This window comes from Lemur catta, chromosome 1 (genome assembly GCF_020740605.2).
Source record: "Lemur catta isolate mLemCat1 chromosome 1, mLemCat1.pri, whole genome shotgun sequence".
In the NCBI taxonomy this organism is placed as follows: Eukaryota; Metazoa; Chordata; class Mammalia; order Primates; family Lemuridae; genus Lemur; species Lemur catta.
The window spans coordinates 261,728,260-261,872,438 of NC_059128.1; the positions used below are offsets into that span (position 1 = coordinate 261,728,260).

The window sequence follows — 144,179 nt, forward strand, 5'->3', positions numbered from 1 at the left end:
TGGAAATCCATACCATGTTCATGGATTGGAAGAATTAACATTGTTAAAATGTCTATACTACCCAAAGTAATCTATAGACTCAATGCAATTCCTATTAAATTACCAACATCATTTTTCACAGATTTAGAAAAAATAATTATACACTTTGTATGGAATCAGAGAAGACCCCGTATAGCAAAAGCAATCTTAAGCAATAAAAACAAAATGGGAGGTATTGATTTGCCAGACTTCAAACTATACTACAAAGCTGTGGTTCTTAAAACTGCCTGGTACTGGCACAAGGGCAGGGACACAGACCAGTGGAACAGAACAGAAAACCCAAATATAAAACCATCCTCATATAACCATCTAATCTTTGACAAAATAGACAAAAACATACTCTGGGGACAAGAGTCCCTATTCAATAAATGGTGCTGGGAAAACTGGATAGCCACATGTAGAAGACTGAAACAGGACCCACAGATTTCACCTCTCACAAAAATCAAATCACGGTGGATAACAGATTTAAACCTTAAATGGGAAACGATTAGAATTCTAGAAGAAAATGTAGGAAAGACACTTACAGACATTGGTCTAGGCAAAGAATTTATGAAGAAAACCCCTAAGGCAATCGCAGCAACAACAAAAATAAACAAATGGGACCTGATTAAATTAAAAAGCTTCTGCACAGCCAAAGAAACAGTCATGAAAATAAACAGACAGCCTACAGAATGGGAAAAAATTTTCGCATACTACACATCAGATAAAAGACTGATAACAAGAATCTATTTAGAACTCAGGAAAATCAGCAAGAAAAAATCAAACAATTCTATCAAAAAATGGGCAAATGACATGAATAGAAATTTTTCAAAAGAAGATATAAGAATGGCTAAAAAACGTATGAAAAAATGCTCAACATCCCTAATCATCAGGGAAATGCAAATCAAAACCACAATGAGATATCACTTAACTCCGGTGAGAATGGCCTTTATCAAAAAATCCCAAAACAACACATGTTGGCGTGGATGCGGAGAAACAGGAACACTCATACACTGCTGGTGGGAATGCAAACTAGTGCAACCCCTATGGAAAGCAATATGGAGATACCTTAAACAGATTCAAGTAGACCTACCATTTGATCCAGCAATCCCATTATTGGGCATATACCCAGAAGAACAAAAGTCATTCTTTAACAAAGACACCTGTACCCGAATGTTTATAGCGGCACAATTCACAATCGCAAAGACGTGGAAACAACCCAAGTGCCCATCAATCCACGAATGGATTAGTAAACTGTGGTATATGTATACCATGGAGTACTACTCAGCTATAAGAAATAACGATGATACGACATCTCTTTGGTTCTCCTGGAGAGAGCTGGAACCCATTATATTAAGTGAAGTATCCAAAGAATGGAAAAACAAGCATCACATGTACTCACCAGAAAACTGGTTTCCCTGATCATCACCTAAATGCACATCGGGGAAGGATACCAACTGGATATCAGACTGGGATGGGGGGTGGGGGGAGGAGATGGGTGTATGCCTACATGATGAGTGCGTTGCACACCCTCTGGGGAATGGTCATGCTTGAAGGTGCAGACCCGGGGACGTGGGGGGGGAGGGGAAGGAGGTATGACTACATGATGAGTGCCAGGCGCACTGTCTGGATGCGCTTGGGACTCTGACTCGGGGGGATGGGCGCGCTTGGGACTCTGACTCGGAGGGATGGGCGTGACATGGACAATGTATATGACCTGAACTTATGTACCCCCATGATGAGCTGAAATAAAAAAAAAATAAAAAAAAATAAAAAAAAAAAAACCAAAAAAAAAAAAAAAGAAGTGTGTCTTTCTTTTTTTTCTTCTTTCTTCCTTCCACTGAAAAAGGTCTTACCAATCTGGACAACATGGCAAGATCCTATCTTTACAAAAAAATAAAAAATTAGCTGGACATGTGGTGTACTTGTAGTCCCAGCTACTTAGGATGCTGAGGCTGGAGGATCACCCTGGGCAACAGAGTGAGACTCTGTCTCTAAAAAACAAAGAAAAAGAATTAAAAAAAAAAATTCTTGACAGTGAGGTTCACTACTGTGTTAATTCTTAATGACAGAATTTTTACGCTGGGCGGTAGCTCACTCACGCCTATAATCCTAGCACTCTGGGTGGCCGAGGTGGGAGGATCACTCAAGTTCAGGAGTTCAAGACCAGCCTGAGCAAGAGTGAGACCCTGTCCCTACTAAAAATAGAAAAATAAGCTGAGTGTGGTGGCACATACCTGTAGTCCCAGCTACTCGGGAGGCTGAGGCAGGAGGATCGCTTGAGCCCAGGAGTATGAGGTGAGCTAGGCTGATACCATGGCACTCTAGCCTGGGCAACAGAACGAGATTCTCCCAAAAAAAAGAAAAAGAATTTTTTTTTCACTTTCATTTTTGTACTCTTCTGCATTGCATAAATTCTTTGTAATCTGCTTATATTGTTTTTATAGTAATGATTGAGTAGTGTTTACCAATAATTAACAGAAAATATTGGTAGCAAATATGACAATGTTTAGTGATTTATTCTAGATGGTGGGAATATTTATGGTCGTGACTTTCTCCTTCATATTGTTTTGTATTTCAAAATGTGAATAAATCAGTTTTTAAAGTAGCAACAGTTATCAAAAAACAGTTATCAAGAAATTACTGATATATTTGTTACACATATTATCACTTTATTGATTGTAAAATTAACACATGCTGATTCTTTAAAAAATGAAAAATATTTCAATGTAAATAATCATGATAGTCTATATTCCAATATATAGCAGAAGGCCCTGTAGAGAAGTTTATGCATTTTCTTCCACTCGTATGTATAATCCACTAGAATGAATCTCTTCTTCGAAATGATAGTGACTATTTGTTCACTGCTGTATTTCCAATGCCCAGAACAGTGCCTGCACGTACTTGGCACTCAATAAACACTTCTTACATTAATTAAGAAGTGGTTTTAAATCAAGATAATGTTATTTATGGATTCGTGTTTCCCTTTATTCACCTATTTTATATAATAAACTATTTCCCATGTGACTAAATATTTCTCTGAAACATTTTATGTCTAATAGTCCATGATGGATTATTAGACATAAAAGAGTCATTTATTTAGTTATTTCCCTCTTGTTGAACCGTTATTTTTAAATTTCATTTTTATAAAAGGTCAAAGAACATCCTTGTACATAAATCTGTCTGCATATTTATATCTGTTTCCTCAGAATAGACTCCAAAATGTAGAATTAGTACATCAATGAGCATAAATATTTTTAAAGTAGAACAATTAATTTAGTAGTTTAAAATAATAATGAACAGTTACAAGCAGCACTTATTGAGCACTTAGTACCAGACATTTTGCTAAGAACCTTACCCACATTATCTCTTTTAATTATCCCAGTAACCCTAAGATGTTAGTAGTATTTTCATTTTACAGATAAGAAAACCTAGGTTGAGGGAGTACCATTTTCCAGAAGTCACATAATTAATAAATGGTGAAGGCAGGATTGGATGCAAGATGAGAGACCCCAGGGCCTAACTTCATCCTCAAAAGTGAAAATTTCAGAATAAGATTGCTTTGGTTTGTCTCTCACTTCCACCATTTACTAGTTGTGAGACTCTACACAAATTAGTTATACTTTTTGGCTTTGGTTTTTCCTAAAATGGAGATAATAATAATACTTTCTCTTACAGTGAGAATGAAATAATATAAATAAAACCCTTAGTTGTGCCCGTACAGAAGAAGAGCTCAATAGGTTTTCTACCCAATCGTTGTCCTTGTTATTTATAAAGCTCTGAATATGCCTTGCATATTTTCCATAAAATCCTCCCAAATTACATTCTCACCAGGAGTGTTACCGACAGATTTATGTAGCTACAGATTGTAGTGGTTTCCAAGAATGTTAAGAAAAATAATATACCAAAAAGATGAACTATATATAACAAAATCACTTCCTGTTGCTTGTACATTGCATACATCCTCTAAAGTTGTTATTTGGATTTGCCCCAGTAAGTTTCCTTTTTATTCTTTGCTATAGAATTCATTTTGGAAAGAGGAATGTAAATAAGTGGAGAATTGACAGAGTGTTTTTGGTAAATCCAACCCTTAAAACTATTTTGATATAAAAGTTTTGGTTAATGAGGGCAAAACTGAAATTGTTTGAAATTACAGTGATAATTTCATCATTAGCCTATAATTTTTTTTCCTATGCATAGAAGAAGCTAGAGGAAGAGAAAGGACAAATAAATCACTGGATACCCTCCTCTCCTTGGTGTTTGAATCACCAATCAAACAGAGACATAATTAATTTATAAATGTTTTTATTTATATTGATCAATTTTTATTATCCTCATTGCAGTAAAACTACAAATTTCATTGCCATATTTAAGATTTTCTGATAATTTGTTATCTAGTGACAGTAATGATCTCAAGAATTAAAGGCTAAACTAATTGTATTCAAAGTGTACAAAATTTGATGAATAGTTTCATCAAAATATGGAAATTAAAAGAAAGGTAAAAGATCAAAACATAAAAAAGTTTTATATTTTTTAATATGTTTTCTTTTTTATTTTCTTTTTCTTTTTTAAACAATATATATAGGTTTGGATTAATATGTTTTGTTTTACAATGTTCAAAGATTTATTGCAATCAAAGGCAAACTACAAGTGAGAATTAAAGAATATTACAATTTTAAATCAAAGTTACTTCTAAATGCTGAATTTTTATTTCACCTTTTGAAATTTTATTTACATTTTATTAATTTTTAAAATTAAAATAGGCATAATTCTAGCATTCAGTGTCCATCTGGTTGCCAACATAAAGAGTTGTTATCCCACTTCAGTTTTCTCAGACATGTTAGGAGTTAACAGGAATTGTTCAACCCCACTCTTCCCAATACGGTGTTTAATTCCTGAGTACCTTCAGAGGTGCTCACAATTGGAAACATGAAGACAATCAAGAAAATGGAGGTTTCCCATTAACTGGAAAATGACATTTCCATTAAGCAAGGATCTACTACACTCAAGCTATCAGAGGGGAAGGATTTGACCCTTTGTCCTTTCTTTTTACCTGGGCATTCTTGCCCTGCAGAGCCTCCTTGCACTTGAAGTCAGTGTATTTTTCTGACACGGGCAGCAGCATATCCTCAGACCTTTCCATTTGATCACAGTGGCTTTTAGTTTGAAGGACATCAACAGGAAATATGGAGAATCAATCATTTCCCTGGGGCCTGAATGACGTTAGCCTCAGGGTGAATGTTTAGGGTGACAGTCATTCTGTGCCAGCATGAGCATTAGAATGACAAAGGTGCCCAAGTGTTCTTCCATATTTTGATATGGGGGATATTTCTGTGCTATGTGTGGCCCCCTCCAGTTCACAGCAGTGGTCCCTCTTGCCTGGTTCTAAGAGCAGAACTACTGCAGGGAAGTCAGTATTGCTCCTGTCTTCAAAGTCTTCCTTCACAGGAGAACTCAAGTAGAGATTGCTATGATTAGGGTTGCTGGCACAGAGCCCTTCAAAATCACAGATCTTCAAGCTGAGGCATTCCCAGAGAGGCCAGAAACCCAAGTGAGAGCTCTAAGGAGCCAGCTCTTCCATTCACAATAACAGCAAATCAAAGAGCAGGGTGCCCAGGACAGCTGGTTCAGAAGAGACTGCAGAACCAACTCCCCCTCAAGAACTACTTCCCCTTTTCCACTTGGGGTCAGAGCCAGCTGCTTGCTCTCACATCTTATTTTAGGGGCCCTGCTGCATTACTTGCATCTGGGCTTTGGTGGAAATTACCCTAGTTCAAATCTGTAAATCTACCTGAAACCAAATCTCAGGTAAAAAACTTGGGGAGCAAGGAGAGAAGTTATTCGTCTCTCCCTCTGCAGAAGACCCTGGGCTCCTGATGCAAATTGGTTTTCCTCAACTTCTCAACTCAGCAGGTGACTTTAAACAAAATGCTTCTTTTTACCTTTCTCCACAAAAGGCATAATGATCCACTGGGGTGGCTTGTGGGAGGGGGGCGCTCGGGGGAGTGATGATCTTCCATCTCTACCCATATAGAGAAGGAGTGACTTCTTTTGCAGAAGATAAAAAAATATTCATGTGATCTTCTTGTAGGGCTTAAATTTGATAGATCATCCCATTAGGCCAGTGAATATAAGCTTAATTTTGTTTTTCTTTTCTTTTCTTTTTTTTTTTTTAGAGACAAGGGTCTCACTCTGCTGCCCAGGCTGGAGTGCATTGGAATGATCATAGCTCACTGTAACCTTGAACTCCTGGGTGAAGCAATCCTCATGCCTCGGCCTCTCGAGTAGTGCATGCCACCTCACTCAGCTATATTTTAAACTTTTTATAGAGACAGGGGGTTGGGGTGGGGTGTCTCACTATGTCTCACTAAATTGCTCAAGCTGGTCTTGAACTCCTGGCCTCAAGCAATCCTCCTGCCTTGGCCTCCAAAATTCTGGGATTACAGGTGTGAGCCACTGCACGTGGCCAAAAGCTTCCTATTTATATACTTGGAATTCAGTGGAACCCTTCAAACAATGCTGAGATTTTATCATAGTAGTTTGATTCACTAGTAATTTAATACATTTTATCTAGTTAGTGTTTCAAGGGAATATGTTTCTCTATTGTTTGTCAAGGTAATTTGTAAATTACCTTGGTAGTTTATTAGTGGTTATTCTTAATTTATGCTGATGTTGTGTGTTGGATGTTTGCCAACATTCTGGGTTTCACCACAGAGAGGCAACTATAATGTGTACATCTTTAAAAATAAATGTAAAATTTCTTAACACTTTTAGATAAAGAAGATATCATGTGTCAGTATTTTTATTTCTTTTATGTGCAGAAAAATACATTTTTTACTGCTTAGGATGTGGACTTTACGCAGTCACACAATAGAAAATTTTAAAATCATTTATATATTTTTTCTGCTTATAAAATTAATTGGTACTCATTACAGAAAACTTGAAAAATATAGAAAAGTACAAAGAGAAAAATAAAAATCACCCATGTCTCTTCATCCACTTTTAAACCTGTTCACATTTTGATGTAAGACCTACAAGCATTTTTTCAGCGCATCTATATCTGTGCCATTTATTTCAAAAAACTGGGTTTTTAGCACACATTCAGTTTTATGTCTTCACTTAACATACTGGTTTTTTTTTTTTTCATTTTTTCAATATCCTTCTGTGATGGCTGAAGATCATGCAATATAGCTATACTCTATTTAACCAAACTATCTTTAGATGTTTTATTTCTTGTGTTTTACTATTATTTACTGCAAGCAAATTTCTAGAAGTAGAACGTTTGGGTACAAGTGTCAATACAGGTTGTAGGTTCATAATACTCACTGCTCAACACACACAGCCACCCCCCCCATGCCCGGTCACCCCACAGTCACACTAAGCAACTAGTTTATACCCCCATTAGAAATGTACACGAGAGCCTGTTCCCAGCACCTCCCATCACAGGGCATTATATATTTTTCATTATTGCCAATTTAATTACTAGAGATTTTTCCCACATACATTTAATTGCCTTTTCTGTACTTCACCCATTTTTTAACTGTAATATTCAAGTTTTTGAATGATTTTTTTTTTACTTTGAAAAAACAAAGATTAAGGTAATTGTTCTTTGTCACATACCTGTAGGTATTTTTCTAGTTTGTCATTTTCCCCATAATTTTATTTGACATTTGTTTGATGTACAGGTGTTTTAAACTGATTATGTTGTCAAACTTATCAATCATTTCCTTTATGTTTTCTTCCTTTGGTTTTATGTAATTACATGGGAAAGTTCACTTGGTTTGAAAATTCATCCAGCACATTATGATTTGTGCACTTTTCTACATGTATGTTATGTTTCAATGAAATTTACCAAAAATAGTAAAGGTTGCTTGTGGCATATACATAGATACATACATACATGCATACACATGGAGAGTTAGACACGTAACCAGTTGTCCTTTCTTTTTGACCCAGGTATTCCTGTCCTGCAGAGTCTCCCAGTGCTCCTAGTCAGTGTATTTTTCCGAAATTGGCAGCAACATACACTCAAACCTTCAACAAATATCAAACATATTTTTATGTGTGTGTGTGTGTATATGTGTGTGTGTGTGTGTGTGTGCACGCGCATATATATACATATATTCTTCTGGTTAGTCTATTATTTCATTTTTAAATTCTTTAATCCATTTGAGCATGACGTTGTAAGGTGAAATATCTAAATTTATTTTTTGAATATGAATAGATTAGTAGCTCTTTTCCCTTCCCCACCTCCCCCTGGCCCTGAATTTCAGCACACACATTTGCAAAATGAGTGCGATAAATTGGTCTCTTGGCTTTTCTCTGTGTCTTAAGTTCTTGATTTAGCAGCATAGATGTTAGAGAATATCCTATGGTGATTTAAAACCACAAGGAGTAGGAAACACTGAAGGAAATACTTCAAGCAGGTATTTTATTTAACAAGTCCAGAAAGACATGAATAACCAACCAACCAAGGGTAATAGTGTTCATATTAGCAAAGTCCAAGATATTTAAAAAGATGAAAATGAAGGTAGAGAAGCTGTTTCTTCTAGACTTCTAAGATAAGTAGTCCAGGGAAAAAAGCAAATCTAGCCACATTAGCCGTTTCTTACTTTGTGGATGAGGGGCAGCAAGATGGCACCTTCTCCTACCTCTGGTGACGCTATGGGTAATTTGGACCCAAGGCTCCTGCACATCAATATATCACTCCATTAACTCCTGATATTGACTTGGAAGCACTGCAGGCTCTGGAAATTGTATTGACATTACCATGTTCATAGAAGTCATTGTCATTTGCCCTCAAGCTCCTCCTGTAATGGACACATTCAGTGAGTAAATCTGGGGATTGAAGTTTTTAATGCCTGAAATTGGACCCAAGGGTTTCAGCATAGGAGAAATAGGAGGTAATTCTACTCATTATCAATGAATGACCATTCTTTTCAATGCTTCTCTAGGCTGCCTAGTTTTAGAGGAGCATACATGCAATCATCTAGCCCAGCACAAGCATTCTGTGATCTTTTGTTCCTGCTATCATTGTCATGACCTTACTGCCTCCTGGAGTAGCAGCTAAGGAATCTGCAAATTTATGGAGTCACCTGTGCCTCCTCATAACGGAGAGAACCATTTCCCACCATGGTAACCTGAGGCACCTGGTTAACTCTTTGGTCCCCAGAACATAGGCCTTCATAAAATCCGTGTACTCGCTCTTTGATCCTGACACCCAGGTGCTCCAGCAATTCTGGATACCAATGTATGAACAGCCCCTAACATTACTGATAAGATAACCCATATTTATTACTTGGGGCAGGGGTCAGTAATGAATCCCACTTTGCATTTACTACTGGGGACAGACTGCCATTATCCACTAACACTAGTTTTCTGTCTCTTTAATCTCAGCACATTTGTCAAAACTCTAGTATGCCTAGATCGGTACCTCTGCTGGGTCTCATTTTGAATAAGGGAAGTCAGAAGTGAAGAAATGAAAACTGCCTTCCATGCCAACACTGACTTTTCAAACACAGTCATGCCATTTGACTATACTACACACTAGGGATCTCACAATGGATTTCATTTTCTACTAAATCTATAGAATCAAGGCCTGGTAATATACCTCTTGGAGCACAGAAAATTGTCTGTCATGTTCCCTAATATCTGTAATAGTATCCATCACATATTTGTTGGAAAAATAACTATGTAAAAAGTCATTATTTTTTGAAAAATGTATACACATAATACAAAAATCAAGATGTAAAAGGATATATAGTGAAAATGTTGTTTTCTACCCTTGGTCTTCCTGTCACCTAACTCCCTCCTTCAGAAACAATCATTATTATGGGTTTTTTTCCTATATCTTTCCAGAAATAATCATATGCATTTAAATACATACACACACATCACACACATATATATATTTTACACAAATGTTGGTATGTCACAGAAACAGTTTTGTATCTTTTTCTTCAATTAACAAAATATCCTTCATATATTATTTTACAGAGAGAAAAATATTAATATTTCATGAAGAGCTGCCTCATTTTGTTTTTCTCACCTGGACAATATGAAAACTTAGTTAAAACTATTTCTGCCTTTCAGTGAGAACTTTAAAAATTATAAAGATGATTTTTTAAAAAGATTGAGTTTCCAACAAGAAGGAAATGAGACTTAATCCAGAAACTCCATGTTTTCCTAAATTGGATTGAAACCTATATTCAAAAATTCTTCCAGAACGTCTGTTTCAGATGGATTCAAGCAGAGTCTTTTTTCAAAGATCAGTAAGTGTACTAGGAGAGGCAAGGCCTCTCTCCTTCTAGGATTGAGTGTTAAAAACCACATGTAGAAAGCACCTACCTAAAATAATGCCAAACCAAATAAAAGCAGAGCCAAGGAAGCTGAGTCACAATGTGATCATTTGTATCTCTGCATTCAGCCACACCTGAAGTAGGATTGGAACTTGGGTAAGTTAAGTGAGGCATTCCTTTTGGAAGCAAAAGTTAAGGGGATGCAAAAAAACCTGAGTAAACAAGGAAATAACATTTGAATAATATTTTTAAAAATCAAAATTAATGCCAAAAAATCCATTATGAAAAAAATCTAATTTTAAAAGAAAACAGGATCCTACTCTGCACTTGCATGACTTCACATTGCTTAGCCTCCCTCTAATCCCAGCTCTGATACATCTCGATTATTATGTGAGCAGATAAATTCTATACTTTTTTCACTTAAGTTCATTTTAGTTGAGTTTCTGTCATTTGCAGTTGAAAAAGTCCTGCCTAAAGTATCACTTCACAATGTTATTATATAAGCATTACACGATTTCATGCATGTGTAGTACTTAGGAAGGGCTTGGTGCATATATAAATTGTAGGTTTGCTTTGGCTGTTGTTATTCATTGCAGTGTCACCTCACCTCCTCTGTCATCCTAAAATACTCCAAACTCCTACACAAATTTATTGCAGATATCCAAAATTGTAAAAACAACCCTTTCTACGAGGATCCCCTGGGATGACCTCAGCTGCCGTGCTCTGAATCCACCACCAGCAGGGGTACCAAGTTCAAGTGTCTTATGAGCTGCTCTCAGCCAACGACCAAATATGCAGGGAAACAAAGGCAGACCCATTTTTTACCTGGTGACTTTGGATTGAGAACTCCCCTTGGCTAAACTTTCTTAGAACTGCATTAAAGTCTAAGACTCTTTCTACCCCTCTTCCTTCCTGCCCTCTTTTCCTTCCCAGGCAGATCAGTACTGTATCGAAGCCTCTTTCAACCTCCCCTCTTCCCTCTCCATTTTCTCTCAGAGAAATTTTCCCCAGGAAATTTCTTACACTTTTAATCCTGCCTTGACATCAGCTTCTAGAAGGACCAGAACCAATACCTGTCCACAGCCTGTCTTTCTATTCCTGTGTGTACGTTTCTTCCTAAATGACTCAGGCAAGCAGAACTATAATACTTTTTATACACACACTCACACTCATACTCTGAACCAAAGGCTAAAACTCCTTGGCCATCGGGTGGGCCTTAGGAACTTGGTGGTTGGTGGTACTCAGGGGAAGTCAGGCTGTGGTTAAAAGAGATTTACCAGGAACTATAAGTACTGGCAGATTATCAAGAAGCTGACTTATGAACAGTTATTCCTTCTTATTGGTTTTTTTAAACCACAATTTATTTGTTCAAATTAGTCAAGAAATTGGAACAATTTCTAGTATTTTCTAGCTTAATTTTCTGAAACACCTTTATTCCTGGCACCCCCAAAATTGGAACTTCTGGCCCATAAGCCACAGTTCCCATCTCCCACCCGTCACTCACAGTGACTTAGGCACCACATGGGAACCATGTAGGTAAAACACGTTGCCACCACTTATTCTCCTCTGGATCAGCAGGTCCTCTTGGAAAACAAAAGCAGAGAATTCTTACCTCTTCAAGAGGTGTTTTATATCTCCCCTGACCAGCTCTCAATGAAGACAAAGGCTCTATCTAGGCAGATAAAACCCATTTGCTGCCTGTCTGCCCCATCAGGGTGTACCAGAACATAGGACCTCAGTGCCATGGTCTCTACCACTGGATCACTAAGCATTCCTTAAGACACAACCAGCCACAAGAGATGTTTGGTGATTCCCGAGCCATCACAATGAGAGAACATTTGCAAGTCAACATGCAAGGTATGTGCCAGCCCAGAAACCTCACCAGTAAACCAAAAGGCCTCCTTCTTCACCTGGAGCGGGCACATTGGCTATATTTACTGGTTTTATGATGCTACTTTTGATTCAAGGTCATGATGCCATTATAACACTTGTGGATACTGTTTCAATAATGGTTCATTTTCCTAGGTCCTGGGAATCTCCCTCCCACAGCCACCCACACTACTATGCTAGAAACTGATAGCTTTATTGCTTCTAGAGGAAATCTAGATGATCAGCAGTCAGGCACCGAGAAAAAATTTTTACTTTTATATCCTTTTACCCTATTGAAATTGGAGCCATGTAACTGCATTACCTACTCAACCAACCAGTAAAATGTAAAATAAAATAGACTGTTGTAACACTCCTCTAGGAATTTAGATGGCCTTATCAATATCAAACCAGGTTTTGCAATTCACCCAATTTGAAAAGATACTATTCTTCAGTCTCTAGATCTTTCTCTGGTACAACCTTTTTACAACAATATCTTAGTTACACTACTTGCCACGTAAACACCTGCATCTCTCTCCTTCACATCTCTGAGCCTTGCTAAGAATGTTATCTATTCCTCCACCAAGAACATGGTGTTTTAATATAGCTATGAAGCCTATCATTCTGATTTCACAATACTTTCTTCCACAAGACTGTCCAAGATTGATAATTCTCAGCATCCTGAGACAAAGTATCCATAGATCAGCATAAATTCCTTAAGACAGAGACTCTTTGGCACTTCAGGTAAAAATCCCAATAAATGGAATGCAAAATCACATATATATATGCTCTTATTATTTTTCTAGTGAGAGGATCCTTTAATCAAATTCTACAAGTGATTGACTATCATCAAAAATACTTAACTATGTAGCAGACGCTGTAGGTGCCTGGCCCACACCCATTTAGCATTTACTGTTCCCATGTTTCCTACGGGTAAGCACTAATGACTGAGGGCTTTCTTTAGCTGCATGAGTGTGCTAGACCCTGAAGGGACATATGAAGAAAATCTGGGAGTTAATGCCTTTAGGGAGAGTCCTCAAACATTGACAGGTGGAAATTATTAAATAAATACCCCAGCTCCTCACCTATCAGACAGGATAACTCCAAGACCTGCTCTACACAGTCTTCCGGGGTCTCCCATTGGGGTTGCCCTGATATCCACAGTGTCAACTCGCTCATCAGTTCATCAGCAGACCCTCTATTGACTGTTCTTCTGAGGTTGTCTCACTTCTCTCTTCCCCTATTTGTGCTTCTTGGGATCATCTTCTAACCTGAACTCAAATCTTTACCTTAGGGTCAGCTTCTGGGGGGAACTCAGCCCAAGTCAAACTGCTACCCTAGTGGTTCTCTTACAGATTATCCATTCTGGCTATCAATTGGGTCATATATACACAAGCCAACCAATTCTAAACTCAGAATGCCTGCTAAATGGGCCCAGTTCTTTATCTATCTTTGGAAGTCTACCTGTATTTCACTGAGCCCTCCTCTAATGGTGAATCAGTCCCTATTTTGTATTTAAATTCACTATACTCCACACCACACTAGAGGTAGCTTTGGAGAAAATACATTATTCTTCCTAATGTTCTAGCTTTTTGTACCCAGCATGGTTACATCAAAATACTTAGCAGCCCTTTGGGGCCTGGTTGGGGGGGAGGTAAAAAAATGAGTGAAAAGTAGCTTACCTGAGAGATTATGAAGGCTAAAGGTTTCACTGATCTCATTTTTTTTTTTTTTTTTGAGACAGAGTCTCACTCTGTTGCCCCAGCTACAGTGCTGTGGCGTCAGCCTCGCTCACAGCAACCTCAAACTCCTGGGCTCAAGCGATCCTCCTGCCTCAGCCTCCCGAGTAGCTGGGACTATAGGCATGAGCCACCATGCCTAGCTAATTTTTTCTATATATTTTTAGTTGTCCAGCTAATTTCTTTCTATTTTTTTTTAGCACAACCTACTTTGGTTTACTTTGTTTTTAGACTTGGTTTGAGATCCTTCCTTCTTTCTCCCTTTACTTGGCTCTTGTCCTCTTCAGAAATTAATTGGAGTCTTCGTAGCTATTATAAGAAGTTGGACCCTGGAAACTGCAGGCATGTTGTTTGCCAGATGGATTTTTGCAGTTCTGCAGACCAAACCTAATTATCCATTTTGAGTTGTCATCTGAGTTTCTATTTGAGTTGCCAGTGTTTGTCCATTTGATTTTTATCCTGTCCATTAAGCAATTTTACTGCATGATAGAGCATCTGCACAGAAAGAATTTCAGGAAACCAGCAGCCATGTGTTGAGAGCCATAGGGGATATGCCGGACTATTCACCCCAAGGTTGTTTCTCTCTTTAATCAAGCAAATAGGAAATATATAATATTAGAATGAAAAACTCAAAAAAGATGTGGCCTAACACATCTACAGGACACAGTCTGGAAAAGTCCTGCCATGTTAACAGACTCCAACATATGCACTGAATACATTTCTACTTGGTCAAGCCAGAGAGTACTTAATAACCATCTGAATAACACAAAAATTAAAATGCTACAAATTGCAACCACCTAAATTTTTTTGAGTCAATACATATTGAATACATTTAATTGTTCTTTTCTCATTTTTCTTAAGTTTCTACAAAGGGTCCACTGCCACCCCCACCTCCACTAGCATCTCCTGCCAAGTCTGAAGTTGGTCAGACTCATTGACACAACAGAAATGAAGCTCCTTTTAGTGATACCCCCTATATTTCTTCTCTTTTCTTCATTGCTTAGCAATAGCACCATCAGGGAAATAGAAAAAAGTAAAACCGAAAAAGAATTAAATCAACTGCAGTTTATTTTATATGCAATTAGGTTTACATAAAAGTGAAATAATGCTTAACAGTGACAAGAATGCCTTTTAATGAAAAGGGGAACTTCTTAAACCTTTCAAGTACCTTTTAAAAATTGATATGTAATAGCTGTACCTATTTTGAGAGGTATATGTAGTATTTTGATATATGTTTACTATGTGTAACAATCAAATCAGGATAATTGGCATATCCATAAACTCAAAAGTTTATCTTTTTTTTGTGTTGGGAACATTATAAGTCTTCTCTTCTAGCTATTTTAAAATATATAACAAATCATTATTAACTATAATTTCCCTACTGTACTATTGAATACTAGAACTTATTTCTTCTAACTGTACCTTTCAAATGATTTTGAAAAAGAAATACTTAACTTTTTTTTTTTTTTTCTAAGAGATGAGGTTTTGCTGTGTTGCCCTGGCTAGACTTGAGCTCCTGGGCTCAAGCGATACTCCTGGCTCAACCTCCTGAGTAGCTGGGACTATAGGCTTGTGGCCCTGCACCTGGCTTACCTGACTTTTAAACCTATAAAAGTAGAGACAGGTGAGACCACCTAGACAGCATGTCCATTTGCCTAATAGTAGAGTTCCTTCTTTATCAGAAATTTACAAATTTCCTAGTCCTTTAAAGTTTGAGTTGTGAGTTGGGATAATATGTTCTCACCATCTGCAATCCTAAACTAAATCAACATACCCAGGAATTGCTGCTCTAGCAGGGGATCATCTGGTGTCCAAAGAACAGCCTTTCCCTGCCCACTCCCACTGCTCCTAGGCACCCACTCCATGTCACCTTCCTTTTCTTCTTCACTACTAACTAGCAGAATGCGTGGCTGATATCTTCCCAAATCCAATAATAAGGCCATCAAAGCTGCCCAGGATCTGTGTTTCCCAGGCTGCCCATACTTGCTGATTCACAACTCCTGCTACTGACTCTTTCAATGCTAATCAGGGTCCTTCACTCCATCCCCACCAGCATCTATCCAGGCTAGATCACTAATCCCTACCTTAAACCTCTGCCAATTCTCCCTCTCACTTTTTAAAATGAAAATTGTATCCCCGTCTCCCTAAAACTACAAACAATACTAGTTCCACACCATAGAATATGCAACTCGCCCTTAAACAATCTATGCTCTGTTGTTACTGGGAAGAGAATAAGGTTTGGCAAAGAAGCTTTGGCTCTGTGACTTTTTTCTGTGATTGAGCGAGAAAAGATGCTTTACTGAAGTATCGATTTGGCTGCTGAATGTAAGTCCCCATAGAAACATTCTTATAAATATTTCATCATGCTCTACCAGGAACTCTATAGGCTAAATGGGTGTCTGTGGGCTTCCTTGGGAAATTAACCACACTTACCACATGGTTGCTATGAGAAAATATATTTAGATTTACAACCAATATAAAAAACAAACTAATTCCTCAAAGGAGTATAATCTAGATTCCAAAATGTGGATCTCCAGCCAGGTCGGCTTTCTTTCTGGCATGTCCACTTGGATGTCCCTCAGGCGCTGAAAACCTAACATTTGTACTCCTCTAAACCTGCTTCTCCACTATTCCTTATTTAGTTAATAGCACCCTTGTCCACTGATTGCCCAAACCTAGAAACCTGAGACAGCTTTGATTGTTTCTTGTTCCTCACTGCCCACATCCAACTGGGTTCAAATTTTGCTAGTCCTTCCTCTGTTTTTTACTTTTTCTGTTTTTGTTTTTTTAAGAGACAGGGTCGATTGAACTCAGGAGTTTGAGACCAGCCTAAGCAAGAGCGAGACCCCATCTCTACTAAAAATACAAAAAGTAGCAGGGCGTCGTGGTGCCCAGTACTACAGTCCCAGCTACTGAGGAGGCTGAGGCAGGAGGATCGCTTGAGCCCAGGAGTTTGAGGCTGCTGTGAACTATGATGACACCACTGCACTCTACTCAGGGAACTCTACCCGCCACTGCACTGTATTCTGTCTCAAAAAAAAAAAAAAAAGAGAAAAGAGAGAGAGAGGGAGAGAGATGGGGTCTCAGAATGCAGTGGCTCTATATAGCTCACTGTAATCTCGAACTCCTGGGCTCAAGTGATCCTCCTGCCTTGGCCTTCTGAAGTGCTGGGATTATAGGCATGAGCCACCATGCCTGGCTATAGTCCGTCCTCTGAAATATCTCCCAAACCTCTCTTGCTGTCAAAACTTGAGTTCAGACTCCACCAGCTTTTCCTGTGACTATGACAATAATGTCTTCAATGATCTCCTTCCTTTTGTTTCTTCCCACCATCTTCAGACCCATCCTTGGCACTGCTTTGAGAGTTTTCCTTCTAAAATACAGATAGGATTACGATAGGCCCCTGTTTAAAAGGAAAGGAAACACACACACACACCTTGGATTATTTTCTGCTAAATCAAATAGGCCGAGAGGAGGGATTGTTGCCTACTCCGTCACACTTCAGCACCTGGGCAGTACGAGAAGGCTTTTGCTGGCTTTTTCTCCAGGGCTCTCAGATGTGAGCCCTTCAATAAAGCTAGAATAGACAGCTGTAATACACCCAGTCTTCTCTCTCCAGGCGCCCTAGAAAAATCTATTTCATAAGTGAGCTCATCCTCACCAGCAGCCAAAGGGATATGAGGAAAGGAGTCTACTTCTTGGATTGGAGTGGGGACTCCCACTACAGAAATAAGCCATCAACTTCCCTTGTCTAATCTCAGATTTCTCATGATCAGAGACAAATTTTGTATTAATTATGGTAGCTCCTTTTAATCACAATTTTTCTGAGCTCTCCTTTCCCCACCTTCCTAATTTGTCTCTTGTCATCTTAGTAGAGGGTTCTTTTTTTTTCATTTTGTTTGTTTTTTGGAGACAAGATCTCACTATCTTGCCCATGCTGGAGTGCATTGGCTATTCACACACACAATCATAGCATGCTATAGCCTCGAACTCCTGGGCTCAAGTGATCCTTGTGCCTCAGCCTCCTGAGTAGCTGGGACTACAAGTGCCCATCACCATGCCCGGCCTTCCTAGAGTTTTAATAGTTTTAGTTTGAATTAAGTTGTTAAAGCATTCTCTTCATTTTCTATTCAAATATACATTAGAATAATGATTTGAAGTGCCAAACATTTTCTCCCTAATTACATTTCAACATTGAAATTTCAGGATCTGGGTGCAAATTCTGAAAGAATACTTTTCCTACAATCTAAATTAATTCAGTCAACAAATATGTTTTGAGCCCATATTTAGTACCAAGCACTAAACTACATGCTGGGGCTTTAATAACAAGAAAAAATGGAAAAGTCCCCTGCCCTCACAGAGCCTACAGCTGGGTGAGTGCGATAGGCATAAATCAAACAATTAACACATTCAAGCATGAAACTGCAACGGTGGTGGCAAATGCTCTGAAGGGGAGGTGCCCGGTGCGTTGAGAAACCGCAATGCTGGAATTTAATTTAATCAGAGAGGTCTCTTAGGAAGAGACACTTGATCTGAAATGGGAAGGATGACCAGGGGACGCTCAACTGTATTTCAGGCAAAGGGAACAGCATCTGCAAAGTGGCTGTAGCTACACGGGGGATGCAGAGTGTGAGATGAGCTTAGAGAGGCAGGTTAGCACCAAACCCTTCAGAGTGAAGTATTATCTTTACCATAAATGCAACTGAAGCCCTTGGAGCAATACCTTTATGGGGAGGAAATGTGTGCTACTGGTTATGGTTTAACCAAAGAAAGTGGGATTTATTCTGAATTTCATCTCTGACTCCCTGAATGTCTCATCAATGCTTTAATGCCTCCATGACTTTAGTTTCTTTACCTATATAACCAGTTTACCTCAATGCTTGTCACCTCCACTTTTGTCAAGATATTTTAAGGAACAATGAGTCATAATTGCTAAGTTCTTTGAACTCCCTGGATGAAAGATGTTACACTGCCTATAAATGTAAAGCATTGTTATTATCCATCAGACAAAAAGCTGTCTGCAGCCAAAAAGAAACCAGCAAAATATAAAGTATAGGAGGCACCACACACTTCTGTAATATTTAAGTTTATAATCTGGGTATGAATTAAATGAGTTTAATGCTGGGTAAGCCCAACATCTTTGATCTGTAATGCCCACAGCACTATGCAAACATGAAGTCATCTAGTCTCAAAATGTCCTGTGGGTGTGTATGTCACAAATACCAGCCATTTTAATTCTCTCTTTTAACTTTATTCCTAAAGGTCACCACCAAAGTTAGTCCAAAATCCCAGAAAGAGGATATAAATTGCTGGTTTATTCTGCCAGTCTCATTTCTTTTCATATGAATAAGCAAATGAAAGCACTTCTAAGACAAAATACAAACTATGAACTGGAAGATAAGGAAGAGCTTAAATAAAAAAAAGCAATAAACTTCTATTCCTAGGTAAACATCTTATCTTTTTCTTATCTTCAGTGTGTGAAATTTAGTACTTTGTGGGTTGGTTTGGCTTAAGAGGGAAAGTAGAGAAAAGGACCAGAGGTGAAGATACCATAAGGATGGGGACTTTTGGTGAAAGAGGTAAAATAGAAACAGCGATGGGAGGGAAATGTATACATTCACTCCTTTCCTTTCCTTTCCATGGAAATCTTTAATATTATTGGTGTCACCAGAACAACTTATATTAGGGATGGAGGGAGGGAGACACTTAGCAATGCCCAGAACCAACTTATCCAGGGCCTGTGAAAATTTTAATTTCTTTTAAAATCAGAAGAAGTAATGATGTGATCTAGCCTGGATTAAATTTGTTTTTGTAACAACACCATCATAAGAGATAATTTTTAATACTTTAAATGGTGGTGGTGGGGTCCACAAAGGCAAAAGTACCTAGGGCCTTTAATTCAGGCCTGGAAATGACCTGTCTTAGGTATTTTGAGAAGAACTTGCAAAGAATATCCCTGACAATTTACTTACTTTACCCAGAAACTAGGGAATACCACAAAAGCAACTAAACACAACATTTTTAAAGAAATTGAATAAACTAAATGGAGCAAGCTAAAAAAAAACCCTGGAGAATTATCCATAAAGGAAAATGTGGTTTGAATTCTCTATACAGCTGATCTACAGAGTATGAAGAGTAATTTATTTAAAAGGCTATTGAAAGGCCAGGCATGGTGGCTTATGCCTGTAATCCTAGCACTTTGGGAGACCTAGGTGGGAGGATTGCTTGAGCTCAGGAGTTCAAGACCAGCCTGAGCAAGAGCAAGACCACCATCTCTACTAAAAAATAGAAAAAATTAACTGGGCTTGGTGGCGAGTACCTGTAGTCCCAGCTACTCAGGAGGCTGAGGCAAGAGGATTGCTTGAACTCAGGAATTTGAGGCTGCTGTGAGCTAGGCTGACACCACGGCACTCTAGACTGGGCAACAGAGTGAGACTCTGTCTCAAAAAAAAAAAAAAAAAAAAAGGCTGTTGAGGAAATGTCATGAATCTCTTCCGAGAATTTATAATTACAAGTCCTTCTGCATGCTGGTTTCTGCTCTAAATTTACCTTACCTGTGTAATCAATAACCCTAATGCCAAAAGATTATTTTAAAAGTTTTTCTTGGGCCGGGCACGGTGGCTCACGCCTGTAATCCTAGCACTCTGGGAGGCCGAGGCGGGTGGATTGCTCGAGGTCAGGAGTTCGAGACCAGCCTGAGCAAGAGCGAGACCCCGTCTCTACTAAAAAAATAGAAAGAAATTATCTGGCCAACTAAAATATATATAGCAAAAATTAGCCAGGCATGGTGGCGCATGCCTGAAGTCCCAGCTACTCGGGAGGCTGAGGCAGGAGGATCGCTTAAGCCCAGGAGTTTGAGGTTGCTGTGAGCTAGGCTGACGCCACGGCACTCACTCTAGCCCGGGCAACAAAGCGAGATGCTGTCTCAAAAAATAAATAAATAAATAATTAAAAATAATTAAAAGTTTTTCTGGGTTAGTAGTGCCCCTAGCATCGTGGCAGAAGCTAATACAAATTCTCTCTCAAGGAAAGCACTTAAGACCTTCAAATAATTCACACAAAGTTCCACAAACATGAAAAAAGAAGCCTAACAAGCAAGAATATGCACAAACAACAACAAAATGAGACATACAAGTTTTCAGATCACATAATTATCACATACAGAATTTATATTAAATATCTTTACTATGCTTAAAGAAATAGAAAAGATAGTTGGAAGTATAAGTAAGGAATAAGAAACCAGGTAGGCATGAAAAGAAGATTAAATATCTATAAATAAAAATATAATTTAAATTAAAACCCATAAGGAGAACTGAATAGTAAGTTTAACACAACTGAAGAGCAAAGTTGTTCACTGGTAGATAAAACTGAAAAAATTACTGAGAATTCAGCTCAGAATATCAAATACATGGAAAATATGAGAGAATAAGATATAAAGGATAGAATGAGAAGTTGTAATACATATCATCCCAAAGGATGACAATAGAGAAACTGTGGGAAAAGCAACATTCAACAAAAATTTAAATATTGAGATTTTTCCAGAATTGAGAGACAACAAAGATGGATACTTTTAGACAAACAGAAACAAAGTTTACCTTAAAAAGATCCTCAGCAATTTGTAACGGACTTACTTCTGCAAGAAGGCAAACTTGCTAAGAATATCGCTGAAGTGGTTTGATATACAAGAAGAAATGGTCAACAAAGACATGTAGACAAATCTAATAGAACATTAACTATATAAAAAATGACAATGTATAATTTATAAGGTAGACAGAAGAAAAACATTAGACTATAATATAAATTAGGAGCTGGATATGATATGGGTTAAAACAGTCTAGGATCCTTGGATCAATCAGGGAAAGAGTAAAAATGTTGATTTTCTTTAGGATTTTAAAATTTAAATATGTGGTGGCTCCCACCTGTAATCTCATTTCTTTTCTCCTTTTCCCTTTCCCTTTCTTTTCCTTTTCCCTCCCTCTCTCTCTCTCTTTTGAGACAGGGTCTCGCCCTGCCCTGTAGCCTAGGCTACATTGCCCTGGAGTCATCAATCATAGTTCACTACAACCTCAAACTCCGGGGCTCAAGCAATCCACCTGCCTCAGCCTCCAGGCACCAGCCACCACACCTGGCTATTTTTGGATAAGATTTACTCTAGTAAGTATCTGAAATGATTCCTGAAGGGTGGGTTTGATTTTCACTGGAGAAGACACTAACTAAAGGTGGCAACTTTATCTTAATTTTTCCCCCATGCAGCCAATGGGAGGGGTAGGTAGTAACTTTATTACCAATGTGTGCTACTATGAAGCAGTGAATACTAAGAAAAGTTCTCATAGAACAGTGTGAAATAGATAAGAACTTCACTATTCTATCTTTTCTACTTAATTTCTTTATTTCTTTCTTTGAGACAAGACAATGTCTCACTCTGACACCCAGTCTAGAGTACGGTGGTGTCATCATAGCTCACAGCAACCTCAAACTCCTGGGCTCAAACGATCCTCCTGCCTCAGCCTCCCGAGTAGCTGGGACTACAGGAGCGTGCCACCACGCCCAGCTAATTTTTTCTATTTTTTTTTGTACAGAGGGAGTTTCGCTCTTGCTCTGATTGCTCTGGCCTCAATCTTCCCACCTTAGCCTCCCTAAGTGTTAGGATTAGGGGCGTGAGCCACTGCGCCCTTCTCACACTTAATTTCATAAAGTATAATGTAGTGAGTAAAAATTTAAATTCCAAAAACATTACATTCCAAATATTACGTACCTGCAATTATATGCAACTATAATAATAGGAAGTCCCTAGCCGTTACTCATGTTGTCTGACATCTATCTATACTTGGACTCTTAGGTAAGCCAGGATTTCACGCAAATCAAGTTAGATTCGAATCACTGGAGTGAGGCTGAGGCATTTGCATTTGTAAACAGTTCTCCAGGTACTTTTAATGTCCAGCCAGGATCACAATCCACCAAGCTAAATTGCAGTTGTGTGATTTTGGTCTTTCTGCTAACTCATTTTCTCTGTCCTTTCTTTTTTCTGGTTCAATAAATAATAAGAACTTTCCAATATTATTTTTATTAGTTTCCACTAAGTACTTACTATGTGCCAGGCACGGTGCCAAACATTTTTTGTGCAGTATCTCATCTAATTTCCATACCAACCCTCTGAGGTAGGTGCCATTGCTAAGTCACTTGCCCATTACTGCCCTGCTGGAGCTCAAGCTCTAGTCACTGCGCCTCACTGGTTCTCTTCCCTAATCTACTTCCGATGTGAAACTGCTGTGCAATCTGAAGTCTCTCCGCAGTTACAAAAAAAACGTTATCTGGGAAAAGCAAGTGAGAACGAGCGGCCAAATGCAAAGGAGCAAAGGTGGCAGAAACGACCTTGCAGGGTAGGCGGAGATTTTCAAGATCTTTAATTCCCCGGACCCCCCGCCCTACCTCATGCCTCTAACCACCCTGACTTAGCCCCGCTGTGAAAGCTCCCTCGCTGGTCCTCGTTCGCCAATTTCAGCGCTAGAATCACCTTTAAACGCAAGGGGGGAAAAACTCCAGTGTTTCCCAAACCCACAGCTGCAGCGCAGGGGTTCGATCAGTACTGAAGATGGAGAAAAGCCCTCTCCGCCTCCCGCGCGGCCGGCCGGTCCGCCCAGGGCGAGAGCACACGCCGGGTCCCGGGTCCGGCCCCCGCGGCACAGCGCGGGAGGTGCGACGCGGCCGGGCCCCCGGGCCTCCCCACCTCGCGGGCGGGGCCCACTGCTTTCGCCGCCGCTGGGGTCGAGGGAAGGCGGGCGAGCACTGCGCCCCTTTGCGGCGCGACCACAGTCCGGGGAGACCGGCCGGACCGACCCCCGTTCCCACCCACCCCGATTTCACCGAAGGGGCGGAGGCGGCGGCCGCCCACTCGCACCCCGCGCGCCGCAGAGCTCCGCGCGGGCAGGGCTCCCCGGGCAGACGCGCGCCGCACCCGGTTGCCGTGGTAACCCCAGGCGGCTGCGGGAGCCGGCGCTCGCCGCGGGGCCGGGGCCACCGCCGGAAGTGACGCGAGTTCACCTGCCGAGCGGGGGCGGGAGCGCAGAGGTGCCGCCGCCGCCGCCGTCTTCGCCTCCGTAGCCGCGGCGAGCGAGTCGGGATCGCGCCGGGCGCCGGGACGCGGGGACCCGGAGTGAGAGCCGCCTACCTGCAGCCGCCGCCCACGGCCCGGCAGCCACCATGGCGCCCCTGCTGCGCTTCGTGCTCCTGTGCGGAGTCGCGGGTGAGCGCGCGCCGCTCCGTCCTCGGCACCCGCCCGGCCCGGGGGCGCTCGCAGCCCGCGGCCACCCGGGAACAATGGGGCGTGGGGGAGGGGGCGGGCGCGATTTGGGGGCGCTGCCGCAGCGCTGGCGAGGCGGGCGGGACCGCACTGCGGCGCGCGGGCCGGGCCGGGCGGGGAGCGGCTCTGCACGGAGCTGCGCGGAGGGCGTGCGGCGTCCGGGGACCGAGCCCGGGGTGGGGGCGGCGGCCGAGGGGCTCCGGGCGCGCGAGCCGGGCGCTCCCGGAGCATGCGTGGCCCCGGTGCGGGCTTGGCTTTATTTGCTCGAGCCCTTTCCCTTGTTAGCTCCGCGTGAGTCCGTCCAGCATTGCCCAATCGCAAGAGCCTTGGGCGGCGAGTTTTCAGGTGTGGAGCAGTCCAGGCGGGCAGGCTGGATTACAAACGCCATTATTGAATGGACACTGAACTGCTCTGTGCCTCGGATCGCCCGGGCTACCTCTAGGAAAGAGGCGCTGAGCGCGAACCTGGCCAGTCTTAGTCTCGTAGGGAAGGCTGGCCCAGGCGAGAAGTGCTGACTAGACGGTGCATTATGAAGCAGACCGTGGGAAATCCAAAGTAGGGTCCTGCAGACATGCAGTATTGATTCCTGCAGTCCCGGGGCAAAGTGCAAAGGAGAATTTAGTGACCTTGGTTTTGAGTTTGTAACGAGTTGGTTAATTCTGAAGATAAGACGAGATGACTTGTACAGGATAATTGCTAAAGTATTTGCCAAGTACATTTTTCGACCGCGCCTTTCTCTGGGAGGGGAAAAAAGGCAATTAAAAAAATGCGTGGACCATTAGAAGGCATAATCATTTTGACACTTACAAAACTGATCTGTTTTCATGTCTGTGTTTTAAGGAGCTGATCTTGTGGTTGTCAGACTAATCACTTGCTGCATTTTATAACCAAATGATTCATTTAAAAAAATCCATAGGTGGGATTTTGGGAGGCACACTTTGTGTAGCCTCCGGAGGGATAATTTTTTGTTGTTGTCGTTAAGTGCCCTGAAACTGGATCGAGTGGCCTTTTCGATTGGGATGGCTCTCTGCTTCCTGTTGAAATGTTAATTCCATTGTTGGATGCCATGGCTGTGAGCTTTACACACGGGATCACCATTCTATTAGCAAGTCTAATCTTCTATATGAGCCTATGGCAGTACCTCCACTTTTTTGATACGTATCATTTAGACTTGGCTGAAATTTCGAAAGTAAAGCTTCTGGAAAAGATGAAGGGTCACATAACCAGTTTACATGGTACATTCCCACCTTTGTTTTGTGAAGGCCTAACTGAAGTTGAAAACACAGTGCTTGTGTTCTCTGGGGAAAAAAAATGTTTTAGACCACAACTAAAGCAGAAAAGTGGAAGAATATAACCCAGGTAGAGGAACTTTATTGTTTTTTTTTTTTCTCCAAGAACATTCAGATAATTGTCTGGATTTATTTTTTCTGGAATGCCTCAATTTGACAGGCACAATCCCAACCAAAGATATTTTGATACACGTAGAGTTATTGTGCTCATACAGTGTACACGAGGGTACAGCGAACATCTCATTAAAGGACTAATGTCTTCGGCTAAACAACTATTTTTATTCCAATTTTTTCAGCTTAAGAAATAGCTCAAAAACTAATTGATATATGGCTTTAAGTATTTCTTAGATTTAGAACTGCTTTGCTATGAATTCAATCAAGTTCAGTGTTAACATGATTGACTTCTACATGAGCAAAACCAGGAAGAGGCTTACATGTTAAAAACTGTAGTACCATCAGTGATAGTTATTCCTCTAGAACTGTCTCTATGTAGGTTTTAAAGAGTTTTGTAGTATATTCTGGCTGCTGATAGGACAGACTCCTTCTGATGCATTTTTATTGCCTTATATACTAGCAAGTCATAGTACTAGTAATGGTATTAGTAGTAGTCATTGTCATAGTAGTAAAGCAGTGACAGTAGCAATAGTAGTAAAATCAAACTCTGGATTGAATAGTTACTAGATGCCAGACACTGTTCTAAAGGCAGTACATATATTTAATCTACCAAGCAGCCCTAGAGGTTATTTATTATAATTATCTCTGTTACACAAGTAGAGAGACTGAGGCACAGAGTGGTTATGTAATTTAACTTGCCAAGGTTACAGAAGTGCTCTTGAATCTGCTTTTGTCACTATGCTATTCTGCCTCTAAAGCTGCCACTTTCCTCTTTGATTACCTCTAGTCACCATCCTAATTTCTACCTCTGGTCATCTGTCATTTATTAAGAACCTGCTGTTGGGTTGACTGTGTGCCAAGACTGAATGCTTTTATTATTAGCTCTTTAATTTTATGGTCTTAGTTTGAGGCATTGTGAGGACGCTAGGCTTAGATTGGTGTTGTAAACTGCTGTGACCCAGGTACCTGCAGCATCAGCATTATCTAGGGATCTTGTTAAAGTTTGGGGTGCTGCTTTTCGAATTGCCAAGAAGAGTGGCACTAAAAATGTTCTCCCAACCACCTGTTAGCCATTTGATGGCGGTGTGTGCCTCAGTTGCTTTATGTGTCAAGAATGAGGATCCTGGGAAGGGGGAGGGTTGGTCAAAGGATACAAAATTTCAGTTAGATGGGAGGAATAACTTCAAGAAATCTATTGTACAATACAGTGACTATAGTTAATAACAATGTATTCTTGAAAGTTGCTAAGAAGATAGATTTTAAGTGTTCTCACCACAAAAAATGTATGTGAGGTAATGCGTATGTTAACTCACTTGATTTAGCCATCCCACAATGTATACACATTTAAAAATGACATTGTGTAAGGTAAATATATATAATTTTTGTCAATGAAAAATAGCTAACAAAAAAAAAATGAGAATCCTGCTCAGTTGTTGAGTAAAGTGAGATATTTATTGTGTCGCTTTTCCTATAGTAGTCTTTTCCTTTACAGAAAAAAAAATTTACAATGATTAGGTGTGAGCTGTATCCTCTGCATATGCCTCTCCCTTAATATTAATATTTTTATTCCTGCCATTATACCACCATCACAGCAAAAATTACCTCTCCTCCAAAGCAAGCCTCCTTACATTGGCTCTTTACTGAATCTGTTGTGGAGTCCCCATCAATTGCCCAATTTATCTCCTTGCACTAGGTCAGAGAGCTGGGCCATTACCTGTATTCATTGTTACGGTCCCTGTATGAGCTTGTGGCACCTGGAAGATGGCTAGTGTTCAGCAAGTGGTTTTTGCATGATGGAAAGTTTTCAAGTTCTTTGCCACTAGGCCTGTGTATATGACATAGCTTTCATCAGTTCCTTCGTTCTTTCACTCCCTTCTGATCCCATAAAGGTGGTCCTTACAGTGGTCATTCCACTAGCCATGTCTTATTTAGTTTTTAGTCTAAACAAGTTGAGCTTCTGCTTTATCTCTGATCTTTTGTTCTATTTTACCTCCCTGTTTCAGTTGCCAAAGATTAACAGTAACCTATGTGCCAAACCAACTTACCTCTTTGGAGCTCCTTGGTACCAGTTTTGGTTCTTTTCCACACTGTTGACCTGCCTTTCACTGCCTTCTACAGTAGGTCCCTTGAATGTCAGACTTCCCCAAGATTTGGCCCATAGGCTTTTTTCAGTGTCCATCGTGAACCTGGATTATGTCATCTAGCCATCACTGTAATCTCCTAGTAATTGACAGTAAGTTAAGAGTATTTCCAGCTCAGCCCCACACTTCTCCTTTGAATTCTGGGCCACTATTTCTAACTGCTTAACTTTCAACTTCCATTTGAGTACTTAAGACTTTCCAAGTCTCCAGTTGAACTCACCTGTTAATTAAGTGGTCTGTTCATTGAGATATTTAGAGCCTACTGTGTGTTATTCCTGTGCTAGGTGCTCTACAAATAGAATATGACATTGCAGGTTGCAAAAGGTTTGGTAGAACATTCCAAGCAGATGGATGGTGTAGCTCTTGTGAAGACGTGGAGATCTGAAGGGTATCACGTGTCTTGGGAGTGGAGTAGTTCGGTGCCATATAAAGCATCAAACCAACATAATTTAAACTTTGAATGTGCATCTGAGTAATTCTTATAAGGATGTTTGGGGTGGGGTCTGTGATTTTGTATTTTAACAAGTTCCACATGATGTCACTGATGACCCCATTTTGTGTGGGCAAAGGTCTAAAGGCTGTGCTGAGAGCTTTGTGAGAGATGATAGGTCAAGTTATGCTTCCCACCCCCAAGGCACTAAGAAGCTTGTGGAAGTGTTGAAAAAGTGAACTTATACAATGAGATTTATTTTCTTAAATGGTAACTATGCTGCAGTTCTCACAGCAGGTAAAACTGATAGATCTAACCGGAATCTGTGGGATGATTTGGACCTAAACTGTCTCTGTTTAAACACAGCAGGACAGTGTTGGACTTCCTCATTGATCTGGAAAGCTTTTCTGAGGAAAATGCAGTGGACCCTGACGTCTGGTTGGTTGAATAAGTGGCCAGAAAAAGTTGGAGAGAAAAGCAATAAGATTTCTGGCTTGCGTATATGGTAAAGTCACCAACTCCCAGGGAACAAAGAAAAGAGCAGGTTTTAGGGAGGTGACAATGAACTTAAGTGTGGACAGGTAGTATGTGAGGTGCTTGAGGGGAATGGAGGTTAAAGATACCCAGTAAAAAGGTTTAAAGAAAGGACTGGATCTTGGGAGAGAGGCAGGCATTCGTCATGTAGACTTGGGAATTCACTGTTGATAGTGGCATCTGTGTAAGGTTAACCAGGAAATGCAGGCAGGACTAGAAGAGAAGGTGAAACGTGAGGCGGGGGAAACATCAGCCTCTAATAAGTAGGTGAACAAGAAGGAGTGGTAAGGAATGTAGGAGAACTAGAGGGTGAGGGTGTCCCAGAAACTGATGCAGAAATGAGGCCAGGGGGTCTTACCATTAGACCATTAGGAGACTATTGAACACCGAGGAAGTTTTCGGCTTCATGGGGAGGACAGTCCCTGTAGTGGTAAGAGTGAAGCTGGATTTAGTAGATTGAGGAGTGGGCATCAGGTAAGCGGAGAATGAGGAATGAACGTTGTACTTGCAGGTGTTTTGACAGTGAAGAGTTACACATGTGCCCTAATTCCAGAGGAAAACAGCATATCCCCAGGGGAGAAGGTAGAAGATAAGGACTCTCTTAACTTTTCTTCCATTCAGACCTAGAACCTAGTCCACGTCATCATCCTTCCTTAAAAAATGGTATTCCTCCTTAAGTCTAACTCTTGAACTCTGAACATTTTGGTTTCTCAGGGATGTCCCTCTGTTATCTCTTCTCTTATAGCTGGATGCCATCAACTTTAAATAAGCTTATTTATCCCTCTTTGATCACTGTTCTGTATCTTCTTTTCCTTTTTTAATCAGATTTTTGAAAAAAGTTGCTGCTTTTTTTTTTTTGGTGTGCACTAATTGTTCCACCCTTTGCGATCAAAATTTCACTCTCCTCTACTCTGATGAAACTACAGTTGCTGTAGACTGCAGTTACACTATGGGTACATTCAGTGGACACATCACACCTTCAGCCTCTTAAACCTGTCAGCAAGAATAGCTCTGTTGTATAGTCTCTTTCTGCGCTTGAGCTATTCCTCATTTTCCTTTGTGTGCTCACTTTCCTTCTTATATTGTAAATGTGGAAGTTTCTCAGTTTATGGCTTCATTTACCTTATATGTACTTACAGCTTCCAGTCTATTTCTAGTCTCCCTCTCCCAAGCTTTACCCATATCACACCACCCACTTGACATCTCTACTTAGACGTCCCACAGGCACCTCCAGCTGAATCTGTTTACACACTCTTCTTTCTCACATTATGTGGCATTTTCAGCCAACAAAATGCCTAGGCAAAAATACAGATTCCTTACTTGACTATTCCTATTTTCTTACCTGTTTACATCCAGTTTCTAAGTCACTATGTCCCTCCAGCCACTACCCGTAATCTAGTTCATTCCATTACCCCTTAAGCTGTTGAAATATCTTCATAATTGGCCTCGGATTAAGTGAACTTTTCCCAGTGCTCCAGGCACATCCTGTTACTGCAACATGTTCTAACCCTTATCAAGCATGGCTTTGCTGTGCTTGTTTTCTCTTGCCAGACTCTGCATTGCATGAGGTCAGGGACTGTTTACACTACATCCCCAGTATATGTGTGGCATAGTGCATGTTCAGTGAGTAAATGGTGAAAGGGGTGCTAGACAGGAATTGATGTTTTTAGGCTTGGGAAGGATCTAGAGGGGAAAGAGCATTTGAAGACCAAGAACAGGTACATCGTGGAAGAGGTGAGTGAGCAGGGCTGGCTCCATATCTTACACAGGTTCAGTTTCACATTTTAATCTCCTATTTGCAGCCTGTTTTTCCCCTTCCCTTGTTTTCTGCCTTTCATCTGTCATTATTATGAGAATTAATGCTTCCTGTCATTAAGGGAAATAATGGAGGCTGGGAACTTTGGATTGTGTTCATTTGGTGGCTAGCAGGTAGTAGATGTGAACTTTAAGATAATTATTAAAGTAACCCAGAAAGCAATTAAAAATTATCTAACCAGAATGACTTTATAGTCATTATCTTGCTTTCATCTAACTTGTATTTCTTTTTCTTTAACTTGTATTTCTTAAGAAAACAAATTTGATAATCTAGAATACTGATTGTTAGGTTGGTTTTGGATTTAAGTTGGTTTCTATTAAGAGTGTGGTGTTGGCCAGGCGCGGTGGCTCACGCCTGTAATCCTAGCCCTTTGGGAGGCCGAGGCGGGTGGATCGCTCGAGGTCAGGAGTTCGAGACCAGCCTGAGCGAGACCCCGTCTCTACTAAAAATAGAAATAAATTATCTGGACAACTAAAAATATATACATAGAAAAAATTAGCCGGGCATGATGGTACATGCCTGTAGTCCCAGCTACTCGGGAGGCTGAGGCAGTAGGATCGCTTAAGCCCAGGAGTTTGAGGTTACTGTGAGCTAGGCTGATGCCACGGCACTCACTCTAGCCCGGGCAACAAAGTGAGACTCTGTCTCAAAAAAAAAAAAAAAAAAAAAAGAGTGTGATGCTAAGTAGATGTAAAGAGGAAACAGTTACCTCTTTTGAGCTCTGGTGTTCTACCTTCTTTTCTACTTGATTTCTTCAGTGGGGCTAAAGTCATAAGTGACAGTGCAAGGAGCATAGAAGAACGTCACGTTGATATGATAAAGGGATTGGTTCAGGAAGCTAGAACCGAGTTCCTGGGTTGGTGATCTCTTGGGGCTCTGTAATTTGTATTTGTAAGTTCTTCACTTTTTCGAATTCATTACTGACTCTGTGTAAAAGAAAATGGGAAAAAGTTAAAAATGTTTCTGCATTCAGTAACAAAACGATGCTATAGGGAGACAATTCTTCTGTGCTTTCCCACTTGTTTTTTGTATGGTTCTTCTTCATTGCCTTGCCCATTTTGATTTCTAACATAAAGTTAGCAGTTAGAGTTTAAGCCATAAAGGTGTTAACTTAGCAGTATTTGCAGTTTATTTCAATTGGCAGGGTACTTACAGAAGAAAGGATTGTTTCCTGTTCTATTGACAAAGAGAAGCTAGGTTCAGGGAGGAGAGATTAGGTTATTAACTATGAAATGTCCAGTTACCTTAAGTTCTGAGTTTGACAGTCAATATCTCTGACATTTCACTTTGACACTTGTTTTATTTTTATTGTGAAGGTACATCCTCATTCTTTCAAGTGATAGTTTGGCTTATGATTATCTTTCAAATTTTTTTTTAGAGAAATTTTTGTGAAACCATGGATAAGTCAAAAATTCATGTTATTTTTGAATAAGAGTTCTGTCATGCAACCAAATGTAGCACAGACAGCTTGAAATATCAAGAAAGTGTTTGGGAAGGATGTGACAAATGAACACACACTATGTCGATGGTTAGAGAAGTTCCATTCTGGCCATTTTAATCTTGAAAATGGGCCTCATGGGTGACCTGAGACAGAGGTGGATAATGATGAGCTGAAAGCTGTAATGGAAGCAAATGTGTCTCAACCTACACAGGAATTAGCAGCAAGTTTGATGTTACTATTCCAACAGTATTGGACCACTTGAAACAAATCAGCAAGGTAAAGAAGCTGGATAGATGGGTACCACATGAATCAAAGGCGTGTCAGAAGAGAATTCATCTCGAAGCTTGTGTTTCTTTGTTGTCATGACATAAAGGCAAACCATTTCTACACCGTACTGTTACGTGTGATGAAAAATGGATTCTTTTTGACAATCGCAAGCATTCAGCACATTGGATAAAGATGAAGTGCTGAAACACAGCCCCAAACCAAATAGTCATCAAGAAAATCTAGTGGTGTTTGTTTGGTGGTCCAGTGCTAGTGAGATCCACTACAGCTTCATGAAACCTGGTCAGTCGATAACAGCAGGTGTCTACTGCAACCAGTTGGACAAAATGATGAGGATGCTTGTGATTAAGCAGCCGAGATTGGTCAATAGAGACAGGCCAATCCTCTTTGCAAGACAACTGTTGGCCACATCTCGCACAAACAATGCTGCTCAAACTACAGAGGCTGGACTTAGAAACTGTCATCCAGCGTCTTCACCAGACCTTGTACCAGCTGACTACCACTTCTTCCAGGCTTTGGACTGCCTCTTGGCAAGGAAAAATACTTAATTCTCAGCAAGCTGTGTAAAATATCTTGTGATTTCATCGCCACTTGCTTTCCAGGCTTCTTCGCTGCTGGCGTAAACAAACTACCCTTAAGATGGCAAAACTGTCCATAATTTAGGTACTGCTTTGATTAATTGAACTGCTTCTTGTTTGAGATATAATAAACTAAGCTTTTGATTCAAAATCCGACATTTCATATTTAATGAGCTAATAACAGTGTTTTTAGGCTAGGATGAGATCAGTGGCATGGTTCAGTTTGTGCTTTCATACTTGGTGAGAAAAAGGACTAACAGTTAACATCTATACATACTGAGAACATGCAAATTTCTTTGGAAAATTTTAAATCATTTTCATTCTTTCAAAGATATTTTACCAGGTAGCATGGGAATGATTTTGATTTCATTTACTTCTAAGAAATGAAAGTATATTTAGGTTTTAAGAAGAAGCAACATAACACTATAAACCTTTTTCACCTTCCCATAGTGTAGATGTATGTTCTCTGAGTTTTATAGGTGTTTCCAAAGGAAGGATGGTTTGGTTGCACATAGGAAGTTCTCTCAATCCCAAGGGACATTCTAGATACAGTGAACCAAATTTGTTGAGTCACATCTTTGGTAAATTATCAGAATGACTGTTGTGGACTCCTGTGAGTCTCTCCCACAAGTGCAGAGTGTTTTAAACTCTTTAATATCAGACAATTTCTATAGGGGTTTTCTCTAATGGACCAGATAAAAACTTTTGTTTTGTGCCGGAGTAGTTCATAAGAATTGAGGAGACTCTTTTATCTACTCAATTGTACAATGTGAAATCTGATTCTTCTAGAATGAACTTGTAAATCGGGACTAGAAAAATGATTTTACCTTGTTTTTAAAGACAATCTCACACACATTTCATTTGAATCCACTCTCTTAACAACCTTGGGGTAGAAAGGGCACATCATGTTATTCCCATTTATAGCAATCAAGCCCTAAAGCCAAGACCTGAGTCCAGTGAACTGTGGAATGGGGGAGAGAACAGTGCTGTCTGATAGAAATATAATGCAAGCCGCATGTAATTTAAAATTTGTTAGTAGCCACATTAAAAGGCAAAAAGAAACAGTGAAAATAATTTGAATATATTTTGTTTAACCTAATAGGTACAAAATAAACTTATCTTCATATGTGATCAGATTTAAAATATTGAGATATCAAAATTTTTTTCAGTACTGTCTTTGAAATCTAGTCAGTGTTTGACCCACAGCACATCCCAGTTTGCAGTAACCACTTCTCAAGTGCCAGCAGCTACCGCATTGGTCGTCACTTGGAGCTTTAGTTCTGATCACCTTCCATTTTATCCGGTCCTAGAACATTTGACCTGAAAAAGCATGGGTGCAGTGTGCCATCAAAACAGCTTTGTCACATCGAATGTGCCTTTGGAATTGTTCTCATGAGAGTTTACCTCTAAAATAATTCTTGTGTGGCCCCTGGTATTTTCCTGTTGTCAATGAGCTAAATAAAGTCTCTCGTTTCTTTTACAGTCTCTTCTAATCATCAGAGCATTTGTTATAGGCACACAAATTACATCAGCCCTTCTTATTCGATAGTTAAAAGCATTCACATTTTAAGTATAAGGCAGAAAAATAAATATATATCCCCAAATTAAAATTTTAACTTACCTATGGGGGAAATAAATGCATTTATGGAGAGGCGCAAAATAAGCAGGATAGAATGGTCCCTGGTAATGGTTGCTAGGGAAATTTGAATTCACTTTGGGATATTAGAAAGGAGTTTATACCAAGATTGAAGCAATCAAGTTAGACATGCTCACAACAGGGATGATTTTCTTATTGAGATTAACCTTTTCTTCATTAACTTCAGGATTTTCCATAAGGAGACACATTATTTACTCATTTTGCTATTATGCCTATTTCCTGAATTTCTTATTTTCTGTGATCTCATCTTTACAAGACACTTGACCTGGGTGGGTTTTCCCCCCCAGAAGAGTTACTTTTCCTGTTTCACGTTAATTAAAAAGGAAGAGAAGCGAGCCTGAGGTTTTTATGAGCAAGGAGGCAAAGGAAGATTTCCTAAAATGGAGTGATACATATTATTCTATGAAGGTGACGAAATATTCACCATGGCAACCAGTCTGCTCTACCCATAATGCAAAATACCCTATTTGCATTTGTTTTGCCAGAGAATTCTGAAATTAGCATCTCTGGGTGGAAGGTACTATACTATTTCAGTTGTAAAGAAGGACAAGAATAATTTTGATCAGGACTGAGATTTGAACCAACACTTCCCCCAGATGAGTGTGTGTGCATGTGGGGAGTAGGGGAGGGGTAGGTCACAATCCAATTTAACAAATGCTTTAGAGAATCTGTCTTAATTTTTAGTTTTTAACTCCGCCTTTCTAGTTTTCCACAATAATATTTTCTCTTGTCCTGATTTATAAATTGTATAGTGAAGACTTATAAGCAACCTCAATCCCTGTGGAAGTTTGAAGGTAAATAGAAAATATGTGTACTTACGGGCAAGGCATTGTAATAGTTGCTTCAGGAGATGTAAATAAGACACCATTCCAATACTCTTGGCGAGTTTAAATCCAGAGGGAGGAGTCAGACAATTATTCACACAGCTATGATACCAGGTGGAGCAAGGCAGGGATATAGCACAAGTACTGCACTGTAAAAACTTAAGGTATTCTGATTATTCTCTTGGTCCCAGTTGGCATCTCCAAACTATTTCCCCCTCCACCTTGTGTACCAGCCCTTTATCTTTTAAGACTCCTGCTCTCTGCTTATACCTAACTTCTGTTTGCTCTCCCTGCTTCATATCCGCCCTCCCCACGCCCCAGATAGCATTATCTTGGCATTTTAGTATTTACTTTTTACAATGTATTTTTCTAACATCCTTATACCACAACTCCTTGACCTTTCAGATACTGGGAATTTTCTAGCCATTTTACTTAGGCAACCCTCACCTTACACTTAGTTCTTTACCTCTAAAATCTTGAACTCCGTATCACAGCCACCCAGTTTTCTCACACTCCATTACACCTTCTTGACATCAGTGAGACCTGCAGACCTTTACCCCACCCTCACCCTCACTGGTCTTATGGCCACTTTAAAACCAGAATTTCTTCACTAATCCTAGATCCATGGTGAGACCCCAGCTCCCATCCCTGATGTGCGTCAGTTCTGCAGGCCAATTTCGTTGCTCCTTCTCATGGAGTGTGATGCACACACAGCTGGAGAAAAAGGGGAAATGCACAGTTGTGTGCATTGGGGAGACACCTTTTTACTGTCTAATTTGGCTAGACTTTTTTTCTTAATTTAAGTATATTGTTAAAACGTTAGGACATATTTTTGACAAAGACAATTTAAATTCACATTTTTTGGTCTCTTACTCCTTGTTTTTTTTTAATTTTTTTAATTTTTTATGAAACAGAGTTTTGCTCAGTTGCCCTGAGTAGAGTGCAGTAGTGTCATAGCTCACTGCAACCATCCTGGGCTCAAGTGATCCTACTGCCTCAGCCTCCCGCGTAGCTGGGACTACAGGCATGCACTACGACACCCAGCTAATTTTTCTATTTTTAGTAGAATTAGGGTCTCACTCTTGCTTAGGCTGGTCTCTGAACTCCTGAGCTCAGGCATCTGTCCTGCCTCGGCCTTCCAGAGTGCTAGGGTTACCGGTGTGAGCCACTGCACCCAGCCTCCTTCAGTTTTTTTAAATTTATTTTTAAATAGAACTTCTAATTGAAGTATGACATTCATATATAGAAGAGCACACAGTTCAAAACATTATTACCAGCGTTCAGGTCACAGCACTGTCACAAAGTGCTCTATGTACCTACCACTCAGATCAAGAAATGAAATATAACGCACATCTCAGAAGCTCCCTCATGGTCCTTTCCTTTACTTCATGTTCTACTTTATCTTTCCACTCTCTTGATTTCTAACAATATATGTTAGTGTTATCATTTTATGTAAATGGAATTTTACAGTATGTGTTTTTTGTCTCGCTGCTGCTGTGACGTTTTCGTACATGTGTGCATACATCTCTACCTATGAATAGAATTTCTGAGTCCCATAGATTATGCATATGTTTCATCTTAGTTGATACTGCCAAACCCTTTTCCAGAGCTAATTGTACCGGTTGAAATAGAGTGTGAAAGTTCCGGTTGCTCTACATCCTCACCGTGGCCTCTTTTCATTTGGCAATTCTGGTGGGTGTGTTAATGCCGCCTCATTGTGGTTTTCTTTTTCTTTTTTTTTTTTTTTAACTTTTAATTAATGGAAAATTTCAAATATATGTAAAACTAGAGAAAATGGTATGATAAACCCCAGTGTATCTTTGCCCAGCTTCATCAGCTCCCATCTTAGACTTCTGATGCCACACTGCAGACCTTCATTTCTTTACCCATTCCTCCTCATAGATATCTCAGTCTTGGCCCAGTCTCTAAAGCCCTCTACCCACAATTCTTCAGCCTCTTTTATTTTAAATTAATGTTGTATGCCTCTTTTGTCATAGAGACTATTGGGTACAAAATCCCTTAGTTTCTTGTGTACCAGTGTATAAACTTAACCATGATCGTACCAACCCTTACAACCTTCCCTCCAGTCTTAATTAAAGGTGTCTTATCCCCTATTTTCTAGGTCTCATTCTTTTCTGGGGTCTTGATCCTTCCTTCTTTGAGTGTCCTATTGTACGTATTTTTAACTTTTCCCATTGTATTTGCTCATTCCTTTTGACTTAAAAACATGCTCAACATTTCTCATTTCAAAACAACCTTACTTTGGCCAGGTGTGGTGGCTCGCGCCTGTAATCCTAGCACTCTCGGAGGCCAAGGCAGGCTGATCGTTTGAGCCCAGGAGTTCGAGACCAGCCTGAGCAAGAGCGAGACCCCATCTCTACTAAAAAAATAGAATTTAGCTAGACATCTAAAAATATATAGAAAAAATTAGCTGGGCCTGGTGGTGCATGCTTGTAGTTGCAGCTACTTGGGAGGCTGAGGCAGGAGGATTGCTTGACCAGGAGTTAGAGGTTGCTGTGAGCTAGCCTGACACCACGGCACTCTAGCCTGGGCAACAGAGTAAGACTCTGTCTCAAAAAAAAAAAAACAAAAAAAAAACACAACTTGACTTTGACCACACATAACACTCTATTATTTTTCTCCTTTCCTTGAGAGCCAAGTTCCTCAAAACAGTAGTTACTTCTCTTTCTACTCACATTTCTCAAGCATTGTAGTCAGATATATCCCATTGCAACTCCCCTAAGCCTTCACTTTATCAGTTTTGGCTTAGGTCACCAATGACGTTCTAATTGCCAAACCTAGTAGATGCATTTCAGTGTCATTTCTGTACAATAACAGATTTTGAGTGCTTCCCTTATGGAAGGTACTGCTAAGTGTTAGGGATACAATACTAAAAAGATACCTTCCCAACACATAGGGGTTTGTATCACTGTAGGAGTAACAGGCTTGTCAGATGACAGTGAATTGCCTACTAGCTACTATTTATTGAAGAGTAAACATTGGAATTCTTGCTGGAACTGTTCTAAGAGCTTTATATGCATTATTTTATTTAATCCCTGCAATAAAGTAGGCATTATTACTATTAGTCTTCACTTTAAAAAGGAAAACATCTAGTCATAAAGAGGGTAGAAATTGCCGATGGCCAAGTTAGTAAGCTGAATTTCAGTTTGAACTCAGATCTGACTTTAGAGCCCATGCTGTTAATGGGAAGAACTGCTTCTGTCATTCAGGATGCTAATGTTTAAGAAATGTGCATCTGCATTTGTTGGAACGTTGACTCAGAACTCCTGCTAATGCCATTGAGATTTAGGTGGAGGGGAGGGAAAGAGATGGATGTCAGGAGAAGGCTTCTTGGTTGGTTGATTCATGGTTTGGAATTAGAACATATTTAGATCTGAAACAGATAATTTAGTTCAACATCCTTAATTATTTGAGCCCTGGACAAGCATCTTGTCCAAAATGATTGAGGTTTTTTTTTTTTGTGACAGATTTGACAACAGATTCCTAGTCTGGTATTTACTTCCCTGATTTAAAAGGAAAAAAAAAGGGGGGGGCTGATGCCTGTTATCCTAGCACTGGGGGCAGGGGGCGGGGAGTTGGAAGGATCGCTTGAGGTCAGGAGTTCAAGACCACCTTGAGCAAGAGCGAGACCTGTCTCTACCAAAAATAGAAAAAATCAGCCAGGCGTGGTGGCGTGTGCCTGTACTCCCAGCTACTTGGGAGGCTGAGGCCTCAAGGAGGATGGCTTGAGCCCAGGAGTTGAAGGTTGCAGTGAGCATTGATGACACCACTGTACTCTCCCCAGGGCGACAGAGCAAGACTATCTCAAAAACAACACCAATAAAAAACACAGGCAAACTCATACTCTGGCACAATGTGCTACCTAAAACAGTACTGAGAAATACGACATAGGAGAGGAATAGCGTAAATTCCAAACCTTCCTCCACCATGGGGATTGGAATGGGGTTTCTTATCATGTACTTACTATATTTTCTATTGACTTCAGAAATGAAATCTCTGTCTGGCGCGTTCACTGGTCAGTTTCTCTATATAGCATGGGTGTGAATCTGGAGTCAGTCTGCCTGCATTTGAACCTTGGTCCCTTAGTAGCTTAGATACCTCTCAGTGTCTGTGTTTATTGTGAAACGGTGAAGAAACAATATTAGTACCTCTCATGGAGGTGTTAGGAGAATTGCACGAGTTAATATGTACAGGGTATTTTGAAAGTACTCAGTCACTGTTGGTTGGTATTTACTGTTAAGATGATGGTTTCCCCATTTCTATCCCAGTTTATTTCCTGGGGGCCTGCTTTTTGATTTCTAACTGGGCATGGGGAGCTGGGAATTGATATTTTAAAAAGTACATAGAAAAGTAAATAAAAAGCAAATAAGTATGCTTATGTCATTTCTCATTGCTATTAATATATCTGACTGTAAATATTAATTTCCTTAGCTCTGAGTACAGTCTCAGAGTCTCAGAGACTCAGTAGTCTATATTGAGTAGCACACATGGGAGTTAACAACTAAAACTCCTAGACAGCAAAGAGCTTTACTTCTACCTCCGTGTATTTTCTTCCCTCCCTCAGTAATATTTAAAGGCCTAGGTGGTATAGTTAATTAGTGTTAACATATTTAAATTGTTTTTCCTTTTCCTTTCTTAAGAAGCCAGGACACTCACTATTTAGGTGACTTTCAAATATTGCTAATCCCAAAGCAGCTTCCTGGGAAAAAGGAAGTTGGCCCAGGTTGGAGTTAGGGTCAGCAGAGGGGAAAGGAAATGATCCAAGTAGCATGGTGGTCGCCTTTTTGTACAGCGTTTAGAATATCTCAGGACTTGCTAACCCAGATATCTATATTATTTGTAATCAAACAGACAAAATTATACTTGTCCTTATCAATCCCTTAAACATACTAATTCCTGATTTATCTAATTTATTCTTAAAGTTGCTCTAGTGAATCATTTTTGACCATTGTGTTTTTAGAGTAAGGTTCCTGAATTCCGTGATCTGAACTCAGCGATACTGTTCAACGTGTCCTCTCTTTAAAATAGTAACCCTTAGGGCATGGTATAATGTTTCTCAAAAAGCTTAACATGAAATAAATTCTTCAAAACAGTTGGCATTAACATCATACCCCCTTTCCATGAAACCAGGTATGTAAGAGTTTTGGAATATAAATTTAAATTCCTCTTATTTTTATTTCTAAAATTTTTCCGTTTTTGTTAATACCTTTGTAATGACTCTCCATATTTTGAGAGGGAAGTCATGCATCAATGTGTAACTTTTTTTATTTCTTTTTTATTCATTTTGCCCTAGAGATAGTTGAAGGATGAACAGGCAACTTTTCTTCATCTGTAGTTGTGATTTTGGAATACCCACAATAAAAGTTTTTCTTAACATTTTCTCTCATGTTAACACAACTGTATATAAAGTAGCATACACATTAGTTTCTTATCAGATTTGCTAATATTTCTTATTATTCAAATAATAAGTATGTAGTCTTTGCTTCTATCAGTACCTCTCATCCAGGTGTGTTGTTGATTCCTTTGCTTCCCTGGATATACAGTCTTCCCAAGGCTCCCCTCCCATGCTTTCCTCACGAGGTCTGGTGATCCTCTCTCCCATCACTGCCCATCACTGTTCCTTTTCAAATAGCTCCTCACTTTCCCTCTTAGCTCCTTCCCTCCACCTGCAGTTCAGCAGTTTTGTCCTTGGCTGCCTGGGAGGGGGCTGACTGAATAAGTCTTGGGACACACCCTCTACAGATGAGGCCCTGGTTAAGTGAGACATGTAAATAACTACCTATAATAGAGGAAATGTTGTATAATACAGAGGAGGAAGCAATTAATCCTGACTGTGGGATCCGGGGAGCTTCAGAGAGGAAGTAGCAGGTAAGATTTACTTTGATAAATGGCTAGAGGCACTCTCTGTGGAGAAGGTGGAGCAAGGGAGAAAAGGGACTTTTTAGACATAAAGGGGAAAACGTACACCAACAGTGTGGTCTGCAAATGGGGCCTTACTTACCTTTTCCCCCTTGGTACTTTCTGATTTATTCCTTCTGTGATTGGCCCCAGACCAAGACAGTTTCACTTTGTGTTCATCTTTCTTGTCCCTTGCCCTGTTCTCCCTCTTCCCCTGCCTCTCCTCTCTCCCTTTGTATTTTTTGTAGAAGCGGGTCTTGCTGTGTTGCTCAGGCATTGTATTTCCATCTTTAGTAGAGGAAAGACTTATCTTTCAGTTGCATTTTATCTTGTTAATTTCTTCTTCACTATTTTGAACTGTACCATCTTGGGGGATCCCCTTATATAAAGGTATGGTGCCTGTGAGCTTCGCTTTGCCACCTCTTCCCTCAACAGATCCCAAAATTGTGATCCACTTGCTTCTAGGCATCCAGAATTGCTTTATTGCTGTTTTATTCGTTCCTTGTAATGAAGGGCTTTGTTGGCTGTATAGATTTCAAGACAGACTATGTAGTTGCCTATCTCATAATTCATAGCTCTTCTCTGCACCCAGCTGAAAAGATCTCACCTGTCACTGCTTGAAATCTACAGTGAGACACAATCTTTAAAATCCCTGTGCCTGTGCCATCACTGGTCAGACCTGTCATTTAGTGTTTTGCTGGGATAGGTAAAAACACAGAAACCATGTTTAAAACCTTCTGTTTGTTTTGTTTCCTCAGTGACTGAACAGAGAAAATCTTCGTTCATTCAGCAAATGTTTGTTGAATGCTGAGTACCTAAAATTTTGCTATGCTAAAGAAAACAAGTGATGATCAAGACCAGTAGGGTCTTTGGCTTCAGAGTCAATTGTGAAATAATCACTGGGAGTAGAGGGTGGGAAGGACACAGAGTAAAGCAGCAATTTCAGTAAAGTGAGATAATTGCTTGAGATGGAGGCATTATCTGTGGGTTGAGGAGTACACGGAGGATACTGGTTCAATCCATATGTGGGTACAAGGAACACTGGAAGAAATGACTGAAATGAGATTATAGTAGTTAGCCTCAACGGTGGCTGGAGCAGAGAAGGAGGTACCTTTTGTGAGCACTCACTGGGGAGAGATGATGGTGAACTGGCTGCAGTGGACTGGATTGTACCATACCGTGAGAGTGGGGATTGGTAAGAAACTAAAGGTGGCAGAAGGTGTCTGATCATAAAGGGCCTTGAAGAAGAATTAAGGTGTCTGAACCAAGGTGGAGCCACCAGAGACTTTCAAACATGGCAGTGACATCTTTTCTTTTGGAAAAAAACAAAAACAACAATTTTGTATAAAGAACACCCTGGGTGAAATATGGAGCGTGGGTTAGAATGAGAAAGCGGGATGCAGGAGAGCCAGTCAGCAGGCTGCCTCCCGCTAAGGCTACGTCAGAGATAATAGTGGCCTGGATGGAGGCAGAATTAACTGGACATAGTGTGTGTTTGAATGAGAAAAGAAGTGAACCTTGATAACCCCCCCTTTAATCTTATTTCTGGATTTGTGCAAAGAATTGGTGATGCAGCTATTTCTTGCATCCATGATCTTATGCAGGGATTGATTGTGGAAGGTGATGGTGCCAGGTCCCATCACAGACACAGGGGATTGAGAGGAGAAATTTAGAGTTGTGCTGGGGGAACAAACCCAGGGCAGTTTGATGTCCCTGGTCCCCCTCCCCCCAAATCAAGTATATGGGTTGAATTCTAAATTTACCCCCATGTTTTCTTGTGCTATAAGGGGTCTTCCAGCCTACCTTTAAAACTATTAGTGATTTGTGCTTTCCTCATTTGAGATTTCTAGGGGGTCTACATGGATATCCCTATTACATAAACAATTTTTTTTCCTGCCATTGAGTTCTCTTGCCTCATTTCCTCATTTTCTTATATCGGTGCCTTTATTATCTTCTCTTACTTCCCTCTTTTTCCACATTAGTCTAGATTAAGTAACTGGTGTTATTCAACATTTACATGGATTTCACATGAGAAGCAGTTCCTTTTTGTCATTGTCTGTAATGCTGTTCCACAGGTTTTATAAGGATTAAATGAAATAATAAATGTAAAGTCCCTTACACAATGCCTGACTTACAGATAAGCAGTAAATTTAAGTAAATTCATCAATCTCTGTATGCCTATTAATATGCATATATTTTTTCTTCCTTAGTTGGAAGGACCATCCAAACAGTGCCTTCATAGTTGTCTTTATTGGCTACAGATTGATAAGCACATTTTCCCATTGTTTTGTGGATTCCCAATGTGTTTAAATCTTCTTGAGAATTTTTGCTGAATGCATTAACCTCATGTCCAGTTGAACAGATTACCTCATGCATGATGAAAAACTTCATCACTCCAGGGAACTATTGGCAGTGTGTATGCTTCTGCTCAGGCTGCCATAACAAAATGTCATAGATTGGATAGCTTAGACAACAGAAGCTTGTTTTTCTCACAGTTCTGGAGATTGAAAAGTCCAAGATCAAAGGGCCAACAAATTGTGTTTCTGGTTATGGTCCTCTCCCTGGCTTGTAGACAGGTGCCGTCTTGCTCTGTCCTCACCTGGTAGAGAGGGCTCTGGCGTCTCCTCCTCTTCCTATAAGGGCACCGGCTCTGTTGGTTCAAGGCTCCACCCTTATGACCTCATTTAACCGTAATCACTTCCTTAAAGGCCCTATCTCTAATACAGTCACATGGGGGGTTAGGGCTTCAACATACGAATTTTGAGGGGACAGGATTCAGTCCATAGCACAGGCCCACAAAATGTATTTTGATTATATTAGTATGTTCATTATTACTCTTTGTGTTTAATGTCACGTTCCTTCTGAAAGATCTGATTTGATTAGATGATTATATTTTCTGTAAGGTAAATGGAATTAAACCTGAAGTTGGCAATATTTAGTCATACCTCTATTACTGTCAGTGGATGTTGATGTTACCACCCCAAAGCCAAATTTTAGCAAGGTCCTTTTGCTGGAGGGGACTGGTTCTATCTGGTATATTTGCCCTAGCTCTTTGTCTCAGGTAAATGAGTTTGGATTTCTTACCTTAATTCTCCTGCCTGTTGTTGGACATTTAGGTTGTTTTCAGATATTTTTCTGTTTCAGAGTCCATCAGCGAATAAGAGTGCATCAGTGAATAATATCCTTGTACATACGAGCTCTTCATTTGTGAGAGTTCAGCTGCAGCGCCTAAAAGCGGGTTAACACGTTGGCATTTCACAGGTCTCTTCTGCTGTGTTGACAACAGGTTGTACTGACTTACCACCATATTGCCAGTCTGTTGCCAGTGCTTTTGCCAAGCTTGGCTTTTATTAAAATTTTTAATCACTGTCAATTTTATATCTGAAATATGGTATTGAATTCATATTTAATTATGAATATGGTTATGTATTGTTAGTCTTTTTTTTTTAAGTAGACTTATTTCGTAGAGTAGTTTTAGGTTCTGCAAAGTTGAGCAGAAAGTATAGAGTTCCCTTATTCTCCCTGCCCCCATTCCACAGCCTTGCATACTGTCAACATCTCCAACCAGAGTGGTACATTTGTCAGACCTGATGAACTTTTATTGACACATCATTATCACCCAGAGTCCATAGTTTATAATCAGGGTTCACTCTTGGTATTGTGCGTTCTATGAGTTTGGACAGATTCACATGATGTACATTTGTTCTGGTGGAGATAACTTTGATTCTGTTTCTCATCATACTTTTCAGCACTAATTTTCAGTATCTTGCCTGAAACAATTATGACTATAGTTTTACGAAATGGTGATTTTCTAACTAAAAAATATTAATATGGTTAAATTTTTGTCTTCTCTTTCATAGCTTTTGTGGTTTTCTTTTCTACTTTTCTCTGAGGCTTTCCTCATTCAAACATGATTTAAAATTCTCATGATTACTTCTTTTTAAAAAACAACCAAACAACCATAATGTTTCATGAGCACTTTCTAACATCCTATGATTTTAAGATTGCCAGAAGGAAAAGATCATTGGAGACCATCCAGGTTAACAAATTGCTTAAAGTTGAAAAAGCAAATTAAGGGGTGGAAATTAAGGCATGTCATCAGTTCAAAGCATTGCTTCCCTTCCAGAGGAATAGCTCCTCCCGTTATCTCCGGTAATGTTCCATTCTTAGGGTAGAAACAGATCTTCTAAGGCCTTAGTAGGAGGTGACATCAAGGGCTAAAAAATACTCTTTGATGAACTCATGTCACTTTGATGCTCAGACTGGACAGAAAAGAAGATCTGAAGATCCAAGTGACTTAGAAATTAGAGATAAAAAAGCAAGCAGAATACTGGGAGATGTTATTTCAGTTATTGCTAATATGAAATGTGATTCGGTTTGTTTATACAATTCAGTGCTGTGCACTTATTAACTGAACTCTGCAAATACTTGTAGCTTGATATTGTGCTGCATATTTTATCATACTCTGAATATGTTTGAATATTGAATAAAATTATAAGACTATTTGATTTACTTTTCAAACCATATTTGAACCTACAAGTGGTTTGTAAGTTAAATTATTACTCTATTTGCTGCATAAATAAAATTGGGTAGTATTAGGAAAGAATCCCAGGGACACTGCATGAGACCAAGTGTCTGCCTTTTGTCTTATACAATTTGTGACTACTGCATACTTCAGCACTTGAAAAACTCTGCCTCTGTGAAAAGAGGCCCTTCAGTGTTGCTAGGAAACACCATAACTGTTTTGCAGGATCTTAAGATTTCGATTGATTTCTAGTGCAACATAATGAAGAACAATTGAATGTGTTAACCATTTTTTGGAAAAGACATACTGAAAGCCATTTACCAATCTGTTTAAAATTTCTTAAGCAGTATACACATAAGAAGATCAATAAAGCAGAAATGGGCAATCATCTTTCTTAAAATCTCAATTCACAAAAATAATTTCTGTTAACAGTTTGGCATATATCTTTCCAGATCATTTTGATACACATATATGACTATTTTTTAAAGGTAATCTTTTAAAATAGAAGTAATCTTTATGTATCAAACATGAAAAAATGAAAGATAATGTCATGAAAACTAAGTTGCATTTTATTGATTACTTTGTATAGTATGAGTACTGAGAGAATGAATTAGGAGGGTTTGAAATTTTATATGTTTAGATGTCTAATTGAGGTCATTTAACTGTTTTATTTGATTTCTACAAAATGAAAACTCCAAAAGCACGCAGTAATCAGGAAGTTTTAATTATAGCAATTTTTAATTCTTATTTATATATTTGTAGCTCCATTTTTGGGGCTATGTCTTAATTCATTTTGAAATGGAATTTTCATTCTGTAGTATGCTTAGAGTATTTTTTATCTTACTTGATACATAAAGTATTAATAATCAGACAAATTAAATGCAGGCAACAAAGTGTAGTAGCTATAGAAAGGAACACTTGAATTAACAGGAATTTCTTCTGGCAGATTAATGCATTTTTTTGAAATTTCTAAAATTGTTCAAATCTATAATCCAATCACAAGTTTTTTTCTATGTGCAAGGAACTACAGCAAGAGATAGAGGGTATCCACAATTTCTCCCAACCCTAATGGAGCTAATCACATAATGGTAAATCAAGACATGCATTTTAAAAGGTCCTAAAAATACGAGGTATTATGGGAAGAAGATGGGTTCCTCAGCATCTAGGAGATGTGACAAAACCCTGGATGCTACCTTAGCTTCATCGTAAAATTTATAAAGAAAAAAATCCAAGGCAGCATATGGTAAGTGCCAAATGGGTGATACAAATGGTAGAAAGTAAAGTACTGTGAGCATTCATAGCAAGAAGGCGAGAAAAATCATTGTAGGCTAGAGAGGTAGAAGAATGCCTTAGTGAATGAAGAAGGAAAAGATCTAAATTTATTGGAAACCATAGAAAGTGTTACTCAGGAGAAACATTTGATTATACACAAATATCAGATCACATAATTTTAAATAGAAATGTGGACATGAAATGGAGACTGTAGTAGTTGGACTTTTGGGCTGAAATCAGTGGGTTTGGATGATGTCTTAGCAATCTTTGCTGTGTGATAAACCACCCCAAACTTCAGAGGCTTAAAACAAAAATTATTGACGATCCTGTGGGTTGCCAGTTTAGGCTGGGCTGAGATGGGAAGTTCCAGGCTCACCAGTGGGGCTGCAGGCAGCTGGTCTGGACCTGGGCTGATTGTCTGGGGTGCCTATGGGTTGGGTGGTTGTAGCTGTTGGTCAGACACCTCACTTGCCCTCGTGTGGTTTGTTCACACAGTGGCAGGCATCCAAGGAGGCAAGAGTGGGTGCACCCAGGGCTCATGAGGTTTAACCTTGGAACTCACACAGTTCATCCCTACCATGTTTTATTTTTCAAAACAAGGGCAGCCTCAGAGTTAAGAGAAGTGCAGAGAATTTATCCATTTTTAATCTGTTAGAGGAGTGTACTTAAATGTGATTAAAAGCTTAGGATGGTGCCTGCATGTAAATGGTCTTTAGTGCAATCTAGCTTTTCTTTAGTTCTCAATCTGTTGATTTTGGCTTTATTAACAGTTTATTACAACTGATAGTCTGTATGTATTAAGCTGATTTTGGGGCTAATGGAAAGAATATGCTATGGCTAATAACTTCATTTAAACAACATCAAAATAGTCATTGTGGAGAAGTAAGACTTTGGATTGATTTACTCTTAATTTTGTTCTAATATGCTTATTTTTATGGTGGGAGCAGAAGGAAGGGAGAGGAAATGAGAGGCAGGTCCCACATAGCATACCACAGTCTTAGTGCTTTGGGCCTCTTCCAGGTCATCATCCAGTTCCAGACGTCAGTGTCAGGTGATACAGGTCCAAATGGTAGAGCTACTTCTTAAACAGAAAATGGTGAAACTTACGGATATGTATACGTTAGATGTTTGAATCTATACTTAAGAAAATATTGGGTTATCACAAATAAACCATAGATGTGACAAAGTAGTGCTGTGCAGACTTTTATAGTGTGAATAGTTTGAAAAAATTAAATTTTTTTTTTGTTGTTTCTTGGTTTTTTTTTGAGACAGTCTTGCTCTGTTGCCCAGGCTAGAATGCCATGGTGTCAACCTAGCTCACAGCAACCTCAAACTCCTGGGCTCAAGCGATCCTCCTGCCTCAGCCTCCCGAGTAGCTGGGACTACAGGCCTGTGCCACTACGCCTGGCTCATTTTTTCTGTTTTTAGTAGAGATGGGGTCTTGCCCTTGGTCAGGCTGGTCTCGAACTCCTGAGCTCAAGCAACCCTCCTGCCTTGGCATCCCAAGAGTGATAGAATTACAGGAATGAGCTGCCATACCAGTCCCAATGCTCCCCTCGCCTTTTTTTTTTTTTTTTAGCATTTTTAAATTTTACCTTTTTATTTTTTTTATTTTTTAAAGGCTAGCCCAAGTGAAGCAGTAGGAATGGAGAAGGAACAAAGAAATCTGTAAGTGGTTGTGATCGATTAGGTGTGAATACCACTGCACTAGGACCAGCCTTAAGCCATACTTTTTTAATAAACTCAACTGAAAGAATGTATGAAGTTTTGTTTGGAGCTCAGGATATCTTATTTTACATATTTTTAAAATATTGCCATCTAGCATTACCTTGTAAATTGTGATCTAAATGGAAGTTTTATAGACTACAAATTTCAGAATAAGTTATGGGATTTTAAGATGTCTTTTTAGAAATAATAAAATAAATATTTTTGGTGACTTTTTCAGAAGGGAAGTAGGAAGGCATGAACAGTAAGAAATGTCTTTTTTTTTTTTTTTTGAGACGGCTCTCACTATGTTGCCCAGGCTGGTCTCAAACTCCTTGCCCCAAGCAATCCTCCTGTCTCAACCTCCCAAAGTGCTGGGATTACAGGCATGAGCCACCATGCCTACCCAAGAAATATCTTAGAGATAATTTTGAGGTCACCTATTTGGTAAATTTTTTTAAGCATTCTAAATTGATGGTATTTTCTTTCTTTTTGAATTGTTCTTATCAAAACTTATTGCTTAGAAATATTTTGAAGCATTCAGTAGAAGTTATAAAATCAAATTTAATAAAAATTTAGTATTAAGTGTTGGCAGAAAATGTGTTAAAATTTACCACCATGCGCCCTACCAACAATGAGTTCCTGGTGTGTTTGTGGCATTGTGACCAACGAACATGAATTAATGTAGCCTTGAACTTGTATGACATGACTGACTTTTCAGAGATTTTAGCTAAATTCAGTTTTAAACATCTGTTTGGATATAGAAACTCTCTCTCTCTCTCTTTTTTTTTTTTTTTAGGCAAGCATGACAATGAGGTTTATTGAGGAGACAAAGATAGGATTATAGAGCAAGAACAAGATACAGGCTTACGTAGGTTTACAGAGCGTGGTACTTACCCACAGGTGATGACTGGACCCATTGTCACAGCAAAGGGAGAGCAGAAGAAGGGCGCAAAAAGGGCTAGGAACTCTCTACTAGAAGAAACTTACATTTTATGTAATGTTGGAAGTGCACAGTGCTTTTAAAGGGATTGTATCAAGTAAGTGTCATACCACTTTACAAAGGCATAAACTAAAACCTGAGCTTCGCTGAGTTTCGATTCCATTCCTGTGGACCCAGACCCCACCCTGTGACTCTGCATCCCTGTGCTGCTCCCGAAGGGCTGTGGGGCACTGAGAAGGCTGCCAGCGTAATTCCAGATGCTTAGTTCCGTGCATGTTTCTTCCTCCAGATTTCGCCAGAAGTTTGAGTATCACTACTCCGGAACAGATGATTGAAAAAGCCAAAGGGGAAACTGCCTATCTGCCATGCAAATTTACACTTAGTGCTGACGACCAGGGACCGCTGGACATTGAATGGCTGCTATCACCAGCTGATAATCAGCAAGTGGATCAAGTGGTAAGTTTGGTCACTGAGCAGATGTCTGTGCAACTGCCTGGTGTGCCCATCACTGTGCTGATCGCGTGGATGGGCCACAGGGAGCTGGAAGAAAGCCCTAGACTTCTCAGGCGTATGGTCTGGGTGAGGAAGCAGTCATGGGAGGTGGAATAGGACATACGTGTAGTGGAGGGAAATGGATAATCAGCGACCTTAGATTACAGAAGAGAAGAGGTCACTAGACATCTTAAAGAAGGCTTCAGGGAAGAAGAGGAACTTGTGAAAGTTCTGAAAATCTGGATAGAAAGTATTATATGATACGAGGCAGGAAGTGGTGGAGGGGTAGATGGAGCAGGCATGATATCAAGGCAGGAGCGTGTTAGGAGAATAAACTCCACTTTGTTAAAGTTTAGACAGATTTAGATTTTTAAGGATTCTGTTACTTGTAGTAGGGTCATTAGATATAACGTAGTGTAATGTAAGTATATTCTACTTTCCTTATTTTTTTGTGTTAAATACCCTGGACAATGAATTTCTTAAAAAAGCAAAACAAAGTTTTTAAAGCATAAAAACAATCTATAAAATATTTAATCTTAAAAAGAAATCAAAATATTATTACAGTATTTTTTCCAGTGAAAGTAATAAAAGCCTAACGTAGAAAACTTGCAAAGCCAAAAAGAGCACAAAGGAGGAAACTTGCCCAGTAATCTCACCTCCAGATACAGATATCACCCTTGGCCTTTTGATTGGTTCCAGAATATTTCACTTTATTAGAATGTTGCGTATTAGCTTCATCTGAGACATTTAATTTTTTTAAAAAAATCAATGTTAATAAATTACATTAAACCAGGGAGAGGAAAACAAGTCTAAATATTTGGGGGAATGTAGTAATATATACATTTAGAAGATAAATTTTATTTTTATTTATTGTCCATGTAAAAGAAAAAGGATGTTTAAAGGTGGTAAGTTCTTCCATTCAATGACTGCATCAGTGTAGTTAAGTGATATTTTTGGTAAATCCAGTCACTTTGCCCATGATGTATTTGTGAAGGAAATAATTAAGGTGCTTTCCCAAGTCATGAATGACTAGGCACTCCCTCCAAGGGCCGTCCCTCTGCCCTGATTCTGCTACCAGAACTTCCTTCTGTCCACCTAAGCAAAGTAAATTGAGCCTGACTCATTCTGTCTGCTCATCCCAGACACCCTGTTCCTTCCTGCTTTTGCTTTTACTTCTCCTTTCTCTCCTTTCTTTCGCTGTGGAATTGCCAGAACCCTGAGAACAGGCTTCTACGTGAGGTCCTATAGTTTCATGTTGTCCCTTGCCAGTGCAGTGCCCGCCTCCCTCTAGGGACCAGCACTGATCCCGGGCTTAAGATCGCGGAAGCCTGGGATGTATATGGAGAGCAGGGGCCTTCAGTGATTGTGGCTTAAGACTCCTGAGAGGAGTGAAACCTGTGACAAGGCGCATATAGAGACCGAGAAGCAGTGTGCCCTGAGCCTTTAGTGTGTCTTACAATGGGAGGAGGACCCATGTCTTCTCTGCTCAGTGGGAGGCTCAGCTGTGCTGTCTACAGGAGTTGTGAGATAAGGGTGAAACTGGGACTTGGCTTTGGTTGTCTCCTTATGGATTAAAAACCTAGCCTTTAACCTAAAACACAGTAAAGTCAGACCAAAAGAAAGGTAGAAGGGTTAGAAAGAGATTGATGCAGAAAAGGATGCTTACATAGAATTTCAGCTATTTCATAAGTTAATGGAGTCCCTGTTTTAATATATTTCAGCTAGCAGTGTGGGTTCAGGACCACGAATGGGAGGACTAGGCTGGAGAAATTTCCATTCTTATTCCTGGTGCAGTTGCTTTAGTCAGCAGTTACCATGCACTGTGTGCTGGGCAGTGTTTTATATACTTTAATTGTAGGTACTTAATTTAAGCCTTAAGTGATACCCTAAAGTGAGAATTATACATATGAAAAGGAGGAAACAGGCCCAGAAGTTTGAAGGAACATGCCCAGGGGCACATAGCTAGCAACAGATGCAGCTGAAATTTGAACCCAGGTCTCTCTGTCACACCTGCACTTTTATTATCCCTTGCACTAGCCTATACTGCCTCCCCTGTTTCAGAAACCTGTTTCCTCATGTGTAAAGTAGGAACAAATACACCTACCATCTCAAGGTTGTTACGAGAATTCAGTGAAATACTGTAGGCACAAGCATTTTGTAAGCCTGTGAGGGACATAGAAATGTTATTTGTGTACTGTGCCAAGTTAAATGGATCTGGTTTGCATCTTAGCTGTGCGACTTTGCAAGTTGATCACTGAGAGCCAGTGCTTTCCTGAGCCTAAATGTTAAATGTGAACATCGTTGAAGGGTTGTGAAGGGTAATCAATGAAAACATGTAAAGTTGCCTAGTAAATGTTAGTTCCCCATTTCTTAACGAGTTTTTATAACATTGTTTTTATGGGGCCAGGCATGGTGGCTCATGCCTGTAATCCTAGCACTCTGGGAACCCGAGGCAGGAGGACCTCTTGAGATCAGGAGTTTGAGACCAGCCTGAACAAGAGGGAGACCTCATCTCTACTAAAAATAGAAAAATAAACTGGGTATGTTGGCGTATACCTGTGGTCCCAGATACCTGGGAGGCTGAGGCAGGAGGATCGCTTAAACCCAGGAGTTTGAGGTTGCTGTGAGCTAGGCTGACGCCACAGCACTCTAGCCCAGGCAATAGAACCAGAGTCTAGTCTGTCTCAAATTAAAACCCCATTGTTTTTATGGGAAAATAATAAGATAGTTTACAAAATAACCAACAGTATGGACAGGTCTTACTTGTCAGAGCCTCCTTAAAGACTGTTAAAGTGTGTGGGTAGCAAAACGAGCTATTAGAAGTACAATAGATTGAATGTTTTGGTCTTAAGTCCATAGAAAGATAGAGCAGCCTCATTTGTGGAATATTAGGTGTTGCTGTTTACAAGTGGCAAAAATATTGAGCAAATACAATTATGGCTTGTGTTTACATAGTATATCAGCTGTGGAACCTTCAGCTTCTTCTTTTGTTGACTTAGCAAAGTGGTATTGAGCAGGACCTAGATTTGAGCAGGACCTAGATGCAGACACAAGTGTAAATAAAGAGCTTCATTGGATTGAGGGTGGGGTCAGTATGGTAGGAGAGGAGATAATACAGAAAAGAACCCAAGTTCCTCCAGTCAGGAAGTTCCTACAGAATAAACTTATTAAGGTATTCTTGGATGACATTTATTCTGATTATACTGCCCATAATTAGCATCTGAGATAAAAAATTATTTGTATGATATAGACTGTAGTTGTGTTTCCTGAGAGTTTGGCAGTTCTGCTCTTTGGCCCTTGAGGTCTCATTTGACCAGAGTAGGGATTTTATTATCAAATGTGAGAAATTATAAAATGTGTTAAATTAATTTTAGGGATGACTACTACAGTTCTCTTCCAAGCTGTATTTAAGACAGATTTTATTTTCCTTCTAAATCCAGCCTTCAGTTATTGCCATCAAAGGCTGTAACAGTGGCTCAGAAAACTTGGTGGAGTTAGGAACAGAGCTTTGCCTTGGTCACAGAAGAGTCATTGAGAGGTTTTGTTAACCTGGTTACGCATATCTTAAAAGGTTTATTTTATGATTTTATCTATTAGAATCTAGGACCACCAAGTGCCTCCAACTTAGTATTAAGACAAAAAATAGTCATTTTTTTGTTAGATTGCACAGGTAAATGATGATAAGCCTTTTTTAGGGAGGCAGGGGGCAGTATGTACTTGATTCTGTACACTTGATTGGTGCACTGCAGCCTTGGAGGCAATTGAAGAATAGAGTTTATAGGAATGAACACATCTGTGTTCTTGTCCCATCTCTCTATATTGCTCTACTTAATAATGTTGGGTCTTGGAAGTGTGGGACTGTTACAAGGATCACACTGACACTTTTCCATTTTCTTATTCTGTGATTTGGATAATTGTAGGTTTCCTCACAGTACTGTGTTGTTCTCTCGTTTTTTTTTTTTTGGATTCTGTAGTAGCAGGTGTATACAGAACTCCTTTAAGAGACAGGCTTTTTGTATGGATATATTTTTTGCTTTTCCTCCTGTCTTGTTTTTTTAGATTATTTTATATTCTGGAGACAAAATTTATGATGACTACTATCAAGATCTGAAAGGACGAGTCCATTTTACGAGTAATGATCTCAAATCTGGTGATGCATCAATAAATGTAACGAATTTACAGTTGTCAGATATTGGCACATATCAGTGCAAAGTGAAAAAAGCTCCTGGTGTTGCAAATAAGAAGCTTCAGCTGACAGTTCTTGGTGAGTTATTTTTATTTGTATAAATGAGTTACTTTAGTAACAGGGTGAGTGGTCACAGTACTGTAAATAGCAGCATTTATGTAAGACAAAGCCCAGCTTTTAATAATTTTAAACATTTGAAGTATTTCCAAAAGCATATGACATAAAACTAGTGTATTTTAAAATTTTGTAATGAATATTTTGTAAATAAAGGTACATTTAGCTACAATTTCCCATTTTCTCTATGTATGGTGACTTTTGGGACACCCTGTAAGCAGAATAGTGTTGTGGTATGGAGGAAGAACCCTAACCCAGGAGCTAGGAGATCTAGGCTTATTGCCTTGTCCTGGCTTTCTTTGTCTACACTGAGTAAACATGGGGTAACTTTTCTTTTTTATAAATGTGTGAGCAGGTGAAAGTATAACAACTGGTCTGAACTCTTATTCTAAGCCCAGGGATACTTGAGATTATAACCCTGACTATACTTTCTTTGAACACTGCTTTCCAGGAAGTAATGAGTTAAGGTATATATAGAATATTAACTGGTTCATGATAAACCAAACAGATTATACTTGGTTATCAGAATTATTTATTGTGAAGCCCCTGTTTTAATGTTGCAGATACACTGGAATTTATGTGATTAGCATGTATTACCAGAAGAGTGTGGACAAGCATGTCATTTTCTGTGTATGTGTGTGTATTGCTGGACCTAGTAGGACCAGGTTCGGGGTCAAATTTGCAGGTCCCAACTGAGATCATGAGAGCGTGAGGCAGCACATATCCCAAAAGGAATCCGGGTTGGGCAGCGGTCATGGCACATAATGTGGCTAAGCACACGGATGGCAGCAGCCATGACTGCCCAGCAGCAGGAATGGCCCTGTGACATTGAACCTCCAATCCCAATATCTAATTCTTCAGAATGAGTAAGTGGGAAGCACTGACACAGTTTACCCTTTTGTTACCGTGGCGGGGGATTGCTACAGCCAAGTGAGCCATGAATTCAAACATGAGAGGGAGAGAGGGGATGAATTTAGGATTGGAAGAGAAAGGGGGCAGTGATTGCTGAAGGGCAGTAGGGATGACTTATACACTGATCCCGGCGAGCTGTGTCAGAGCCAGAGAAGAATTTCTTGTAGCTTTTTCTTCCTTGTTGTTAGATGACTCATGACTGGTGGTGGGAGAAACTGCCAGAATTGTTTTCTCTTAAAAGTGAGAATTAGATGGAAGCTTATCTATTAGCTTTGCCTGACAATGCTGCCTGGATAATCTAGGAGAAAGATAAGATGAAGTGCCCTCTAGTGACCCAACTAAACAGTAGTTATCGGAGCTCTCATTTGGCTCTACCTTATATTTTGATTTTTTTTACGGGAAATCTGAAGGACTCACCACCATGACATTCAAAAGGTAATGGTATTTCATTCATTGAGCCCTGTGCACTGTGTGACCATGAACCCAGATGGCTGTTGGTTGTCTGGATGTGAGGGGCAGCGCGTTGGTGTAGCTTGCCCCATTGCCAGGGTGCCCCACTCTTTCAGATACACCAAAAATACGTGTGGATGCAGCTCAGTAAAGAAACCGAAGTGGGTAATGATAACAAAAGGAATTGATAAAAGGTTATATTGTGACCACATATCACCAGTGCCTTCCCCTGGAGCTCTCAAAGGCTCTATTACTGAGTCATGTTGGCATAAAGAGAACGAGTTGTTTTGAAGAGTAGAGTATACACAGTTAACAGTTCCTGGATGTATATGGCGGACTCAAACTGCACCATGCCGCGGAACACAGTAGCAACGGCAAGTGTGGTAGCTCAGTCAACTCCGGTCCTGAGGGATTTGTAAACCATTGGTACCAGGCATGGCTCCCCGCAACCCTTTTGTTTTGAAATACTTTTATAGAAAAGTTGCAAAAATGCCAGGCAGTTTCTGAGAGTATAACCATCATCTAATGTTGACCTCTTACAAAATCATGTTACAGTTATCAAAACCAAGAAATTTACATTTGGTACAATACTGTAAATTACAGACCTAATTTGAATTTCATGGTTCTCCACTAATGTCCTTTTTGTACTAGGGTCGCATCTAGAATCCACATTGCATTTGTGTCCCCTTAATCTCTTCCAGTCATGTCAAGGGACACATGATGTCACATCTTACTGTTAATCATGATAGCTTGGCTTAAGTTTTATCAGATGGGTTTCTCCACTATGAAGTTAGCATTTTTCCCTCTGTAATTAAAAAGTATCTTGGGGGAGCTACTTTGAGACTATGCAACTATCCTGTTTCTCCTCTAACTTCTGCCTATTGATTTTAGCATCTGTTGATGGATTTTGCCTGGAGTAAGGGTTTTTTTTTTTAACCAAGCAGAAAGCATTTCTGGATGGATGACATCATGGTAAAAGTATACCCTGTCCCCATATCCGGATTTAGAGTGTATTTCCCATAGTCTGAGGTAGGCCAGCTAGCATGGAAGGACAATGAGGCAATTAATGTATGGAACGTGGCATTACTAAATTGGTGGGATACCATGGCCAAGTACAACTTGATGGTCACGTGCCCTTATCTAAGAAGGACTATTGGCTACGCTAATGATCATGGAGGCAAGAGGATAATGGCCAGGTATTCAGAAAGCCCAGACCAAAGAAACGTTTAGGGGACAGGACTTTATCTGTGTTTCCTTTGTGATTTTCTTCCATTCCAGCAAGAGTGCCAAGGGTTAAGAGTTAATCTTTCTTGTGTTTTAATGGTTAGGGATTGGCATGTAAAAGACTTGCACTTTTTCCTCCCAGTGGAAGGTAGGTGGGCTGCTCCAAAGTGACACTCAGAAACCAGTGTTGGTCGAATCTTGTTCTGTTCTGGATAGGGTATGTTGAGATCTCAGACTTAGATGAACCCTTTCCTAAGCAGCAGCTTTAAATAACTGCCTGTTATTAGATATGTTCAGTATATGGGAGAAACACATTTTTAGTAGAAAGGATGAGGGTTATAATTAGGGGTAGGATACTGTATTACCAATAGATGTTTGATGTACAAAGCATTAATTTAATATCTTACCTTGCTACTTTATTCTAATAAAGGATTTATTCGTGGTCTGAAGAAATGAAGGAGAACAGGGCTTATTTCATTGAAGACTCACAGGATGAAATAATTTGCAAAACTTATTTAGAAGTCTAATAGATGTAGTCTCCAGAGCAACTGATCAGTCTGAAAAAGAAACAAATTTACTTAGGAAAATCAACAATGCAATGAAATGTATCTGTTGCTCTTTATTAAAAAGTGTAAGTAACAACACATAAAGGGGAGAAATGTAACACAATTAAATTTGCTAAGGACTATGAAGAAGGAATGAGATCATGATTGACAACCTAGTTGAAGACATCCCACTGGCTGTGACAAATCCTGCTGGCCAAAAAGGAAAACGTATACCAATATTTACATAAGCATTCAAGCAATTAAGTGTTGTTCACAGTAGTGCAAAACTGTAAAACTTATTCACCTTTATTCATAGTAGTGAAAGTATAAACACCCATTTCAAAGGATGAAAATCAGCTTAAACTAAAAAAAAAAAAGCAATCCTGCCATTTCTCAGCCCGGGAGGATAGATAGAGATAAAGCCAACTACAGAGTTTATAGAAAACATTGTTTCTCCCAAGGTTGCAGAGCAGCAGTAAATATAGACTATTGCTGTCTTCCTAATGTTGCTCCAGACCCACTTGGCACCACCTGTCCTTTACTGGGATACTCAGTTACTAAACGGCTCCACCCACGGACAGCACCCACTCTTTATTTAATTCCCACTTCTACTAATCTCTCCTCAGAAACATGTGATTGAGAGCTGATCGCCACTTCCCTTGAAGTCTCCTCAGAATCCCTCTTGTCCAGTGGCTCCACGGTTCCTCATAATGCCTTCCTCACTGGTCAGTCTGGTTTTGACCGACTACACACTTGCTCCTCGTCAGTTTGGCTAATTAGGCTTTAACAGTAGCCCCAAAACTGGAAACAGCGTTCATCAATAGGTGACTGAGTAAGCAAACTTGTGTCATAGTCATTTGCTGGAATACTAAAACGACTACTGATATATACAACAACATGGATCAATCTCAGAACCATTATGCTGAATAAAAGAAGTGAGACAAAGTACATACTATATGATTCTATTCACATGATTCTAGAAGAAGCAGAACTAATCCATACTGGTAGAAATCTGATCTGTGGCTGCCTGGGCCAGGTGTTGAAGTGGGGTCTGCTGGGACCAGCACAAGGGAACTTTCTTGGGAGAGGGTTGGAGTGGTGCTTAATGGATGTATATACACTTTTGTTAAAAGTGATCAACCCACATGATTAACGTGTTAATTTGATTGTGTGAATGTGATGCCCCAATAAAGTTTAGCAGAGGAGTATGCAATGCCAAGGTATTAATCCAGGGTTGGGGTGATTTGCCAGGTAATTGGGTAGCAACTGCTCTAAACAGTTACCTAGGGAGACCTGCAATATTGCCTTAGCTTTACTTTTTTATAACACTGCTGTCTGGATGGATTGAGTTAAAGGAAATGCGGAATGTTAATTGGTCCTTGCTGCACTAAGTGAATTATTCCTGTTATCAGTATTACTGATGATAAATCCCGATTGTCAAGGTAATGGCACCTAAGGGATATGACTTGGGTACATACTCCCAGAGGGCTACATGTCAAGCATGGAGAAGAATAGGTAAGGAACGGAGGGGGAGCCCATCCCGTCCTTGCTTTCTTCAGGTGTGCCCCATGGAATGTAGGGGCACTGAGCTGCGCCTGAATTATTGCCAAACCTCCTAACACAATGGTTGTTTTGCCTGAGCTCGTTCTTTCCTGTTTTGTGTTGGATGAAGCTGAGTAAACTGATTTGACACCCTATTATGGTCTTTCATTCTTTTGTCAGTTCTGAACCCAGGACCAACTGATAATGAATGAGTCAGTGGTTGTGAGCATCACTCTGTGTGTTTAATCATTATAAAAATGAATTCCCTTATCTTATATAAAGTTGTAATTTTGTTTTTCAGTTAAGCCTTCAGGTACAAGATGTTACATTGATGGATCAGAAGAAATTGGAAATGACTTTAAACTAAAATGTGAGCCAAAAGAAGGTTCACTTCCATTACGATATGAATGGCAAAAATTGTCTGACTCACAGAAATTGCCCACCTCATGGTTAACAGGTAATGCTGATGATACTATTTGTACCATGTGCCATTGATTTGGATTTAAATTTAGTAGGGTTTGTGTGTGTATGCTGATATATTTTAAATTCACAAATGCCTTTCCTTTTCTATATAGAACAGTCAGGATTTTCCATGGCAATTATTCAGTGTTTTGTAATGTCAAGTTAGTGTCATATATCATAAATTAAGAGGTATTTCTATCTTTTTAGGGTATTATAATTAGTTACATTGGTAGACTTATTTTAATGGATGAGAAATGTTCACGATCATAAATTAGATAGTGACCAAAATGTAACAAGAATTGGATCTTGAGTATTTTGCCTAGATTCATGTTGAAGATACAGTAATTTACCCACGGTGTGTCTGTAAATAAATAAAAACCTATGTGACACTAACTAGAAAGTTACAAATTGGCTAAATCTGATCACTCACTTGTTTGTTATAATTGACCTGTAAATTCAGATTGATTTTCCACCCATCTCCTGTTCACTGTCCCCTGGTCTTAAATTGGTTTTCTCTCCTCTCCTTTTTTTTTTTCCCACCCCCCAACTGAGAAGCCAAACTGGATGACCCCTTCTGACTTTCTTTTGTATGTTTCTTCCATCTGTGGCGATAAAATAGGCTTTGCAAGTTTTCTTACTGCACGAAAGAGCCTTTGTGGAATAGGATAGTTTTTATAATCAGATGTGGCCCCAAATAGGTTTGCAACAGCTAACGAGCACCCCTGCTTCAGCTGAGGCTGTGTGGTAGATGGGGTCATGGTTGCTTTTGCCTTGATGCAAATGAACTGGAAGCATGATTATTTGAATTCTGGAGATGCCCATCTGGCTGGATGGCAGTTTGTCTGCACCCAGCCTTGGTCTGTCTTGCTTTTAATTGGATTATCAAACTTGGTAGAGGTTGCCTTTACTAATAACTCAGAGCAATGCATACTGTAAAAATAAGGTTTCTTTTTTTCCCCTTCCCATAGAAATGACTTCATCTGTTATATCTGTAAAAAATGCCTCTTCTGAGTACTCTGGGACATACAGCTGTACAGTCAAAAACAGAGTGGGTTCTGATCAGTGCCTGCTGCACCTAGACGTCGTTCCTCGTAAGTGTCTTCTTTCTGTGTTGGCTGTTTTGTTTGTTATCTTGATACCACCTCCTTTAATCCAGTCAGCAAGGGTGTATTGGGGGCAAAGGATGCTAACTTTGATCAGAACGTTCTCTGGCTTGGTTATTAGCTTTTCTAGAAAAATGCATTTTATTAATAAAACCTTCATCATTACAATGATATATTAAGCAGGTAAGAGTTGCCAAATCAACTCATGTACCATATTTAGCCATTATGAGTGTTGAGTAGCTTAGAATATTCCTGTATATTAACCAAGATAGCTTTGAATATTAAGGTCTTTTAGACAAATTTTATCGTTTTTATGCTTGAAATAGATTATACAGTTTAACAAGAAGTTCTTTTTAATGTATTTTCCCCACTGGATCAAAAAGGCTAAATAATATGTCTCAAAGTTAATATGTATAGTGAAATCAGTCTATCAATATGTATCCTACCTTCATTATCAATAGATATAGTTTTTTTTTACTATTAATTCTTATTAACATCTTATTCTAGCTTCAAATAGAGCTGGAACAATTGCGGGAGCTATTATAGGAACTTTGCTTGCTCTAGTGCTCATTAGTCTTATCGTCTTTTGCTGTCGTAAAAAGCGAAGAGAAGAAAAATATGAAAAGGAAGTTCATCATGATATCAGGTAATTGAGACAGGAGTTGACTGATGTAATAACAAGTCTGTTATGTCTCTGCAGCATTAGTTCTCTCATTAAACATCCAAAGCCTGTGCCCTGTGAGAATTGGATCAAAGCTTTGGCCCTTCTCCTCAACACATTTGAAAGCATTTACCTTTAATTTCAAGTGCACAAAATCAACCACCCTTCCTTGTCCCCCCTCAAACTTTCTTCTACCCCATTTAAAGAAATATTGCAAAATGATTATCTCAAGACTGTCTGCCTTCTCACCATAAAATAGCAGGGATAAAGTAAAAAATTAGAGCAGATATTGAGGTTTGAAAAAAAGCTGATTGTATCAAGTGACATGATAATTTGTAGAATTACTAATAGTATAATTTTATTTTTCTCAGCTATTCTAAATCAGTGGATCTTAACTGGAAGTGCACATTGGATAACAGAACTTTAAAAAATAATAACACATGACTCAAATTGACATTTGGCAGGTCTAGGGCGGGGTCCAGGCACTTATACAGATATTCCTTGGGGATATTGCTGGTTTGGTTCCAGACCACCTGAATAAAGTGAGGCAGGAATTTTTTGGCTTCCCGGTGCATATGAAAGTCATGTTTATACTATACTGTACTCTAAAGTGTACAGTAGCGTTATGTCTTAAAAAACGTACATTCCATATTAAAAAAGGATACTTTATTGCTAAAAAATGCTAATGATTATATGAGCCTTCACTGAGTTGTAATCTTTTGCTGTTAGAGGGTGTTGCCTCGACATTGATGGATGCTGACTGATTAGGTAGGGTGGTGTTTGCTGAAGGTTTAGTGGCTGTTGCAATTTCTTGAAGTAAGACAACAATGAAGTTTGCTACATCTGTTGGCTTTTTTTTTTTCTCATGAAAGGTTTCTCTGTAGCATGTGATGCTGTGTGATAGCATTTTATCCCAGTAGAACTTCTTTCACATTTGGAGTTAGTCCTCAAACCCAGCTGCTGCTTTACCAACTAAGTTTATGGAATATTTTAAATATGCTGTTGTCATTTCAACAATGTTCACAGCAACTTCACTGGGAGTAGATTCCATCTCAAGAACCTGCTTTCTTTGCTCATCCATAAGAAGCAAGTCTTACTCGTTCAAGTTTTATCATGAGGTTGCAGCAATTCAGGCACATCTTCAGGCACTGCTTCTGTAATACAATAGTTCTCCTGCTGTGTCCACCACATCTGCAATTATTCCTCCACTGAAATCTTGAACCCCTCAAAGCCACCCGCGAGAGTTGGAATCAACTTCTTCCAAACTCTTGTTAATGTTGATATTTTGACCTCTTCCCATGGATCACAAATGTTCCTTTTTTTTTTTTTTTTTTTTTTTTTTTGAGACAGGGTTTTGCTCTGTCGCTTGGGCTAGAGTGCAGTGGCATCAGCCTAGCTTACTGCAACCTCAAACTCTTGAGCTTAAGTGATTCTCCTGCCTCAGCCTCCCAAGCAGCTGGGACTGCAGGCATGCGCCACCACACTTAGCTAATTTTTTCTATTTTTGGTAGAGATGAGGTCTCGTTCTTGTTCAGGTGTGTTTTGCTTTCTTATATCATCCATGTGTTCACTGGGGTAGCACTTTAAATTCCTTCAAGAACTCTTCCTTTGCATTCACAACTTGGCTGGTCAAGAAGCCTAGCTTTCAACCTATCTTGGTTTTCAGCATGCCTTCCTCAGTAAGCTTAATCATTTCTAGCTTTTGATTTAAGTGGCAGATGTGCTACGATTCCTTTCATGTGAACACTTAGAGGCCATTGTAGGGTTACTTAAGTGGACTAGTTTCAATGTTATTGTTCTCAGGGAATAGTGAGGCTGGAGGAGAGGAAGAGAGATGGGGGAACGGCCAGAACACACACATTTGTTAAGTTTGCTGTCATATGCGGGCATGGTTCATGGCACCCCAGAACAATTAAAATAGTAATATCAAACATCATAGATCGCCATAACAGATATAATAATAATGACAAAAGTTTGAACTATTATGAGAATTACCAGAATGTGACATAGAGGCATGAAGTGAGCACATGCTGTTGGAAAAATGGCATGGCTAGATTTGTTCAACACGGGGTTGCCAGAAACCATCAACTTGTTAAAAACGCAGTATCTGCAAAGTGCAGTAAAGCAAGACACAATAAAACGTAGTATGCCTGTATTTCTTAAATGTACCAAAGCTAACTCAGATATATAGTTGGCCTCAGTATTTGCTGAGGATTAGTCCCAGGATGTTCTGCAGGTACCAAAATCTGAGGATGCTCAAGTCCGTGATGTGAAATGGTGTACTATATGTTTATAACCTACATGCATCCTCTTGTATACTTTAAATCATCTCTAGATTACCTGTAATACCTAACATAATATAAATGCTGTGTAAATGGTTATTGTATTGTTTAGGGAATAATGACAAGAAAAAAACATCTGTACATGTTCAGTACAGATGAATTTTTTTAAAGTATTTTCAATCCCTGGTTTGTCGAATTCACAGATGTGGAACCCAGAAATATGAAGGGCCAACTGTATAGTCTTTGTCAGTGCTTGGTGTGAAAATTCTTAGCCTAAATTCCCAGTTTTTGCAAACTTAAATCTGTAAGATTTTCAGCTAAGATTTTAGATAACTTTCATAGCAAAAAGGAATTCTTTTCTTTTTGGGGGATAGAGATATATCTGGAGATGTTAGTATTTTATCAACTATAAAATGTTACATGACTGTAACTAGATTATCTTGATTAGTGATGCTAGAATATGAAACTATTTGAAGTTTATCCTTGTAAGATAACATTATATAACCATATACATTTGTGTAAATACCATATTTCATTAAGTACAAAGGTATATATACCTTTAAATCAAAACGATAAATTGAGGACAGATACACAATTCGTGACATAGCTGCTCTGCTTGCTTTTTTGGTGACTTACACACATGTATGCTTAGCTAAAATAGAGGCCTTTACCCATGATTCATAGCTTATATAATTATAGGGTTTCAGAAACTCATTCTTTTAACTTGTATTGGGGACTTTGCTTTCCAGGGAAGATGTGCCTCCTCCAAAGAGCCGTACATCCACTGCCAGAAGCTACATAGGCAGCAATCATTCATCCCTGGGTTCCATGTCTCCTTCCAACATGGAAGGATATTCCAAGACTCAGTATAACCAAGTACCGAGTGAAGACTTTGAACGTGCTCCTCAGAGTCCGACTCTCCCACCTGCTAAGGTAGCTGCCCCTAATCTAAGTCGCATGGGAGCGGTTCCTGTGATGATTCCAGCACAGAGCAAGGATGGGTCTATAGTATAGATACTCCATACCTCTCATCTGTGCTCTCCATGTTTCTGTCCTCTTGATATACGAAAACGTATTCTGGTCTAAATCTTGTTACTAACTTTAAAATATATCAAAAAAGTTGATCAGAAACTGTAAGAAATATACTTCAAAAAAATTTTGTTTGGTTATATTGAAACAGTAAAGGCATTAAAGTTAGTAAAGACAAATTCATCTGAAAAGGCAAGCTGGGTTTTTAGAGGTTGATTTTAACAGTTTCTAAATAACAATACCTACGTAAGATGTAGCACTTTGAATATCACATCATAGCTGAAGAAACTGGTGAACTGACATGTATACCAGGTTGATACTTGAATCATGTGAAACTGGTACTTTATAATTTCTACCATTATTTTTAGGATGTGTATATCATTTATTTATGGTCCTACAGTCTTCTCCAAATTAGTAAATGGCAAAATTACTTACGTATGTTTGTACTTGTTTTTATAGCTTCTTTGAAAACTCTAAATGTGTTTGGAATATCTCTAATAACTTAGAAAACACTATGTTTTAGAAATTACTAGTTTTACTTTTAAATCATTCATACACCTTGTCTATAAAATGATTTCTTAAAGATTTAGTTGATAGACTGCTACAGGAAACAGGGACATAGTAACTCTTACATGCTAAAGTCAAGGAGTATCTATCAGACTGAGTTAGAACTTGTGCTGTCAGCTACAAATAGATATGACACTAATGGTGCAATTGTGGGGATAGATTTTGTTGGCTAACCATCTCATGCCTTGAGGTCTGTGGTGGTCTTCCAAATAGTGACCAGCCAGATCAAGGATGTAGTATTTCATAGTCCCCAACTAAACACTAGCTCTCCACTGTAGTTGATATTTTTCTAATAAAATAACTCATTTATTATTTGGCAATTATAGATTGAAATGTTCTAATTATTGATTCTACATTTTAAGTGTTTTTTCTGGTATAGTGTTTTTTTTCTGTTTTTTTTTTTTTTGCCATTTTGTTTTGTTTTTTTGGATGGTGTTATATATTATGTGTTCTAGAAACATGTGATCCTAAATTTACCCGCTTGAAAGCAGTTCCTGGAGGATATTTTTTTCATAGACTCAGAATGATCAAATACATTTTAAGCAAGTGAGTGTCCTCTGCCAATCCTGTCTTCCAGACTTGGGGGGATCTACAGTTGTGGTGTGGCCAAACATGTCTTTATGTAGTTCCAGCAAATCAAGTTGAGCTTTGAAAAAATTTGAGTCTTAGTTTTCTGGAAGTGATTTATTCTTTAAAAAAAAAACTAAGAAAGAAAAAGGAGTGAAAGGAATACTCCTACCTGCCAAATGTGTTAAGTATTGTTTTGGAAGAAAGTGGATTTATTGTATTTCTCTTAAGATTGTGAGGGAATGTGGATATTGGAGAATGAGTCAATAGTTTCTTTATAGTAAATAAGGTATACAATAAATTATTTCACTGGCTCTAAAACCTTTTCCCTAGATTTTAGTAGGGAGTTGGTTTCTGTTAATCTGTTTGGGTGCTGTGGTGGTAAATGCTACATTATAAATTAATGTTGGCATGTATTTACGATTAGGCAGAGTATTGTGTACACTTTTTAATGGTAAACTTAAGCTGAATGTCTGTGTAATGGATTAGTGTATAGTTTTACATATTTGGAAGCATTTTTAAAATAGGTTTTTAACCTTACATAAAATTACTTTTATACTTGTGTTAACATTTTCATCTGTGCCTTTTGGGTAATTTAATTTCTATCACGAATTTCTGGTGCCTATGAGCTGCTGTCGCCTACTTGAAAGGTGCTTAGAGGTGAAGGTACTGTTGCTAAAAACACATCACTGTGACACCTTTCTATCCTCGCATTTTCAAACTTGCCTCCTCTTCTCTGTTCTTCGTGGACATAACTTAAATGATTGCGTTATTCATAATGATTTAAAAAAATGTCAACATCCCCAACACTCTTTGACTGTGTTTCTGGTTTTATAACAGTAGCTATTTTTGACTGCCAAATGTTTGGCCTATTTTATATGAATAAAATCTATTTATAAAATATTATAGTAAACAGAACACCAGCTTTAATAAAGTGTTGGTCCTTCCTATTCCTGATTTTCATATAGTGAAGATTATGCTGTCAATCTAAGTAGAAATTACCACAGAGAGTGGATGTATATAACACTAAGCTTTCCTTAGACTTCATGTTTATCTAGGATTTTGCTATAAGTAAATCAAAATCTTTCAGAAAGGCTTTCAGTTAAGATCCATACCAACTACAGTCTGAGAAACAGCTTGTAAAAATCACTTGTGTAACCTAAAGAGACCTACTGGGTGTGATTACATTTTGAGGATACAATTTAGTTTTAGGCTTATGTCTCCAGCTCCTCTCACTGAAAGTTTTTGTTGCTCAGATAGTACTGATAACTTCCCAAATAATGCTCACTGATAATTTCTGTTGAAACAGAGTTCAAATATTTATTCTAGAATTACTATTGGTAATCATCAAGTAGTTCAGCAAAACTTACAGCATTTCAGTTAGGGAGCCAAGTAACATCAGTCAAGGACTGTACTGCATCTTCAAAGCAAAACCATTTGATTGTTTCTGCCTTATACCTGAGAGAGACTCGATACCGTCTCTTTAGGTTACACAAGGTAATTTGGAGAGAAATGATTCTGTACTTTGAATATGGAGTAGTTTATAGATGTTCTTTTTCTTATTGGCAATATTAACTAATATTATTTCTCTGTTAGAAAGCCTTCCATTCCCTAAAAACGTCTCTTATTTATTACACTGACCAGTTATTCTGGACAAAGTACTTCCTTTAAATTCGAGCTATCTGCCATGGACTTGTTACAATAGAAACACAGTCTAAGTGTGTCTTAGGGGGAGGTTAGTTGAAAAATCCCAAATCATTGTCCATAAAAATTGTGGAAAAAAGAAATGTTTGATTAAAAAAATTTTTTTCAAATTTAAAGTTGAGTCCTAGAAATTTGGAGCAAATAAAGGGGCAAGTAAACATTTTGATTAAGAGTAAAAAGAACTCATTGCATGAAGTTGACTGTCAAATTCTGTAATATGTAGCTTCTCAAAATAACTATTCTCAGTGTCTTTTCTGTGCGTGCAGCATGTATATTTGAAGTTATGTGAATGTTTAGATTTTTTTTTCTTATTTTTGCTTCAACAGTGTTTAGGGCTTTCAGATGCCTTATTCCAGTGTGAACAGAAAAAGTCCGTATTTTATGTGGTTAATGCTTTGATGTGTCACATAAGTAGTTTGTAGAAAATGGTGGCACAATTTTAACTTTTTAGTGGCTTGTGACATTATATATTATATATATATATGTACATATATCTTTATAACATTCTTGTGTTTAGTAGTGTAAATGTTCTGGGCAAGTTTTAATATTTCAAATGCCTTTGGATATTTCAGCAATAAAGACAACATGTTCTGCAATAGGATTTCTTACTCATTTGCCTATTTTGACACTAAAATAGTTAACTGAGCACAAACTTCCTTTTAAAAATGTTATAGAAGCAGGGAAGAATAATAAATTTGTGAATTGTGGTTCTGTTTATTTCTCTTTGGAGATGGCTAATTACTTATAGACGGGAACACTAGCCTCTTATTAATTAAAATCAAGTTTTATAAAATGTATATCCTATTTTAGAATTATGAGTATCAGTTGGGTTTGGTTTTGGTTATGGACACTAAAAGTTCCATTAAAGACCTTTGTGTTTTCTGCTAACTTATTAAGTGACATAAGTGTTAAGAGAACCACAATTCATTGATTCATTTATCCTTGTCCCTGTGAATTTTAGTGATAAAAATACTTGTACTACTGAGAAAAATATTCTGACACATCACATGTGCAAAGTAGAGAATGGATAGTGTCAGTTTTAGATTTTGTATTTAAAATTTCGGGCTTACATATCCAATGGTGCAGCTTTTGAAATTTGTAAGAACAAAATTTGTTTAAAAAAACAACTTGCTCTAGTTTTGTGACCTTGTGTACTTTTGAAATAAAATCCTGAAAGCAGTTCTCTGCCTCATGGTGTGGCTTTATTATGCCTTTTAAAAAATACCCACTAAAGCTTCGGTATGTTATTCCTCCCTGCTTTCCTGCATCAAGGTTTCCTTTTTCCCCTTGTGCATCCTTTAAGCAGAAGGAATAAAGATCGCAACAATCATACAATGAAAACATGTCAAACATGTATTTCCCCAGTCCTGTGTATGTATATGATACTGTATAATAATTGAGGTTGAAACCTGTGAAGTTCTATGATCATTTCAGAATTTATAGTATAAACTCTAAGTTTTTCAGATGCATTAAAAATGTGCATGCCTGTGTATATTAAATACACATCTGTCTTAGTCTGCTCCTGCTGCTGTAACAAAATACCTTAGACTGGAGGATCAAGGCATTGGCAGATTTGGTGTCTGGCAAAGGCTTGCCCTCTGCTTCAAAGATGGTGCCTCTTGCTGTGTCCTCACATAGCAGAAGGGGGCAAGAGAGCTTGCTTGAACCTTTTTTCATAAGGGCACTAATCTCATGCATGAAGGTGGAGCCCTCATGACTTGATCAGTTCCCAGACGGACCCCACTTCTTAATTCTATCACATTGGCTATTAAAATTTCAACATATGAATTTGAAAGAGATGCAAACATTCAGATGATAGCAACATCTTGTTATGGTTTATTTTCATTGACTCTAAACGTTGATTTCATGAAAAACCAGTAATACAGAATTAATGCTTCTGTAAGAAGACATGTTGAGGAATATTTTATTCATACTAGGGTTTCTCAATCTTGACCCTGTTAACATTTTGGGGCTACAACTTTGTCCAACAGCCCAACAGGAATATCCTATACATGGTGTAGGGTATTTAGCATCACCCCTGGCCCCTACCCACTAGATGCCCCCGTCCCTCTACCACCAAAGTTGTGACAATAAAAAATGTCTCCAAACGTTGCTAAATGTCTCCTGGGAATGGGAGGCAAATCACCTCTGTTTGAGAACCACAGCTTTCTATTAATGTGAATTTTCTATTCAGGGATTAAACATGAACAGCACAGAATTTAGAGTCAGGTGTATTTGAATACCACTTATATTAATATTACTAGTTGCTTCACTTTGCTTCAGTTTCCTAGTGTTTAAAATGGTTATAAAAATGCCTACTTCACAGGAGATGTTGGAAAATTTTAAAGAAAATTGCTATAATCTTGAAAAATCTTTGTATTTATCCCTGATAGCTGGGATGCTGATAATGATACACAGACTTTCAAAGAATTTAGATTATCATAAAATATATGGGAAACTGAGAATAATGTAATGCCTTTAATTTAGACCATATTTTAATCTTGTAGCTTTAACGGCCAGATAATATTTCTGGTTAATTAAATAACAAATGGCAAAGCTGATTACATTGACACAATATTGAGTATAAAGTCATTTGTCAATATGGCATAGTTTTAATCGAATGCAATTTCAAGATGTGATAATGGCAACAGTGAAAAGATCAGGAAGCTAGTCCTAGAAACTAAGCTCAGGACTTTTTTGCTGGTATGTCCAAAGTATAAATCAAACATACTTTGTTGTCACTCAGATGATTTTTTAAATTTCACTAAATATTTATAGGGGGAAAAAAGTTGCTGCCTGAAAGTAATTGCACAAAAATAAGCTGTTAGGTTCTCCTTGATGGTGGCTATTTAAAGAAGAATTTCTGGAGCTAACGAAGAACCGAGAAATAAATTTCAATGTAGTAACCAAGGACTATGTTCTTGATCAATGTATTTCTCCATTCCCTTCTGAACTGTGAAAATTCTCTAATGGAAAATGGGAGGTGGGAGAAGATACAGGAAATTATAAAGTTTGATATCAGTCCCCAACAAAGTATTAGAAGCTATCATGATCTTGACTTGTCCTTCCCTAAGTCATGGTACCCAGTCTTCTTAATGGATCAATTGACTTAAAATGTAAATATGATTATATTAAAAACTCAGACCATCTGAACATGACATAAAGGCTTCTCACGGTCCATTATATTTCTCTATGGTTTATTTTCTCCACATCTCCAGATATACCTTTATGTGATAGCCATGCTAGACAGCTAAGGGGCTGTGATTTCATCTCTTTGTGAACTATCAACTTCCTCAGCCAAAGAAGGGCCCTTCCTTATTTACCTGCCCAATGCATATTTGCCCTGCAAATATCTCCTTTGAGTCATTTTTCTTGATTCACAACTCAGCTAAATTAGGGCTACTTATGGGCCCTCCCCATTGCCAGTACAGGTCTTTTATGGCATAAAGCATTTTGCATTCTCTTTGCTTCACATGCTTTTTATACCTCCTTTAGGAGTCTGAAGGCAATGTCAGGAGAAAAAAAAGGGTGGTGACTACGTGTAGTGAGGGAAAGGCAGCACTTGGCTGAGAAAGTTAACTTGCCACCCTGGCTGCAATGCAGTGTCACAATCATAGCTCACTGCAACCTCGAACTGCTGGGCTCAAGTGATCCTCCTGCCTCAGCCTCCTGAGTAGCTGGGATGATGGGCGCACACCACCATGTCTGCTAATTTAAAAAAAAAATTTTTTTTGTAGAGCCAGGGTCTCTCTGTGTTGCCCAGGCTAGTCTTGAACTCCTGGCCTTAAGCAATCCTCCTGCCTCGGCCTCCCTAAGGCCCTCCTTAGAGATTCCAACTGAGTGGGTCTAGGGTGAAGTCAGTGACTCTTTTTTCTCCCAGATTGTTTCAAAAATTAACCAACTTTGGGAACCTCCAAATAATGTTAAGAAACCCTGTGCAGGTGACTCATTTCCATGCTAAGTCCCAAATGTTAAAATATTTTTTCTTGGGCTTCACAAACTTGCAGACATACGTGACTACACTTAGTGTGGCTAAAAAAAAAAAATGCTTAAAAATTTTTGCCTAATTTTGGTATACTAACGGTATTTCTTGATATTAGAATTTAGGGAGACCTACTTAGATACCTAAAACACCATTTCTTAGATTTCTGTTTTCAAAAAACCTGGAGGATTACATCAATTATTTTAAGTGTTTTTAAATAACTGGACTTCTGCAATGACCAGTCATTGACAGGTAATTTCTATGTGCGATTGTGTTAGTTTGCAGGGGCTGCCATAACAAATTGCCATAAACTAAGTGGTTTAATCAACAGAAATTCAGTCTCACTGTTCTGGAGTCTAGATGTCCAAAATCACGGTGTTGGCAGGGTGGTGCCTTCTGAGGGCTGTGAGGGAAGGATCTGTTCCAGGCCTCTGTCCTTGACTTGTAAGTGGCCGTTTTCTCCATCTCTCTTCCCTCTACGTATGTCTGCCCCTTGTGTCTAAATTTCCCCTTTTTATAAGGACACCAGTCATTTGATTAGGACCCACGATCCCTAATTGCCTCCCCCCACCCCAGGAGTATACTTTCTTTATTTCAAATATGAGTGACTATAATATACTTTGTTAACCTCACATCTGCTTGTCAAGTGAAAAAGTTGATGACGTGGTTATGAGTTTGTCTTTTTAAATGACTCTTGCTGACAAGATGAAACAATAGTTTTTGAGGGAATTAGAGCTTTAAAAAATTTCTGTATTTTAAGTTATTCACAGGATAACTTTTTATGGATCTGAATAATTTTCTTTAGTTTTTTTTTTAATATTTCAAAAAGGTAATGCACCAAGTATAGAGTGAAATCTAAGTCACCTCATTCATATTTCCCAATTTGTCCCTACTTCCCCTTCAAAAGGCTTAACTGCTTTTTAAAAATTATTTTTATTTCAGAATATTACGGGCGTACAAATGCTTTGGTTGCATATATTGCCTTTACACCACCCAGGTTGGAGCTACAAGCGTGCCCAACCCCCAGACGTCACACACTGTACCCATTAGGTGTGAATTTGCCCATCCCCTTCCCCTCAACTAGTTGCTTCTTGCATTTTATTAATTTCTGAATAGGTCATCTTCACAGAGCATAAAATTCAAAAGGTATAAGTATATAATGAAAAGTACAGTTTCTGATTTATCCTAGGAAGGCTCTATACAATATACAAGTACTTGTGTATGTGTTTATCATGAATATTTATTTTTAAAAAATCATGAATGGAATGGTCATGGAGGTGAGGGAATATTAGGTTTTTAGACAGGACTAGATGAAGCAACCATGGCAGAGTGTGTAGAGAGATAAAGGCGTAAGTTGGAGTCCTGATTCTTCAAATAGTTGGAAGTTAAGCTAAGGAATTCAGTTTTGAACATATTGAGTTGGGGTTTATTATATATGCAAATGGAGATTTTGAATAGATACAGACATGTGGAGTATGAGAGGGCAGGACTGGAGATGGAAATGGGATTCGTGGGCATGTACATGCTGGAGATACCAAGTCATGTAGATAAAGACAAGGAGCCAGACCCTGGGCACTTCACTTGAATAGGAAGTAGGGAAATGAAAAAAACATATATAAGGCTGATATTTGGGGTCCAGTGCTGTCAGCCAGTGGGAAAGACAGTATTCCTAGCAACTTTAGATGAACTGCCTGATTCCATCTGCTGCTGCTCCTGTCAGGAAGGCTTTTTTGGTATTTTGAAGATGTACTTCTCAATTTTAGAATTTCTAAATTAAAAAAACTAACTTCTGGGCATCGCTGCTTTGGCAGGGAGGAAAAGGAGAAAAATACTCAATAGGGTTTCATTGATTGAACAAATTTAATTTGGTATAAATGTAGTAAGTATATACAGTGTTGTGGGGGGTGGAGGGACCTCTGAAAACAATACTTCGGGCAGGATAACACCATAAAGCAGCTTGGGAGACAACTGACCTTAGACAAACCACTTAACTTCGCTACACTCCCTTTCCTCACCTGTGAAATAAGAGTATGTACCTTGTAGTATCTATCCCAATTGTTGTGGGATTACTGTTAATCCATGTCAAGTGCTTAGGCTGGCACCTGGTTAGTGCTCAGTAAGTTGGCTGCTAGCATCATCATCATCCTTGTTGTAATATAATAGTAATATCTGCCTCATATTAATATGACTGTCCAGTTTTCCAAGGACAGTCTGGTTTTGTGTCTGTTACTTCAGCGTAATTACTAACAGCAATAAATATTTTGCTCTCAAGTGTCTTGGACAGTAAGATTTATGGTTATCCTATCTTTAGAGTTTACAGAGTAGCTTGAAAGTAGAGCCTTGGTGTTATGTAGTCAGCATGAGAAAGGAAACAGCTCTATTCACACCTTCTCTGTTACTGTTCAATCAAAAGCAGGCTGGTCTGAAGGTAGTTGAGTTCTCTCAACTGACAGTTCAGTCAGTTACAGATTGAATGCCTTTTTCCACTCTTTCCTCCCTTCTCACTACTGCACTTGACTGGTCTTTAACAAAAGCAGCACCGAAGGCTGGGTGCAGTGGCTCACGCCTGTAATCTCAGCACTTTGGGAGGCTGAGGTGGGAGGACTGCTTGAGACCAGCCAGGGTAACATAGCAGGACCCCATCTCTACAAAAAAAAAAAAAAAAGTACTACCAGTATAAATTGCCATTATGTTTTGATTATCTCTAAAAGTCTAGAACATACACCAGTACTGTTATAAAGTGTGACGTCATTCCCTGTGTTATACAGAAATACCTACTAGTAATGGAAACTATTGAAAAAAATGTCCATCTTTATGAGCCAGGATGTGTTTTTAACTCATTGCATGTTCTAAATTTGATTTGCATCTGACTTGGAGTATTTTAAAAATTGTTTCCTTGTTAAGATAGCACTGTAACAATAGTAAATAAAATTTAAAATATTTCATTAAATGACAGCATCACCCAAATGTCCTATTTCTCTTCTGACATAGTTAAAAAATATATATATATATTAAAGTGCATGTTCTCTATTGGTTTTTTTTTTCCACTTGATATTGAACATCTTACCTGTTCAAAGTATTTCATACATATCCATTTGAATGGAGCATGATGTCCAATGAAATTGATGTTCCATAACTCATAATTTTCTTATTTTTGGACCTAGAGATTGTTTCCAATTTTCTGTTATATGTAATATTGCAATCCTAGAGTCTTTTCTATTCTTTTGAGCAATTTTAGAGTACAGGTATTAAAACAATGGGTTGTTAGGACAAGTGAAATTGTGAAATTTAAGTGAAACCACTGTTTCTTACATGCCAGATCATTTCACAAACTTTTTTATTGATGCAGTGATCTCTAGACAACAATTTAAGGAAACCGGTAAGGGAAAAAGTAAAGCTGTAGCCTTTTTAAAAAAAACTGTGGCAAGAACACTTAACATGAGATCTGTCCTCTTAATAAATTTTAAGTGTACAATACAGTATTGTTATAAATATGGGCACAATGTTTTATAGATCTCTAGAACTTAAATATTAATAAAATTAGCCCTTTGTGATATGAACTGCAACTTTTTTCCATGGGTTATCATTTTTTTCTTTTGTCTTCCTTTCTTTACCCATGAAGATGTCTGAACTTGGGTTATCATTTTTATTTGACTGTTTATGCCCTTTTCTATGTAATCCTAATCCTTTTTAAATCCCACCACCAGAGAAGCTATTTCCAAACCATTTTGATTTAATCTGACTTCTCTCTCCCTCCTTGAATTGTACCCTCACTGGTACCTGAGTGTCACCTGTCTTTTCATGAGTTTGTCTCCTTTAACTATATGTCAGATTTCTCAAAGGTGGAGACATCTTTACATCTAAATAATCAACACATAACAGATTCTCAGTAATCTTTGTCAGTGATAACTGTTCATGAGTTTGTCTCCTTTAACTATATGTCAGATTTCTCAAAGGTGGAGACATCTTTACATCTAAATAATCAACACATAACAGATTCTCAGTAATCTTTGTCAGTGATAACTGCAGCAGTTCTGGGTATGTTCATATCAAGCCATCACCACATGTATCCCCATCATAGTGTGTCTCCTTACTTTATCTTTGTTTTCCTCCAGTTGCTGGAGGTTTTTTTTTTTTGCTAAGAGCAGTTTTATGGAATAAGCACAAACTGAACTAATGAAGAAAATAAGTTACCTTGCACTTGAAAAGATGTGTCTGGGTCACATGTTAGGTCAGCCGTCACACACTATTCCAAGTTAAATGTTGGCTGCTGGCACTGTGCTCTTTTAATGTTGCTAAGTAGGACATTTTTCCCCTCACACAGTCCCAGAACTGTCAACAGTGAGAACACTTTTAGGGAACAGTAGAATGACCTTGTGATTCTGGGAGGACAGAGTGAGAGAGAAGATACCAGCGACTGCAATTTGCAACCTGTTAGAAAAATCATAGTTCTGCAACATTCACCAGTCTTTTAATCTGACAAAGTGGTGACATTTTATGTGCTCAAAGAAACAACAGAACACAAAGTAAAATTAAATAATTACATGAGAGGAACGGTAATCTCTGCACTGTCAACTAAAAGATACTATCTGCTGTGTTTAGAGCAAGATAAGATGCACTGCATAGAAGCCAGTAAGACCTTATGAACATACGTACATATAGATTCCATTTAAACTTCTTGTAATGTTATGGGCAAAAGATTTGTAATATAGTTAAGTGAAGAAATTTACATAGCAGTTCAAGTTCTGCCAAAAAAGACATGTCCACAGGCTATTGTAAATGTTAAAATAAAAACAATTTAAAATGTCTATGGTGGTTAAAGGAAAGACATGTCAAATTTTAAGAGAATAACTTGAGGTGGTGGTTTTTCACATTTTCTCCAACATATATTTATTACTTTTGTGTATCATCCACTTTAGTATCAAAGCAATACTTGAAACACAGTATCATCTCATCCAAGACAGCCATCAGGTCTGGCCATACTGACACACCCTGACACACACAAATCCACTCTGCTCCCCCTGGCATCCGCAAGTAAGCATATTAATGATTAAACACTCAAATGTTAACTAATAAACAAAAGTATAGTCCTCTTTTCCTGTTTGCTCACAGGAAGAAGAGAGAATAGATTTTAAAAATTCAGCACTATCCCAAGTATTACATACGACTCCTTTTTGGACCTCTTAAGAACAATTTATAGAAGCAACCAGAAAAATCTCATTATGATATGGTTTCATCTCTGTTAAAATATCCTGTAATGGATCCTGGAGTGGAAATATAGGGCTGCTCATGGGTGTAGTACTTCACATAGAATGGATCTTAACTCCCTTCCTTCCTTTTGTTAACAGTGCTATTAATAGAAAGGGATCCATTATGGCCGCCAGTTAGTGCTTTCAAGGCCTGCATAAGAAAGAAACGCTTATTACTGGCTTTTTGTGTGCAATCAACTCCAGTGGGAAAGGTTTGTGCTCACTTGTGATTTGAGATAAATGGAAGGACTTTTTGAGAAGCAGTAAGTATAATTGTTAAAGTGTTTGGGCTCTGCAGTTAGGCAAAAGTTCAAATCCTGGCTCAACCACTAAGCAAATGAGGAACAAACTATGTATACCTCATGAATACACATGAGATGATCTGTGTAAAGTGTCTAGCACAGCACCTGGCTGGTATTAAGCCATCATTCAGTGATGACTCTTGTAGCTTTTTATTTATTTTGGTCTGTAACAGCGCTGTGAAGATAGTCTTCCAAGGCAAGAGAATATTGTAGCACAGGGTGGTTAATGCACACCTCATTGTGCCATCCTGTATTCACAACTTTGGTCATTCTGTTGTGCAAACTCTCAGATGGTTCCTAATGTATTTGGACATTTTACTATTAAGGTCTTGCAAATCTGAAAGTTAAAAGTCCTGCTCCCAAGATAATAGCTTGTTTAAAGCAAGAGTAGGGATGTTTGGGAAAGAAAATGCTTATTCAGTGACACACGCACACACACAAAAAGAAAAAAGACAGATAGCATTTTCGAGGTTGGATGGTTTGTTTTTAAATCAGATACAGTTAAGTTGAAATCATTATGAAAGACACAGTAACAAAAAATGTTACTATGCAATGCTCTATGTTACCTATCTGGTTCAGTATCATTTTAGGAAAAAAAAAATCAAGATTCAGAATGAATCAAGGCCAAACAGTTACGAACAGAATCCAGGTCTCTTAATTCCTGGTCTAGTATTTTTCTAGGAACCTTAAGTCCTTGGCAGTCCAGACCCTGAGAGAACTATATGTAAGGAAAGAAGGGAAGAGTTAGAGTGTCAGTAACACCAGCCAAGGAGAAGGCCAACGACAGGATAGCTGACTAACCAGTGCCTTCCATTCCCTCTATGTAACGTGGTCACCTAAGAGTGAACAGCTGCAGACTCTTCTCCTGATGCCCATGGATGCGCTGGTGGGGTATGTGCTTGACGAGAGTCTGCTTTTTGTTGGGCAGCAACTCTTGATGCTTGTCATACTTGCTATGATTAGATATTTAATTGTACATATCAACTATACTAGATATGGCAGAGATGACATATCTGAGGAAAATAAAAATTTAATTCTCCTGTCACATTGCTTCAAAAGTATTAATATATTAAGTTTTCATTCTACTGCAAAGAAACCTAACTTTAAATGAGGATCCATATGAGTCTAGATTATAGAGAAAACACAAATAGCCCCTAGTGATAGACCCAAATTTTTAGAAAAAAAATTTTTTTTTTTTAATTTTAAAGAGATTTACTCTGAGCCAAATTTGAGGACTATGACCTGGAGCCACACCCAAGAAGCCTTAGGCAAGTGGACTCCTAGAAAAATTCTTAACTCTACATCAAGAATTTGGTGACTGAAAGTATACTGATATATTTTAAACATCTAACACGTTTAAGGGATGTATCATTCTTAATGGATTCCCACTTACATTTTTTTGGGATTGCCAGTCCTGATTGTCAGGGGAAATTGTACTGTAAACCCGCATGCCAAATCCTTATGTTACACCCTGTATTTTAACTTTTGTGTATCCCTTCCAGGATTTGTCAGGGAGTATCAAGCACGACAAATGGTATTTTCAAAATTATTTTCCAAAGGATCTTATTTAGTTATCAATATCAGATTTAAAAAATGGTCTGTCTTATCACTGGGCAATATTATGAATATTCTTTTTTTTTTTTTTTTTGAGACAGAGTCTTGCTCTGTCACTCAGGCTGGAGTGCAGTGGCATCATCATAGCTCACTGTAACCTCAAATTCCTGGGCTTAGGCAATCCTCCTTCTTCAGTCTCCTGAGTAGCTGGGACTACAAACACATGCCACCACACCTGAGCAATTTTTTAATTTTTATTTTTTGTAGAGATGAGGTCTCAATATGTTACACAGGCTGGTCTTGAATTTTTAAACTATGCTCCCACCTCGGCCTCCCAAAGTGCTGGGATTACAGTAGGCATGAACCACCATACCCAACCTTATTTCTATCTTTTGATCTGTACCTTTTATTAACCTTATTTTCTAAATATTTGTGCCTTTTTTTCCTAATGGCAGCTTTACTGATACACTAGTCATGTGTTGTTTTTTACACACACAAGAGTTCTGGACATAGGGTATAAATGGCGAGCAAGAAATCAACAATACACCTCAGTGCAAGACTATCAGAATTTTTTATAGAAGGATTTGAATGTCATAATGTTCTCTGTGTTTCTGTCTCTTTCTCTCTCTTTCAAACACACACCCAGCAGACAGAATGTGGGGCTTACAAATTAAACAGACAAAAAAGAAACACGAAATAGATTTCACTTAGTAATAATTCAGATGACACAACTGAATTTTATATTTTTCATGTTCCATTACTTGAGACAAAGTTCAAAAATTTAAAATACACTTTCATTTTTAATCAGCATATTTTATCACTTCTTTCCAAGAAGTGATTGATGGATGATCTGTAAAATGCAAAAACAATGTTTGTTTTTTCTATTAAGTTTAGTGAAACAATCACACTTGCTGTTTTTCTGTTGAATTTTACAGCTTATTGATTTGACTTTAAAAAATTTATTGTCTATATATTTTCTATGTGTGAATTCAAAAAGTTGGCAATTCTGTTATGAGATTAACTTCTCCATTTACTTCTGGACTTTACACTGGTGGTGTACATTGAGATATATTATTGAAGAGACATTTCCAAAAGAGATCTGTAGATTAATATCTAACAATAAAGATTGGTTAAATTAGTTAAGGCACATACATATGAATACTATGAAACTATTAAAAATCAGGTTTTAGAAAAAAAAATCAATGACATAAGAAAATATTTCAAGCTTTCATTGTGTTACCATAAAATGAATATATTTCATATCATAACAACAGCATTACAAGTATAAAGTTCCCTTATCCAATAAAATATTAAGAGTTGTTATATCTGCTGGAGGGATAATAGATGATTTTGAATATCTGTGTGCTTTTGTATATTTAATTTTTATCCTAAATGAACAATACTACTTTTATTAACAAAAATAATTCTAATACAGAAATTTGTTGTATATAATAACTATAGCATACTTAATTAAAATTCTCCATTACCAGTGACAATTTCTACATGTAGATCCATAGAAAAAGCAGTGATTTAAATTATAACCACGAACACTTCTCACGTAGGAGGGAGATTATTATTTGCAAATACAACCTCTAGTTTTGAAGTTGGAAAAGAATATGTGATGCCCTCTTGTGGCCAAAAATTTTTATAGGTGATTTATTCCTTTTCATTGCAATCTGGTCTAAATCAAGAGAATACCAAAATGATACCAATTTTATTGCTTTCTAAATGACAAAAAATAATGCTCACACACTGTTATTAAGGTTAAGGGTAACCATTAATTAGCAGTTTAGAAACTATCTTCCCAGCCCTCTGTCTAACGCTTAAAAGCACTTGTCTCCTAGAGTCACATACTGCCTGGGTTTGAAGCCTTATTAGTTAGGTTACCTGGGGCAATTTACTTGAGTACTCAGAGACTCAAGTTTCCTTATCAGTGAAGTGAAGATAATACTAGAACATACAAAGGTTTCTCATAGAATGGAAAGCACTTGCAGTACTTAATTTCCATTTTGCTCAGTAAAATGCTTTATGTGTATACGTACATTTGAACTATATATAATGGTGGTATTATCCTGTGATAAATCTAGGTGGATTCTATTATTATACTTACTTTAAAATTATTTTAATTATTATGAGTATATAATTTATCTTTACTTTCTATATTCATTTTTATTCTTCACACACCTTATGTAAACATATTTATTGAGCATTTGATACTTGCCAGGTACTAGAATATTTTACAGTAATCATCTCATTTTATCATAAACCTATTAAGTCCTATTATTAGTCTTTTTGCTACTTTCATCCCTCACATATAACATCACAGACATCTTTCCATGTCAATAGACACTGATCACACTTTTATCAGCCTCATACTCTTACACAATATGAATGAATTATCATCTTTCATTATTCCAAATTATGTTGCAACAAGCACTCTTGCACATCAGTTTTTGTTTTTTTTTTGAGACAGATTCTCACTCTGTTGCCCAGGCTAGAGTGAGTGCCATGGTGTCAGCCTAGCTCACAGCAAGCTCAAACTCCTGGGCTCAAGCGATCCTACTGCTTCAGCCTCCCAAGTAGCTGGGACTACAGGCATGCGCCACCATGCCTGGCTAATTTTTTCTATATATATATTTTAGTTGGCCAGATAATTTCTTTCTATTTTTAGTAGAGACAGGGTCTCGCTCCTGCTCAGGCTGGTCTCCAACTCCTGACCTCGAGCGATCCACCTGCCTCGGCCTCCCAGAGTGCTAGGATTACAGGCGTGAGCCACCACGCCCGGCCACATCAGTTTTTGTACAGCTGTGAAAGTACTTTAATAGCCTATCTTCTAGATATATAGAAGTGGAATTACTGGCTAAAAACATTTTTACAGATTAAAATTTTTTTCTGGCATTGTCAAATTGCCCTCCAAAAAGAAAGCAAACTAATCTCTACCAATGTTTGTCAATTTATTAGGTGAAAAATGGCATTTCATAGTCTCAAATCATACTTCCCTTGTTATTAGTGTGCCATTAGCATGTCTGTTGTTTTCAGCCATTTGTATTGTTTTATCGATTGGCTGTGCTAAATAATTCATTCACCAAACAAATTTATGCATATAAATGTTTCTGGTTCTGCACCTCTAATTCCATTTCACTGGTGTATTAGTTGATTCTTATGTTATACTTTAGAGTATATATTAATAAATCATGCAAAAGGAAGAACATTCTCCTCTCATTGTTCTTTAAAAAAAATTCTTGGGTATTCTTGAGAATTTCTTTAAAAAATTATTGTTAATTCTTGAGACATTCTTCCATGTACACTTAAAAATCAGGCTTTCTAGTTACATAAAATTTCATTGGGATTTTTATTGTGATTTATATTGACTTTATATATTAATTAGCAGAAAAGTTTTATAATATTGAATCAATTTACAAGTAGTATATTCTTCTATTCAGTTTTTTATTTTTGTCTTTTGACAGATTTTTATAATTTTTCTCCTCCATAGGATTCATTCATTTTTGTTAAAGTGTATTTCCAGGTATTTAATACTTTTTCTTAAAAATACAGATATTTCTCCCACAAAGTACTATATTTAACATTTTTCTCATGAAATTAATATATTGTATAATTGGGAACACTGGGGGAAAAACATAAAACCAGTAGCCTATTGCAAGCATTTCTTATTTTGGAATATTTCCTTCTAGACACAGTTTAATCACAAACATAAACTTCTGTAACCACATTGCAATAGTGTATGTAATTCAGAAATGTAACAGATTGCCCATGACACATACATGCAATTTGATTATCAGTGATGTGTAGTATTTCTATCTGCTAAAAATAACTCCACTGAACTTGTCTTAAATCAAGTCCTTTCAAAAAGTGTTGTCTTTTTACCCCTTTTGTTACAAAGTAGTAATGCTTAGTATAAAAATTTAAAGAGTGAATTGCACAAAGCAGAAAACTAAAATTCTCTGTATTTGCCCCTTCTCCTGCCTCTGATAACACTAACTACTGTTAAGAATTTGTTGCGACTGCAAACTAGTGCAACCTCTGTGGAAAGCAATATGGAGATACCTTAAACAGATACAAGTAGACCTACCATTTGATCCAGCAATCCCATTATTGGGCATCTACCCAAAAGAACAAAAGACATTCTATAACAAAGATATCTGCACCCGAATGTTTACAGCAGCACAATTCACAATTGCGAAGACATGGAAACAGCCCAAGTCCCCATCAATACATGAGTGGATTAATAAAATGTGGTATATGTATACCACGGAGTACTCCTCAGCTATAAGAAACAATGGTGATATAGCACCTCTTGTATTTTCCTGGAAAGAGTTGGAACCCATTCTACTAAGTGAAGTATCCCAAGAATGGAAAAATAAGCACCACATGTACTCACCATCAAATTGGTTTCACTGACCATCACCTAAGAGCACATTTAGGAATAACATTGATCGGGTGTCAGGCGGATGTGGGTGGGGGAGGGGATGGGTACATACATACATAACAAGTGCGATGTGCACTGTCTAGGGGATGGACACGTTTGAAGCTCTGACTCGGGGGTGGGGGGGGCAAAGGCAATATACGTAACCTAAACTTTTGTACTCCCACAATATGCTGAAATAAGAATTAAAAAAAAAAAAATCCCTAATGGAGGGAAAAAAAAAAAAAAGAATTTGTTACTTATTTTTCCAGGCAATAGTGGCATCATTCTAGACATAACACTTTTCTTTCCTCACTTTTTTTTTTTGGTTCTATGTCATTACAATTTGATCCATTTTTTTTTTATGGCTACATGGTATTTACCACAGTATTTCCTTCAATAGATGTTCAAATATTATTTAACTGTTCATCTATTGGTGTTTTTGACATTCAAAACAATTTTGCAATGAACATTTTTACATAGATAATGGCCCTCTTGTTTGAGTACTTCTGCAGATAAATTTCTAAAAGTACAGTTGCTTGAACAAAGGATATGTACTTCAAAAAGGTTTAACTGTCCTCCTCTTTAACTTTAAATCGCTACTAACACTGAGTGTGACTGCTTCCTCACAAACCTTCACCAACACTGAGCGTTAATTTTATGATTGCCAAAATAAATGTTTTAATTTGTACTCAATTACTAGTGAAGTTCATATATTTATTGGTCATGACACTAAAATTATGTACAGAAATGATCCATTACACCTCTAGCCTAGATAGAAATGCTTTTTACCCATACTCTCTATAGATTTATATTTTATAAATTTTATACAATATAAGTATATATGTACACACATAAATAAAATGGTAGTTTTTTAAACCATGTGATGGGTGCCTAAATCCTAACAGGTGGTCTTTTCAAGTCCTATGAAATTTAAGCAAAAGTCTCCCATGATTATGTTTCTAACTTTTATGGAGGTTATTTCTACAGCTAATTATTCCTTTTTTGAGGATAGAAACAAATTCAATACTTTTATTTGTGCTGATGGTGTGCTTTTTGGAATAAATATCAAGCCACCCTAATTGCAGTAATGTATCTAAATTGTAATGGTGAATTTTTTTTGATAAGGCTTTAAATGTGCTTCCATTTTGGTCCTTATGTTATCCTTAAAATTTTATGTGAACAGCAAAGGAACATGGAAGATGGCCTAATGCTATTAAATTGGGAGGTGGGTGATGGTTTCTACAACCAATAAAGTGTATCCATTTTAAATAGGAATTGCATAAGCCTTCCCTATAACTAGTGCTTGTGGGACAACTTCCCAGGATGGTAAGTCCAATGCCATCAAGTGCCAAATGTAATGCAGGGTTATTTTTGTGTTGCCTTAGGAGCCTCACAATGTTACTCCTTTACCCACTGGAATACAGATTCCAGAGAGTACACGGAGAATTTGCACAAGGTATACTCATACTATAAATCATGTTAAATTACCATATATTTGACAACTAAGAAAAAAACAAGTTAAAGACTGTGATAAACTTGGGTATTAGGTTGTTAAGTATGAAATGTCCGATTTCCTTAAGTACTAAGTTTGATAGTCAGTATCTCTGACATTTCACTTTGACACTTTTTGTTTTATTTTTATTGTGAAGGTACATCCTCATTCTTTTAAACACATAGTTTGGCCTGTGATTATCTTTCAAATATTTTTTTGAGCAATTTTTGTGAAACCATGGATCAGTGAAAAATTCAAGTTATTTTGGAATATCAGTTCCATCTTGGAAACAATGCAGCACAGACAACTTGAAACATCAACGAAATGTTTGGGAAGGATGTGTTAATGAACACACACTATGTCAATGATTTGAAAAATTCCATTCTGGCAACTTTAACCTTGAAAATGAGCCATGTGGGCTACCTGAGACCAAGGTAGATAATGATGAACTGAAAGCTGTAGTGGAAGTGAGTCCATCTCAACCTACACGTAAATTAGCAGCAAGGTTTGACACGTTACTATACTGGACCATTTGAAACAAATTAGCAAGATAAAAAAGCTGGATAGATGGGTTCCGCATTAATTAAACAGGTGTCAGAAGAGAAATCATCTCGAAGCTTGCCTTTCTTTGCTGTCACAATATAAAGGTGAACCATTTCTACACTGTATTGTTACGTGTGATGAAAAATGGATTCTTTTTGACATTCAAAAGCATTCAGCACAATGGTTGGATAAAGATGAAGTGCCGAAACACAGTCCAAAACCAAATATTCATCAAAAAAGCTAATGGTGTCTGGTAGTCTAGCGCTGGTATTACCCACTAAAACTTCATGAAACCTGGTCAATTGATTACAGCGGATGCCTACTGCAACCAGTTGGGCAAAATGATGAGGATGCTTATGAAGCAGCAGCCAAGATTGGTCAATAGAGACAGGTCAATTCTCTTGCAAGACAATGCTCAACCACATGTCTCACAAACACTGCTCAACTTACAGAGGTTGGACTTGGAAACTGTCATCCACTGTATTCACCAAACCTTGCACCAACTCACTACCATTTCTTCCAGGTTTTGGACCCCTTCTTACAAGAAACAATATTCAATTCTCAACAAGCTGTGGAAAACGTTTTATAATTTTATCACCACTTGCTCTCCAGGCTTCTTTGCTGCTGGCATAAATAAGCTACTGTTAAGATGGCAAAACTGTGTTGATAGTTTAGGTGCATACTTTGATTAATTTTATTGCTTGAGATATAATAAACTAAACTTTTGATTCGAAATTGGACATTTCATATTTAATGACCTAATAATACCCTGTGTTAGTTATCTCTGTGTGTTATCTTTCCACTTGACCAATCATTGGTGCAGTTTGCTTTGTCATCTAAATTATCAGTCTATTGGGCTACACAGTCTATTGCAATATGATTTCTAGTTCAAGCAAATAAAACTGCTATCAAATTGTTAGCCCCCTTTTCAGAAATATCTGAGTAGTTTGTAACAGGAAACTTGGTCAAGGATTTATTAGAGGCTAATTAATAGATACTTTACTGTCTTGTGTTCTCATTCACTTAATGTAATCTTTGCATCGGTTTTTTTCCAAATCTTGGTCTAATACTGATTCACAAGTTTCAAGATTTGGTAGATTTTATAGGTAACAAATTGAATCTGGTGCCAAGGTATCATAGAGCATGGGCTTTATAAAAAAGCCCAGCTTGGTTTTAAGTCAGGGCTTCATTATTTAGCTTTTTGTGATCTTGGGCATTTTTAAATTCTCTAAGAGTCCTTATCTAAAGTGGGATAATAATGATACTTACCCTCATGTGGTTATTATGAGGAAGTATTAAGTAAGTTTTTGGCACACAGTAATAAAAATAAAAAAACTTATTGCTTACTATTATCTGAAAAACGGACAGAATAGCTACCGTGGTTTTTTTTCCCTTTTCTCAAATAAGAAATTATCACATACCCATGATAGCTAAATAGAAGTCAACGCAAATGCTGTATTATCTTAGCTTGAAATCTTAGTTTACTGAGAAGTTAAATACTTTGAGATAACTATTACACTAAAAAAACAAAAATAAGCACTTAGTATTGATATAATAGAACTTACCAAAAGAATTTGTATTTGTCAAAATCCACGTCCAAGTTTAACCTCTAAAATTTAGAGCTTTGCAGTTATGCCTACAAATATAAAATAAAATAGAGTATTAAAACAAATTATCTTCATTGTTCAGTGACAAACTACTCCTGCTTCAAACGGCCCGATAAGGTTTTCAAGTTGAAATTATACAGCCACGTTTTGTCTTCATTAGAGCAGTCCTGGAGTTGTCTAAGGGAGACAGACTTACAGACTTAACTCCTAGAGTCATAATTAGTAATTACCATTAAAAAAGTGTTTGGCGAACTTTTGTACCCCATGCTTACTGGAATTTAAGACACAACTGCTGGAGAGAGGGATGGTTTTATTTCATTAGAAATAGATTGAAAAAGCCATATTGATGAGAGTGTTTTTTTGCTCTAACTATATTTTAGAACAAGGTGGAGGATGGATAGTCAATAAGGGCAGAATCTTCTGCAGGTAGTACATCTTCATGTATGCAGTCAAATTCAAGTAATATTTTTGATCTGTGGTTGGCTGAATCTGCAAATATGAAACTGCCACAGAGGGCCAACTTACCTATAACACAAGCAAACTAATAAATACTATCTGCCAACTTCATGATAAAAAATACTTGAAACTTTCCAATTTTATACCAGTTGCCCACAAATCTGTCAATATTACCACAAAACTCTCTAGAACCCATAAGGAAACAGTACAATCACTTTGAAAGTTAAATTTCTTTTAACTTAAATAAAACTAATCTCCCCTGAGTTACCAATTGCCCCTAGGAAAATATGCTCTATTTGGAATAGGCATTCACTATAGATTTCAGGCAAAAAAGTGAGTATTATGATTTCGAAGTATGTTAAAGGTTGTATATGGCTTAACAAAGAGTACAATAACGATTAAAACTAGAAAAGTCTCTAAGTTTAAAAAATGAGTTTTCTGATGAAGTTGCAAACATTTTAAATACCACTGTAAAAATTGACTTCACACTTTCATACCACTGAGCTATACCTTTATGATTTGTGTACTTTTCTGTATTCTATACTTAATAGAATTAAAAAAAAAAAAAACAGGAACTTTTGGAATAGCCAAAGCCATCCAATTATTTACTAGCAAGTTATGACTTTTCTTATATATCAGATAATTTAAGACTGGAAATGTAAAGATGCGGGTGATGAAAAAAGTACTACTGATCTTAGTTTTTAAAAATTTACCTCTGGGAAAAAATTCCAAACTCTTATAGAGGTATCTCTTTTTTTCTTTTTGTAGTTCAAGTACACTTACAAGACTGATGAGATTACAGTGGTATAAGTATGAAGGACTACTGAAGAATCTGAAGTACTGTACTATTTGGCTTTATTTTAGACCTCCAGTAAAGACTTAAATGTTTTTCGAAAAAAGAACAAGGTACAAAGATTGGAGCGGCTGTAAGAACATTTTTCTGCTTCATGCAATGGCATTAGGCATTAAGTCAGAAGTCGTATCAAAATTAGTACTGGCCAAATTCCAGGTTTAAAAAATCCTATGGATAGTGACTTTGATAATTAAAAGATGTTTTATTATATTTATATTTTCAATTAGCTACCACTAGGAAATTTTTAACTTTTGACATGCATATTTTGATATGTGGTCTTTGGGGAAAGTATGGTTAATAAAAAGTTGAAGTTGATTTTTTAAAGGAAATACTGAAATTCTCACATTTTGTTTAATATTCTTGCTAAATATTTAGTTAAATATATTGATATGAAATATCCTTTGCTCTTTCTCCTTTTTATGCACAGAACAGAAACACACGTTGTCATGCCTCAAACTACTTTTTATTTGCAACTACATGATTTCACGCAATTTTTCTAAACAACAATGACATAAAATAGATTTCCTTGTATATAAATAACTTACATATGCTCCATAAAGTAAATGCTCAAAGGTGCTAGAACAGATCGTCCACTCCTACAGTGTTCTCGTATGCAACAGAGTTGATGCACAATATATAAATACTCAAGTCCAATATTAAAAACTCAGGCACTTGACTAACTTTAATAAAGTTTTCCAAACTATATCAATATATCTAAAGTGCATATATATATTTTTAAGAAAGATTATTTTCAATAACTTCTATAAAAATAAGTTTGATGGTTTGGTCCATCTAACTTCACTACTATTAGTATGAACTTTTAACTTTTAATGTGTGATAAGGTTTTTTCTACCTTTCTCTCAACATGACACCAACAAAATCAAAGAAGCTAGTGAGGTGGTAACATGTGAGGATTAATCCAGTGATTCCGGTCACAATGCATTCCAGGAGGAGGTACCCATGTCACCGGAATTGGACGATATGGTTTATTCTTCCTTCCCTGATTTGGATAACCAAATGGAACAGGAGGAGGGTAGTGATTCTGATGGCCATTCCCTCGGTACATTCCTGGCTTTTTTCTGGGCAAAGGGTGCCACACTGGAAGAGGTGGGAATATCAGTTCTGAAATCTATAGAGAAGAAAAAACATTAAGTTAATTTAAAGGAAAAATTAGTCACACATTAAGTAAAGACCAGGTAACCTTCCAGATTAAAGACAGACAGAATCACTCATCCACAACCCTGAGAGTAGGTCTAAGTGACATTCCTACAGTCAAGACTATGTGAAAAACCTCATGTATTTGTAATAGATGATCAACATTTTCTGAATGCATGAAGAAATGAATAAACTCAAACAGCATTCTAAAACAACTTCAACCAGAAAAAAATCAAAACACAAAATGAATGGAAGTTTATAAGGACATATCACGTTTTAGACAGTTTCCACAGCTAACTAAAAAAGGAGTCACTTGAGAGCTTTTAAACACAAAACTGTTCATGGCCTAGCAATGGTCTATTGAACAATAATAAAATCTTAGGACTAGAGGCCAGGTATTCTGACAACACTTTCCAGCTGATTTTGACATAGCCAGTTTAGTGTTTGAGAACAACAATCTTAGATTATCCCGTAAGTCAGGTGGGCACACCAAGTTCACATTATTCAAAATGTTCTTGTTAGCAGTTCTGGACCTCTGCTCAGAATGCTATAACCTTTGAGTTTCAGATTTCTCTGATTTCTGATTTGCCCTTCTAAATATAGTTTTGTAAAAGTTATTTATATTCTGTATAGCACTGCATTCATAAGATAGAAAATTCAAAAAGGGGCCAGGCATGGTGGTTAATGCCTGTAATCTGAACACTTTGGGAGGCAGGAGGACTGCTGGAGTTTAGGAGTTCGAGGCTTCAGTGAGCTATGATTGGACCACTGCACTCTAGTCTGGGCAACAGAGACTCTGTCTCTCAAAAAAAAAAAAAACAAACCAGAAAACAAAACAAAATTCACAAGGTACAAAAGAGTATACAGTGAAAAGTCCCTCTTCTTTATCTGAGTACTCTACCCAATTACTCTTCTCAGGGGCAACTGATATTAAGCAATTTTTTGTGTATACCTTTAGAGATATATTCTATGCATATACTTGTGTGCACATGTAGACAAACATTTAAAAAAATACCATTCTGTACCTTGCTTTTTACACTTGATAATAATATTTTTTTGAGGCATTCATATCAATATATAAAGACCTTTCTAATTGCTTTACAGCTATATAATACTGCAATGACTATGTATGTCATCACTAAATTAACTGGTCTTCTGTTGGGGGTACATTTGGGCTGCTTTCAATCTTTTACTATTAAAAAACAATGTGGCCAGGAGTAGTGGCTTATGCTAGTAATCCTAGCATTTTGGAAGGCCAAGGTGGGAGACCAGGCTAAGCAACATAGTGAGACCTCATCTCTACAAAAAATAGAAAAATTAGCCAGGCATAGTAGTGCGTGCCTATAGTCCCAGCTACTTGGGGGGCCGAGCCAGGAGGACTGCTTGAGCCCAGGTTGCAGTGAGCTATGATGATGCCACTGCACTCTAACCTGGGAAACAAAGCAAGACCCTGTTTCAAAAAAAAAAAAAAAAAAGATGTACAACAAACGATGCTACAATGAATAGCAGCATAGTAAATTCTGATACAAGGCTTTGTAGACATCTATTGACATTTCTCTTGGTAAATACTTAGAAGTGGAATTGCAGAGTAATAAGGTAGGTGCATATTTAACTTTTAAGTGCCAGTTTTCCAAAGCTGTTGTACCATTTTACACTCCTACCAGTTGTTTATGAATTTAGCTGCTTCACAACCTTGCCAACATTTGTTGTTGTCAGACTTTTAAATTTAGTGGTTCTGGAAGTAGTATTTCATGTAGTTTTAATTTGTATTTCTCTGATGACAAATGAGGTTGAACACCTTTTCATTTGTTTACTGGCCATTTATATAACTTCTTTTGCACAGTGTTTATTCACAGCTTTTGCCCATTATTTTTAATTGGATCATTTGTCTTTTATTATCAATTTATAGGAATGATTTTAAAAGTATACTCTGGAAACAAATCCCTTATAGATATATGTAGTAAGAATATTTTTGTCCCAGGATGGTTTGCCCATTCATTTTCTTAATGGTTTCTTTGAGCAGAAATATTTTTAATTTTGAAGTCCAGTTCAAAATTGGACTTCAATATTTTTAATTTTTGAAGTCCAATTTATCAATTTTTTTCTTTTTAGTGCTTTTTGTGACTCCTGGAAGAAATCTTTGCCTATCTCAAGATAATAAAGATTATATCTCCCTATTTTCTACAAAAAGTGTCAGAAATATACCTTTTATGTTTAGGTCTATGATCCATGTCAAATCAATTTTTTTGTGTATGGTGTCAAGTAACAGGTTCATTTCCCACCCCCGACAGATCATCTAATTGTTTTGGCACCAGTTCTTGAAGACTTTCCCCACTGAACTGCTTTGGCACTTTTGTTAAACAAAACAAAACAAAACAAACAAACAAACAAAAAAAACAGCTATTGCAACTTAATGAGAGCTTATCTCTACAAACAATTTTTTAAAAATTTAATAGCTAGGCATGCTGGTATGTGCCTGTAGTCCCAGCTACTGGGGAGGCTGAGGTAGGAGGATAGCTTGAGCCCAGGAGTTTGAGGCTACAGTAAGCTAGAATTGTACCGCTGCACTCCTCCAGCCTGGACAACAGAGTGAGACCCAGTCTTTTGAAAAAAGAGAGAGAGAGAGAGAGAACATAGTCTTTTCTTTCTTTCTGCTATCAGGTTAAAATAAAACCTCACTGCACATATACATATGTGGGTCTATTTCTGGACTCTCCACTGATATTTGTGTATCTTTTTTGTTTTTAAGAGACAGACAGCCTTTAGTCTAGGCTGGAGTGCAGTGGAACAATCATAGCTCATTGCAGCCTCAAACTCCTGGACTCATGTGATCCTCCTGGCTCAGCCTCCCCAGTAGCTGAGACTTAAAGGCACACACCACCAAGCCCAACTCATTTTTTTTTTTTGGAGGGGTAGAGATAGGATATTGCTATTGCCCAGGCCGGTCTCAAACTGGCCTCAACGATCCTCCCGCCTAGGCCTTCCAAATTGTTAGGGTTATAGGTGTAAGCCACCATGCCCAGCCATATTTATGTATCTTTAAACCATTACCACACTATCTCAATGAATATCTAATAGCTTTATATTACTGTGAGTTCTCTAACTTGTTCAAACTCCTGGGCTCTAGCTATCCTCCCACCTCAGCCTTCTAAGAAGCTAGGACCACACATGCATACCACCATGCCCAGCTAATTTTTTTTTATTTTTTGTAGAGAAGGGATCTTACTACATTGCCCAGGATGGTCTCAAACTCCTGGCCTCAAGTGATCCACCTACTTAGGCCTCCCAAAGTGTTAGGATTATAGACCACTGGCCATCCTCCTTTTTAAAAATTTTGAATCAATTTGTCACTTTCTAGAAAAAGTCTTTCAAGATTAATAGAGTTGGATCTACCAATCAATTTGGGGAAAACTGCCATAATCTTCACTTCTTAATTCGTGGAACACTGTCTCTGAGGGTACCTTTCAGAAGACACTAAAGAACAAAGATCACAAACTAGAAATTTTCTGTCCTTATTTGATAACCCTTTTTAAAGCTCTTGACAATGCCAGATTGAAGAGTAAAAAGTGGATAGAAAGAAAAGATTAAAGTTTGCCATTTGCACTAACTTTCCACACAAGGGCTTGTAAAAGCAATGCTTCTCTATTATGAAATGTTTTGTTAATGAGTATAGTGCCAAGGAGAAATGTTTTTCTTCAAAAGCACATAAGAGACACCTCAATTTGCATGCCTTTCTGTTATCCTAAATAGTCTTTCAACATGGGGGAAAATAAAATGCAATTTAACGTTAAAAGGAAACCTAAAAATTACAGGTTAATTTACTTGTAAAAAATAAGCAGCAATCAATTTAATTTGAGACTTACATTCTTGTGTGGTTAAGTAACAACAAATAAAATTCTGAGGAAAAATTGCCATACATTTGAATAAATTCCAGGAAATTCATTAAAGGTAATTTGTAGTATATTAATAATACATCACACAGAAAAAAATGTGGCAAATATTTATAGCAAAGATTTTTTAAATGATTCTAAAATACAAATATTTTCTACTTATATGTATATATCAAAGACCATTTAATATACTTTACAAAATTCTTGATTAAACATTCCTCAACAGAAAAGGTATTTTAAAGTCAAAACAATTTAAAAAGATCTTTTGAACTGAGCGTTATTCTATACATGTACTTATTTCTAATTTTTAAAGGCACCTTTTTTATTAATTTGCCTTAATTAGATATAATGAAACATTAGGTTTGTGGTAGAAGTGGATAAATGAAAATTTAAACCTAATGTGGCCGGGCGCGGTGGCTCACGTCTGTAATCCTAACACTCTGGGAGGCCGAGGCGGGTGGATCGCTCCAGGTCAGGAGTTTGAGACCAGCCAGAGCGACACCCCGTCTCTACTAAAAATAGAAATAAAAATTATCTGGACAACTAAAAATATATATAGAAAAAATTAGCCGGGCATGGTGGCGCATGCCTGTAGTCCCAGCTACTCGGCAGGCTGAGGCAGTAGGATCCCTTAAGCCCAGGAGTTTGAGGTTGCTGTGAGCTAGCCTGACGCCACGGCACTCACTCTAGCCCGGGCAAGAAAGTGAGACTCTGTCTCAAAAAAAACAAAAAAAAACAAAAACAAAGCCTAATGAGTAAGAAGCAGTTACTGAACTATACAGGGAATCTCTCTGGAAGGATACAACATCCCCTCACCCCAAACCTGATGATGAATGCCTCTGTGGAAGAGCATAGGATTGGTGGTTGGGGAAAGGAGGACTTCTCACTATTATACTCTCTCATATTGTTTGAAGTGTTATAAAGCAGGTACATGTTGCATGTTATATATATATATCCCTAAAATGATAATCTTCAGAACTAATCTTTCCTTCAAGTCTAAGAATAATTTAACTAAAAAGAAAAAAAAGAGGAGAAATCAAAAATTGTTACATTGAAATAATACTGATTGATTGAAAGAGTCTCACTCTGCTGCCCTGGGTACAGTGCAGTGGTGTCATCATAGCTCACTGCAACATCAAACACCTAACTTCAACTGATCCTCCTGCCTCAGTCTCCCAGGTAGCTGGGACTACACGTGCGCACCACCAACCTGGCTAATTTTTTCTATTTTTGGTAGAAACGGGGTCTTGCTCTTGCTCAGCCTGATCTCGAACTCCTGACCTCAAGTAATCCTCCCGCCTCAGCCTCCCAGAGCGCTAGGATTACAGGTGTGAGCCACTGTGCCCAACCTATATGCTGAATTTAAAAGCTTAGTTTCTGATACTCAAAACACTATCAATACTCTGCTTCTTACCAAATGTTCTTTGGGGTGTGTGTGTGTGTGTCCATATATATATATATATATATATATATATATATATAAATAACAAATAAGTGAATGAATCTGTAAATACACACCCATTAGACTTTTGACTGTATTCAACTGTTAAAGAAAAAGGGACACATTGTTGTGGCTTGAGTAAAAAATTAACCAAAATATAATTTAGTGAAGCTTTTCTTTAATCACGGAAAGGGAGAGCAGAAGAAAGTTAAGGCCAAAGATATGAAATGGAAATGTTAAAGACTACAAAAAATGAATTGCAATTTTTGAATAAAATAAGCAATTTTAAAATATCAGGAATATTTTATCATCATGACTTTTCTATTTTTTGACACATTTTTTGAAATATATTTATCCTAGTTACTGTGTGCTGAAGCAGATTTTTGATATTAATAAAATGACTCAGGAGGCTTATTTACATCTCAGAGAAGCTGCTTTCCCTTAATGTGGGAAGGGCAAGAACTGTAATCCAGAGTCTCAAATCAGCAACCTTGGACAACATGAGCAGGGTTACCTAGAACACCCTGGCAAGCTCTGCTCATGCCCTTCAACATGGATCCATTTCATGGTTACCTGGTACACAGGGCTTGGTGTTGCAGTCACCGAATTGGGTTTCACTTCTACTTCCTTACTTGTTTCTTCATCTGAGGAAGAGGATCCTGAATGATAATCAGAGGTAACCTTATCAAGGGCCCTGGTAACTTTCTTAGAGATCTCATCCTTATTCTCATCCTCATTTTCAAAGCTGGCAACAATGAATGCATTGTTTTTCTCTCCATACCTAAGAATAAAATTAAAAAATTATAATCCTTGAAGTTATATCAACAAAGCAAAAAATGTCCATAAAAACAATTAAACAGGTCTGGACACGCTATGGGTCCAAGGCAAAGAAGGAACCATCCCAGAACTAACCACACACATGTAGTACTTCAAAGCCAGCTCCATCCTAGCAAGCAAGCCACAATTTTTAACTTTTGGTCTATTTAGGTACACATAAAAGTGACCCCATATTTTTCCCCAACTTTCTTTTTTTTCTACTAAGTCCTAAAAAAAATTGTTGAAAACATCAAAAAGAAATCATTGTTTTCATTACATTTTGTATACACCAATAAAATTGGTTGTACAATAAAATTTTCTAATGTATTTTTATTGTCTTTTCTTATATATACACATATATATCGAACTCCTGGCCTCAAGCAATCCTCCTATCTCAGCCTCCCAAAGTGCTGGAATTACAGGTGTGAGCCTGTACTTTTTTAAATTTTCTAATGTATTTTTAAATATAATGTATATCCTCGTAATTCAAGTTACAGACCAACTAGAAATCTCCTATGACATTGACTTTTACCCTGATTCAATAAAAAAGGGGCCTGTATTTCTTATATTCGCATTGACAAAAATGAGAACAAAGGCAATTAATGAGTTAAAGAAAAAAATTATTGTTGAAGAATATAAGGAGATTTTGCTTAAATCATATTGCTTTTCTCATAGACACTCCTCAAATAACTGTTCTTCCTACACCATAATTTTTTAAAGTAAAGTGAACAAGGCTTTTTATTCTTTCAAAACATTTTTGAAGGCTTGAGTTAAAAAAAAAATTGTCAAAATACATAACCTAGACTGCTGGTTACTAAAAAAATGAACAAACAAAAAAAAAACAAAAAAAGGAAAATAAATTCTGTAATGAGGGAAAATAGCATAATGAATGGTAAAAGTAAAACCAAGAGTTTTTATTCAGAGGACAAAGGAGAAACTCACAAATCTATTTAAACAGATTGCACAATGTAAACACTATTAAGCAATTCTAAGAAGCGTTAGGACAAAGGATATTAATTGTTAAGCAGTTATTATACAATATGTAATTAAAGTTAGAAACAAAACGATTCTAAGCTTGAAAAAAAGACAAAAATAAATAATTTCAAGTAGAAATAATGTCAAGCTTTTGATTCAATAGAAAAATAGCGTTAACTGGTGTCAACTCATTTTATTTCAAGATAACTTATCTCAAATTATTTTTGAATCAGGATAATAAGGTAAAAGGTAACTTCTATAAAGCCTTTGAAAATTTATGTGGAAATCAAATAGCTTCATAGATGAGTTCCATTTCTTCATATAGCTGTCCTGTCTTCCATTCCCATAGGTTGAATGAAGCCACAAATAATAGCTTAATATGGTACATAACTCCTTTTTCTATTCTTTTTCAGTTTACCTCATAGAAAGAGTTGCTATAGGATGGTAGAAACAGCATTAGGCTAATTTCTCATTCTTGCTCTGGCATTAACTATCTTTGCCAGTAAGTAGCTCTATAAGCAGAGGCAAATCACTTAATTTCCACAGGCCTTAGTTTTCTACCTACTAGATGAGGAAGCTACAGCTGGCTAGATACTGGTTAATCTTCAGTTGGTGATTGTGCATAGTATAAAATGCCTAACCGTTGGGTGAGTTTCTTATAACATAGAATTTGTGTGCTGTAATTTCAAGTTTACTTAGTATAAGATTTCAGCAATGGAAATTTACCTCTCTGCCCTCTTCATGGTTTGAAGATTCAACAAATTTCAATATAATAAAGGTTAATTCATATGTTAATACCAGTAATATTGACAACGGGCTTAAGCCAATCTTCAGTTTTGCCTATTAATGAAGTCAAAATTCGAGCAAAACAGAAAGGCAGGAAATTTGAGGAAAATCCCTGCCTTTGTACAAACAGAAACCTAAATCAAGGGCTGCCATCTGATGACTGAAGGATTAGCTTTATTAATACCAATTAGGTTCTGTACCTTTTCCTTTGTAGTATTTTGGTATGAGGGCTCTCTCCATGGTTAAAAGAAGCTGCTTGACTGTATTATTGTAACATTAGAACACATACTTAATGTCTTAGGAGAATTAGTAATAGCTGGACAACTTTTAAACTCTCCATTTTTCAATGATGTACTGCTAAAACATCAAGGCTAATTTTATTATTTTGAAACAAATCAATATTTAATGCTCTTTATCAGAAAAAAAGGATTGCAGAAATTACAAAAAGAAGTTGTAAAATGTGTTGAGAAGATAATGCAGTTGCCAGCTATTCTCAGACCTTCTCATCATACAAAAGATCTGTTATCTATTCTGTATCCTCTCAAATATTTCACTAAGTGGTAAACCTTTCTAACTATATGGCACTCTGCACTCTTCCAACATTTTTTTCTAACACAGTACCTGAGGACAATGAAGAATGTTCTCTCTGACAGCATTTTAATTTTTTTTTATAACCTCAGTCTTTGGTGTACCAATGAGTTATTGTTTTTAAAGATTCTCAGATATTTGTTCAACTGTGTAACTGCTAGATCAGCTTTGTTTTAATTTTCAGAATATTTATCTTTCCAGTTTGGGACCAAAAGAACTTCTCAATATCTCAAGCTACTACTCTATTAACCACTTCTACTCAGTCACCTCTGCTCAATTGCTAATATCTTTTTGGGGTTTTATTACCTCTGAATGAACACCCTGCATTCTGAAGGTGATTTCTATTAACTGTGGGGAAAAAATCACATCATACACATTTCTGGCAAAATTTTAACCACATATAAAATTATAAGAAGACTACTAAGTACAGAGATTTTTAAAAATTAGTAAGATGAGGCCGGGCGTGGTGGCTCACGCCTGTAACCCTAGCCCTCTGGGAGGCCGAGGTGGGTGGATCGCTCCAGGTCAGGAGTTCGAGACCAGCCTGAGCGAGACCCCGTCTCTACTAAAAATAGAAATAAATTATCTGGACAACTAAAAATATATATAGAAAAAATTAGCCAGGCATGGTGGCTCATGCCTGTAGTCCCAGCTACTCGGGAGGCTGAGGCAGTAGGATCGCTTAAGCCCAGGAGTTTGAGGTTGCTGTGAGCTAGGCTGACGCCACGGCACTCACTCTAGCCCAGGCAACAAAGTAAGACTCTGTCTCAAAAAAAAAAAAAAAAAATTAGTAAGATGAAACCACAGTAGTTTTTAATTATCAGGCATCATTAAGTAATGAAGTGTCTACTTAAATAGACTGTCCACATAATTAAAGTTTTTATCTTCAGGTGCTGAGACTTATTACATATGTCCAAAATGTTTATGTAATTACCCAACTTCTTAAACATCCCTGGACATAAAAACCATTCCCTGTTGATTTAGGATCACAATACTAAATATTGACTATGTGATAATATAATTGTGCTGACTCTTAGCTTTTTCACTATTGCCTCTATGTCAGACCATATGTCATTTTTGTAGCTTTAAGACTACTGTGAACACTCTCTTTCAAATGCTGCTTCTCATTTTTTATGGGTTGAGAAACTATACAACTAACCTAAAGAACTGTGTTAAATATAGAGCCATCCAGGATCTAAGTGCAGGTCAAATAAAAAAGCAAGCAATTCAACAAAGTAACATTGTGACAGCTATTACTTACAAACTGAGGTCTTCTGTGGAGGTTCAGTGGCTGAAGTCTCCAAAGCCTGACACTATCTTGAGGTTAGTCCTTAATTAGTCCCAGAATCTAAAAATGTTTGACTTTCTCAGACATAAACTTAAGATGGATTGCTCTTCTTTTTCTACCTGAGAAAGAGGCGTTGGAGAGTCTTCACCTCCATAAACCTCTACCACCTACGCCTGGTTTCCCAAACCAATAAACATATATCAACCACTGGCAAATCAGGTAGTAATTTCCAGGGATGGTCCTGATAAAATTACGGAAGAACAAAGGTGTATTTTTAGCACTTTATGTCTTTACATCCACCTTCACTGTTGGAGATCAGGTCAAAGTGTGTGACCACCTTTGGAGCATATAGTTAGGGTTGCATCAAAGAGCAGCTCTACTATAATCAATAGAGAGGCTAGGTGATCAGGTGAATTGTACCACAAAACCAAAGAGAAATACCTTAAAAGTATAGCCATAGGAAAATTCTTGCAGGGGTTCTATGTCTCTGTTCATTCTGTTCCTCCTCTGTGGAATGTCCTTCCCACCTTGTCACCTGGTCAACCATGACTCATCCTTCCCATCCCAGTTCAAGTATCACCCATTCAGCAGAGCCTTTCCTGACTCCCCAGCAGATGCAATAACTTGTTACTTTGTGCCACCTATCACTGCATTTTGTATATACACTTCTATTACAGCACAAATTAGACTATGTTGTAATTTGCTTATCCTTTCTTCTCTCTTAAAAAAATGACTGTACCTATCAGTCACTTAAAAATCAAAAAGGGGGAGGGAGAGTAGAGACAAACAGAAACAGAGGCCAATCAAAAGTTATTATCCAGTATTATTTGGGATTAGCTTCTTCCTTAATTTAAAGAAGAAAAAGATAACAATTGACCTAGAAGAACGAAGGTGTCTAAGTCCTACTTCTTGGCCTACAATAAACTTCTTGGCAAAGCTCTCCAAAAACCATGCCCAGTTTCTAAGTTTCTTCATGGCAAAGCAGGAATGTAACCAGTCCTTCACCATCACCTCCAGAAGAGTACTTTGTAAAATTTATTTATATCTGAGAAAGCTAAACCAAAGAGTACTTCATAAAATTTATTTATATCTGAGAAAGCTAAACCACCAATTCCTGGTCATAAAGCTACAGGCAGACTACACATGAGAGAATTTCAAAAAATCAGTTCCAGCACAGGAATCAGTTTAGCTACCAGACTCAAGAACTCACCGACAGCACACCTCACATGGGTCCACCCAGAGAGTAAGCTCCTTTGGCAAGCCCAGGTCACTATACAAGATGCAGCTATTCTCACAGGCTTTCAGGACATCAGGATCAACTCTTTGAAACTTATTGACACGAATGCATCTACAACAAAGTGGAGTTACATTAATGAATTTAAAATAATCTAAATCATAAATATTGTTATGTCTATTAGTATTTGCCAAGGTGAATAAAGGTACAGTAATGATAATAATAATAATAATAATAATAATAATAATAATAAATACCCTGGTGGAGAAACCAAGAGCATACCTATCCCAACAGGTTAGAAAGGTAAAAGTTTTTGCAGGCTAAGTTCCTATACAACAAAATCTGTAACAAAAGACCTCACCTAAGGTTTCAAATGATACTTGGAAATTCTTATGACAAGTTTTGATCTGTCGTTAACTTGCTTTTACATCCCAGATAATAAAGTGTTAAGAGGGTACCCTTTGCCTATAAACATAGAATCAGTCCAAGACACAGAACCATTTATATCACATACTTATGATTAAAATACCTAACATGTTATTGGCTTATTTCATTTAACTTTTGTTACTCAAGAATTTTTTTTAATGGTTGTCAAAATTAAGTGACAAAAAATTCTAAACCTATAGAACCTCTGCTGCATTTTTTTTAACCTAAGAAATACTACATCTACCTAATGGAATGTTCAAAGATGGCCACTAGAGTGAATGTAAAAATATGCATTCTGTTAAGTTAAATGTTAATAAGCATTTTGATTAAGTAGGGAAATGTTAGCTATGATAGAAAGTATTTACTGCCTATAACCAATAATTAGTTAAGAAAACCTGAGTTTTGGTTCTAGTCCTAATAATTACTAGGTGAGCTTAGCTAAGTCATTTCACTTCTTCATCAGACATGAAGCTATAAAATATAGAAACACAAATTAATTGATAAATAGGAACAATACCATAAAATACAATGATATCCAAAGTAATGTATGATTTGAAGTTTTTTAAAAAAGTAAAATTATTTTATTAGTTGGCTTCAATTTTCATTTAAAAAATGAAAAAGTTCTCATTAGGTAACAGCTAATAACAAATATTTCTAAATAATAACAGTAACTCTTTCTGGAAGTTTACTATGCAATAGACAGTTTCCTAAATACTTTGCATGTATTAACTCTTTTAATTCTCACAGTTATGCTGTGAGTTAAAGTTTGAGTAACTTGCCCAAGATCACTTAGCTAGTAAGTGATAGACCCAGGGTTAAAATCCAGGCCACCAGACTCCAAGGTGCATGTTATTTAACAATACCAATTTCTGTCTATATGTACCTAATTTAGCATCACCATTAACAATATACCAAAGTCAGAGTGAAAAAATTGTTTTATAGTATGTCAAATGCTGTTTGGTCCCTTTAAAAACATGGTCCCATGCTACAGACTCTCATGTTGTGTAGGGTCATTCAAAAGCCCCCAAGTGGCCTGGGATCAAAAGCAGTTAAGGATAAGGAGATATATCTTAGATGTATGTGTTTTTCCTCTATACAAAAAGATGATGTAGGCTCTAAGCTTAAAGATTATATGTAAATATAGATGCTTACACAGAGACTTTGCTTCAACAAAATTTGCATATCTTACATATTTCAATGCTGTTTTTCACTCTACATACTGTGACTACTTATCCATTAACTACTCTTCAAAAACAAAATTTTAAAAGTTGAATAAAAATAGTCGATCATTTACTTAATGTTGATAGTTTAGTTCTTTCCAATTTTTTGCAATTACAAAGTGTAAGAAACATCCATATTCATATTTTTTTTTTTTGGAGACAGAGTCTTGCTCTATCCTCTGGGCTAGAGTGCATTGGTGTCAGCCTAGCTCACAGCAACCTCAAACTCCTGGGCTCAAGCAATCCTCCTGCCTCAGCCTCCCCAGTAACTTGGACTACAGGTGTCCACCACCATGCCCAGCTAATTTTTTCTATTTTTTTTTAGTCACTCAGCTAATTTTTTTTCCTATTATTTTTAGTAAAGATGGAGTCTTGCTCTTGTTCAAAGTGGTCTTGAGATCCTCAGCACAAGGTGATCCTCCCACCTCAGCCTCCCAGAGTGCTAGGATTACAGGCATGGGCCGCTGTGCTTGGCCCATATTCATACATATTTATCTGCATTTCTGATTATGCTTTCAGAATAGATTCTTAGAAGCCTTACTATTCAAAAGGTATGAATATTTTCACAGATCTTGATAATATTGCCAAATTACTTTGCTCTACAAGCACCTTATTTGTATATACTGTAGAGAAACAATTTAATTTATAAACATTTTGGAAGAAAATTAACACTCCACCTACTCTATGGATTGAAGAGTGTCTACTAACTCTAGTTAATCTCATATTCTATTCATTTTTATAATAGTTACAACCCACTATTAACTTTAGAGTTTTCTACTTAAAAGACAGCTTCAAAATGACTCAATAATACTTCTGATCACATGCCAATTTAATCTTGTTTGACTTTTTTTCCTCAAGTTTTTAGAATAGAAATGAAATTGAACATTGCCTGACCTTTAAGTATTTACTTGACAGTGCTTCCTTTTTCAATATTAATATAGTAGCTTGCACTTCCAAAAGCCTTCATCCAATGTCAATTAGATCAGTATAAAAAGCCTCAACACCTCTAACTCACAAAAGTTGTTCACTCTATCAGAAATGAAGATGTACAGAAAAAAAGAAAATCAAGTAAGAAGACAAAAATGACCTGAGCCTCCTTTAACTTGCACATTTTTACTTTAATTCATCATATTTTTCAATTTACTAGGAAATCTCTTTGACTAAAAACAAAAAGCAAAATACACTAATTTCCTTGTCAATAGAATATAAGCTCATCTGACTTTTAGCAAATGAGAAATAAACAAATTGTATGTTCACCTCCTTTCTAGATTTCTTGAATAGTCTTGCACATCCAAGAGCTCAGTGACTGAAATGAAGTCCTTTTTACATCAAAGCACAGAAGTGTTGATTTGTGTATGAAACTTTGGAGTCAGCAATACGCACAAATAAAAGAGAATTTTTCTACAGTTGTCGCTATAGCCACAACTGTTCCACTTTTATTTTTTTGTGGCCACATCCACAAATGGGACAAGGTTTGACAGCCGAGTTTAGCAGGAGAACAATCTCAACCCCGGTTCCTGAGCAGTCACATAAGTATTAGGAAGTGAGCATGCCAGGACATGTTTTATAGGAGCTTGCTCTTCTTTACATTCAGCTGTAAATGCACCTTATAAACCATAGTACAAAAGACAGCTATAAGTGAGAATTCTCTTCCTTCTTAATGCCAAGGCAATAGTGGCCCTGTGGTGTGCAGAAAGCCCATGAGAACTTGGGGTCTGTTGGACCTGAGTTCAAATCCCAGAGCCAATATTTACCAGTGAATCATAGGTGAGTTACCTTCATCTACAAAACAGTTACACTGGCTTGTATTTATACTATGCATAAAGAATTATGCATAGTATAAATGAGATTATTCCTGTCAGTGTCAAGAACATTTCAGGTGTCTAATAATCTTAGTTCCCTTTCTCCATAAAACCTTTTCTTCAAAAAACATTTGTCATGTAGTCTACTTTTAGATACAAGAAGACTCATTTCCCTCAACTCTTACCATGCCCATTAAATGGATGATTAGGGGTCCTCTAGACTTGTGAAAACCCCAAGTACCTGTGATATGCAGAGAAAAACACTCAGTCAGGAGCCAGACTACCACCACAAGAGAGTAACTCCTATGACCCTATAGCATTGGCCTCCTGAATCTAGGCTCTGAGACTCCACCAACAGATACCTGCACTTTAAAAATGAGTAAGGAGAAAATACCTAGACACCCCACAGTTCTGTATTTTGCAGATAAAACTGTGATAAGCATGGTCTGGATACCCTTCAGTCCTCTGGCCTTGCACCCATTTCAGGAGTTGATCAGCCTCTTCACTTTGTCCAATCCAACTGTCCAATCTAATCCTTTACCTGTAGGCCTGTCCTTTTGATGGTTTTTCCGGATACCAGTGATTTTTATATTTTTCTTGAAGTATCAGAGTCAATTTCTCAGCAAACCTCTCAACTGCCTCTTTTTTCAACTTATCATGTTTTCGAACCAGCCTTGTGAAAAAGAATACAACAGCAGCAATTTCGTTCTTCATCTTTTTCCCTGCAAAGATAAAACAGGATTTCTCAAAAAAGAAAATATAAAAACTACAAGATAAAGCTCTACAAAATATCCTTCCTTCATAGTTTCCTTTCCTCCTTCCAATTTTATCATGTATTCCATTGGCTCATCTCTGGAGTAGGGAACAATCACTAATTTATGTTTATGCTATAGAGACCTTATTATAAAATACCACGTAAGAACCTTATAACTTAGCTTTGTGAAGATGTTTAGTAAAGAGAGCACACCAAATTGCTCCTGTTGGCTAAAATAAAATCAAAGACACCACTCAAACAAAAACACTATAACAAATAACACTATATAATTTATACAAAACCTGTCAATATTTAGCTATAATAAGCTAAAATGAAATGAATTCTGTGAAATGATTTGAACTTTAAAACACACAAAAAGTTCACTTTAAAATCTAGTACTATAGAGCCATTTTGGAAAAGTTTGCCAATTCCTAAAAGGTTAAACACAGAGTTACCATACGGCCCAGCAATTCTACTTCTATACCGAAGAGAAATGAAAACATATGTCCATGCCAAAACCCTGTACACAAATGTCCTTGGCAACATTACTCAGAATTGCCAAAAAAATTTTAAAATATCCTATATGTTCACCAACTGATGAATGGACAAATAGTGTGGTATATTAACATATACAAATAACTGCATATTGTATGATTCCACTGACATGAAATGTCCAGAATAGGCAAAACTATATAGATAGAAAGTAGATCAGACGCATAGGGCCAAAGGGATTCAGGGGAAAGGAAGAATAATACTAATAAGTACAAGGTTACTTTATGGGGTGATGAAAATATTCTAAAATTGACTATGGTGATGGTTGTACAATTCCATGAATAGACTAAAATCATTGAACTGCACATTTTAAATGGGTAACTGCATGATATAAAAATTACATCTCAAAGCTGTTATACAGTAAAACAAATTCTGTAGGTATTCTTTCAGGAACTGGGATATATTTACCTAAAAGTTAAGACAAACAAAAAATAGTGGCTCTATCAGAAGAGAGTGAAAATTCAGGGTCATCCACAGAAAATCAAACTAAAAGAATCAGAGATTGAGCTGCATTTTGGACTGACTCAAAGAAGGACTTTTTGGAATGGTAGATCTGATTTATCATTGATTAATCCATAAAGGCAAAAACCTTGTCATGGGATTGTTTTGACATATATTCTGTCTTTACTCAGTGAGCTCATTCATTTGGCTGCTGTAAATAACTTGGAGTTATTCAGATGCTGCATTTAGTAAGCAACATAACCTTTTTTGGAGCCAATTACATATTAAAGACATACAGCCTCTGCTATGTTTGGTACAAAAACCAACGAACCTAGCAATAGTTTGTGTTCCTACACATTCAAAAAATATAGCTGATTTTGTTAGCTTTCTTTTTCTTTCCTCAAACTGCACTTAAGTCTTCCTTCACAATGTGATTTCTTTACTCCATGTGCAAATTCAAACAAGGAACCTCACTGTGAAATAAAATTCTGTATAGTTATTTGAGAGGTGTGCTGGCAGCCACAGCCACCCTGATTCTGGATGGGAAGTCACCCAAACCTTCCTCCTGGAACCCTAAAATGCCAAATTCACTTTCTACAGCCAGCTACCAGGCACTGGGCACGGGTCCACACACAAAAGTGTGCAAGCACACAAAACCCCAGCCTACCACAACTGCTGTGCAGCATCCTCTTGAAAAATGTGAGCCATTTCCACTTTGTAAAGCCATATTTATACTCCACCACGGTACGATGGAAAGGAAAACCCAAGGCAATTTAATCCATGGTTTGAGAAGAAAGTTGCTGATGGAACTGCGCTAGCCTCCACCCCACCAACGAAAGCAAGGAACCACACTGAAGAAATTTACTGAATCCTTAACTAGATCATTCTCCTCATTACATTTGTCCACCACGGGCTATAGGTGAGAATGCTGGGTTCTATTTTTGTTTGCTCCGTTTCATATCAAAGAAGTAAAAAGGAAGAAAGAAAGGAAAGAACCACTTAGTGGTTGCTTTTGGTTGTAATACAAGATGACTCATATGGACTTTATTTTTTTTTCTGTTTCAAAGAATGATGACTGGAATAGCTGAAAAATCAGCCCACCCCCACCAGTATCCTAAGAGTACCAAAAGGCATAAGAGAGAGTTACAACGTCAGGGAGGGAACAATCAGAAGTAAGCAGGGCCAAGACCTCAGGCGCCTTGAGTAAGGAGCCGCAGTCCCTCCACCCGCACTCACAGCAAAGCTCCCATTTTAAACATCGCACAGTGACGTCATCCCGGGAGGTCGTCGCCGCCGCGGCGGCCCCTCAAGTTCGACTTTGTTCCACGGGCTCCTCCGCTCAAGGCTGCGTGGAGAAAGCCCCAAAGGAAACCAACCCCGGCCTTCCAGGAGTTGAAAACTTTGCACTTCTCCCTTTCTTGTAACGAAAAGCTAATCGCAACCGTTTCTAGAAACAATTTTTTCTGCCGACAGACGTTCCCAAGGCTGAGGGCGCGGCAGGACCGGCCCGAGGGGGCGAGGAGCCCCTGCCCGGCCTCGGCGGCGTCACAGGGCGGGCTTCCGCGGACCGCGAGGGAGGCAAGGGTTTTCCGACAGGGCCGGGGCTCTGACTCTCCGAAGCCTCGGCAACCTGCCGCTAAGCGCCCCCGCCGGGGTTCGCGGAGAGCGAGGTGAGGACGCATCAGACACCTCCACCCACGCTTGAAAGAATGGCCTGCCGGCCGCGTCCAACTTCTGCAAGCCGGTTTTCCCCCAAGTTCAGGGGAAAGGGCCCTCAAGTCCAACTCCTTGGCCGGCCTCCGCCGACAACCTCCTCGACAGGGGGCGCCTACCCCGCCTCGCCCCTGGGTCGCCCCGAGGCCCCGGGTTCGAGGACCGGAATTCCCCGAGGCGCGACCCTCCGGATAACAAGCAGCGCCCCGGGATCCCAAACCCACTGAGGCGAACGGGGTCGGCAGAGGATGGGAGGGCGCGGGGCCGTCGCCCACCCTGAGGCGGAAGGGGACGCGCTGTGGAAACGTGGCAGGAGCCTCGAGGCGGCGTCTCCTCCCTCCGGAGCCAGCCGAGGGTCCCGAGGAAACGCTCGCCCGCGGCCCCCAGCCCTTCCCCGGCGCCGAGCGGGAGCCCACGCACCCAGTTCGAGCCCACACCCCTTCCCTTCCCTCCGCACCCCGCCCGCCCGCGAGCCTTCGACGTGGCCACGGGGGCGCCCGGACCACCCTCCCCCACGATGCCCTCAGCCCCGCCATGTCTGCCTCCCGCCGGCCGGGTCTCCTCACCGCCGCCGCCGCCGCCGCCGCCGCTCTGGGGCCGCAGATTCAGCGGTGCCGACCGTGCCCCGGCCGGGAACCGAGGGCGCCGCCTCAGCGGGCCCGCGCTCAGCCACAGGGAGCGCAGCAAGCCTCGTCCGGCGCGTGCGGCTCCCGCGTCGTCGGGCGGCCGAGCGCGCGCCGAGAGGACTAGCTGGCGGGAGGGCGGGCGGGCGCGCGCGCACGAGCGAGCGCGATCCCGAAGCGGCGCGCGGGGGGCTCGCGGCCCGGAAGAGGGGAGGGGCGATGACCCGGGAAAAGGTTGGCGCCGCGCGGGCCCGGCTCGCGCGCCTCAGGGGGAGGAGCCTGGGGGCGGGGCTCTGCCGCGAGCCCGACCCCCAGCCCCGGGCCGCCTCGCGCGGGCGGCGACGCCTCCTCGGCCCTGCCACGCGCTGGGTACGGACGCCGGACCCCGACGGCGAGGCCCGCTGCGCCGCGGGCTTTCCTCACCGGGAAGGAGCCGCGCTGAGGGCCGAACAGACCCCCTGCCGGCCGCCCTATCTGCCTCACCACCCTTCGGGGGTCGCGCGGGCCACATCTCTTTGGCTGCCTCGGCCTTTGCTTCCACCCCGGGTCTCTCCATTGCGCTCTTCCGCGTGACGCTCTCCGGCCGGGAGAGCAAGTTCTGGACCCAGCCCTCCCGGGGGACCCGACGGGAAGGAGGACTTGGCATTTATGGACCGATCCTCATCCTTCTTGCTCTATTTTAGGCAGTTTGTTTAAAACTCCCATTTGGACCTTTCTCTGGCCGGCCGGTAAGCTCCCTCACGGCAGGGGCTGCCCCCTGTGGGCCATAGTGTCCCGGCTTGGCACCGTTTCCGGTGTCTTGCACAAAAGAGAGGCCTTAAGAATTTCAGCCAAATGAATGAAGCCTTGAGGGTCCAAGCTTTCTATTTCTGAGACACTTGTACTCAAGGACTTCCCAGATGCAAAGCTTAATCTTCGAGCAAATACAAATATGGAAAAGGAACATTAACTTTATGAAGAAAAGAAGGAACATCTTTCCAAGCTTTTATATTGAATTGGCACCATGGTGTTAGTTTTGCAAAAGCACTTTAATACATCAGACAGGCCAGAAGAATACAAGACATTCCTACTGTTTCTTAAAAGAGGGCTAAAACATGTTGTAAATTACTAAAGAACTGAATGTTCAGATTTTACAGTATATTGACCAGATTCCTTACTGCCTACTAGGTCTGGGATAATGTTTTCAGCCCAGTTTTATGAATATTTTAAAATTTTAATACTGATATTCATGGATTATAGCCTATTGACAATTCAAAATAATTTTCTAGCAGTAGTAAAAATACAACCCCAAAACCAGTACAATGAACTTTATTTGTAAAAAAAAAAAAAAAAAAAAAGTATTATACTGTTTTAGGACAGTATACATTTAAAGAGGGTGCCAGTATTTACACCTTGGACTATTCTAGGAGGTGTGAGGGTGTTTTCATTTGAAAATCATAACAATCTGATGTGATTTTACTGATAACTCTGCAGTTTCATAAAATAGATAGGTAGCCACAAACATTACTCAAAATTTGTCCAGAACTATGGTTTGGGCTTAGTATTTTGTGTAATATTTACAAATCTATGACCCACATGGTTGAGTCTTTGAGCAGTACCACATTCAAAAAACATAGGCAATAACCTGAAACCTAATTTCAAAATAACTTCAAAAAAATTGTCATAGCTGAACATGTGAAGCAGATACATAACAATATATCTTAAATACTTTCTTCTCTCTCTCATCCCTTTCTCTTGCATACAGTAGCTGCTTTTGTGCCTCTTTCAAAACTTGCCCTGGCTATGTGCTTCAGATCCTTTGCCTCAGCTCTCTTTCCTCCTGAGTCAGAATCAAAAAATCCCAAAAGAATTGGTCTAGCAAGGCAGGATCCTCCTTTTTAGAAGATTGGAAAAAGAGAGCTGCTATGAACTAAATGTTTGTGTCCCTCCCAACCCCTCTCCCCACCCCCAGATGCACATGTTGAAGACTAAATCCCCAATGTCATGGTATTTGGAGGTTGGATCTTCAGGAGGTAGTTAGGTCATGAAGGTGGAACCTTCAGGAATGGGATTAGTGCCCTTACTGGAAGAGAAACAGAGGGATGATCACTCTTTTTGCTCTCTGCTAAGTGAGGATACAAGAAGAAGACAGACAACCAACCTGGAAGCATACCTTCACCAGACACCAAATCTGCTGGCACCTTGATCTTGAACTTCCTGCCTCCAGAACTGTAAGAAATGAATTTCTGTTGTTTAAGCCACACAGTTCATAGTATTCTGTTACAGCAGCCCAGACTAAAACAGGAGCAGAGCTGATATAAATACAGTAGTCCACACTTAGCAATGGGAGGATACATTCCAAGACTCCCTCCCAGTGGATGCCTGAAACTGTGGATAGTACTGAACCCTACATATGCTGTTTTATTTTTGATACATACATACCTATGATAAAGTTTAATTTATAAATTAGGCACAGTAAGATATTAACAACAATATTTAATAATAAGATAGAACTATTATAACAATTTATTGTAATAAATGTTATATGAATGTAGTTTCTCTTTTTCTCCCTAAAAATATCTCATAGTACTGTACCACAGGTAACTGAAGCCATGAAAAGTGAAACCGAGGATTAGGGGGAGTGGGAACTAAGAAAACATTAATATGTATTTCCATTCCACAGCTAACTTTAAATATTCACTACTGTTGTGTGTTAATGAGCATAGTTTGCTTTAAGTATAAGTAGTTTCTTTTGAAAATGAGCCACCCTGATAGGGCTGAGGCTTTATAATCACAGACATCCTGTGGTTGTATCCCAAAGTCACAGAGAACTCACACTCAATCAACAAAATCTGTAAATAGCTTTCCACATCAGGACTTATTTTCATTAAGTAACAGTGTAACTCTTTAAAAGTCCTTTGGGCTCAGAGTAGTTCAGCACTAAAACCAAAACAGTCTCAGGTACACTGTTCTTAGTTCACGTGTCAAGTTTGAATCTGAATACAAAACTATCACTTTTATAGTGGACATAGAAGATTGTGTTATGTTGTGTAACATAAGGGAAAAGTGTATGTAGCCTTTGGGGCTATTGGAGGTCCAGCAAGTAGGATCTAAGACTTTTTAATTCTAAAAATAATACATTTCTTCAAAAATTTTTAGGACTTAGCCATTTGCCTTAATTAAAATAAACTAAATCTACTTTTCGTGCTTCAACTTCTTAACTATTCATGAACCAGCAGTGGTTAAAAAAATAAGCATAAAGAAAATTTGTAGACTGGGCATGATGGCTCACGCCTGTAATCCTAGCACTCTGAGAGGCCGAGGCGGGTGGATCGTTTGAGCTCAGGAGTTCAAGACCAACCTGAGCAAGAGCAAGACCCCATCTCTACTAAAAATAGAAAGAAATTATCTGGACAACCAAAAATATATAGAAAAATTAGCCAGGCATGGTGGTGCATGTCTGTAGTCCCAGCTACTTGGGAGGCTGAGGCAGAAGGATTGCTTGAGCCCAGGAGTTTGAGTTTGCTGTGAGGTAGTCCGATGCCATGGCACTCTAGCCTGGGCAACAGAGTGAAACTCTGCCTTGGGAAAAAGAAAAGAAAAGAAAAGAAAATTTGTAATCTTCATTATTTTCTCCATTACATCATGCAATAAAACTGACTTCCAAAAGTCACAATACAAACTCTTGATAAATGAGGCAATGGAAACTGGGCACACTAACCTCCTATTCTGAGTGGCATTAACTGTGCAACCCTCTTCCCTGCCTCAACCAGGTCCCAAACATGGTCCATCTTTTTCAGGAGAAAATATTTTGATCAAGATTTTCAGGTTCTTGGTTGGTAATTGGTTAGTATTTGTGTGAACTAGGTTAGGATGATATATAGGCTATAATAATTAAGTGGGCCAGATACTCTGGGTTCAAGTAGCGCTTGATATTGGAAACTCTGGTGTAAAATTTCCTTGCTTGGCAGGAGAGGTGCCATTGTTGTTGGGTTCCTTTGACAATACTCTCCTGTTCTCCATACTAGTAGAGAAACTGACTTTTATTAGAGAGTAGCACATAAGCTCCTACCCTTATTTAGTGCAGCAAGATTAAGAATACAGGTATCTAGGCATACGTCAGAGATATTGTTGGTTAGGTTCCAGACCACTGCAATAAAGTGAACATTGCATTAAAGCGAGTCACACAAATTTTTGGTTTCCCAGTGCATATAGAAATTGGTTTCTCAGTGTATATATACATATAGTATATGTAGTCTAATAAGTGTGCAATAGCATTATGTCTACAAAAGCAATGTACGTACCTTAATGTAAAGATACTTCATTGCCAAAAAATGCTAGCAATCCACTGAGCCTTCTGCAAGTCCTTATCTCTGTGCTGGTGGAGGGTCTTTCCTCAATGTTGATGACTGTTGACTGATCAGGGTGGTAGTTGCTGAAGGTTGGGGTGTCTGTGGCAATTTCTTGAAATAAAGCAACAATTAAGTTTGCCACATCTATTGACTCTTCCTTTCACGAAAGATTCTCTGTAGCATGCAATGCTGTTTGATAACATTTTATTCCAGCAGAAGTTCTTTCAAAATTAGAGTCAATCCTCTCAAACCCTGCCCCTGCTTTATCAACTAAGTTTAGGGAATAGTCTAAATCATTTGTTGTTATTTCAACAATGTTCACAGCATCTTCACCAGGAGTAGATTTCATCTCAAGAAACCACTTTCTTTGCTTATCCATAAGAAGCAACTCCTCATCCCTTCAAATTTTATCATGAGATTGTAGCTATTCAGTCACATCTTCAGGCTCCACTTCTAATTCTAGTTATCTTGCTATTTCCACCACATTTGCAGTTACTTCCTCCACTGAAGTCTTGAACCGCTCAAAGTCATCTGTAAGGGTTGTAATCAACTTCTTCCAAACTCCCTGTTAATGTTGATATTTTGACTTCCTCCTATGAATCATGAATGTTCTTAATGACATCTAGAATACTGAATCCTTTCCAGAAGGTTTTCAATTTGCTTTGCCCACATCCATCAGAGGAATCACTGTCTATGGCAGCTTTACCCTTACAAAATATATTTCTTAAGGAATAAGATTTGAAAGTTGTAATTACTCCTTGATCCATGGGCTGCAGAATGGATGTGTTAGTAGGCATGAAAACAACATTAATCTCCCTCAGAGCTCTTGGGTGACTAGGTGCATTGTCAATGAGCAGTAGTATTTTGAAGGGAATCTTTTTTGCTGAGCAATTGGTTTCAACAGTGGGCTTACAATATTCAGTAAACTCAGCTGTAAACAGATATGCTGTGATCCAGGCTTTGTTGTTCCATTTATAGACCACAGGCAGAGTAGATTTAACATAATTCTTAAGGGGCCTAGGATTTTTATGGTAAGTGAGCATCGGCTTCAACTTAAAGTCACCAGCTGTATTAGTCTCTAATGAGAGAGTCATCCTGTCCTTTGAAGATTTGAAGCCAGGCATTGACTTTTCCTCTCTAGCTATGAAGGCCTAAATGGGCTTTCATTATAAGGCTGTTTCATTGCCATTGAAAATCTATTGTTTGGTGCAGTTACCTTCATCAGTGATCTTAGGTAGATCTAGATAACTTGCTGTAGCTTCTATATCAGCATTTGCTTCACCTTGTACTTTTATGTCATAGAGATGGCTTCTTTTCTTAAACCTCATGAATCAACCTCTGTTAGCTTCAAACTTTTCTTCTGCAGCTTCATCACCTCTCTCAGCTGTGATAGAATTGAAGAGAGTTAGAGCTATACTCTGGATTAGACTTTGGCTTAAGAGAATATGGTGGCTGGTTTGATCTTCTATCCAGACACTAAAACTTTGATAAATGAGGCAATGGAAACTGGGCACACTAACCTCCATATCAGCAATAAAACTGTTTTGACATCTTATCAATGGAGTGGCATTTTTAATATCCTTCAAGAACTTTTCCTTTGTATTCACAACTTGGCTAATTGTTTGGTACAAAAGGCCGAGCTTTTGGCCTGTCTCAGCTTTTGATACGCCTTCCTCACTAAGCTTAATCATTTCTAGCTCTTGATTTAAAGTGAGAGATGTGCAACTCTTCCTTTCACTTGAACACTTAAGAGGCCATCGTAGCATTATTAAGTGGCCTAATTTCAATATTGTTGTGAGAAGCCTAAGGAGAGGAACAGAGATGGTGAAACTGATGATCTGTGGAGCAGTCAGAACACATATAACATTTAGCTATTTAGCTATTAAGTTCACTTTTTTTTTTGTTTTGTTTTTTGAGACAGAGCACGGCTATGTTGCCCAGGCTGGTCTCAAACTCCTGGGCTCAAGCAATCCTCCCACCTCAGCCTGCCAAATAGCTGGGATTACAGGTACATGCCAATGTTCCCAGCTCATATACGGGTACAGTTCATGGCAATCCAAAAGAATTACACTAGTAACATCAAAGATCACTGATCACAGATCAACATAAGAGATATAATAATAACAGAAACATTTGAAATACTGTGAGAATTACCAAAATGCGACACAGAGATAAAAAGTGAGCACATGCTGTTGGAAATATGGTGCTGAAAGACTTGCTCAATGCAGGATTGTCAAAACCTTCAATTTGTAAAAAAAAAAAAAAAAAGTGCAGTATCTGCAAAGTGCAGTAATATGAAGTGCAATAAAACAAGATATGCCTGTATTCAATTAGTAAAAGGTTCAGAAATACTATAAAAGAAAGAACTGCTTGAAATACAACTGTATCAATCAGGGTCCTCTGGAGTCAGAAACCATAGGATGGGGTGGGGGAGAGAGACAGAGGGAGAAAATTTATTTTAAGCAATTGGCTGATGCAATTGTGTGAGCTGGCAAGTCCGAAAACTATAGGACAGGCTGGCAGGCTGAGAACTTGGGCAAGAGTTGAAGTTGTAATCTTGAACTACGTAGTAAGATTTCTATGTTATGGTCTTGAGGCAGAATTGCTTCTCCAGGAAACCTCAGTTTTTGCTCTTAAGGTGTTCAACTGATTGAAGCCTACCCACATTATTCAGGGTAATCTGTTTTACTTAAAGTCAACCAATTATAAATGTTAATCACATCTACAAAATGCCCTTCACATCCGCATCTAGGCTAGTGTTTAACCATATAGTTAGGCACCATAGCTCAGCTAAGTTGACACATAAAATCAACCATCACATCAACTTTTATTCAATAGCATTTCCTTAAAGGCATGATGATAAGTAGGTTTAAAAACATAAATCCCTTAGGGAACAACAAGAAACATACTTTCATTAAGAAAGCAAACCACCTTGTTTTTATTTTTCTTTGCTTTTTTTCAGTCAGTCGTGTGGTAGTGAGGATGGATGGGGTTGGGGGAGGGAGGATTGGATGTCTGTTTTCAGGAGGATTTTCTGCCTAACCATGTCAAATATTTGTGCTAGAGCACTGGGGACAGTGAATCTGTTAGAGAGGATCAAAAGATGAACAAATAAGTTGCTCACAATCCAGTTGAAGACGTTGCTATGGTTTGAATGTGTCCCCTCCATAATTCAAGTGTTGCCAATGTGGTAGTATTAAGAGGTGGGCCATTTAGAAGGTGATTAGGCCATGAGGGGTCCTCCCTCATGAATGTGATTCGATTTCCTTATAAAAGAGCTTGATGGAGGGAGTTAATCCCACTTGCCCTTGCCGTCTGCAGTGTGAGGTCACAGTGTTCCTTCCCTCCAGAGGATGCAGTCCTCACTAGAGAACTAAATCCACCAGCAACTTGATCTTGGACTTCCCAGCCTCCAGAACTGTGAGAAATAAATTTCTATTCTTTATAAATTACCTAGTCTCAGGTACTTTGTTGTAGCAGAACAAACAGACTAAGACATATATAAACAGTCTACTTTATATATTTCAACATGCATTATGAATTAAACACCAAATAGAGGCATAAAGACAATAATGCTGTAGATATATAAAATATTTGGATGTGATTGGGATCCCAGGTGAAAGGAAGTTTCACCCTTGTGAGGGAGGGCATCATTGCAAACCTTCCTTAGTACTTTTTTGACACGGACTGGTGGAAGGAGAAAGATCATAAACATAAGAAAATTGCTTTCAAGGCAGAGTCACTCCTTTAATGCGGGCAACATCAGTTGCACCACAGAGATGGCTAGAATTATTCAAATTCACACAGCAAGTCCTGACATTTGATGGCCTAATTAGGGTGATTATGGGTAAGCTTTAAAAATCTGCTTTGTCAGCAGATGATTCAATGAAATGTTACCATAAAGAGTATGTTCCCACCCCACCCCTAGCCCAGGAGGAGCTCAAAACATGGACTGAAGTTGGTACATTAATAATTGTTTATGATGTGGTTGGCAAAAATATTTTGTAATGATGTCCTTATAAAAATGCCTTAAGAGGTAATTACAGCAGGTCAGGTTTTTCTCTACCTTGTAAGAAGTTTCAACTAACCCTTTTTGTGATACAAAAAGATATATCTATATCTATATATAAAGCATTTATGTATGTGCTTTATATTTGGGGGGATTTGAAGAGATTTATGACAGAGAAAGATATTTTTCAGTGTTTTTATATTAGTCTAATGTGCTCACAAATACTTTTTTTTCTCCAGAAGGAAAGTTGGTGAGAGTAATAAAATAGGTATGACCTATATCATTAGCAACAACCAAAAGACAATGGGGGCATTATGTATGAAAGGAAAGAGAATAGAACAAAGTTGTTAGGTTGGTAATTTTCTGTTTTGTTTTGTTTTTTGTTTTTCATTGCGGACATGTAAATACTAAATTCTCATGGTGCTGAGAAACCAAAATGAAAGAATAATATTTTTCATCAGATGTTCAGCATAAATGTTATACAGAAAAGGTGCACAATCTAAGACATTCAAGTGTCTCAGAGCAACAATTATTAGGGGAATATAATTCACAGTCTTTCCATATGGATGTGTTGTTTACACTAATTTTACTGGGCTTTTTCAACTATATAATCTGTTTAATTTGGAAGACCTAAAATTAAGCAATGACTCTTTATTTTGGATTTTCTGTAATGTACAGTTTTTATTCAATTTTATTATTTTTAAGGTAGATAATTTATTAAATACATAACTAAATTTTTAAAGATATTTTGGTTTGTGCAATTATTCATATATTTGTATTACAATCTAGGGGAGACTTTTAAAAAGGGGTAAGCCAGGAGGTACCACTCTTCTCTCTTTACATTCATTTCCTTGGTGTTTGAACTCATCGTCTCACAGTTTTGAATACCGTCTATGTGATAGGACTCCCTAATTAAACATTCCAGCTCCAGACAGTCCTCTGAACTTGACTTGTGTATCTAACAGTTTAATGAGCATCTCCATTTGGATATCTTGTAGGCATTTCATACGTGACGTGTTCTAAGAGGAACCCATTTGCCCTCGTTTCCCAATGCCCACTAAACTCATTACTCCTTTTGGTTATCTCAGTGTAAGTCTTTTTCTTCCCCACTGTGGCTCAGGCCCAAAATTTGAGTCAGCAATGACTCTTCTCTTTCCCCAGCACACCATAAGCTATCTCTGAGCAAATCCTGTTTATTCATCCTTTGATTTTCAACTCTTTTTTGACCCACTTAAGTAGCAGTTTTGTGTGGTTCAACCCAGTGTATCCAGAATCTGACCATTCCTATCTCCATTACAATTTCCCTAGTTCAAGCGGCTGCGTGAACTATTGGGACATTTATCCAACTGGATTCTACACGAGTAGTTCAGAGTGATCCTTTTATAATGTAAGTCTGATGATGTCATGCTTCTGCCCCAAACCCCCAGGGGCTTCCCATTTCACCCACAGTAAAAGATAAAGGCCTTATGACAGTCTCCCAAGCCCCGTGGTAGCCGTCCCCTCATTTACCCTCTTCCCCCAACCAGTGCTCTCCACCTCTCTTGCTGCTGCTTCCACCACACTTCTCTCTCCTTTCAATCCAGTGTCATGGTCTGTATTTGTTTTCTATTGTTTGACCACAAATTGCCCCAAATTTAGCAGCTTAAAGCAACGTAAAGAAGTCTGGGTTGTCTTGGCTGTTTTCTCTGTTGGCAGAATCCAATGCCTTTTGTTTGTAAGACTGAGGTTCTTGTTTCCTCACTGGCTGTCAGCTAGCGGCTACCCTTAACTCCTAGAGGACTCTCTCTGGTCCTTGCTTATGGGTTCCTAGAGCCAGCAACAGTGCATGGTATATCCTTCTCATACTTAGAATCTTTCTTGCTGCAGTCAGATAAAGTTCTCCGCTTTTAAGGGCACATGTGACTACATTGGGCCCACCTGGTAATCCAGGATACTTTCTTTATCTTAAGGTCTGAAACATTAATTCCATCTGCACAATTTCTTTGCCATGTAATATAGCAAACTCATAGGTTCCAGGAATGAGGGCATGGACCTCTTTGGGGGAGCATTCTTCTTCCTGTCATGCAGCCTCCCGGACAAGCATGCTTCCCTCTCAGGGCCCATTTACTTACTGTCCTGCTACCTGGAATGTTCTTCCCTTGGATAATTACATAGCTCATTTCTGCACTCCTTCAGGTCCCTGTTCAGTCATCACCAGATTCTAACAGCCTCTCTGACCATCCTTTAAAATAAACATCTCCAAATACATTTTTTTCCCTTTTTTTTAAATTTCAAAAATGTAGAGGGTGCCAGTGTTTTTTGTTAATGTGGATGAATTATATCATGCTGAAGTCAGGGCTTTCAGTGTACCCATCACCAGAATAGTGTACACTGTACTTGATAGTATATTTTTATTACTCATTTCCCTCCCACTCTCCCCTCCTCTTAGATTCCAATGTCTATTACAGCTTTTTATGACCATATATATCCTTTGTTTAGCTCCCACTTATAAGTGAGAACATGTAGTGTCTGTTTTACTGTTCCTGAGATATTTTACTTAGGACAATGATCTCCAGTTCCATCCAAGTTGTTGCAAAAGATATTATTTCATTCACTTTTCTGGCTGAGTGGTACTCCGTGTGTGTGTGTGTGTGTGTGTGTGTGTGTGTGTACCACATTTTCTTTATCCACTCAATTGACACTTCTTTCCCATTAACTACCTTTTTTTTCTCTCTTTCACCACAATTTGACAGAATGTATTTGTTCACTTGTGTATTACCTGTCTCCCTCTACTAAGTCCCTTGAGAGCAAGAACTTTGATTTATTCACTGTTGGATTCCCACTACCTTAGAGCAGTTCCTGGCACATAGTAAAATGTTCAATAAATGTTTTTTGAATAAATGCATATTACAAAAAAATCCCCAGAAGACTCACTTCATTAATCATGTTTGAGGAAAAAAATGAGTCAGCTAACTCTGAACTTACCTAATAGAACTATTTTTAAAAAAAACATCTTTTTTGTAAGAAGTCATTAGTTTATCAAATGCCTTGCTGAGATAATTAGTAGCAACTTCTATAAGCATCTCTTGATCTGTCATAAAAGAAAACAAGTAGTTTGTCATTACTGTCTTCGGTGTACCTAAACTAGCTCAAAGTTTTCATCTCTTCTATCTCTAAATGCTGACAGGCTTTTTAATAATCTGTGTCTGTGCTAAAATCTTGAAAGAGCTCAAGATCAAGTCTATAGTCTTCACCATTGCTTTTTCCTTCTTTCAAAATCAGGACATATCCCATTTGCAAATGCTTGATATTTCTCTTATTTTAAACATTTCCTCATTTATTTATTTATTGACAGTGTACCCTAAATCAACAAATGAGTCTAGAGGCAGAGATATCAATCCCCTCAAAAGTTACTATTCCTTTTTTTTCTTTAATCATTTGCCTTAGGAAGTTGATTCTGTTCCTTCTTGTTTAAAGTTGCTTTCCTTGGAGTAAAGAATAAAAACAAAATGAGATTCTGAAGATTGTGCCTTTGTCTACACTTGCACTAAGCAGGGGTCTGAACACTTTCTCTGAACTCAACTAAACGGCCCCTAGTGAAATACCAGCCATTCTGACATTTGACCTTCCCTTCACCATTGTTATGGGTTTCAGCCAATGACGTTTTTATTTGTAGCCGATCCATTCAGAAGCAACTTTGCAGTCTCTTTAGTTTCCTATGCATTTTTTCTTTTTCTCATGAGTATTATTTTCGATATTAATCATATGGGCAGATCATTTTAGAGTTACCTGTCCCTCATGAGCCATTTTCTATTTTAGATCTTTATCAACGAAAGTATACCTATCCCCCAGAATTAAAACAGATTTTTAAAAAATGTTTTTTGAACACATGCTAAGTGTAAGCAAGAAAGTGTGCTATATATACAGCAGAGAAGTTTTTTCTCAAAGTGTGGTCCCTTGAATTGGAACCTGAATTGGAATCATAGGATGGGGAGGGAGGGTACTTATTACAAGGTAGATTACCAATTACTGAATCAGAATTGGTAGGGGGTAGATGGGAGATGGCGGAATCAGCATTTTTTCAGCAAGTTTCTCAGGTTATGCTGTTCAAAGTTTGAGAACTTTATCTGTGAAGGATATGCAGAAGCATAAATCCATGCTGTAAAAGAGCTAATACTATATTTAAGATAATAAGACATAAAAATAACATGTAAATAATGACTGCCAGAGACAATCAGGGTACTTTAGTCAGCAAGTGGAGCTGTTAGGAAAGAGGTGGTGGGTGTTAAGGTTGGCTTCAGAGAGCAGATGTTTATTGCTCATAAGAGGCACTCAAGAACTGTTTGTTGAATTAATGACAAAAGCTATGCTGAATGGGGAAGAAACAATAACTGCTTTTAGCTGAAAAAGAACTTAGAACTCTTTTGTATTTCCCCATTGTCATGTAGATAAAGAAATTGAGTTCAAGAGAAATTATTTGACTCAATTGCCTCACATCCCACAATAAAATGGTATTGGAAAAGACAATAACCAAAGTTTCCTAACTCCAGACTTAGTGCTTTCTCCACTATTCTATCAGAGAATTTGGACTGGCTACATGTAAGGAGGAAGGCATTTTAAGAACTGGAGTGAAGATAGTTTGAGGTGTGTTAAAGAGGTGTGCATTAACCAACAAGGAAGTGGGAAGGATTTGATTGAGAGATTGAAAGCAGACAAGCCTGAAAAGGCAGGTTGGGATCAAATTGTGAGGGAGTTGAATACCAGAGTAGAGGGTTCAGATAATGGAGAGCTGCTGAAAATTTGGAGACAGGATAAAGGCAATTTATTAGAAACATTAACGTGAAGTTGCTACTGGGAAAGATGAATGATGAAAGGTCAGAGCTAGGGAGATACCTGAAGAGAAACCAGTTTCATACTCTATGATGAAAAAACTAAAACCCAAGTTGGTAAAAGTATGGATTTGTGAACAAATTTAAAGTGTAGGTCAATAGAATATGAAAATGAGTCCAATTCTGGTATAATTCATCAGTTTCTTTCCTTTTTTAGTTGGCTAACTTTTTCAGTTGGACTTTTTTTTTTTTGAAATTGAAATACACCTTTATTTTTATTTTTTTATTTTTTTAAATAATAATCTGTATTTTATTTATTTATTTATTTATTTTTATTTCAGCTCCTCATGGGGGTACATAAGTTCAGGTTATATACATTGACCATGTCCCGCCCATCCCCCTGAGTCAGAGCCTCAAGCGTGTCCATTCTCCAGACAGTGCGCCTGGCACTCACCATGTAGTCATACCTCCATCCCCTCCCCCCACGCCCCCACCTCCCCGAGTCAGCACCTTCAAGCATGACCATTCCCCAGACAGTGCGCAAGGCACTCATCATGGACTTTTAATAAGCAAGGAATTCTCTTTTTCTCATACCAATGTAGAGCCCAACTTTTCTAAACTTTTCTCAAAGCCCAACTTTTCCTTTTTTCATAAACAAATAAATAAATGCTCAAATATAAGTCTGACACTTAGGAGACTAGAAAAGTGTTAGGTAGTTAGCAAGGGATTCCAGGTCTCCTAGGGAGACCATCACGGTCTTTGTCTTCAGGGAGCTTACAATTTACGGGGAAGACAGACAAGTAAAAGAATAACTTGTAATTAATGCTCCCATGAGGGTATTTTTAAAATGCTATGAAAACACAAAGCAGAGATGGATAAATTCTGCCTGTGGAGAAAGGTTAAGTCAATAAAAATACAGGAAAAATAGCTTTTGTGTAGGAAAACACCAAGATGAACCATTGTGTTTATGGACACCAGGCTTTCTAAGCATAGCCAGAATAACCCAGGATATCAACAAATTGCTGTGGGTGGGAAATAAATGGGCATTTGAAGGTTAGGTGTAGGCTGGAGATTACGAGTAAGAGTCTAAGAAGAAATCAAGGCTATCCAAAAATATGTTGAGCTGGTTCTTAAGTGGAAAAGATGTGCAAATGAAAGTTTCTACGATTCAGGATTTAGCAAGGGTCCTAAGAACAGAAATATCTAATTTTTTATTTTTAAATTTGAAAATTGTATGAAATGAAAAATTTTAAACTGACAGAAAAGTAGAAAGCATAGCACAATGAAACCCCCATATTCATTAAGATTTAGCTGTTGTCAAGATTGTGTCACATTAGTTTAATCTCTTTTTCTTTCTTTGCTAAATATTTGAAAACAAATCTCAGAAATTCTGTCATTCATTCCATATACTTCAAGATGCATCTCTAAAAACTATGGTCTTTTTAAAAAATATAACATAATGCCATTTTTATACATAACAAAAAATCATATAGGAATAATAATAAAGGACTAATAGTAATTACTTGATATTCCTTGATATCATTTTGGTATTGTAGAATACCCCATCCATATTAAAGTGTCCTTGGTTGTCTCAAAAGTTTCTTTATACAGTTGGTGGCTGAATAACTCAAAGAAAGTCCATACATTACATTTGAATGTGTTGACTCTCAAGTCTTATTAAAACAGAAAAGACTGGCTTCCTTCCTTCCTTTTTTTTTTTTTTGTTTCTCATTCCATTGATTTGTTGAAGAAACTGGGTCTATTGTCATTTAAAATGTCCCACATTCTCAGTTTGTTCTAATATTCATTTTTGTGTTATTTTTTCTACTGCTCTTCAATGTCATCACTTCATACAATTTTCAAATGCAATCTACCTTTTGCTGTATTCTTTCAAAAATTCTGCTACCTACTCAGCTTTGAGTCAAAGATTCTTATAGGAGCAAAAAATTTTGGAGATGCTTTCCAGGAGGATAGTGGATTGTGGCAAAGGGAAGTGCAGAATTTGAAACACAGGGTATAGATCAAGAAGACGATGGAAGCAGGAATGGAGAGAGACAGATGATACAGAGAATATAAGACATCTCCCTGGCTCCCTTATGCCTACCAAAGGAGGAGAACCAAATTTGATAAAATGGAGACATCAAGTGGTATCGACTCTCTAAGATAGTTGTAAAAAGATCAGTATTATATTAAGAGAATGATGGAAATCTGAAAAGCAAAATGTATTAAATAGATTGTTGTTACATCAACATCATAGGTTCTTTAGCCTAAATTTAGAACTTGAAAATTTTTCTGGAGGAAAAGGTAGATTATGATACTTATTGTAGAATCATGTAGAATTCAGTGGTACATAGTTAAGTATAGTTTTACAGTTGGTTGCTTTTATAGTCTTAGACTATAAAATAAAATAGTTGAACTAAAAATGTCTTGCTCTTACCCAGTTTTATCACTCCACTGCTTTTCATGCTCTTTTGCTTGTTGTTGGCCAGCACACTAGTTCGTTTTTAGCCAAGTATTTGAAAGTGTCAAATAAAAGTACTGCCACAGCCAGGCAGCAGCTGACTTCATTTTTACTCAAGTGTGACATAGCACTCATTGCTGTCAACTTGTATTTTTTTAATGAAATAATTTTTATGAATTCCAAATACACTAGAACATTTCCAGTATCACCTTTGAAAACTCGTTGTACAATAATTAGTGCAGACTCCAGGAACACCTCAAATACATCAAATATTCATTCTCATAGAGACCTGGTGTGATCAACATGACAGTATTATGATTGTAGTTTTAATATTCACTCTTTTTTTTTTTAATTTTTATTTCAGTTTTTCATGGGGGTACAAAAGCTCAGGTTATATACACTGTCCGTGTCCACTCTTGATATCATTTCCATTTTATATATTTCTCCACAGGTTGTCATTTTATATGTTTCTCCACTTTACTGCTATCTAAAATAGACTTTATGCTAAAGATATTTGTTTTCTCTGTTCAGCAGCTCCCAAGTGCATTAGACTGGATACCACTTCATTTTGATGACAATGAAAGCAAGATGAGACTTAAAAACTATATGAATTTGGGAAATTTCAACAGAAAGCAGCAAATATGTTTGAAAATTTGGGTATAAATAACTTATTTATTTCCAGTTTCAGTTCCACATAGTGAAAGATTCAGAGTAGGCTATTTGAAGTTGACAAAATTCACACTTCTCTCCAAGAGTTTGAAGGGTTTTACAGTCTGTGGGTTAAGATTGGAGCTTGAGTGAAAATTTCTGTGAAATACAAAGTTTAAGGGTTTAGAGGGAAACTTAAGAGAAGACAATGTAAGTTAACAGCCTATTAGGAAAGATCAAGGATAAGAACTATAAAAAGAACAGATGAGGAAAGCACTCAGAATAACAAAGTTGCGTATTGATATGGAGGCTCCACTAAAAGGGGATTAGAACAAGCTGGTTAAGGTTTCGAAAGGATCCAAAAACCAAGTTGGCAAGTCAGGTGGTGATTAGGAGTATAACTGGTCCTTAAAACTAAAGAGAATAGATTTGAGTCAAAGCCTGAGTCTATAGGTCTGAAGGGTCTGAAGGAAGGTTCTCAGTTTTGGTTAGAGGTATGATCTTGGTGGTCCCAAGGTTTAGGTGGTCTAATTCTCTAAACCTGTGCTAAGATAATTGCATAATGTTGGGGCTCAGAAAATGATTCCTCAAAGTATGGCACTTTAACATGCTGAAGACTTTGAATTAAAGAACACTGGAAGGGCTTTGAAGCTACCTCAGAATCAAGGTCTTTCTGACCTTCCCTGTTTCTCCCCATAAGCACAGGGCCAGCTCTCTCTCAAGTGCCCTTATTTGAGCTCTTCCAAAAGAAACACAATTGCTTTTAGTCTGCTGTCTGATATTTCATTAACCAGGGAAGATTAATCACCAAAGAAGAAATTGAAGATCATCACCACACCCTCCCAGATAAACTTTTCATTTATTCTTCTGTGACACTTTATCGGCATAATAAGGCAACCTTTGTTCACAGTGCAATTCTGCCCCTCACCTTCCCATAAATTGTCACCACCTCCCTCAGAGGCCAGGTGAACTTTGTCCCAGGCTATTGTCTGTTCTTTAGAGCACATTCATCTCCCCTAAAAATAATTTACTCTTTCTCTAAAGTTGCCTACATCCTCTACTTCTCTCCTTCCTATGAAGAAAGTATTTAAGCTTCAACCATCTGACCCTTCTTTGAGTTTTATACTTTGTGTGACTTCCATGTGTTAGCACATTAATAAATTTGTATGCCTTTTCTCCTGTTAATCTACCTATTATCAGTTTGTTTATAAATTCAAATTCTCAAATCTTCAGGGAGTGGAAAGAAAGTTCCTCTTGCCCCTGCAATGACGTGAGACTACCCCAGGAATTTTCTTTAACTATATGAAGCTTATATCTCAGAATGTCCTCACATACACTAGTAAAGATTAGCAGGTGATTTGGGCTCATGTTATGTTCTGGAATAACAGAGGAAGAAAGAAAATTTCAAAAATCATGAACCCAGGAATATGATCTTCAGAGGAGAGATTGCATGTCCCTTCAACTCTTCATGAATAATGAAGACCTATATGGGCAAATTTTCCATTTGGGACCTACATTGGACAGAATAAGGTAGGAATACCTCATTCTATCATAGCTAAAAGACAAAGAAAGTATAATACTTCTTAAGACTTTGCAAAATTTTGTTCATGTTGTTTATCTTTTCAAAGTCTGGCTCTGTGCACTAAAAAGAGATAGCCTAAACAGGGCTCTTTCTGGATTAAGATTATTATGAGCCCAATAGTTTTTCCAATAAGTAAGGAATCAGACTTACAAAATTATGGGAGAGAGATTTTCAGATATAACTAGAGAAAGGTCAATTGATAGACTTGAACTAGTTATTTCTGTTCATAACACTGTACATTTTTTAGTTTACTTATATATCCTTCAATACTCTATATGGCTCTGGAAATCAGTAGAGAGAAATAATGGTGGTATTCTATGCATGTGACATATCATAGACTACATTTTGGAGGACTGCAAAAAGAAGAAAGAAAAAACAGAAATTTCTATTACTAGCAATAGAAGCATACTAAATGCCTTTTTTAATTTTAATTTTTAATTTTTGTTTTTTAGAGATAGGTTCTTGCTATGTTGCCCAGGTTGGAGTATGGTGGCTATTCACAGGTGCAATCATAGCACACTGTAGCCCTGAACTCCTGGGCTCAAGTAATCTTTCTGCCTCAGCCTCCCAAGTGGCTGGAACCACAGGTTGTGCCACCATGCTGGACTTAAATTCCTTCTTTACTGGTGCTTGATGGTGAAGGGGAAGACTATTTGAGAGCCCTTGATTCCTTGGACACAACCACAATAATCCCATGGTATTGTTCTCTAATAAAGATAAATTATGAGGAGGTGAATTCTATAGGGAAAAAATGAATGAAAGTTATCTCAAAATGTAGTAACACTGAAATATTCATAGAAAGCCCTAAATAAAATCTGTGGTATAGCTCTCAAAACAGCCCTGTAATAAACTCCTTTTGAAAATGTCAAGGCTGAGACCTAGAGAGGTAAAGTTAACTGCCCAGTGTCAACTGGCTGGTTAGTGACATACCTAGCACTAAAGTTTACATCAGTAGGTTCCCAATTCAGTGCATTTTCTAGAGCTTCTAAAAATTCATGTACCCTGTAATATTTTGAAATAAAATAAATAAATAAATAATGAAAAACTCTGCATAAAAAATTCATGTTAAGTTACTCTTTGCTCTATTAAAGCATAATTATAAACATCAAATATTTGTAAAATATCTTCTGTATAATAGGCTATTTCCTTTAATTTATTAGTAAATTTGCCACTGTATTAATTTATTTAGTAAATTAGAATTTTTTCTTCCTATCCCACATATATGTCACCAGCAAGTAATCCACTCTCTCTCCCCACCCATCTCATTTCATTCTCACCTAATCTCTAAAGGGTGGAATCACTTGGGAATTTCTCAAGCTCATGAGAACTTCTAATTTACCTTTAAAATATTTCAAATCTAAAAGTTTTTGAGATACAAAATTTATTTTAATAATATATTGAGTGTTCTTAAGAATATTTCTAGACTTTTATCCACTAATTGTACTCCTAGAAATTACTTCCTATGAAAATACTTTTAAAATATAACACACACCCACATATACACACACATAGGCAAAATGTCTTCTAACTTTGTTCTTTTTTTCCCCAAGTTGTTTTGTCTATTCTAGATCTTTTATATTTTCATATAAATTTTAGAATCAGCACACCACTTCCGCAAAATAGCTGGCTGGGATTTTTATTTGGATGGCTTGAGTCTATAGATCAATGTGGAAAGAATTGACATCTTGACAATACTGAGTCTTCTAATCTAGGAACATGGTATTTTTTTGGGTTGACTTAGGTCTTCTTTAATTTTTCTCAGCAGTGTTTTGTAGTTTTTAGTGTATGTGTCTTGAACATCTTTTGTCAAATTTATCCTTAAGCATTTCATATTTTTGATGCTACTGTAAATGGTAAATTATAATTTCAATTTCTGATGGTTCATTGTAGAATACAATTCTTACTACGTAGAAATACAACTGGTTTTTGTATATTGACTTTGCACCCTGTCAGTAAACTCACTTTTCATTCTAATAGCTTACTTGCAGATTCTTTAGGATTTTTACATACGTGGTCATATCATGTATGAATAAAGAGACTTGTCTTTCTTTCCATTCTGTTTGCTTTTCTCTCTTTAGCTCTTTCCTTGTTATAGTGTTAGAACCTCCAGTACAATGTTGAATAGAAACAGTGGGAATGGACATCTGTGATGGTTAATTTTATGTGTCATCTTGACTGGGTCATGGAGTGCCCAGATTAAACATTATTTCTGGATGTCTATGAGGATTTCTGGATGAGATTAGCATATGGATCAATGAACTCAGTAAAACAGATTGCTTTCCCCAATGTAGGTAGGCATTATTTCATCCCCTGAGAGCCTGAATAAAACAAAATGTGGAGGAAGGAGAAATTCATCCCTTTTTTACTGCTTCATCACTTGAACTGGGACATTTCATCTCATCTTCTCCTTCCCTTGGACTGGGATTTAGAACAACAGCTACTCTGGTTCCCAGGCTTTCAAACTTGAACTGATTTATACCCCTGAATTTCCTTGGTCTCCAGCTTGGAGGCAGTAGGTTGTGGAACTTCTCAGCTTTTGTAATCCCATGAGCCAATTCCTCGTAATAAATCTTCACATATAGCCTATTGTTTAGTTTCTCTGAGGAACCCTGACAAATATAACATCCTTGCCTCGTTACCCATCTTAGGAGGGATATACTCAGCCTTTTATTGTTAATATAACACCACCTATAGGATTTGCATATATACTTCTTATTAGGTTGAGGAATTTCCCTTCTAGTCCTATTTTTCTGAGGCAATATGCCAAACTGCAAAAATTGTCATCAGATTGGTATAATTATGAGTAATTAAAATATATCTCGATCATGTTCTTTAATCTTGATGTATAGTATATTTTTAATAAAATTTTCATTAGTATTAATAGCTGAGCCAGTTAGAATTCTTCTTACTTTGGATAGAAAACTCAACCCACACTGGCTGAAGAAAAAAGGGGGTTTATATGATCACATAACTGAATGTCAGGCACAGGAAATTGGGTCATGACGTTAGGACCCAGGTTCTCTCTCCCAGGCTCTCTGTTATTCTCCTTCTCTCTGACATTATTCTTAGACAGCTTCTCTCATGGTAGTAAAAATGGCTGCAGAAGCTCCAGATCTTACATATTCTCAGCCTTAAGGCCACCAGTAAAGAGTGTCTGCCTTAATCTGAGAAGTCTTGGCAAAAGTCTTGATGCATCTCCTTAGTCTGAGTTGGGTTACTTGCTCATCCCTAAGTAAATTGGCCTGGCTGGAGGTTGTGATGTGTTGATGGACTCAGGCCTATGTCCAGTACACCACTGGGGAATTAGGGTGAAGCCAGAGTCAGTAAAACCACATGGTCTGTGCTATGGTCTGAATGTATTCCCCAAAGTTCATGTGTTGGAAACTTGATCCCCAATTTGGCAATGTGGGGAAGTGGGGTCTAATGGGAGGTGTTTGGCACCACCCTCATGAATGGATTGGTGCTGTTATTAAGGGAGTGGGTTAGCTATTGAAGGACCAGGTTTGTTATCATGGGAGTAGTTACTCATAAAAGGAAAGGTTTGGCTCCTTCCTGCTTTGTTATCTTTTCACTCTTCTGTCTTGTGAGGAACAGCATTGCTCCATTCTGGAAGATGCAGCATTTAAGGCTTCATCTTGGAAGTGGAGACCAGCCACTCACCCCATCCCAAACCTGCTGGTGCCCTGATCTTGGACTTCCCAGCCTCCAGAACTGTAAGAAATAAGTTTGTGCTCATTATAAATTACCCAGTCTGTGATATTCTGTTATAGCAACATAAAACAGACTAAGACAGTCTGAGAGTGGAAGGCATACTGCCCTGAAAGGAAATAGAGATGTGGTTACCAAACTTGGACTGGATTATGAGTAGTCAGAATCAATAACAGTCCACTGTACTAATATTTATTCAGAATACAATGTGTACAAGGCACCTCACATTTCCTCATTTATTCCTCCTCAAAACAACTCTATAACATAGAGACTATGATTATTCCAAATTTACAAATGTGGAAACAGGTTCAAAGGTGTCACACAGCCCCTAAGTCATTCAGTCAGGTTTGACTTCAAAGGCCAAGCAACTAAACCTACTCAACTGCCTCTCAGTTAACTCACTGCCAACATAATATATAACCTGCCTATGGTCATGAAATAAAATAACACAACATTCAAATCTAGCAAGAAAATTATATTTTATAAAATATATTTCTATATTATGATTGTAGGAAATATCTTTTAATAATTTTTCTTTTTAATAGACTTTATTTTCTTTATAAAAAAATAGTCTTTAGGCTGGGCTTGATGACTCATTCTTGTAATCCTAGCACTCTGGGAGGCCAAGGAGAGAGGATTGCTTGAGGCCAGGAGTTTGAGACCAGCCTGAGCAAGAGCAAGACCCCATCTCTACAAAAAAAAAAAATTATCTGGGCATGCATGTTGCATGCCTGTAGTCCCATCTACTTGGGAGGCTGAGGCAGAAGGATCATTTGAGCCCAGGAGTTTGAGGTTGCAATGAGCTATTATGACGCCACTGCACTCTAGCCCAGGTGACAGAGCAAGACCCTGTCTCATAAAAAGAAAAAGTCTTTATTTTTTAGAGCACTTTTAGGCTCACAGTAAAGTTGAGCAGAAAATGCAGAGCTCTATATACCACACACTTATAACTTCCCTATCAGTATCCCACACCAGAGTGGTACATTTATTATAATTAATGAACCTACACTGAGACATCATGATCACCCAAAGTCCATAGTTTATATTAGGGTTGACAATGGTGTTGTACATTCTATGGGTTTTGACAAATGTATAATGACATGTATACACAGTCATGGTATCATAGAACTACAGATGCTCCTCGACTTATAATGAGGTTATGTCCTGATAAACCCATCGTAAGTTGACAATGCATTTAATACACCTAATCTACTGAAAATCATAGCTTAATCTGGCTTATCTTAAATGCTCAGAACACTTACATTAACCTGTAGGTGGACAAAATCATCTAACACAAAGCCTAATTTATAATAAAGTATTGAGTATCTCACAATTTATTGAATACTATACTAAAAGTGACAACAGAATTGTTGATGGGTACTAAAATATGGTTTCTACTGAATGTATATTGATACCATCATAAAGTCAAAAAATCTTAAATTGAACCATCCTAAGTCAGGGACAGTCTGTTGTTTGGCTGCCCTAAAAATCCTTTGTGCTCTACCTATTCATCCTTCCTTACTCCCTAGTCCATAGCAACCACTGATCTTTTTCCATAGTTACAGTTGTTTTTTTAAAATCATGAATTCAGAAGAAAACAAAAAATGAGGCAGGTGCAAATACCATCCCCAAAGTTGAAAAATAAACATACATAGGTCTGGTCTCCTACACAAGCTATGAAAAGGTATCTTAAATTGTTGAACAAAACCATAGACAGAGGTGCCATTCTTGGGCTGATGACAAAACTGAAGGGAAAAGTAGTTATTGTGCAAAAGTTACATTTATCAAATGTTTATTGACTGACTTCCTTTACCAATGCTCCCTAAAGGCTGTGTTAGCTCTATCATTTTATCCATACATTGTATGGAATAACATCTTTATGTGCCTGAGGCCACTTGTAGATGGTAAGATCCTTAAGGGCAGAGTCCTGTCTTTATCATGGTTCCGAGGATTAGCAGATTCTCATGAATGAAAGCTCCACTCTAAGATCCAGGAAGAATACATAGATCAGTGAGAAATGTCTTGGCCCTTATGTATATTACTGTTGTCTAAGAAGGGAAATGTTGATATACAGTTATGTCTAATCTAAGAAAGCAAGGGTAAGTGCTAAAGAAAGGGTATCAGTATTGAGTTTTGCTGCAGTGACTTAAACAAGAAAGGAGGTTATTATTCTCACAATACAAGAAGCATCCAGGGTGGAAATCTGTGGGTGCAGCTTATCCTCCAGTAAGTCTTCAAGGACAGTGGCTCCTTCTAGCTTTCGATTCTTAATGTGGGACCAAGACTGGCTATGTAATTTGTGCGGCCCAGCACAAAATGCAAATGGGGGGGGGGGGCTTTTGTTAAGGATTTCAAGATGGCAACAGCAAAGCATTAAAGCCACAGGGCAGGGACGAGGTGACTTCAGAGGTTGCATACCCATGAACCCAGACCTTTGTCTTTATTGTTGCAAAATAACTCCAGACATTGAATCCCGTATCTGGGCAGTAAGATGGGAAAAGTGAAAGAAAAAGATATATACTGAGTCTGACTCCTTTTTGTTAGGAATAAAGTAGCTTTCCTGAAGTCCCAAGCAGTAAATGTCTGCTTACATTGCATTAGTCAGAAATGAATCACGTATCAACTTCTAGCTGCAAGATATCTGGGGAAACAAGTTTTTGTAACTGGGTATTTTGCTGCTCCAAAGAAAATTGAGGTTTAGAAGGAAGAGAAGAGAGGCTATTGGGTAGGCAACTAGCAGACATGATGTTAATACTAACCCTGTTTCATTTATCCAGTGCTGTACAACAAAACACCCCAAAGTCTAGTGACTGTAAAATAATGATAACATTTAATTTTCCCACGTCTGTATTTTGGCAAAGATTAGCAGGGACAGGTTCTCTCGGCTCTAGTTTGCATCAGCTGGAGTGGCTCAAGGCCAAAGTCTCACCTGTCTGGGAGATGATTTTGGCTGTTAGCTGGTATATCTGCCGGGGCAGTGGCAGGAAAGCCTTCGTGTGGCTCTTCCATGGAGGTGCTCATCTTCCTCACAGCCTGGTAGCTGGGTGTCCTTTGATAACTGTGAAGTCACATGGTATCACTATAGCTATACCCATTGGCTTGCCTCAATTCAAGGAGAGGGGACATGGACCCCATGTCTTGACAGTGGAGTGCCAACGTCATATCATAAGAAAACCATATGGGATGGGCGACAGTGGTCCTGGCACCTTTGGAAGAAGATGTAATGTGCCCGTAAGTGCTTACTCACCTACGTACTAATGTCTGAACATGGTTATTTCATTTCTACAAACATCAGCCAGAGCATCCTTTCTACTTTTTTTCTTCCTTTTTTTTTTTCTCCATAAGAAAAAAAGAAAAATTGGGCTGAGAATTGTGGTTCGTGCCTGTAATCCTAGCACTATGGGAGGCCGAGGTGAGAGGATTGCTTAAGGTCAGGAGTTTGAGACCAGCCTGGGCAAAAATATCAAGACTCTGTCTCTGCAAAAAATAGAAAAATTAGCCAGGCATGGTGGCACAAGTCTGTAGTCCTAGTGACTCGGGAGGCTGAGGCAGGCAGATCACTTGAGCCCAGGGGTTTGAGGCCGCAGTGAGCTTTGATGACGCCACTGCACTCCAGCTCGGACAACAGAGTGAGACCCTGTCTCTAAATAAATGAAATTTCAAAAAAGAAAAAGAAAAATTGGACTAGGTTGTTCACTCACTTAAAATTATTTATTGCTTACTTAAAATTATCCCATTATAACTCAAATACAGTCAAATCTTTTTACGATAGTTTATGAGGTCTGGTTTCTCTCTTTAGTTTCATCTTACTTTATTCTACCCTTCACTTGCTGTGCTTCTGCTACAGGACCTGTCAGTTCTGCAAACACATCTGCTGCTTCTATTCTTCTAGTCCTTTGCACATGCCCTTCGCTTCTCCTGGGACAGGCTTCCTCCAGCACGTTGAATGGACCAGTGTCTGCTCACTCTTCTCTTCTCAGAGAGTCTTTGCATAGATAATCAGCCAAAATATTATATATCAGCAGTTGTATTTACTCATTTATTGTTTATTTCTCCCTCTGAAATGAAGCTTCACAGCTACAGAAACCTCACCAGTTTGGTCACTACTGTACATCTGCTAGTACTGTGCTTGGCATTTCATCATAATCTGATGAGCTAGATAATATTATTAGTCCCATTTTAACTGGTAAGAACTGAAGCTTGAGACTCATATATGGCACAGCCAGGCCTGGAACCCAGGCAGTTGGACTGTAGAAGCAACAGTTATTAATCCTGCTCTGAATGATTTGGCAAAAGAGAGAAAAGTTTCATTAATTAGCCCTGTCATAGCTGATTGGGAAAGGGCTTCGTAGAGGTGGGGCCATTTGAGCAGGGCCTTGAGTGATGGGTACAATTTTGTCAGATGGCAATGAGAAGAAGGATATTATAGGTGGTAGGAATAGTGTGAACAGAAACAGATTTGGGAAAGCACTTGTATATTCTGAGAATAGTGAGTAATTGTCAAATAGGATGTAGAAGAGTTAAAACTAGAAAGGTAGGTTGCATTATCCTGTAGGTAATTAGAATACATCAACATTTTTTTGTTTTGTTAAGAGGAGACTCTCTGTGCTTTAGGAAGCTGCAGTTGCACAGGCTAAGTGTAAGGAGTCAGCTGTTGGTCTTGAACAAATCATATGAATACTTAGAGTCCCATTTTACTTATTTATAAAATAGGGATATAAATAACACTGAACTAGGCCGGGCATGGTGGCTCACGCCTGGAATCCTAGCACTCTGGGAGGCCGAGGCGGGTGGATCGTTTGAGCTCAGGAGTTCAAGACCAGCCTGAGCAAGGGCGAGACCCCGTCTCTACTAAAAATAGAAAGAAATTATCTGGTCAACTAAAAATATATATAGAAAAAATTAGCCAGGCATGGTGGCTCATGCCTGTAGTCCCAGCTATTCGGGAGGCTGAGGCAGGAGGATCGCTTGAGCCCAGGAGTTTGAGGTTGCTGTGAGCTAGGCTGACGCCACGGCACTCACTCTAGCCCAGGCAACAAAGCGAGACTCTGTCTCAAAAAATAAATAAATAAATAAATAACACTGAACTCATAGATTTTTGTGAGGATGAAATAAGATGACTTACATGAAAGTACTTTGTAAACTTTACAGCACTACACAGATGTTAGCACTTTTATCATAGGTGTTCTGGGTTGGTTCTGGGGTAGGGAAACTGCAGAAGTAAGCTCGCAACCAGAGCAGCTGGGCAGTGGTGGGGATCTAGGTAAAAAGTGACCAAAGTCCAAAAGAGGATAGATAATGAGATAATGTTGCCTAACAAAAGCAAGTTTAAATGGGTTTATATTTGTAAAACTCTTGGAAGAGTCCCTGGCTCATAACTCATAATAAGTGATGATATATACATATATAAAATTATTATATCAATTCATATATTTATGTCTATATCTATCAATCTGGTTACCTATTTATCTATGTTTGTTAACTAGTAGGAATGCAAAAGACATTTAAAGATGAAACTAATCAAGATGATATGCTTCATTATGTGAAGGTCAGTTGCAGAAAAGAATCAAAGTTAACCAAAAATTACAACCCAGGTGCCTGGGAGAGTGCTTATTAATTGAGATAGGGAATAAAGAACAGTATTTAGAAGAGATTAAGATTAACTTTGAATATGAGGGACATTTTGCAATAAAAACCCACTGAAGATGTTCAAAAGCTTGCTGAAAATGGGGACATAGTATATATGCATGATGTAAGGAGCTCATGGTCAGAAGAATAGATTTTGGGACTTTTGCTTAGAATGGTTAAAGTTTTGTATTAGACCATCAGGAATAGAGAGGAAAAGGGGTTGGAGAAAATGGCCAAGGGTAGACCCTTAGAACAAGGTTTCTCAAGATTTATGTGTATGTGAATCACCTGAGCATGTTACTAAAATGTGGTTTCTGATTCGGTAGGTCTGAAGTGGAGTCTGAGATGCTGTATTTCTGACAAGATCCTAGGTCACAGCAGTGTTGCTCACCCATAGCAAGGGCCTCCAACCTGGGGTAATGAGGTATGGCTAAAAATTTCAGAGCACAGGGGTGGAAGTGGGGAGAGAGAGAGAGAGAGAAAGAGAGAGTTAGGGAAGGGGGTGGTGGAGAGAGTGAAAATTGAGAATGCAATATAATGAAGAAGCAGAGATAAAAGTTTCAAAGAAAGAAAGAAAGAAAGGAAGAGCGAGCTCCTTAGTGCAAGGACAATGAGTGAGGCTGCTGATTTTGGCAATTAAGCCAAAATGTGTAAATAAGAGAGTAGTTCAAGTAGATGGATGATAGAGCTCAGATTACAGATAGCAGGTAGAAAACTGAACAGTGATTGTACACCATCCAAAGGAAAATTTCAGCAAAGAAAGAAAGATGTGTGGTGGTTGGTGGTGTAATAGGGTGGTAATTTTAAGGGAAGGATTGCTTTTAGGATCATAAAGACTCCCAAGTTTGTAGGCAGAGAGAGAAGTGGCAGTAGAGCAGAAATGACTGGGGAAAGAAAAGAGGAAGACAGACAGAAGATGCACTGAAGTACAAACGGAGAGGTTAAATCCAATCACAGGCATAAATTAGACTTTGAAAGAGGATAGGTGAAAACACAGATGATTTCAAGCAGAGGAGAGGCAAGGAAATAGGTGGCATTAGTTTCCAATGATTTAATCTGTTGAGGGTGGAGTACAGAGCTAAGGCAGGTGATTCAAGGAGCATAGAAAAGATTTGTAGCAGTCTTTCTGGGTGACATGACAAAGAACAAAGAAGGGTGAGATAAGCATGGCCCCACAGAATGAGGACATGCTGAGATTAAAGAGCATGAATGCATAGTGGCACCATTAAGTGACTTTCAAGCAGTGCATAGCAGCTGACAAAAGGAACAGAAATTAATGTCTGGGTTTATGCAAGTGTCGGGTGATTGACACGTGGATACATGTGAAGGGTCATGGTTAGTTGAAGTTTTGGATTAGAACATCAAGAATAGAGGGAATAGGGATTAGAATAAACGGCCAAGGGCAGACCTTTCTCAAGCTTTGCTCTTCACACTTTGCTATCTTTGATTGTTGCCTTAAGGTTGGGTAAAGAGCCAAATGCAACCAGGAGAGAGCAGAATCGCTGGGTCAGAGCAACATGATGCAGAGGGATGAACATCAGACTGAGAGCCAGGAGACCCGAGTTCCAATCCTACCTCCATCTAGACGCTTGATCTTGGATGATCTCCCTTGGTTCCTTTATCTTTATAACAAAAGCATTGAAGTAAATCAATTTACAGCCTTGGCTATACGTAGAATTGCCTGGAAAACTTCAACAAATATTGTTCCTGGTCCCTATTTAGAATAATTAAATCATATTGGGATATGTGAGCTGGATATTTGTTTTTTTAAAGCATGCCAGGTTATTTCTATTAATATTAAGCAGCCAGGGTTGAGAACCACTAGGGTACCTGGCCACTAAATTTTCTTTTCATATCTAGTCTTTTTAGGATTCTCAAAGAAAGATAATGGTAAAAGACCAGAGGCAAAAGCAAGTTCAGTAATAGTGAGTATATGAGTCTGTTTAAGCTTCTATAACAAAATACCATAAACTGGGCAGCTTATAAACAACAGAAATTTATTTCTTACAGTTCTGAAGCCTGAGTAATTCAGGAGCAAGGTGCTGGCAGATTTGATGTCTAGTGAGGGCACACTTCCTGGTTCATGGATGAGGTGATTTTGCTGTGTCCTCACATAGTAGAAGAGGCGAGGGAGCTCTCTGGGGTCCCTTTTATAAGAACACAAATCCCATTCATGAGGGCTCTGCCCTTATGGCCTAATCACCTCCAAAGGTACCACCTCCAAATACCATTACCTTGGGGATTAGGTTTCAACGTAGGAATTTGGGGGGGACATAAACATTCAATCCAGTGCAGTAAGTGATAAGGAATGTTGAAAAAATAGGTAAGAAAGTGAAATTTCAGGTCAATCATGAGGTTGGGGGAAAGGCCCACCATGTAAGCAGCAAACACTACATAGCATTGAATTTTGTGGTAGTAAAAAAGTAATTTTTTATTCTTTTTCTATTAGGGACATCATATAAAGAGTCTGTAGAATAAATGCCATAGTTAAGACAGTTGACAACATATGGGTTCTAACCAGTGTCAATCTCAACTCTTACAGACTGGGCCACAGATGAACACAGTTGTTCACTTGGGGCCTGAGCACAAGCTGACCTGCTGAAACTACAGAACCTTATTAGCTGTTAACTCCTTCCACACCTTTCATGGCTGTCACCCTCAGTTCTAGACTGCAGGCCCCTCAGACATCTTTCTTCTTTTTAATTTTTTTCTCTACCCTGCTCTGTGCTTTCTTTCTCCAAGTCATCTTTTATTCCTTCCCGATGCTGACCTCTCTCCCAACCCTTTCTGCTGCTCCCCAGAAATCTCATTGCATTCTCTACGGCGTCCTCCATCTCTTTGCAGAAATCACTATGTTCTTGTCCTAATGGAAACTTGGCTTTTCGTTGAGATCATCACTCCTCAGGCAGTTTTCTCTGACGAAGCTGGTTATTCTTCCTTCATCTGTATCTCTGGGCTAGGAGGTGATAGTCACTTAGACCTTCATTGTCACTTCCATACCTTAGCTCTCCAATCATATCCCCAAAGCCCTCTTTTTTTGAGTTGTATGACACCCAAGTCTGGCATGCACTACCCTGCCTCAACTAATCTGATCACTGCCACAATCACTAAGGACTGTGACAAGTGGTTCCTCATCAGAAAGATTATGAAATGAAAACTTCTTCTCCCCGTGCCTTTCAGTCCCCCAGTGCCTCACTCTGGAAGCAACTATTGTCACCAGGTTTTGGATATCTTTCCAGAGATATTTTATGCAAATGTAATCATATGCATATATAAGTGTGTGTGTGTGTGTGTGTGTGTGTGTGTATAAACTTTTGTTCATTTCTTACAGATACACAAATGGTAGGATGTTATATACATCTTTCTTTCTTTCTTTTTTTTTTCTAGAGACAAGGTCTTGCTCTGTCACCCAGGCTGAAGAGTAGTGACATGATCACAGCTCACTGCAGCCTCGAACTCCTGAGCTCAAGCTCTCTTCCCATCCTGGTCTTCCAATGTGCTAGGATTACAGGCATGAGCCACTGCACCTGGCCCTTTTTTTGTTTAATAAAATATTTAAAGAATTTTTCTTCACAATACATACAAATTTTCCTTTTTAAAAAAATTACCACATAATATTTTATGTGAATGTTTAATAATTTATTTAACCTATCCCCTACTGATGAACAATTAGATTCATTCTAGTCTTTCTAGTCTTCTGCTATTGTAAACAAGGCCATTATAAATAACATTTCACCTATATCATCTTTTATATCTTTAAGTTATTTGTGGCATCAGTTCCTAGTAGTAAGATTGCTGGGTCAAAAGTTATTTGCTTTTTAAAAGTTTTGGTAGATACTGAAAAAATTGTTCTCCCTAGGCTGTGTACAAATTATATACACATTACCTATGTTTAAAAGAGCCAATTTCCCATTATGTTTGCCAGTGTGGGGTTTTATACATTTTTTTTTTTTACTTTTGCCAATCTGATAATTGAAAAACATTTCATTGAACTTTTAATTTTTAATTCTCCTATTGAAATATGAGCAGCAATATTTTTTTCCTAGTTTGTTAAATTGTCATTTTGGTGTTTGTAATGCAGAACAATTTTATTTGCATGTTATTTAGTTTATCAATATCTTCATTTTGCTGTGCATATTTTATATCATACTTTATTCTTTTCATATTTTGAGATATTTTTAAAATTTCCTTTGTTTCTTCTTGTACTTCCATTTTTCTGTCTTTATTTTAATACATAAATCTTTGATCCATTTGAAATCCTAGCCTTTCTAACTCCTGCCACCCTCAGGGATCACTTCAGTGTTGATGTCACCTGCACAAACGCTACCCACCATGTTCCTCCATCTCTGCTCAGACAACTACCTCCCTTCCCAACTCTTGTAACACCCTGGAGGCTTCTCATCCCCTGTGTGACCCTTCTCCATTTCTGAGCACGTAAAACTCTCACATTCTTTCATTCTCACTCTCTCATCACAACCTCTTAATCTTCTTGGTCTCTCGCCCTATTAGTTCTAATACAAATTTATGATAGTTTCATTAAAACCTCTGACCCTTCACACCTCCCTTTTCTCTCATTGTCTGTCCTTCCTAGGCAGGGCTACGTGATTACTTGGGCATTTTTGCCTTTGTGGCCCCCTTCTTCCACAAAAAATATTAAAAGTTATATTTATGATTGTGCTTATCCATAAAGATAAATATGTTAATATACACTAAAGCATTTTCTTTGGTTTAAAAGTTTGTTTTTTTCTTCTCTAAAAAAATTAAAATATTTTTGTGGGCCCCAGAAGCCCAGCAGACCCCAGGTTCTGTTCCTACAGTGCTGAAGTATTAGTCAGCCCTGATCCTGGACATTGATTTACTACTTTAATCACTTTGGTGACACCACCCTCTGCTCTCTTGGCCTCTGCTTTTCCTGTGAATCTGCACTGCCAACCTCCAACCCCAGATAAATCTGTCGAGCTCTACTAGAGAAAAATGATAAAGGATTTGGGCTATATACGTGAATTGGGCCGTCAACGCTGTTTAATAATTTTTCTACACGTTCCTAATTGATTATCTGTTTCATTCCTCATATTAACTCTTCCAAATCATTAAGCATTCTCCTCAACTAAAAGAAAATAAAGTATGACCTCTCTTAACTCTCTGTCCTTTCATGTTCTGATTAGCCTTCGCTGGGTAACAAAACACCCCAGATGTAGAGGCTTAAAACAAAAATTATTTCGCTCTCAAGATTCTGTGAGTTGACTGGGCATAGCTGGGCTGTTCTCACTTGGGTTCTCTCATGTGATCCCTATCACCATATTGAGGCTATTATTCTTTTGGGTCACTAAAGACTTCTTAATTGTCTAATCCAACCAGTACTTTAAAACCTTTATCTTAACGTTTCCATAATATTTAAAGATATTGATCACTCCCTTGTTCTTGAGACTATTTATGGGCTTTTACAAGTCCTGGTTTTCTTTTCTTTTCTTTTTTGTTTTTTTGAGACAAGGTCTTGCTCTGTTGCCCAGGCTGGGGTGCAGTGGCATGATAATAGCTCACTGCATAGCTCTAACTCCTGGGCTCAAGCAATCCTCCCGATTAGCCTCCCTAGTATCTGGGACTATAGGTACCTGCCACCATGCTTGGCTAATTTTTTAATTTTTGGTAGAGATGAGATCTCACTGTGTTGCCCAGGCTGGTCTTGAACTCCTGGGCTTAAGTGATCCCTCTGCCTTAACCTCCAAAAGTGCTAGGATTATAGCCGTGAACCACTGCACCTGACCTGAATCCTGGTTTTCTATATTAATTCTTGGCACAATATAGATGGAAGAAATCTCAGAGAATGAAAGAGAATAGGAGAGTGTGTTAGTTTCCTAGGGCTACTGGAACAAATTACCACGAATTTAGTTTAAAACAACAGAAATTTATTCTCTCATAGTTTTGGAGCCCAGAAGTACAAAGTCAGTATCACTGGGCTGAAATCAAGGTATTGGCAGGGTTATGTTCCCTCCAGAGATTCTCAATAAGAATATATTCCTTGCCACTTCCAGCTGCTGGTAGCTGCCAGCGTTCCTTGGCTCGTGGCCACACCACTCTAATCCTCAAGGCCAGCATCTTCAAATCTGTCTGTTTTGTCTTCATATTGCCGTCTCTATGCATGTGTCACATCTCCCTCTGCCTCTTTCTTACAAGGACATACTCGACAACATTTAGGGTCCATCCAGATAATCCAGGACAATCTCCTCAGTTTAAGTTTCTTAATTATTATTATTTTTTGTGACAGGGTCTCCTTCTGTTGCCCAGGCTAGAGTGCAATGGCATCATCATAGCTCACTGCAGCCTCAAACTCCTGAGCTCAAGCGATCTTCCTGCCTCAGCCTCCCAAGTAACTGGGATTACAGGTGAGTGCTACCACACTCAGCTAAGTTTTCTATTTTTTGTTGGAGACAGAATCTTGCTATGGTGCTCAGGCTGTCAAGTTTTTAAATTCAATCACATCTGCAAGCATGCTTTTTTCAAATAAAGTGACATTTATAGGCTTGAGGGATTAGGACATGGGCATCTTTAGGAGGACCATTTTTCAGCCTCATATTGGAGAAGAAAATTGACCTAGGAATTCAAAACATTATTGAAAGTCATGGATAATTGGCTGAGATGGGCCTAGCTAATGTAAGCAAATAGCATGCATTTCAAAAGAGCAGTACACATCATTGTGAGTGTTTTTAAGAAAAGATTGGAAACTGTAGTCTGAAAGAAGAAAATGGCAATGTTTTGCAGGTTTAGGACTAGCAGAAGGAAGGAGCTGCCATTGGAAGGGAAGCCATTGGAAGGGCTGCAAGGGAAGCAATAGGGAGAAAACTAAATTTCAGTTAAGACAAGAAAGTAGAGCCAGAGGCAGTGGCACGTGCCTGTAGTCTCAGCTACTCAGGGGGCTGAGGCAGCAGGATCACTGGAGCCCAGAAGTTTGACGATGAAGTGAGATGATTGAACCTGTGTGTAGCCAGCCACTGCACTCCTGGGCAACAAAGTGAGACCTTGCCTCTTAAAAAAAAAAAGGTAGATGTATTAATATAAAGGAATATCTACCTTGATCTTGATATAACAGTCATAACACAGGGAAATCTTGTTAGTATAGGGAGAAAGGGAGAGACCACTATAAATCCATCTGAAATGCAACTTATTTCAAACTAATAGTGGTAACGAAAGGTATCATGGTTTCTAAGTTCCTGTCCTAGAACAGATACTCAGCAGCGGTCCCCAGGGACCAGTTTCATGGAAGACAATTTTTCCATGGACCGAGGGGAGGGGAGGTGAGGGTGCGGGTGGGGGTGTGGTGGCGAGCCATGGGGAACAGCTGTAAATATTAATGCATGTGAAGCTTTGCTTGCTCGCCCACTGCTCACCTCTTACTGTGTGGCCGGTTCCTAACAGGCCACGGACCAGTACCAGTCTGCGGCCTGGGAGTTGGGGACTGCAGAGTTTCTGTATAGCTAATGCATAATTAATTAATTATGGTTGATATGGAAAGGCTACTAAAATTCTAAACAGTAGTGCTTGACTATTGACTTATTCAAGACCTTTAATTAAATGGAATTAATTGAATTAATGATCTAATGAACATAGTGATCTTTAAAAGGACTTGTAGTCTGACCTCCCACAGCCGAAAACAGTTGCCCCAGGAGACTAGTTTGAGACCTGCCCTATCACAGGGTAAGCACACTCGCTTGCATAACCAAGTAGTCATTCATATATACAGCTCCTTACATCTAACTTATGTACTGTTTTCTTTTTATTTCCTACGTAACATGGTAAGAATTTAAAAAGCAGTCAATTGTTAGTAACAATAAAATCATATTTTGAATTATCATGGATTTGCTTTAAAACACAGAGAAAGTTGTTAATGTTGAACATGGTAGACTAAAATTCAAAAAGAATAAAGTAAAAAATGCACCATAATTTCTCTTGAAGCAGAGGCTATCGATTTCTTGCCCATTATCTCATCAAACAGAAAGTGAAGGGAGAAAAACCGCAAGTTCAAAGGGACTAGCTACTCAGGTAACAGGCAGGAGCTTCAAGTGAAAATTTCTGCCTCATTAAAAACGTTTGAAGGAAGCAGCTTTTCTTCGTGTAGGAATCATTATTCTTAGTTTGAGTTCATCCTCTGGAGTTTTCACCTCTTCAGAAGGGTGCATTCTGTGCAATTTCTAAGAAGTGCTGCTTTAATGGGAGGGATTTATGTTAAGTTGGTTCAGGGGAGGTAGACAATTGTGGAGCCTTTTTAATGGACTACAAAAGGCTGTCGAGTAATTAAATAGATTTCTTTTCCCTTAGACTGTTCCGTGGTTCTAAAGACACTCTGCTGAACATGTAAAATCAATTTCCATTACTGGCCTTGACCTTTGCAGTTTTATAAACATGTTTTTTTCCTGGGTTTGGAATGTGGTTCAAAGGCAAGAGTAGAAGACCAGAGGATGAGACAGGCTTTCTTAATTGAAGTTATTTTACAGTGAAAATCTCCTTTTCTCACAGGCATTCATTCATTCACCTGTGTATGTTACAAATATAATTACATACATACCTGCTTCTCTATGTTGATATTATCTATGTATATGTGTATTTATATTGGAGTATATAAATATGTGTATGTATTTATTTTTTAATTGACAAATCATAATTGTATACATTCAAAGAGTACCATGTGATGTTTTGATATTTGTATACAATGTGAAATGATTAAATCTAGCTAATTAACATATCCATCACCTCACTTGCATAATTTCTCTGTGGTCAGACATTTGAAATTTACTAAGTTATTTTGAAATATATAACACATTATTATTGACTATAGTTGCCCAGAATAGATCTTAAAACTTATTTCTCCTAACTAACTTTGTACACTTTGACCAACAACTCTTCCTCCCTTCTCTCCCTGCCACCCCCAAATATGTGTATTTACAAATCTTTTTTTCTCCTCTACAGATTGTGCTTTGTTTTTACCGCTGGAAGGTATTTTTCCCCTTCCCATTCCAAGAAAGTAGCCAAGCTATTGTGTTCCTTTGCCCCAGGGGCTTTGGATTGTTGAATGGAAAGCAGATGTTGCTTCATTTCATTTTTTTGTTTTGTTTTGTTTTGTTATTGTTTTGTTTTATTTTATTTTGGACAATTAGACCCCAGTGTGGTGATTATGCCATGTTACCCAGAGTGGAAGAGAAGAAAGACAAGGTCTTTAGAGGAATGCTGGGAGGTGGAGACAGAATTGACTAAGGATTGTAATTCCGGAGACACAGAGAAGGAAGAGGGATTGGCAGTTTCCAAGTCCTG

At 38.3% G+C, this 144,179-nt stretch overlaps 2 protein-coding genes across 5 annotated transcripts; one reads left to right on the forward strand and one right to left on the reverse strand.

Annotated features, from left to right (window-relative positions):
• Positions 1–23,820: 23,820 nt before the first annotated feature.
• On the forward strand, positions 23,821–88,702 carry CXADR (CXADR Ig-like cell adhesion molecule). Of its 3 annotated transcripts, XM_045540477.1 has the most exons (8): positions 24,008–24,164; positions 49,983–50,149; positions 54,245–54,449; positions 59,460–59,615; positions 60,589–60,711; positions 61,231–61,369; positions 64,416–64,599; positions 87,913–88,702. In XM_045540477.1, the coding sequence occupies exons 1-8, from the start codon at positions 24,122–24,124 to the stop codon at positions 87,952–87,954; spliced, it is 1,059 nt and encodes a 352-aa protein (XP_045396433.1). In that variant the 5' UTR covers positions 24,008–24,121; the 3' UTR covers positions 87,955–88,702. The 3 variants fall into 3 exon arrangements, with proteins under 3 accessions (XP_045396431.1, XP_045396433.1, XP_045396432.1); XM_045540475.1 differs by lacking the exon at positions 87,913–88,702 and having other exon boundaries at positions 23,821–24,164; positions 64,416–68,721; XM_045540476.1 differs by lacking the exons at positions 24,008–24,164; positions 87,913–88,702 and adding an exon at positions 49,606–49,790 and having other exon boundaries at positions 64,416–68,721.
• Positions 88,442–107,907, reverse strand: BTG3 (BTG anti-proliferation factor 3). Of its 2 annotated transcripts, none has more exons than XM_045540478.1 (5): positions 107,651–107,907; positions 104,160–104,340; positions 100,147–100,284; positions 95,057–95,264; positions 88,442–89,126 (listed from the first exon to the last, which is right to left on the reverse strand). In XM_045540478.1, the coding sequence occupies exons 2-5, from the start codon at positions 104,330–104,332 to the stop codon at positions 88,887–88,889; spliced, it is 759 nt and encodes a 252-aa protein (XP_045396434.1). In that variant the 5' UTR covers positions 104,333–104,340; positions 107,651–107,907; the 3' UTR covers positions 88,442–88,886. The 2 variants fall into 2 exon arrangements, with proteins under 2 accessions (XP_045396434.1, XP_045396435.1); XM_045540479.1 differs by having other exon boundaries at positions 107,645–107,816.
• Positions 107,908–144,179: the final 36,272 nt, after the last annotated feature.

What these genes read in the sequence shown, in the direction of transcription:
- CXADR (XM_045540475.1), top strand. Translation starts at nt 24,122, where the DNA reads ATGGCGCCCCTGCTGCGCTTCGTGCTCCTGTGCGGAGTCGCGG. An exon ending in ATCAGCAAGTGGATCAAGTG is followed by an intron (nt 50,150 to 54,244) that starts GTAAGTTTGGTC and finishes TTGTTTTTTTAG; the next exon opens with ATTATTTTATATTCTGGAGA. An exon ending in GCCCACCTCATGGTTAACAG is followed by an intron (nt 59,616 to 60,588) that starts GTAATGCTGATG and finishes CCCTTCCCATAG; the next exon opens with AAATGACTTCATCTGTTATA.
- BTG3 (XM_045540478.1), bottom strand. Translation starts at nt 104,332, where the DNA reads ATGAAGAACGAAATTGCTGCTGTTGTATTCTTTTTCACAAGGCTGGTT. An exon ending in TCAAAAGGACAGGCCTACAG is followed by an intron (nt 100,285 to 104,159) that starts GTAAAGGATTAG and finishes ACTTTGTTGTAG; the next exon opens with ATGCATTCGTGTCAATAAGT. An exon ending in CCATGTGAGGTGTGCTGTCG is followed by an intron (nt 95,265 to 100,146) that starts GTGAGTTCTTGA and finishes TTTTATTCTTAG; the next exon opens with GTATGGAGAGAAAAACAATG.